The sequence below is a fragment of the Alligator mississippiensis genome, chromosome 4, assembly GCF_030867095.1.
Source record: "Alligator mississippiensis isolate rAllMis1 chromosome 4, rAllMis1, whole genome shotgun sequence".
NCBI classification, from domain to species: domain Eukaryota; kingdom Metazoa; phylum Chordata; order Crocodylia; family Alligatoridae; genus Alligator; species Alligator mississippiensis.
The window spans coordinates 31856463-32000641 of NC_081827.1; the positions used below are offsets into that span (position 1 = coordinate 31856463).

A 144179-nucleotide genomic window follows, 5' to 3' on the forward strand; every position below is an offset into this window, starting at 1 on the left:
CTGGATACCAGTATCACCTCTCTGCCTTGTTTTGGTTTTGGCCATGTGATCTCATCTTGATGGAAGCAGTGTAGTTATTTATGGTGAAATACATGTAAAGGCATATGCCATATAGAAATTGCTGTTACAAGCTAGGCTGTTGGACTAGTTCACCTAGAGAATTGATTCTTGTGGGTCCAGTGTTTCAGTGTTAGAGGTGGTTTCCTTTCAAATTTGCCCAATGCATTCCTATAGGAATGCATCAAACCATTTTCCTATATTCATAGATTGAAAGGCCCAAAAAGGGCCACTATGATCACTTAGTCAAGCTGGCTGTACACACAGGCTACAGTTGCTTTTTTCCTTCCAAAACTGGATTAAGAAATGTCTTTTTTAGAAAGATAGCTAATCTGATTTCTAAGACACTAAATCCTGGTGACTCTACCATCTCTCCTGATAAGATGTTCTCACATATAATTACCTGCACAGCGAGGAGGTTGTATCTTGAATTGAATTTGTATAATTTCAGCTTCAAGTCACTGGATCTTGTTATGCCTTTGTCTACAAGATTGAAAAACTTCTCCACTATCAGACATCTTTTCTGTGTGCAGCTACCTATACACAGTGATCGAGTTGCCTCACAACTTTCTTTTTGATAAATTGAATAGAGGAAGTTCCTTAACATTTGTTCTTTCTTTCTTTCTTCTAGGTCGGACTGGCTGTCACCTGAGGCCCTGGCTGCCCGGCTGGCGATGCGCTCCGTCCCAGTCCTCCCCGGGGTGGCCGGAGTCTCGGGCTCTGGGTCCCCGTCGGGTGGAACGCCCGAGACCCCCCCTCCACCTCCCTCCACCCCTGCCCCAACCGGGGTGGTGGACCTGGAGGTGGCAACACCCCAGCATCCTGGCCCACCCCCTACAGGGGGGGGTGCCAGCTACTCCCCAAAAAGCAAAGAATAAGAAAAAGAATAAAGGAGCGTCTAAAGGAACTCCTGCCCCTTCGGGGCCTGTCTCAGACAGCACCGGGGAAAAGGCAGTCAGGGAACCTGAGCCCGCTCTGCCTGCCCCCATGGAAACCCTGCCACCTCCGGCCACGACTGAGGGTGTCCTGGAGACGCCTGGCAACCCCTCGCCCCCATCCCAGCCAGTGGGGCCTGTGAGCGGCAAGGCAGGGGGAGAGTGCCGGCCTCCCGCGTGGCGGCGGGCAGGAGAGACGGCGGAGGGTCTTGCCACCCCACTGCCCGCTCCCCTGCCTGCCGGGGCCGATGGGGAGGAGGAGATGGAGTGCCTGCCCTCTGAGCGCCGCAAGCGGCCCCGGGAGCGGGACGACATCTGCTCCCCAAAGCGGATGGGGATCGATCTCCCCGAGACGGTCCTCGACCCAGATAGAGAGGGGGGCCTGCTAGGGAGCCTGGCCATTGAGGGCATGTTCACCGGTCTCACTGGGAAGTCCCCTCCCAGGGTACAGCCCCGCCGGTTCTCAGTCGGCAATATCCACCTCCTGCTGGAGAAACCCCCTTGGGTGGCCCCCAGCTATGGAGGTCTCATCAACCTCTTGGACCAGACCAAGGGCCAGAGGAACGTGGCCGAGAGTATCCGGCAATGGTGTCCGGACCCCGCGCAGTTTGTCCGCGCCGCTAGCGACGCAGCGAAGCTTATGCGCTGGGACCCGGGCACGCGTCAGCATGCCTTCCGGCTCGAGAAGCTGGTGACCCGGGTGAGGGAGGTGTGGGGCTGAGGCGGGCCCGCAGAATAGGGCAGGGCAACGCTAGGCCTTTCCCCTGTCTCCGCTGTTTTTCTGCCCGGCGTCCGTCACCCTCTCTCCCACCGGTACCCTGCCTACCCTTCCTCCTTCTCCTGTTCATGGCGGTTACCATAATTGCCTCGCTCAACACCAACGGCTGCAGAGACCCGGTGAAGTGGACGGCCGTCCTGGAGGGCCTGCAGCAGAAGCGCCTGGCAATCTCCTTCCTCCAGGAGACGCACAGCGGCGCGTACGTTCAAGCCGACTGGCACGCTGCCTGGAGAGGCTGCTTGTTCCTGAGCCACGACACCAACCTCAGCGCAGGAGTGGCGACCCTCCTCTCGCTGCAGCTGCGGTACGACTCGGCGGTGGCGCGAGAGGTTGTCCCCGGCTGGCTGCTGACCGTCCACGTCACCCTGGCACACCAGAGCCTACTCCTCGTCAACGTCTACGCGCCCACCGACGGGAGAGAGAGGGTCGCCTTCCTAGAGACCCTGGGTGACCTCCTGCGTGACGCCAGCAAGAAGGACGACTTGCTCCTCATGGGCGGGGATTTCAACTGTACCGTCGATGTGCTGCTAGACCGGACGGGGCCGGAACCGCACCTGCCTTTGGCCTGCAAGCTGCGGACTGTGCTGGAGGCGGTGGACCTCGTCGACGTCTGGCGGGTCCTCCACGACGACGCGTGACAGTACACCTGGGCAAAGATGAGTGCCAGCGGGCTTGCCATGGCCCGCCTCGACCACCTCTACATCGGCCAGCACCACCTGCCGTTGCTGCGCGGCAGCCGCATCGTTCCATCAGGCCTCTCGGACCACGCCTTGGTCTGCTGCGAGCTGAGCCTGCCTGGCAGAGCACGCACGCGGGCCCCTTACTGGTGCCTCAATGTCAGCCTGCTGCAGGACACCCACTTCAGGGACTGCCTCGCCCACCTCTGGAGGAGCTGGGAGGCGGCGTGAGCAGACTACCCCTCCTGGCGCCTGTGGTGGGACATGGGGAAGGTCCAGATCTGGGCGTTCTGCCAGCAGTACAGCCAGCTGGCGGCGAGCGAGCTCCGCCGCCGCACCCAGGAGCTGGAGGAGGACGTGGCAGAGCTCGAGGCAGCCCTGCTCCGTGCGGGCAATGACACGGCGCTCCTCGAGAGCCTCTGCTCCCACAAGAAATGCCTGCGAGAGCTGGCGGAGGCCGACGCCCCGACTGGCTTCTTCTTCGGCCTGGAGAGGCAGCGGGCCGCGGCGAAGACGCTGGACCACCTCAAGATCCCGGAGGGCCGGCTGCTCACGGACCTGGGCGAAGTGAGGGAGCATGCCGTCGCCTTCTACCGGGACTTGTTTGTGGCTGAGCCCGTCTGCCCGCGGGCCGCCCAGGAGCTGCATCGGGACCTGCCGCGCCTGGGCGCTTCGCAGGCCAAGGCCCTGGAGCGTGAACTCTCCCTGGCGGAGTTGGAGGCCGCGGTGGGGGGGCTCGCCTCGGGCAGGGCCCCGGGCCTGGACGGCCTGCCCGTGGAATTTTACAGAGCCTTCTGGCCCCTCCTCAGACCCAGCCTCCTCCGCGTCTTCCGCGAGAGCCTTGCCACCAGACCCTGCCAACCAGCTGCCGCCGGGCCGTGCTCACCCTGCTGCCCAAGAAGGGGGACCTCGGCTGCCTGAAGAACTGGCGGCCCGTCTCCCTCCTGTGTGCCGACTACAAGATCCTGGCCAAGGAGCTGGCGAACCATCTCCACACCGTCATGTCGTCCGTTATCGGGCCCGAGCAGAGTTACTGCGTGCCGGGCAGGACCATCCAGGACAACTTGTTCCTGCTGCGTGACCTGCTCACGGCCACGGAGCTTTTTGGCCTGGACGTCGGCGTGCTCTCCCTGGACCAAGAGAAGGCCTTTGACCGCGTTGACCACCTGTACCTGCTCGGCACCCTCGAGGCCTTTGGCTTCGGGCCGCTCTTCACCGCTGCGCTCCGGGTCCTGTACCACGACGCCTCTGGCCTGCTCAAGGTGAACGGCGCGCTGTGCTCCCTGTTCCCCGTGCGTCGCGGCATACGCCAGGGCTGCCCCCTGTCGGGCATGCTGTACGCCCTGGCCGTCGAACCGCTGCTGCACGCTCTGCGACGTCGCCTGACCAGCCTCGCCCTGCCACCGGCGCCGGGCCCTGCCACCGGCCCCCCGCTCCGGCTGACGGCGTACGCGGATGACGTGACCGTCTTCCTGGGCAGCCAGGAGGACGTGCGGGCCCTGGTGGACTGCCAGCGTGCCTACGAGCTTGCTGCCTCGGCCCTCATCAACTGAGGTAAGAGCGACGCCTTCCTGCTGGGGACGTGGGCCGGCACGCCGCCTCCGGACCAGCCGGGAGGCCTCGCCTGGTGCCGGGAAGGCCTCAAAGCCCTGGTTGTGTTCCTGGGGCCGCCGGCCTTTGTGGCTCGCAACTGGGAGGACCTGGCGGAGGGAGTGGAGGCCCGCCTGCAACGCTGGCGCTGGCGCCTGCCTGCCTTCTCTTACCGCGGCCGGGTCCTCGTCGCCAACAACCTGGCGGCGGCCACCCTGTGGCACCGCTGCGCGGTGCTGGACCCTCCACCGGAACTCCTGGAGAGAGTGCAGCAGCTCCTGGTTGACTTCCTGTGGGACGGACGCCACTGGCTGCCCCGAGCTGCCCTCTACCTTCCCACCGGGGAAGGGGGCCAAGGCCTGATCGACCTGGCCAGCCGGGTGGCCGCCTACCGGCTGCAGGCCCTCCAGCAGTTCCTGTACGCCGACGGCAACCTCCCGTGGCGGCAGCTGGCGTGCCAGTTCCTGCAGCGAGTGGGGGGCCTCAGCTTTGACCAGGAGCTGTTTCTGCTGGACCTCACTTTCCTGAATGGGGCGGTCTTTCCCCCGTTCTACCGCAGCATGGTGCGGGCCTGGCGGGCGGCCTTCCATCTCTGCCCCCAGGCCAGGCACCTGCGGTTCCCACACCTGCTTCGGGAGCCCCCGGTCTACAACCCGGCCCTGCAGCGTGTCGCGCCGAGCCTGGCCTCCGCCAGCCTTGCGGCAGCCCTCATCGAGGCGCACACCACCCGCCTGGAGCACCTCCTGGACCCTGCTCGGTCGGCGTGGCTGTCCCCTGAAGCCCTGGCTGCCTGGCTGGTGCTGCGCTCCGTCCGCACCGCGGGCCAGCTTCTGCGGACCGTCAGGGGCGCCCTCCTGGCAGAAGCAGCGACCGCCCTGGAAGTCCATCTCCAGGCTCGCCGGACCCTCCCCGCTGCGGCCGCTGTGCACGACGCCTTCCCACCACTGCCCGTCATCCCAGCGGTACCCGGCGAGCTGGCCGACCGGCCCGACACGCTGCTCAGGCTCCCGATGCCCCCCAGCAGCAATACGGGCTGCCCTTTTGGCACCCTGCCCCACAAGGGCCTATACATGTGGGTGGTGCACACCCGGCACACCCAGGTGCTGGCCGGCCGCCCTGACACTGCGTGGCGGCGGCGCCTGGCATGGCCTGGGACCCCAGCATGGCGCACGCTGTATAAGGCGCCCACTGCCAAAAAGACCGGCAACCTGCAGTGGCGGCTCATGCACAGCATCCTGGCCACCGGCACCTTTGTTCGCCACCTGGACCCGGCGGCCTGAGCAGCCTGTCCCTTCTGCCCGGGGGTGCCGGACGAGGACATTTTCCACGCGTTCCTCGACTGCCCCCGGCTGCAGCCGCTCTTTGCCACCCTGGGCGCCCTGTTTTGGGTGCTGGGCCGGAACTTCTCCGAGGACGTCTACGTCCACTCCTTCCCCTACCGGGCAGCGGAGAGGGCCGTGGTCAGCCTGGCCAACTTCCTGCTGGGCCAGGCCAAGATGGCCACCCTGAAGAGCCGGTGAAACCGGCTGGCCGGGACCGGGATGATCGACGCCCTGCAGCTCTTCCGCCTGCTGGTGCGGGCCCGCCTCTCGCTCAAGTTTGAGCACGCGGTCCTGTGGCGGACGGTGCCCACCTTCGAGGAACGCTGGGCCCTCGAGGGGGCGCTCTGCCGAGTTGAGGTGGGGCGCCTGCTCCTCGCCCTGTAACACCCCCGGCTGCTCAAGCTGCGGACACACGTCCAGCGGGCCGAGGCCTTGGACTTTGCCTCACGCGGGTCGAGCCCTGAGGCTCCCCATGGGTGTCCGTGCTTGCGGAAATTTAAATATGTAAATAGACCTTTGGCTCGCTATGGTTTTTAGTCTAGAGTGTATGGGCAGGCCTTGCAGGCCGTGAGCCCAGGACCATGTCTGTGAGGCCCAGGTGTTTGGGCCAACCTGTACATACTCTTTACTGGCCCCGATTTGTCACCCTCCCTGGAATAAACACCTCTTAAAAGTCAAAAAAGTCTTTCTTTTTCTTTTCTTTTCTTTCGGCCAAGGCCCGGGACTTTTGCTCATGCGGGCCGACCCCGGAGGCCTCCATGGGTGTCCCCGCTGGCAGAACTGTAAATACTGTAAATAGTCCTTATGTTCGTTGTGTTGTTTTTTTTCTGTCTAGAGTGTACGGGCAGGACTTGCAGGCCATGAGCCCAGGCCTTGTCCATGAGGCCCAGAGCTTCGGGCGTACCTGTACATGCTCTTTACTGGCTCTGAGTTATCACCCTCCCGGGAATAAAGGTCTCTTAAAAGTCAAAAGTCTTTCTTTCTATGCTACTGCGTGCCGGGCAGGACCATACAAGACAACCTGTTCCTGCTGCGGGACCTGCTCACGGCTAGCGAGCTCTTTGGCCTCGACGTCGGCCTCCTCTCTCTCGACCAGGAGAAGGCCTTTGACCGCGTGGGCCACGCCTACCTCTTCCGCACGCTGGAGGCCTTTGGCTTTGGGCCCCTCTTCACCGGGGCCCTCCGGGTCTTGTACCGGGACATTTCCAGCCTGCTCAAGGTGAACGGGGTGCTTTGCGCTCCGTTCCCCGCGCGCAGGGGCATTCGCCAGGGCTGTCCGCTGTCGGGCATGCTCTACGCCCTGGCCATCGAGCCGCTGTTACACGCGCTGCGCCGCCGCCTGAGTGGGGTGGCCCTGCCATCGGCCACGGGCCCGTCCGCTGGCCCTCGTCTCCGGCTGTCGGCCTATGCGGACAACGTCACCGTCTTCCTCGCCACCCGGGAAGACGTGCGGGCTCTGGCAGATTGCCAGCGGGCCTACGAGCGCGCCTCCTCCGCCCGCATCAACTGGGGCAAGAGTGACACTCTGCTGCTTGGCGCATGGACTGGCAGGCCTCCGCCGGACTTGCCGGGGGGCCTCGCCTGGCGCCGCGAGGGCCTCAAGGTCTTGGGCGTGTTCCTGGGGCCGACGACCTTCATGGCGCGCAACTGGGACGGCCTCGAGGAGGGAGTGGAGGCCCGCCTGCAGCGGTGGCGCTGGCGCCTGCCCAGCCTTTCCTACCGGGGGCGCGTCCTCGTCATCAATAACCTGGCGGCGGCCACCCTGTGGCACCGCTGCGCGGTGCTGGACCCTCCGCCGGAGCTACTGGAGCGACTGCAGCGGCTCCTGGTCGATTTCCTGTGGGACGGACGCCACTGGCTCCCACGAGCTGCCCTCTACCTGCCCACCGGCGAGGGGGGCCAGGGCCTGATCGATCTGGCCAGCAGGGTGGCCGCCTATCGGCTGCAGGCCCTCCAGCGGCTCCTGTACACCGAAGGCCACCTCCCGTGGCGACAGCTGGCGTGCCGATTCCTGCGGCGAGTGGGGGGCCTCGGCTTTGACCGGGAGCTGTTTCAACTGGACCTCACCTTCCTGAACGGGACGGTACTTCCCCCGTTCTACCGCAGCGTGGTGCGGGCCTGGCGGGCGGCCTTCCATCTCTGTCCCCAGGCCAGGCACCTGCGGTTCCCGCAGCTCCTTCGAGAGCCCTTGGTCCACAACCCGGCCCTGCACCGTGTCGTGCCGAGCCTGGCCTCCGCCAACCTCACGGCAGCTCTCGTCGAGGCGCGCTCCACCCGCCTGGAGCACCTCCTGGACCCCGCTCGGTCGGACTGGCTGTCACCCGAGGCCCTGGCTGCCCGGCTGGCCATGCGCTCCGTCCGCACCGCGGGGCGGCTTCTGCGGGCCGTTAGGGCCGCCCTCCCGACGGAGGCAGCGACCGCCCTGGAAGCCCATCTCCAGACTCGCCGGCCCCTCCCCGCCGCAGACGCCGCAGAAGACGCCTTCCCACCGCTACCCGTCATCCCAGCGGTACCCGGCGAGCTGGCCGAGCGGCCCAACACGCTGCTCAGGCTCCCGGTGCCCCCCAGCAGCAATACGGGCTGCCCTTTTGGCACCCTGCCCCGCAAGGGCCTCTACATGTGGGTGGTGCGCACCCGGCACGCCCAGGTGCTCGCCGGCCGCCCTGACACTGCGTGGCGGCGGCGCCTGGCGCGGCCCGGGACCCCGGCGTGGCGCACGCTGTATAAGGCGCCCATCGCCAAGAAGACCGGCGACCTGCAGTGGCGGCTCGTGCACGGCATCCTGGCCACCGACACCTTTGTGCGTCACTTGGACCCAGCGGCCTCGGCGGCCTGCCCCTTCTGCCCGGGGGTGCTGGACGAGGACATTTTCCACGCCTTCCTCGACTGCCCCCGGCTGCAGCCTCTCTTTGCCGCCCTGGGCGCACTGCTTCGGGTACTGGGCCGAGACCTCTCCGAAGACGCTTACGTCCACTCCTTTCCGTACCGGGCGGCCGAGCGGGCCACGGTCAGCCTGGCCAACTTCCTGCTGGGCCAGGCCAAGATGGCCACCCTGAAGAGCCGGCGAAACCAGCTCAGCGGCACCGGGATGGTCGACGCCCTGCAGCTCTTCCGCCTGCTGGTGCGGGCCCGCCTCTCGCTCGAGTTTGAGCATGCTGTCCTCCGGCGGACGGTGCCCGCCTTTGAGGAGCGCTGGGCCCTCGAGGGGGTGCTGTGCCGGGTCGAGGCGGGACGCCTGATCCTCGTTCTGTGATGCCACCGGCTGCTCAAGCCGCAGAGACGCGTCGAGCGGGCCGAGGCCCTGGACTTTTGCTCGTGCGGGTCGACCCCGGAGGCCTCCATGGGTGTCCCTGCTGGCAGAACTGTAAATACTGTAAATAGTCCTTATGTTCGTTGTGTTGGTTGGTTTTTTTTTGTCTAGCGTGTACGGGCAGGCCTTGCAGGCCATGAGCCCAGGCCTTGTCCATGAGGCCCAGAGCTTCGGGCGTCTTTGTACATGCTTTTGACTGGCTCCGAGTCATCACCCTCCGGGGAATAAAGGTCTCTTAAAAGTCAAAAGTCTTTCTTTCTTTCTTTCTTTCTTTCTTAGAATGGGCTGTGTGCTCAGATGGGAGCCCTCTCTCTCTTTTTCTTGCACTCTCATTTGGCTCTGTTCTATGGAGGGCCATGACTCACGAGAAGAATATATCTGGTACATTGACTCTAGGCCTTTATAAGCCTGGTGCGAATCCCCCAGGCAAGCAGAGGCAGGAGTCTGTTTTTAAAGGCAGCCAAGAGGGGCTTGTTCACTACAGTTTAGATCTCTGGTGAACAGCTGTCTGCAATGCTAGAAATTTAACGCTAGTCAATGTAGTAAACTGATGTGTGTTTGTGTGTATGTTGGGATGTATAAGAGAACTTATGGTTTCTATAGCTCTCTTTAAAATGCATAATATCATTTATTCCCCATTTGAGCTAAGAGATTGCTTTACAAAAGTCTACTTTAACTGGAGAGAGATCCCCTCTTCCGAGGTTTATCAAGGCTCTGGTTTGGAAGAATGCATTTTGGGATATTTAAAAACTATTTGATACTGAAATCACTCTTTGTGAGTTCACTACTGAAATACAGTTTAGTTGAAAACTGGTCAGGATTATTAACACAAAACAGATTAAAAATATTGATTCACCAGCATATTGCATATCTTTCTTTCTTTCTTTCTCTCTCTCTCTCTGTCTCTGTCTCTGTCTCTGTCTCTGTCTCTGTCTCTGTCTCTGTCTCTGTCTCTGAATTTACCACATTGTTATATAGTTGTAAACACCAGAATGGGACCCAATATTGAAGTAAAAATCTTACTGATGCTGTGGCCAGAGGAAAGAGCACTTCCCTATTTCTCATTGATATTCTCCTTTTTTATGCATCCAAGGGTACATCTACAGACATGCAATTACCCTGACTGAATACACTCTGGCACAGTTTGTGCTGGAGTAAGCTGCTCCTGGGCACAGTATCTTCATGTGTACCCAGGATCATAATAATTTGAGCTGGGGTGGAGCAGCCCTTGGCTGGGGGTGGTGGTGGAAGAACTGGCTGGGACACAGTGGGGCTACAGTTCAGGGCTAGCCAGCAGGCAGTCCCACACTGTAGCATCCTTGTGCCCCAGCCAGCCTCAGTCATCTTCTACATGTGGGTTTTGGTGCAGATAATGACTCTGCTGTAGGATAGTACTTATCCTGGGCAGTACTATCCTGTGGTGGAATTAATTAATTTATGGGTGTACATGTAGACAGCAATGCTTTACTGTGAAGCTAGCTAGTCAATTCTGCAGTAAAGTCACTGTAGATACATCCCAAGAATCCAAAATTAGTCCCCCTGCCCCCCACACACATTACACTGAGAACTCTGATTGTGGTAGTTATCTTCAATCAATCTGAAGTGAGTTATTAAATCACTGCTTTCTAATTTGGTCTCTTGTCCTATGGATAGACTTCACCCTTTGTTTCCATAGGTATTGACTTGACCACAGTGATCTGTGTTTTGTTGGATTACCACTTAATCAGGTGATTCAGTTCAGTCTGTAAGAATAAACATTCTGGTTCATTATTTAATAATTTGCCCATTTCTAGTTTCTTCAAAATCAATCAACAATGACTATACCTGGATCACTTTGAAAGCATTGAACATAGTTAGACTGAAGATGGATCCCTGAGGCCCTCCTGATATTGGTCCCTCTTACTGATGTCCCCTCCCATTACATTTTTAGATCTGTTAGGGAGCTAGTGGTTCATGCACCTTATATGTGCCCTGTTAATTCCATAAAATGTGAGTTTTAATTATGCTATCATATGGTACTAAGTCAAATGCCTTGGAGGAATCCACGTATATTATATCAACAGAGTTGCCTTTATCAACCAGGCCTGTAAGTCTTGTTAAAAAATAAGACTTGTTTGACAAGAATTCTTTCCCATTGAACCATATTAACAGTCTAGTTATATTTTTTTGTGGTTTGATAATGAAACTTTTTTGATTAAAATGTGCTAGAAAAGATGGATAAGGGAATAGGGCTAAGCATAAGGCTTATGCCCTGCAACCTGATTAACCAGCCTAACTAAACCTAAACCAGGACTAGCTGACCCTAGTCCTTCCCCGCTGATTGGTCCTGACCCTGATTTTAAGAAACTCCTCCAATATCTGAACCTTGTTGCACATCTTACTGGTCTCCAATCCCTGAGCAGCTTCTGTCCTAGTAACCCCTCTGGCCTCTGTCCTGGCATCCCTGATTGTGCATCCAGCCCCTTGGCCTTTGGCTTGACCTCAGTTTGCTTCCTGATTCTAGTTATTCCCATGGTTTGGTATTTGGTTCCTGACTTTTGGCTTCTGACCCCCCTTTCTGCGATCCCTGGTTCCACTTTCAGCCCTACCCACTAGGCTGGATGTCTTGGTGGACTGTGACATAATCTCTGGGACCTCAGTACCACAGAATCTTAAGAAATTCAACAAGATGATGTAAGTAAGCAGGAGGCTCTTCTATAAGGGAGGAAACTCAAGATATCCTTGGAGAAAAAAGGATGTAAGGAGTAAACTTTATGGGCAGCCATTCCTTGGAAAGATAAGCATGGTGAACAACAAATGACCACCTGTAAGTTGGTTCAGATCAGTTTATGGAAGGCAATCCTCTCCCCAACTCCACTTGCTTGCCCCTCCCCTCCCCCTCCCCACTCCCAAAGTATTTGAGTAATTGGAAACTGAGGTGGATAAAGGAAGCTAATGGAAAAGGGTTCTTTGTTTCTGCTAGTGATCCATGATGGGGGAATACCAACATGTGTCTGCATCCTCTTTGGCAGCTGAGTCATGGCTAATATTACTGTGTGCTTAAAGTAATCAGTATAAGTGCTGGTTGGCTTTTGATTTTAATAAAAGAATTTTCAGCTGAATTACTGGCATAGCCTATCAAATTCCAACAACCCTATATAATAATTTTTTAATCCTGGCTTTTAGTGCTTCCACCTGGATTCTTGCCACCACTCTCAGGTGAGAGAGCAGTATTTCATGCTCAGCAGTCCTGACTTCTGTAGAGCTCCAGAAAGATATGAATGGCTCTCTCCATTGACAGGAGGAAATTCAGCATTTTCTGAAGTGATTTCAGTTCTATCTCTTGTAGTAAGTCCAGATTGTGCTGGGTCTTCAAATACATGAACTTCTTGTTAAGCTTTCAGAGCTGAAAATGTGAAACATGCAAGACTAACTAAATACATCATTTCCCTTCATTACTGTATATTTTAGATCACTTAAATCATGCTGTTGTCAAATTACCTCCTTATTGCTAGCTTCCCCCCCCACTGTAGCTGTTTACACGTATTCCATAGAAAAAATGTCTGATCAATAATATTCAAAATACAGATTTAAACTTTTTTTAAATGAGTGGAATGCTCAGATGTGGTGTGTCTGTTTAATTGGTAGCTTTTCTCTGGTAACTATTTGTCTGAGTAAATGATGATTACGTTCTGTTCCTTATTTTGCATCAGTGTCTGATCAATGCAATCAGAACAGTAGTGTATGTTCCATCAGATGGGGATAGGTGGACATCTAGGAAATGTGGACTCATTTGTGTGCAGTTTTTTTACTCTGCATTTTGTGCGGGCCGGGAGTGGTCCGAGGCCCTCGGGGGTTTTCTTTTTCGCGGCGGGCTGTGGCCAGCAGCCCGGACACGCTGGGTTGGGGAAGACAGGCGGCACGCTAGAATTAGGCACGGATGCTTAGTGGTTGATTTAAGATTATTTTACTTACACCGAAGATGGTCGCGGTGCAGAAGGGGAAACTTGCTTGAGTTGCGGTTACAAAACAAAACAAAAAACTTGAACCTGCAGAACATAAGGGTACATTGCAATGGGGTTTCGGTGACGGGAGATGAACAAAAACCTCGAGAGTACTTCGCAATGGGGGTTTCGGCGATGGGAAGAAAAAAAAACTGCAGGACTCGAACCCCGGGTAGAGCTCTGGATTTACTCACACGAAGTTTGCTAGGCTCCGTGGAACTTGCACGCAAGGAAGGGTACGTTGAGGGATCAGGCGGCGACGGGGAGAGGTGAGATGCTGATCAGACCCCTGTAGCCTTCTTGATATACACACTGGGTCCGATAGGCTCTGCAGCGCTTAGAGATCTTCACGAGACGTGAAGTTCTCCTCCTCCTGGTGGTCGTGGAGTCCTCCAACTTGGGCAGAAACCACTCAAGCCTCTTATACAGCTAGCAAGCCAATCTCTAGCCGCCACTTAGGAATAATTTAGAACTGGCCAATAGTGGGGCACAAATCTGAATACAAATGGCGGGAACTCCTTGCAACGTGCATTTCTATGTTGCAACGAAGAAATGCACCCTGCAAAGAAAGCTACAAGTGGCGGGAAATAATTCAGGAGTGCCGAAGCACACACAAACAAAAATCACACCCTTGGGTTGTGACACATTTACTAAGAGAAAATTGGGCTTTTTACATTTTTCTTAGATAGATTTTGATCCTGATCCTTTGAAACTATTTTGAGAAGAAGAATTTGAGAAGGCATAATTTTGTCATCTTACCGCATTTTATAGTATATTCTGAAGGGAGTCAGTTTAAAAAAAGCAAAAATTCCTGGTACTTGCAAAAGCATTCTTTTAAATATTAAAGCAAACAGAAAGCTTATGTACTACTAATGGAAAATGAGGATAAATAATAGTCTCTCTAAAACTGGATTTTCTATTCCAATTTTTACATTGCTTTACATGGCAAACTTAAGTTCTTGGGTATTTTGCAGGCAATAAAGTGGACAGTAATTTTTCTTTCCTGTTAAATTTTGAAAGTCACCTAGTATTATTTCACACTTGCCTATAACAAAATATAGATGGCAAAACACCAAGCACAATGTCAGCGCCCAACAAACAATAAATAATAATTATTAGGCTAGATGCATTCAAATAGCTACATCCTTTTCTGCAGAAGGCATCAATAATGTGCCTTTGGCCACTGCTTATTTTAATGACATCCCTGAGGACCACATTGAGCGTTTAAAAAATAACTATAAAATCATTGCTGCATTTCTTCTTTTTTTATCAAATCACAGTTTTCAAAAACTGCACATTTGTGTTTGCAAAGCTGGCTTCTATAGGTACATTTTCTAAAGTTATGATACTACTGTGTGGAGCAGAGGTTTCGAACAACCAGTACATGGGCTAGATCCAACCTGTAGAGCCACTCCATCCAGCCTGTTGGACTACTGGAAGTTAGGGGCACGGCTAGCAGTGGTCGTGGCCTGCTGCTAAATCTGGGGCTCTGTGGCCTCAGTTGGACATGGCACTTGGGGGCAGGAGGGCTATTGAGGGCTAGTGGAGCACAGCCCCCAATAGCTCACTTGCCCTGTGACTGCCACCCCACTTGCCCCACTGCTGCTGCAGTGACTGCCACAGTTGTTACTGCTACTACTGCAGTGGTCATGGCAGCTACCCCATGTCCTAGATTGGATCTGGCCCATGAGGTCCAGACCCAGCCCAGGGACCAGGTGAGTTTAACACTCCTGAAATAGCAGGATCTGTATATATCTTTCTTGCCATCTTGAATCTACAGTACTAGATTGTTAAGACAGATGCACAGGACAGAATGCTCCCACATGAGGACTCCAAGATTACAGAAACTGGGGGCCTGAAAGCCTTGGAAGTCACAGCTGTCACCTCCTTTCTCATGGCTAAAGCCAGAGGTTTGAGTTTCCAGGCTCCCTGCTGCAAGATTGGGACTTAGTGTCAGGAAATTCCAGACTGGTTTCCCAGGATCTGTAGCTTTGGTGTTAGTCTGTCTCGTGAGGCTGAGACAGAGCCACTGATAATGTGAGTCCTATGCAGATGTTCAGTGATGATATTGACACTTAATTAGCCAAGCAACTAGAAGTAAAGCCAATGTTACTGAGCAGAAACAGGGTCTGAGAACCTTTAAGTTCAAAGGAAACTTCTAAAAAAAATGGGTTTTGTCTGACTCTGACCCAAACAAATTTTGAAAAATCAAAATTTTCCATGAGCCAGAAACCCTGTTCTTCAGATGCTTCTGCCAACAATACATGGGGCAGTTACAGAAAATGCTTAGGTAAGTTTCAAATAAAATAAGAGTAAAACATTTTGGACAGAGGATATATAGTCAATAGTATCTCAAGGGGAGTAGTGAAATCCTACCTCTTGCAACATTTAAAATGTAGATGGGGAAAAAATGTAGGAAATATACAATTAATATACAAACATACAAGGACAGGCCCTTGGGGGTGGGGTGGGATATTCCAAAATGAAAAGGTTGATAACAGGGGTGGGTAAATATTTGGGTCGGAGGGCCACTTCGGGATTTGGGGTGAGCTGTTACGGGCCAGATCAGTCACTCCCCATTCCTTTCCCCACCCTTTGCAACAGCTCACCAAAGCTCCCTAATTGCCCACCCCGGTCTAAGGGCAGAGAGAAAAAAGGTTAGGGGAACCTATTCTTTGTTCCTCCCTTTTGTCAGTGCCCACTCCTACACTTCGAGTGCCCAGCATGTGGCTAGCCCGGTGCCATGCTGTATTCCTTCATGCCACCTTGGGCCACATGGGCACAGCTGGCAGGGCTTCTGCCTAGCCTGACCCTGTGCCGAGGACTTGGGATGGGGGAGAGGATGCAGAGGGAAGCTGGGACCTGCGGGTTACCCAGCCGGGCTGGTGACATGCTATGTTCCTCCCTTGTCCCTTCACGCCCCCGCCCCCCCGAGTCCCCAGCACGCAGCTGGGCTGGTGCATACTGTTTTCCTGCATGCCACCTTGGGCCACAAAGGTGTAGCTGCTGTCTGACCTGGCCATATGCTGGGGACTTGGGATCAGACAGGAGCTGTGCTGGGGTTGGGCAGGAGCCATGTCAGCCACTCCAGCTGCACCCATGTGGCACAGCCTGAAGTGGCATGTGGGAACACAGCATGGCACCATGTTAGCAACACCTGCATCCCTACTAGGCCCAAGCTGGGCAGGGCATGGATAACCCATGGCTCCTGGCCCTCTTCCCCCTGCATCCTCTCCTCTGCCAGCAGGGAGAACCTCACCTGAGCTTTGACTCACCAGCGGCTGTGCTGTCTGGTCAACAAAAGGCCACAGGGTCAGAGTGGTGTACTGACAGTTTCCCTGGGCAGAAGCCTGGAGAGGATCTCTGTGCTCCCTGCCTTGGAGAGTACACAGGGGCCTGGGTGGGACAGGGTGGGAGGAGAGTGGCTGCTGCTGTGGCAGTCGGCTGGTAGGGGAAGGGAGAACTGTGAGAGGCATTGAAAGCCAGGGCAGCTGCAGCCCAGATACAGTTCTCCTTCAAAGGAGTAGCTGCAAGCCAGATGAAATCATTTGGCAGGTCGCTTTTTGCCCACCCTTAGTTTATAAAATACATGAGGTGCCCACACTGTTATGGTGAGCTGAACTGGGAAACTGACTTGGATTACACATCTGTTTCCCTGAGACACTTCAGGATGAAGCAAGTGTATAAAATATGTTGGCAGGTATGAGACACTTGAACAGGTAGCATAATCAGTCTAAGCTTCTCTGGTATTTATTTTCTGCTGCCAAAACTAATGAATTCATTCATATAATTAATTGAGGTGGATAATGTAAATCCAAGTTCAGTAATATTAAACAAATTTAAGGTATAATGGGCAATACTGAATTTTATGCTATTTTCTGATTAACATATGGATCAAATTATTTCATAAGGTCTTTTCCCATGTTCAACTTTTGCCATTTCTTGACTTTTTAAATAGAATGGTATCCAGGTTAATGTTCAATAAAGAGAAATGTTTCCCTTAATAATGGAGTGCCCCACCAACCAACCATGGCAGAGGTTAGCAGAAAAGGGGCCATTGTTTCTTGGAGTGACATATTTTTCCCTTTGGCACAAGAAGTCAAATTTTACTTAGCATGCAGTTAATTACCAGAGCTATATTTCTTCAGAAATATTTTTGCCAAAAAATTAATTGCATTGGTCATTGATGAAGCCAGTATTTCTCCATTGATGTCCTTAGACAGTTTTCCTTTAAAATGCCAATGAAATGAGCAGAAGTTATCAAAAATATGTTTTCTTGTTTTCTAGTGAAGGGAAAACAAAAACCAATCCTAGTAACTTCTGTGGCATTCTCATTACAGTATCAGAGTGTAACAAATGGACATAACTTTTTTCTTCATAATCTGAAGTGAGCGCATATTATTATTTCCATTTTATTGGTAGGCCACTGAAACACAGAGCATTATCAAGTAGGTCCACTAATTTTGCTTGCCTAATTTGCAACATCTAGGGCCTGGTATTTAGCAACATGTTTATGGTATACGTGGTATATTGTTTCCTCAAAGGCTGTTCCAAACGGTTTCAGTTAGTGGTGAGCATGCAGCTCTTCTGGAGATCTGACTCTTTGGCTATTCTGAAATGAGCAACTCAGGTTTGACTACACTTGAACATTAATTTAGATTTAGGCAAAGTGAATTTAATGTGTGATAACTGTTCCAGTATAACATTGCGAGTACAGAGATGTGTAGCCATGTTAGTCTGAAGCCAGGCAGAAGGCAGGAGGTGGTGGCACCTTAGGGACTGACTGGGTCAGAGAATCATGAGCTTGCATAGACAACAACCTACTTCATCAGATGCTATAAATGCTTGTCCATGACTAGATATGAAGAGAGGAGAAACAAGCAGAGAGTGAGTTTTCCTAGGAGTTAGCCACAGGAGGGAAAAGGGGCCAGGGAGCAGTATGTATATGGGTGGGTGTGTATGTGAACAAGTGGGTTGCTGCTTCTTTGCTTTGTTTTCTACAGTCTAGGTGTCGTTAAGGGGGCATAGAAAACATAAAATGGAGACTGGATCAGCAGTTGTTACTTGTGTGGGATGTGCCGTGTTTGTGTTCCTTCCAGAGAGTCAAGACAATTTCATCTGCACCAAATGTAAGATGGTGCCTGTATTGGAGGAAAAGATTGAGAGATTGGAGGCACAGATGTCCACACTGTAAGCTGTCAAGGAAAATGAACCTTACTTGGACCAGAGTTATGAGAGCCTGGCACTAGAGAGGCCAAAGGAGAAAAGAGGAGAAGTGGCAGCATGTGACTACTGGAAGCAGGAAGGTCCCTAGAATTCAAGAGGAACAGATTGAAGTCAGCAACCAGTCTGAGGTGGAACAGCTGAGGAAATGGCAGAGGAGAGGACATCAGCAGCCAAGACACAGAGGACTCGGCAGTCCAGAGAGCTTTAAGTGCAGGGCCCCAGGGATTGGGGCTCTAAGGCTACTTTATCAAAAAGAGAGAGGACAGCGATGGTGGTTTGGTGACTCCCTTCTGTGATGTACAGAAGCACCAATTCATCATTTAGATTTGGATTCCTGGGACATGTGCTCTCTGCCTGGAGCCCATATCCAGGCTGTCATAGACTGAAAGATGTCATCCATTCCTCAGACCAATACCCTTTTCTGCTTGCCCATGTAGGCATCTATAATACTACTACTGGGAATGCCACTTTTCCCTTTGGATTTTCCAGCATCAGTCTCTCCTAACTCTAAGCCAAGTAAACTTCACTTTCCTTGATAGCATGCCATCTCCATTATTCTGCTTATGCTCCCTGGATCACCAAACATACATACCTATGAACCCACACACACCCAGTCTCCTGCTTCCTGGCTCCCTCCTATAGCAAGCTCCTAGGCAAATTTCCTCTGTTTGCTGCTCCTCTGTTAACTGTTAGGCCTTGTCTAGAGTATTTTGTACAGTTTTAGGTATCACATTTTTAAAAGAACATGGAGGATTTAGAGATGGTTTAGAGTTGAGTGACAAAAATGATAGAAGTCTTGGAAGGCAAGCCATAAAAAGAAAGGTTGAAGAAAATAGGTATGTTCAACTTGTAGAAAAGGTTTTTAAGAAGGGACATTATAGCAGTCTTGAAATATCTGAAGGGCTGCCATGAAGGTGATCACTTTGCTGGTTGCCACATGGAGCCAGGAAGGATATTTTCCCCGCTTCCTATTGCTACAGGTAGCAAAGTTTTTTCGTTTCCCTCAGAAGGTTGGGATGTTGGCTGCAGCCAAGACTAGGGATTGTAACTGGGGTATGCCAGTAGTCCTGCTAGGATTAAAACCCAGAAGCTCCTGGCTGGAGGGTCTTGCCCCTGGACTCAGGGTCAGACCAATTACCAGGCAAGGAAGAAATTTTACCCTCAGACTGTGGGGAGGTTGTTTATTTCTGTAGCCATGGATGTGGTGCACCTTCCTTCAATCTCTTGAGCATATTTTAACAACCCTTGCAACAGCAGGATATTGGCTACCATTGTGCCCCTACTTTACCTATGGCAAGTTAGGGGGTTAGAGTGCTATGCTTTGTGGTTGCATTAGGGATGACTGTGTAGTTTTAGTAACAGGTTAGACGAGGATTTGCTTGGAATGGTTTGGATAAGGATAATCCTGACTACCCAGGGGATTGGACTAGATGACTTCTGGAAGTCCCTTCCAGCTGTACTTTTCTATGGTTCTATGACAGGAAGAAATTAATAACTATATTCAGTGCAGGGTTTAAATTGCACATTGTAGGTAAGGTCTGGGGCCACATATGAGTGAGAAATATAAAAATAAATATTGACTAACCATTCATTAATGGGGTCCCTGAAAAAACAGTGTGAGATATTTAATTTAAAAATACTGCATGTTTACAAATGAGGGGAAATTTAAGTTTTCACAGTCAAACTTTACTCTGGGATTTCCTAACTTTTTAATTCTTGATGTAAGTTTAACATTCTTTCAGTGTAACTTTTAGGATGTGATTTTGGATGTAGTTTAATAAACATATACTTTTATCCTGCACATGGCTAATTTATTGCATACAAGTACTCCTAGTGAAGTTAATGATAACCGGAACAGATGTCTAAAGTGAGGTATGTTTTTGCTGTACTGAGTCGATACTTCATTTTCTATCTCCAGTTACAGGAAGGTGAATAGGTGCTCCAGTGTAAGCAACTGCTGGGGGAATGGACAGAGGGCTATGGGGAGGAGCTGGCTGTACCCACTACTTGCTGGCCAGAATAGTTAACTGGGGGCAACAGTGCAAATAAGGTGCCCCATGAAAAGGGAGGAAATAACTTACTCCAGCTCTAGAGTACGAAGGGACAGGTATAAATTGTGATACAACGATCACATCTGCATGTGCAGCAGACTGTGGAGTTGTTACTGTGCAGTCATTTAGTACTTGTATAAGCAAGTACTATATGACTGTGCAGTACCATTACTGCACAGTACCATTGCCACACATTTTTTTTCCTGATTCTACTGTGCAATAGCAATGAGCTACTGTGCAGTATTGTCACCACACGGCTAGTGTTCAGCAATGCTACTATGCTGTAGCAATGGGCTACTGCACCATAGCATCTCATGTAGATGTGCCCAATAAGAAGCAATGTGTCTTGTGGTCATGGTGATTCAGCTCTATCATGTAAGCAGGTCACAGCCCATTTGTAATAATAAATAATATCTTCTTTTGTATAGTGGCTTCTCTATATAATTATGTAATTGATCTTACTGATAGTTTTTAAATCTTATCTATGTTTGAAAATGGACAAATTACTCTTGACAGTATCTCTTGAGATATTTAGTTGAATCATAGAATTGTAAAAAACATATAGCTACACGAGACCTCAAGAGGCCATCCAGTCCCATCCCCTGTTCAAGGCATGGTAATACCTGCTATAAACATCCCAGACAAATATTTGTTTCACTTGCATTTGAAAACTTCCAATGACAGAGATTCCACAACCTCTCTAGGTAATCTGTTCTAGCACTTATTCACCTCATAGTTCAAAGCTCTTGCTAATACCTAACCTAGATCTCCCTTGTTGAAATTTGAGTGCATTACTCAGGGCTTAGGACTCAGCTGTAGAGCACAAGGGATTCCTATTCAATGAAAAATTCCAGACAAGTCTCTCTAAAATGTGCAGACAAGAGCAGACCTATCAAGAGTGAGTACATATCTTTTTTTGGTTATGTCAATATTGACATCATTTTGTGAATCATTAGGTATCAAATGTTTAATGCTATCATCAAACATAACAGAAACCTATCTACCATACACTTTACCTCATGGCTTTTTATACTGAGATGGATGGGATTGTGGATTGTATATAATTTCCAGTTATATCTGTAGCCACATACAGAAAAATTGAGAGAGATTTTAGATGGTATCAGTGAGGGTTTCTTGGCCTGGAAAAGATTAAAAAGATATCACTACAAAATATATAACAAACTGGATACTTAGACATTTTAGGGAGACTTGCATTTCAGAATAACAATTTTTAACAACTTTTATTACCTAGACAGCAACTGAGCGATATGCAGAATCCTTCAGTAAATACCACTGTGCACTTGGACAAGCCAAAACATTTAATTAATATGAAGTTTAGAAATAGGAAATTTCCAGTACTAACTTGTTAGCTTTAATTGAATTTGCAACAACTTTCTTTAAACTCAATATGGGGAGTGAAATGAAGGCAAAGGAGCTAGTTGCCATTAAATGAAGTAAACATGAATTCTTACTATTGTCATAGAAGGCTGTTACAGGGTTAGATGTAATGTAATCACCCAAAACTGCAGATGTCAATAGAACAATGTATTATTCTGGTGCTTAGCAGAGAATCTTGCAGTCGTGGAAAGACTGGGGGAGGCATTTAACTTAAGCAAAAGGTTAAATATGTCATGAAGGAAGTTTTGCTTGGAGAAACTTTATTAACAACTTTCAGACCTTTATTAATGTCAGACTTGATCTACTGTAAGAGCCTCTTGTTAAGTGGTAATGATCTGATTAAACCTTGAAGCTTTCCCATTAATGATATAAATGCCATCAGCTGCCTGAAATTCCATAGATTTACAGTAAGAGTTACAAAAGAAATGTTCTTAATGTGTTGAAACTGTCTTCAAGAAGACTTAGCATACTATAAGCCAGTGAGAACAAAAAGCAGTTAAGAAGGCCCAGTTCCACAAAGGCATTTAGGTGCGGTGATCTTCAATGTTCTACAGCTAACTTTTATGTGCCTGGCTCAGGAGTGGAAGTAATTATAATGAGTTAGGCCTTATATTCCCTATATAAATGGAGGGAGTTGGGCATCTAGGAATGGAACTTTTGGTGAATATAGGTACATCTACGGCTGTCATTAGGAAAAAAAAACTGAGTAGAGGGGTGCCTCTGCCTCTTATCTGTCAGTGTGAGGTTGATCTCTACAACCCAAAATTATTTCCTGGACTTAGATGCCCTGGTCTTTCTTTTGTGTACAGATAACTGACTTTCTTTTCTTTTAAAATAATTTGGTATTTCGTCCAAAGATCCTTTCATACAAAATGTTTAAGCAAAAATTAAGTTTAATTTTAAGCATGTTACTGTTTCCATTATCCTGAATGGGACTAATCATGTGCTAGCATTAAATACATGCTTAAATCAAGTGTTGCATTAAGGCTCAGATCCACAAATATTCATTTGGGTCTGAGTCTGTTCATAATTTTGGGTAAGTCTAACTAACTTGAGGTACATTCAAAATTATATCACAGGCAATATTACAGGCGATCCCACAATCTACCTTCAATTAGAGTATGCATTTTCATACTATGAGTTTGATTGCCCATTTTGGTATTGAGCACTGTTGTGGGTCTATATGGGGACATAAAGTTTAAATACTAAAAATGTTTGCAGAATAAAAATTCTGAAAAATTTCAGTTAGGGGATGATTAAACTTTTTTTTGGTTGACCTATTTTGCAGTGTAGCCCTGTGAAGTCACAGCTGCTGAAAGGACTGTGGTAATTGCTAAAACATGTGGTCATGTCAGCATGTGCCTTCTGCTAGCTGCAGGGAGACAGAGGAAAGCTTCTTTAGCCCAGGAAGGTGGTGTCACTCTACTGGTGAAAAGTAGCAGTCTGCCATTTGTCATGCAGGATCAACATCCTTTTTTGGGGAAAGGGGAAAGCTCTTCCTCAGGACACCCCAAGAAGCAGACTTATTCAGTCTTCCTGTCCTGAGAGGACTCTCTGAGGCCAACCCTGGCATAGCTTCATAAGGGGATAAGCCTCTGTCTCTGAGACCCTGACTCTTCTGAGCCCCTGGCTTCCTCAGTGATCTGTAGGACCCCCACCTTAGAGAGCTCCTTTTTGGTCAGCTTGCGGGAAGGTGGGGGTATATCATCTTCTTTTAAAGAGGAGGGTTATTAGAAGTTGATGTTCCCAAACCGTAAAGCAGACTTTGCTCCTAAACAGTCTTTATCATGCCATTCCAGTTTCCTATGCCCTCACTCAGATTCATCTGTCACTCCTGGGACTATTTCTTTTCTCCATGTCTTCCCTGGGACCTTCTCTCCCTCCTGCTCTCTTTCTCCTCAGGCCCAGCCAGCCACACTTTCAACAAAACTGTTACAAAACTCTAATATTAACTTCAGGACAGCACTTATCCAGTACAATGAAACAAAGTGATGGAGAGCCAAACAGGAAGTAGTCTCCAGGCCTCCCTGGGGTGAAAAGGGCATATAAGTGGCTTGCTTATGAAACTATTTATAAGAATTATTTACCGCAAAGTCTGCTCATACTGAGTACCCCCCGGCAAAGTTCCCAACAAATACTGCAGGCTAGAACTCAGCTTACTTAGCCTGTTTTGTCATAGCCTTATAGAGCTGCTCTTGGATGGCATTTTTCTCAACCTGCACCAGAAAACTGTGTATTATAGACCAAGCCTTGTTTTCATTTGTAAAAAATCATGTGGGCCATGAATCACGTAATTCATTGCTTCCAAAATCATAAAGCTGGTCTGAATCCAGGTGACATAGGAAGTCCAAAGCTGTACAGGGAATAGACTCCTAACAGTCTAATTCCCAATCATTTGCTCTGACCATTATGGCTAGGGACATACATTACACATAAACCACTTTAAGTGGTCAGAAACTGGTTTAACCCTGTAACAGAACAGACATTCAGAGCACATAAACCAGTTTGAAAATTACTGAAACCGGTTTGAGATAAACCTGGTTGAATGTAGTATCAGACTTAACTGATTTAGGTCAACCCAGTTTATGCAATGTCTGTCCCAGACTCCTTCCTGGTTTAAATTAAACCAGAGTCCCCCAGCATCCTGGCATGCTCTCTGGGCTGGGATCTGGGCTCCAGTCCAGCAAGGCTGGCCCCACCCATCTCCTTCCCACCCAGAGCACTATCACTGCTCTGGCTAACTGAGAGACTGCAGCAGCTGCCAGGCTTCCCTCCCCCCCTTGCTCAAGCAGGGATTCCCCTTCCTGCCCCTCTCCCACAACAGTGACCTGGCATCTAGCCATGCCCCCCCATCCCCCCATGCTAGCTAATGCTGAAAGGCATCTGTGTGGGTCTCCAATTTCACTGGAACAAAGGCAAACAGCTAGCGGCTTGCAAATGCAAATACACCCTGCAGATAAGAAGAGCTTAGAACTAATGCGAGAGATGTTTTCTTTTGTAGGGCTTGATGGACTGATAAACTTTGTTCTGACAAACAACCTGCTGGATGTAATCTGTCAGTCTTCAGGAGAGTAAAGAGAAAGATGTTAGAAATGACCTGGTTGGCAGACAGTCTGAAGAAGCAGGGAGACGGAGATTGAAAAGCTCCATATCAACAGATGCAGGGTGTGACAACACTCCCACCCCTTGAGCAGTCAGTGGGGAAAAGCCTGGGGCTGCAGGCGTGGGTGGGGGTTTACACACCTCCATAATCAGAGCATCCTGCCGGGGCCTAGTCATGCCCCACCTCAGCTCAGCATTATAGAAGGGGAGGGAGGGCGGCTCTAGCACCTTTGGCTTCTAGCCTGAGCCACTGCAGGCATGTGTCAGAATTTCTGGAATGAAAAGGGAATTTCTATCCCCCTCCAAATTGGTTCAAGCTTTGCAGATTAAGCTAACCTACAAAGATTGAATCAATTCAGGCTCAGACTTTTTGAATGTCTGTTTCTAGCTTATCAGACACTTTTTTTTTGGAATTCAAAGTTAGCAGTTTTGATTAAAATCAAAATTTCTCAGCCATCTATTGTTCTATTTTGCTGATACATTAACATGTTTTCTAGAATTGGTGAGCGTGGGAGTGTAAAGCTAGTGTTTTAAACCATATTCCTCTGACTTTTAGTGTTGGTTTAATCAGAAACACAAGGTTTTACTGTTTTATATAAAAGTATTAAGCAGTGCAGTTCTTCTGACCATCAAAGGTTACTGTCCAATGCTTTAGTTTTCTTTTGGAAATAGACCACTAGGATGAAATGGATTAACTTATGGCAATATATGCCTGACTGGTTCCCTGGATAAGTTCTGTGAATAGCTTAAATTAATGTGACACCATGCTGATTTTTGGAAAAAAAAACAAACCAGTGGAAACTAATATGGTACTTTGAGTGCTAGGATTTTTTTCCCTACAACTAACTAAAATATGTTAGAATAAAAACCAAAATGAATAATAAATAAAAAAAAAAAATAGCTTGGGCCAAAGGCGACTTGATGGAAGCAGAGGAGAAATGTCTTCTAATGTCATCTATACAGTTGTTGTTACTATTTTATTCAATCAGGGTAATCAGATAGCACTATTTTCTTTTCCATTTTTTGGACAGTGCATTAAAAACCACTACTTTTCTCCTAGTACCTCATTTATGGCTGAGAAAAAGGAGTCAGGTTTTACTGACCTTTCTCTATAAGCAAAACATGGAGACTGTTTTCTGTTGTAACAATTATATCAGTTCTGAAGAGAAGACTCAATAAGGTTTATAACAGTTTCATGTATCTTTAATTTTATCCTTTATTGGAAAGGAAAAGGCTTCATTTCAACATTGTATATTAAGGAGAAATTTTCACTATTATACGTGACTGAACATATGAGAGAGAAGCTTTTAAGATTTTACTCGGAGCATAATATTAGGTATTTTCCCTTTGTTCTTTCTTTTTAAAGAGGCATTCATGGATAATGCTTCTAATCAACCAGATGCACAGACATGTTCCAATCCACCTGCTTGTTTCATCTTTTAGTAATTTGCTTTTTATAGCTTTGTATGGGTGATTGTGGAATCCATATACATGTAAGTTTAAGTGAGCTTGCAGTAATCTTATGTAATATATGGTTGTATCTTAGCATTTATGTACTGCTTTTCATTTAGTTACCAAGTGCTATTATATATGTTACCTATTCAGAAAAGTTTAAATGCAGGAAAACGGGGCACTCAACAATATTGACAATATTAAAATGATATTTGATTTAGATTTATAATAACCTTGATAAGCACTGCTCTGTAATTGACAATGCCCAGTACAAAATGCAGTGTGAGGAACTTTTCATTCCTCTTTAACACATGAATAAATATCCACCACTGATATGAGGATAATGAAATAAATCAAATCCCTGAAACCTGAACTCATTATATCTTCAAAAAACCCTCATGGAAACGTGAGTTATGTAGACTGCCTGGGAGATGAATAAAACCAGGATTTGTTAGACCAAAATTGGGTGAGGGGCATGATTTCTGAAATGAAGGACCCATGTAATTCTTTGACAGCAATGCCTTTCTCTCTCTAGCAAGGAAACAATTCAACAGCCACAAGCAAATGGTGATTATAAATGGATTCATGTCAGATTTGCTTTTGAGTGGAGTTCTATAGAGATCTGTCCTGGGCCTGGCAACATGTTTATTATGATTTGGATGCTGGAATAAAGAGCAAATTTGCAGATGACCTAAAACTGGGAAGGGCCGAAAATGCTTTGGAAGACAAGTGCAATTCAGAAGGATCTTGATAGTTTGGAGAGCTGGACTAGACCTAACTGATGAAATGCAATGTTGACAAAACAAGGTGCTACACCTCGGGAAGAATAATCAAAAGCACAAATACAAGATGGGTGCTACCTGGCTGCATGGAAGAGGATCTAGGTATCTTGGTGGATTGTAGCCTCCATATGATCCTGCAAGTGTGACTCAGTCTCACAAAAAGTAAATGTAGTTTTGGGCTGCTTCGATAGGAACAAGATGCAGGAAGTGATAGCACTTTTTTACTTGACACTGGTTAAGCCTCATCCAGCATATTGTGTGCAGTTTTGAGTCCCACATTTTATGAAGGACATGGAGAAGATAGAGAGGGTTCAGAGGCTGACAACAAAAATGACAGAGGGCTTGAAAGACCAGCCTTATGAAGAGAGGTTGAAAGATATAGGTGTGTTCAGCTTGAAGTAAAGGTGAATAAGAGGGGACATGATAGCAGTCTTCAAATGTCTGAAAGGCTGCCATAAGGAAGAGGGAGAACAGCTTTTCTCTGTTGTTGCAGAGAGCAGCACATGGACCAATGGCTTGCAACTGCAACAAAGAAAGTTTAGATTGGATATCAGACCCCCCCGCCATCCCCAACTTCTTCACTGTTAGAACAGGGAAGCAGCAAAACAGACTGTAGAATAGAAGTTGTAGAATCTCCTTCCTCTGGTTTTCAAGAAGAGATTGGATAAGCAGGGACAGGGATGATCTAGGGATTCCTGTGCCTAGGAATGTTTTAGAAAGAGTGACAGTTAAAAGCCAAGGAGCACCCCTGTGCTGGGAGATTGCTGGGAGATAATGAGAAGAGCTCTGTAGCCTAAAGGAAGTGGATATTGGAGATGACAATATTAATCAGCAGGAAAACGAAGCAGAGCTCCAGAAGTAGCTTAGTTATAAAAGAAGTTTTAAGGAGCTGGGATAAGATTACAGAGAGGATACACCAAAGGGAATTCTGGCTGTTCAGTAAGAAGGTATGATGTGTGAAATTATGCCTGTTGGCCCTGAGTTGCAGAGCAGAATGAGGGTGTTAGTTTTTCCCGTTCTTCTGGGCCTTGCAGGTTGAGCTCAGGAAGGACCTCCCCCACCCCACACTTCTCGTTATAGCTGCCAGGGTCTTTTGGGTTTTATTTCTGTCTTCCTCAGAAGCAGTGGATGTTGGCTGCAGCTGTAGCTGGGGAATTTTGACTGGGGTTTGCTAGTGCTCCTGCTGGGACTAAAACCCAGAGGCTCCTAACTAGAGGGTTTTAGCACTTAGCATGGGATCTGACCAATCAGCATGTTTGGGATCAGGAAGGAATTTTACTCCATGGTGGGTGTGTCCATATGAAATGCTTTATTTGAAATTAGAGCTAAATACTGTGCAGTAAACATCACTGTCTACACATGTAGGCATTTACAGCACAGTAGGTTGCTCTAAACCCGAGTAAATTTGCTATCTGTAAATATAAGTAGCAAATTTACTCAGCAGTAATTACTGTACAGTATGGCATGTATAGATGGCTGACCGGGAGCAAATGTGCTCCTGGTCATCTGGGCAGCAGGGGGCAGGAGATTGCTCCCTGGCCTTGGGAGCTGCCTGCTGCCAGGGTGGGCTCCACCCCTGGAGCCTGGGTGGGGACAATGTACCCTGGCCTCCTCCAACACCCTGTCCATGGCCTTGGAGCCAGGGCTGGGAGATTCTTATCTCCCAGTCTCATCAACTTGGTTGCTGGGAGCAGCCTGCTGCTGGGGAAGGGGGACACTGTCCCCACTGAAGCTCTGGTGTTGAAGCCTGCCCCAACAGCAGGCAGCTCCTAGGGACAGGGAGCAATGTCCCAGCCCCCTCCAGGAGACAGCTTTCTCTTGGCCCCTTGATCCTTGTCATCCCCTGCGCTAGCACCCAGGGGAAACCTAGAGCTTCACCCGGCTGCTGCAGAGGGCCAGTGCAGGACTGGCAGTGGCAGAAGCAGAATGCTGTCATGAGTAGTAAATCTGCTCTTGCTTCTCCACATATGTAGACACCTGCCTGGGTGCATTTACTCTACAGTAAACCTTTCCTGGAGCATTTGCATGTATAGACGCACCTGGTTAGATTAGTATGGGTTGTCAGGGTTTCTGCCTTCTCTGCAGTGTGAGGCATGGTCCTCTCCCTTGGATCTCTTGAGCACATTTTAACAACTCTTGCAGCAGCAGGACACTGATCACTGTTGTCCCTCTGCTTTACCTGTGGCAGGTTAGGGTGCAACATTTTGTGTTGTGTGATAGGATTGTTTGTGTAGTTTTAGTAATAGGTCAAACACAGATTTGTATGGGATTGTTTAGATAGGAATGATCTTGTCTCATTGACATAAATGACCTTCAGAGATCCCTTCTAACCTTACTTTTCTATGATACCCAATGAAAAGCGCATGTATCAATATTAGGGTTGCAACTTGTGTCACTGGCACTCTAAGTTCCACTCCAAACATTTATCATAAGCCTCTACGTTTCCCTCATGTGCATTGTCATGTGTGCATCTATTAAACGTGTGTGTCTATTAACCTCCAGGCTGACTTGGATAAGCTTAATAAGTGGGTGGATACAAACCTGATGATGTTCAATGCTGATAAATGCAAGGTACTCTACCTCAGGGAAAGAAACCCCGCAGCATACTCATACGCTTGGCAGTGCTACGCTTGCTAGCACCACTGCTGAAAGAAACTTGGGGGTCATAATTGGCCAATGAGATGTCGCAGCTGGTAAAGCAAACAAAACCCTGGCTTGCACCTATAGATGTGTCTCAAGTAAATCTCAGGATGTCATCCTCACACTGTACTTGGCCTTGGTGAGGCTGCAACTGGAGTACTGCATCCAATTCTGGGCTCCGCAATTCAAGAAGGATGTCGAGAAGCTTGAGAGAGTCCAGAGGAGAGCCACGCACATGATCAGAAGACAAGAGAATAGGCCCTATGAAGAGAGGCTGAGAACCATGGGACTCTTCAGTCTGGAAAAGCGCAGGCTCAGGGGAGACCTGGTGGCAGCCTATAAGTACACAAGGGGTGTTCATCAGGCTCTGGGAGAATGTCTGTTCACCAGAGTGCCCCAAGGAAAAACAAGGACCAACGGTCATAATCTCCAGAAGACCATTTTAGGTTGGACATAAGAAAAAATTTCTTTACTGTCTGAGCCCCCAAGACCTGGATTAGATTCCCTTCAAAGGTGATACAGGCACCTACTCTGGACTTATTCAAGAAATGCCTGGATGCTTATCTTGCTGGGGTCCTTTGACCTTTGCTGACTTCCTGCCCCTGGGGCAGGGGGCTGGACTTGATGATCTTTGAGGTCCCTTCCAGCCCTAATGTCTATGAAATCTATGTGTGTTGCACTTCACAATGAACCTACCACAAACCTTCATCTTACAAATAAATTAGAAGGCTGTCAATTTAATAAAGGCTGTTTTGTCCATTAGGCTTTATACAGGTGACTGAAAGGTAGTAGGAAAATGTTTATAAAAATGGTCTTATTCTTAAGAAACTAAAATAGTTATCTGTAAAAGATAGGAGCCATTGTTTAAACAGGAGAGCTGTGCATTAGTGAGTAATGTAAGCCAATTATTATATAGTTAACATATAGAAATTATAGTTGCATATTATGACAGGATATATAAAATTGTTACACTTCAATTGCAAGAAAAATATTTACAGAGCATTTAATGACATCACTGGTGTTACTTTTGCAGAACACTGATTAAATATACTACCAATAAGATGCAAGAATACTGGGGAATTTTTGCAAATAAATCAGAGAGGCAGAAAACAGAAGAATCATGTCATGATCTTTGGAAATACATCTCTGTCCATCTCTCTTTTTAATTGGAAACTACATCTACCATATTTTATAACTGGAGAAATTAAATATTCCTATTTCTGCAGACATAAGTCAATCTTTAAAACCTTTCCTATCAAGTGAAACAAGCAGATTATTTCACTAGAAGCCATGGAGGAAACGTGTACTTAATACACTAAAATATCTCAGAATTATTACCTAATACTTTGATGGGAAATATGCACACTGAGGTGCAAGGCTTCACTCTTGCAAGAAGAGACCTTCATCTGTATACAAAGCAACACTTTTTAGTATTCTTTATTCTGTAAAAGTATTTTTAGTTAAATTTATTACATAAAGACACTTCCACAATCACACAAGTGACTGTATTTTATTGAAATATTGCTTGAAACTGGAGCTTAGAGTCATAGAGACATAGAAAAATAGGGTTGGAAGGGACTTCCAGAGGTCATCTAGCCCAACCCCTTGGCCTGAGGCCCTATCCAAACCATCCCATACAAACTATAATTTAAACTCTATATAAGACTTCTGTCAAGCCTGACACAATATAGACCTAAAACTCTAACCTGCCACAGGTAGAGCAGAGGAACTACGGCAGCCAATATCTTGCTTCTATAAAATGTTGTCAATATATGCTCAAGAGATCTCAGGTAGAGGGGCACACCCCCCACTAAAGAGGAAGGCAAAAACCCTCATGGTCTGTACCAATCTGACCATGGGAAACAATTCCTTCCTGATCCCAAATATGGTTATTGGTCTGACCCTGCATGCATGGGCAAGACCCTCTAGCCAGTAACCTCTGGCTTTGGTCCTAGCAGGGGCGTTGGTGTACCCCAGTCAGAGTTCCCAGCCTTAGCTATAGCCAGCACCCAATGCCTCTGGGAAGGATTAAAAACACCCTGACACATACAGAAGAAAAGTTGGGGAAGGAGAAACCAGCAAAGCCAAGAAGCATGGAAAATACCCCTGGTAGAACATAGGCATAGCTATGCATCCCTGATTAGTGGCTCTCCAACCTCTTCTTGGATACTTCCAGTGATGGAGAGTCCCTTCCCTAGGCAGTCTATTTCACTGCCTCACTTTTCTAACAGTGAATAAGTTTTTTCTGGATATCCAATCTAAACTTTGCAACAACTTCCAACCATTGGTCTGCATCCTCTCTGAAACTAGAGAACAGGTGCTTTACCTTTTTCTGGTAGCCTTTCAAGTATTTGAAGACTGCTATCAATGTCCCCTCTTAAGCACCTTTTCTGCAAGATGAACATACCTAGCTCCTTTAACCTCTCCTTGTATGGTTTGCTTTCTAAGTCCTTGATCATCTTTCTTGCCTACATTTACATCCTCTCCAACTTCTCCATGTCCTTTTAAAATGTACAGCCCTGAGCTGACACAGTACTTCAGATGCAGTTCATCCTGTGCCGAGTAGAGGGGCACTATCACCTTCTGCACCTTGCATGACCTAATGCTTCTGTTGATGCATCCCAAAACCGCATTCACCTTCTGAGTGGCTACATCATACTGCAGACTCATCTTGAGTTTTGTGGTCTACCAAGACTCCCAAATCCTATTCCAGAGTGCTACCCTTCAGCCAGTTTCATAGTTGGTAGGGTCGGAAGGGACCTGAGCAGATCATCAAGTCCGACACCCTGCCATGGCAGGAAAGAGTACTGCGATCAAACAACCCTAGCAAGGTGTTCATCCAGCCTCCTTTTAAAGACCCCTAGGGTAGGAGCCAGCTCCACTTCTCTTGGAAGTAGGTTCCAGAACCTGGCCGCCCTGACAGTGAAGTAGTGCCTGCTGATATCTAGCCTGAATCTATTCTCTGCCAGGTGTAACCCATTTTATATTTCTGATTTTGATTATTCCTCTAAAGGTGTAGCACTTTGCATTTGTCTTCATCCTGTTGTCTTTAGCCCAGCTTTCCAATCTGTTGAGATCTTTCAGAACTATACTCACATCCTCTATGTTCACAATCCTTCCTAGTTTAATGTTGTCTGCGAACTTGATCAAGAAGCTTTCTATGCTAGCATCTAAATTAGTAATATACACATTGAACAGCACCAGGTCCAGGACAGACCCCTGTGGGACTCCAGTTCAAACCTTCTGCCATTTTGACAAGGACCCATTTAATAATTACCCTTTGCTTGTGGTTATTGAGCCACCTGTCTATCCACCTTACCATAGTTTTGCACAGCTCACATTTCTCAAATTTGTATATGAGAATGTCATGCAGGACATTAACCTTGCTGGAGTCCAGATACATTATATCTACAGCATTCCCTTCACCCACCCATGTAGTTACTTTGTCAAGGAAGGAGAGTAGGTTTGTTTGACATGATTTGTTTTTCATAAATCCATGCAGGCTGCTTGAGATCAGACCTTCCTTCTCCAGATGCATGCAAATTACCTTTCTTAAGATACACTCCAGTAACTTCCCACTAGGGGTGTGGAAAATGGGCCATATTTGATTCAGATTCGGCCTGAGTCAAGGACAGCGCTTCTATTAGTTGATTTGGAACCCTGTACCTGATTTGGTTTGGCTGAATCTGAAGATTCAACGCTGATTCAGAGAATCAGTGATTCAGCCATAGACACAGCTTTAAATGTTTTTTCTACATACCTCAAGGTACCAGGCATGGCTCATGAATGCTGCGACGCTGGGGCAGATGGAGTATCATACAGGAGTGTGGGGGGCCCCCCTGCATGCATGGCAGCGAACCCAGAAGTGGGTCGGAAGTGCTTCCAGTCCACTTCCAGGTCCACCAGGAAGTGCACTGCTCCTGCAGTCCCCCCAGCTAGGCGATTGGCCATGGGGGGAACCTGGGTGACCCCTCCCCAGACCCAGGAGGTACCAGTCACCGAGCCAGGGAGGCACAGGGTGGAGGGAGGGCGGGGCACTCCCTGGTGGACCCAGAAGTGGACCACTTCCAGGTCCACTTCCAGGTCTGCTGCTGAGTGCGCTGGCGAGCCCTCCACGCTCCTGTGGGTTGCTCCATCTGCCCTAGCATCACAGCATTCACAAGCTGCCTGGTATCTTGAAGTATGTAGAAAAAAACATTTAAAGCTGTGTCTATGTCCGAATTGCCAAATCTTTCTGAATCTCTCCTAATTGATTCAGAGGTTTCCGATTCAATTCAGAGAGATTAAAGGGTCTCCTGATTTGATTTGGATTCAGAGGTTTGGCCACTGAATCAGACCGAATCTCCACCAAATCAGATCGGGGACCAAAGCTTTGCACAGCCCTACTTCCCAGGTATTGAGGTGAGGTGAACTGGTCTGTAGTTCCCAGGGTCTTCCTTGCCTTTTTTAAAGAGGGGCAATACATTGGCCCTTTTCTGGTCCTCTGGTACCTGGCTTGTCTCGCACAATTATCTGAATTTTAATTGATCCAGTCACCTCACCTCTGTGTGGTCTCCAGGAAATCATAGCATGTTGGTAGGAATGGAACATGATATTTTACATGCCACAGTATAAATAGGTGGTGGCTAATAAATTGATTAATGCCTATTTTACTTTTTTAACATGTATGTTTTATGCATACTTGAAAGACTGTTTGTCATTAAAATACCTATCCATAGCATTTGTAATTTTTCAGTTATAATGTGATGTTCTCTGTACCTTGGTGTAAACTACAAACATTTGCATCATGGAGCAGAGGTTAGTATTCAGGTTAGCATTTACAAAGTTGTTAGTTAATTTATGTGAAGCAATTGCTCCTTAGGTAAGAGAAGTGAAAAAAGAAAACCACCCCTTCTACAAAGCTATAAGGTAGGCAGATAAAAGGGACCCCAGGTATCTAGCTGGTTCAAGAACTAGGAATAAATCCTACCCCTTACTTCATGCTGCCAGCTCATCTTTTGTTGGAAGGAGAGAATATTCTAAAGTAGGAATTAGGTGGACAGGCGATGTAGGGACAATGAATGGCTTTCAAGCCACCTAAGTAGTTGAGTCATTCAATTCTCATAGAAGTGATACAAAAAGAATGGTCTGGGTACTGAGCCAAGGCTGTAATAAACAACACGGTAGCTAGAGAAAAAAGACAGGTCACAGATGCCTGGGAAGGCACCAGAAAGTCATTCTGTGTATATATGTTTGGAGTAATATACACAATTGCAGCATATCTGTAAAAACTCTTCTTATAACAAAGAACCAGTTCAGTTTTACAAAAACAGAGTGCGCAGGCAAAAGTTTAGAAAAGTTCATATGGTTTCTCCTAGACCAAAAATAGCAGACAAATAACAGCAGAAAACTAACCCAACTAAAACCAGTTAGAAGTGACTTCTGGACGAGTTTCTCCCAGAAGAACCAATGAATATACATTTACTTTTCCAATAGAAGCTGCAGCAATGTCTTTCAGCATCCCAGAGGGTATTGCTCCAGTCTCCCTTCCCCCAATCCCTTTTTCATACTTCCTTCAGGGAGACTTTGTCTTGGGCTGGACTCTGCTGCTCTAGCTGAGCTAGGGTGGTCATCATAGAAGACATTCAGGTTTTCTGCTACTCTGTCCTGTTTCCCCTATTGATATGAAACCCAACACCTTTACATCCTCTATTTTTCTTTTGAGGACATAAAGGCATCAGGTTTTATATCAATAGAGGACAGAGGACAACTGGACTGTCCTCTATGATGGCCAACCTAGCTGAGCATGAAGCAAACTCCTTCCCCTGACTACCTTGGGGCCAGGAAAGCCCAGCTCCTTTCACCAGGCCTGCACTGTGATAGAGGGCTACAAGGAGAAACAGGGTGCTGAGACTGCTGTGCCCCCTGCAAAGACCTAGATCTGGAAGATCCTGACTTCCAGACCTATACCTCTACACTCCTGAGACTCAGACCTCTGAGACCTAGACCCCCAACACCATTGCTATTCTTTGGTAGGGTGCTGGAATAGAAAAGACATGCCTGCAACTAAGAAGAGGAGATACACTCTGGGTCTCCTTTCAAAGACTCACTGCCTGAAGGGAGGGAGGGGGGACTGTGAACTCGAGTTCTCCAGGGTGTGGCCTTAGCTGGGGGCCATCAGCAGTGAAGGCTCTCTGCAAAGCGCTTACTGGCCGGTCCCTACAGCATTTGTATAATGCTCTTCATGTAAGTTTTCCTACTGGGAGAACAAAACTGCAAGACTTCATGGTTCATTTGAACACTTGTACACACTCTTAATTTTCTCGTAGTATCACCCTGCATGTGATAACTTGAACCCATACAAGTTTAGCTTAAGGAGAGCAGAGAGGAACCCAGACCAGTACAGATGTCCCCTAGTTGTTATAGCCCTGTAGACTTAATTGGCAATCAGTTAATTTGCATTACAGGAAATCTGAAAACTCTAGCCTAGATTTACCCTAATAGTGCTAATGCCATAGTAACAAGTATATAAAAGATAAAGTTTATCTCTGTCAAGTTATAGTGGAAGCTGTAGTAATTTTGGAACGGTGAATTTCAGAAACGTGTAATGAACTTGCTACAGTACTAAGGGATGGCAGATTTCACAGTGCACCTCATAGTTGAAAGTCTGCACTGGGGTAGGTGTTGCAGAATTTAAAGATCTCATCATTCATAGCCCATCAGGAAGTTTGTCACTAGCTACACAGATCACTATGGGTGATGCTGCTTAGACAGTATACACTGAGTCAGATGTATTTGGAAAGTTTCTACTAATGGGTCACCTACAGAGTCCTCAATGGACTTTCAAGTTATTGTTCCTTGGCAGAATCCCATAGCAGATGTAAAACACTATAATGTAATGTAATATAATATAATATAAACCTTGATTATTAAGAGGGTATTTTAGTTGAGATTAGACTAAACTGATGCTTAAAAAAATAAGGTATGTTTCTTGTATCAGACAAGGTAGAAAGCTGTTTGTGTGCCTTAATTATGTATCTTCATATTTTAATATGTTTGATTTCATTTAATTTTAATTTGAAATCTGAATTCCATGACTTTATAATCCTTTGTTTTAAGGACAACTGTAATATCCCAATAATGCTGTTTTACCTTAAATTAAGGGTATATATTGTATCTCCCTCTTACTGTGGTTTTTGTCAAATGTTTTTATTTTTTTTAAACTAAAACATTCATAACAAGAAATGTAAACAATGAAACCAAAAATACTGTTTAGCATGCAGTATTTCTAATGGCCTGACTTATTACCCCTTAAACATTTTTAAAACAATTAAAAAAATGTTACTTATATCCATATTTACCCCATGGGACAGTGAAGATGGCATGGATTTTTGAACTACCCCATTGAGACTTTGGAACTGGTTAACAGATGTACAAAAGGTTGCTGACTTTCTTGCATCATCTACCCATGACCAGTATATATCAGATCTGAAGAATCCAGGAGATGCAATTGCTCTCTCAGGTACCTACCTTTTGTGAATTAGTTGCTCATGATCACTGACCACTTCAGATACAGGCCTCCACATGCTCTGAAGTATCAGAGTTTTAGTAGAATCTGGCAGTGCTTTCCTTTGTACTCCATCAAGAATCCAAAGCAGATTGGTCCTGGCCTCTACTTACCATGTGGCATCCTAGAAATGAAAGGGCCCCAGCTTTCCCAGATCCCTTTCTTTCTTCCCTCTCTCTGATTAACCTGGCTGAGCTGATCAGGTGAAACTTCCAGTTGTCCTTGAAATGCCTATTGTTCCTGGGATCTCAGTTTCAACCTAGAGCACTCTTGGGAACTCCAACAGCTGAGAAAGCCAGGGGCAGAGGTGCACTGTATTCAGATTGATCTCAAAATTTAGAAGGTAAATGAATACAAACTGATTTTTTTTTAAGTTTCATGATTTTTAAATCAGTTCTCAAATTTGGGGTGGGGGCCTGACTTGTGAATTTTGAAGAAGGGAAGCTGGCAGTACTACATACAGTTTATTTTTTATTCCACACATAATGCTACTGCTAATGCAAAGAGGAAATTTAAAAAAAGAACCACGCAGTCATACATCCATAAATTCAGAACTGAGATGCAAAGTTCAGATTTCACGCTGATCCTTGTGTGTATACCTTAAAATAAAGACTCATTTTAAGTTATTTTTAAGCAATTAATTTTTTCGTGGAAACTGATGTTTCTTATAGAATCATACCCAGTATCTTACATTATCAGACATCATCTCAGAGGAGAGGGACAAATCACCATTACATCAAAAAGTGACCCCTGGATAAGTCCATTTCATTTGTCAAATGTAGTCAAAGCCTGCCCAAGCACTCTATTGTACTACTGTGATTAAGGCATAGCCATTTCTAAAGCCAAAAAACATGCTGAGGAGTTAGTTACTTGGCTAGCACTACATTTGGCTGCCTTTGACTTCACAGCCTTATTGACCAGACTCATTCACCAGGGACAGCCTTCAGCACAGGTCTAGAATAAGTCTTGTACTCATGCCTTTGAAACTGTAGCAAGATTCCTTAACCCTTCTGCCATTGCACATCTTGAATTTCCCAAAGAACCCTCCCCAGAAGAGGGCATTAAGTCACATTTCTCTAAGTTTCTTCTCTACAAAGTGGCTGGGTAAATATCTCAGGGTAGGATTAAGCACAGAAGCATTTATGCGATAGATTTGCTTCTTGGAGAAGGAGTTCTTTTGGAATTATTTTCCTTCTTTTAATGCATTAAGTTGAAATACCCCTAGGTTATGGACAGCTGCTCATTTGTAACACTACAAAGCGCTGAGGCACTTTGTACTGCTATAAAGATAGCACTATAGGAGTGAACAGGTTTTCCAAACCCCTGACTGGAGAAATACAAATTTGCCTCAAAGGGGACCTCTCCAGTAAGGGGCAATAGGGGCTGGTTGTTAGATCTCCCAGGCTCCAGGGCAAAACATTAGCTGACAGCCTGCCCTCTCCCCTCCTGGGGGAGAAGGTAGGTTGTTAATGATCAACTGGCAGCTGTTGAAAAGCAGCAGCTGTCAAAAGTGGCTCCTTACTTCTTGCAGGGGCAAAGAGAACTGCTTTTCTCACCCCCACTACCCCAGTAGAGCTGCTGCCACTGTCTCTGCCAGAATGTCAATTCTTGTCAGAGCTCTGGCAGCCAAAGTTCATCTCCTATGCTCCCGCACGGCCCCTATCTTATAACGTAGGTCTCTAGCACAACAGGTGATTGAACTGTCTGGGCAAAACAGAGCCTTAACATTGCACTTGACAGCCTGTGTCTATTTGTCTGTACCTAACACAACTTTTAAAAAATATATCCGATCTAAAACTCCATCTTTTGATTTTAATGAATACTGGAAAAACCTGACTTCTAACAAAGTCACTGTTTGGTCACTTAAGCAATGAGTGAAGCAATGAGTTTGAGATTTCTGTCAGCGATCCTTTCACTCCAGCAAGTTTCTCTTATCCTCTTTACTGCTTAGTCTCCCTTATCCACTTCAGCTGGCTCCCTCACACACCCATTGGCCAAGCTGTCTGTCTCATACCCCACCATTTTTTCCTGGTAAAAATTAGAGAAATGACAACAGCTCATTTAAGTGAAAATCATGTGTTTCCCTTTTTCTGATTTTCGGAAAATCAGTAGAGTGGTGACTTGAGTGGGGTGGGGGTGAAGGGCCAACTGAGAGGATAGCTCTACTTCCATAACCAACAAAGGGTGTGGCCTGCTAGCTTAATTTTGGTTTCAGGAGGAGTGGTGAAACTGTCTGAAGTGATGGGTTATAGAGACTTATACTACATGACTAGAGTCCTCAGCCTATCTGTATAGGAAATCACTGCTTCTGAACCTCTGGATCTCTTCCTCCCTCTGCACTGCTCAAACTGGTGTTTCTCAGTTAAACTCCTAGAGTCTCACAAAAACATTGCACACATCTTAGCCATACTAATTTAGACGTTTCTCTTAGCTAGTCCTACTATCATCCTCCAAACCCTGCCCACCTACCCAGCGACATGTAGAAAAAGAGATTATCTGTTCATTTCCTTTTTATTCCAGGGTGCCTTTATATCTCTTCTTTCTGTTGCTTTCTTTCTCCTGCCTCCTACTGGCTTTCCTTTGTGTATCTCTATGGCCATCACACTGTGAACTCAGCCACTTGCCTCTCATCTGCTGACCTACTTAGTCCTGTCTGGAGAGGCAGGCCAGTCTTCTTAGCCTACTGAAATGTTATGCTGACCTCAGTGCTGACTTCAAAGTATTGGGCATTTTTAGTGACAGGATGACATAACAGTGCAGAGCTCAGAGGGCTCTCTTATCTGTTTCCTTTGATCTCTCATCTGTCATGTTAAGTGCAGTCATTCATTTCTAGGTTTCCACTGTACTTTGTTTCCCACCTTTTATTTCTACATTCATACGATATTTTGTGTACCTCTGCTTTTTCTCAGATTTTACTGAGATTTTTGCTAATGGAAAGGTTTTAGTCATGGACCCATAGCCAACCAAAACAGACTTGTTTTGATTTTTGAATCTTTAGCCTTTGTGGATGTTATTTTGTTGTAAATACTGTTTAGTTGTCTGTGTGGGTTGGGGCTTCCTTATTCTAGAAGTCAGTACAAGTTATGTATCATCCACCCAATTTTGGCAGCCATTGTCTTGCCAGTTATAGCCTATTCATTCATCACCTCTCCAGAACTCATCAGTGGCACAAACTTTTATAACCTCACTGATTTGAGGATTTTCTCCAATCTATTTCTCCTTCTGGTCTCATAGACTTTAGTCCTTTACTGAGAATCCCAGATTAAGAGTGAGCATCTACCATATTTGCTCAACCATAGGCAGATCTAGGATTTTGAAAAGGGGGGGAGAGGGGAAGGGGCGGGGGGGGGGCAGTGCTGGTAGTGTGGTGCGTCAATCACATATAATACAACACATATTATTTCTTCAGTTAAAAGAAACTAAAACCTTTACTAATCAGTTAGAGGTCAAGAGCTACAATATTCAGCTTAAGTTTGAAGCAAAATAAATGTCACTTTTTGAACATGCATTAATTTGTGATATCACATATTCTGTACAAAAACACAACAAACTAGGCCAAAAAATCACCATATGTTGTATCATTAGTCCTATAGTCATTAGAATTAAATATATCTTTCTTTTTTTTCTGATTCATAAAATGTAGCCTCCCTGAGCATCAGTGCATCCAGTGCTTCACAGAAAGTTATTTCCATACCTGAGTTAGTTTTCAGTTAGAGTTAAAAACAATCTGCTAGGCTGTGAAATAGGAGCTACATTATCAGAAGAAGCTAACAGGGAGAAAAAAATTACAGAAGAAAGGATAGTGGGCCATCCAGATGGTTAAAATGGCACCTATGGAACGAAGAATTTAGAAAGAATTGGGTAGTTTATGAGCCATGAAGTCAAGTGACATCCTCATTGCTACCTATATAGAGATGCTGCTGCCACATTGAGTGGACCAGGAATCAAAGGGGGGTGGAAATGCACCACTGCACCCTCCCTAGATTCACCCGTGTTCTAAGTGATTCGGGGTTCTTTTTTCCTTCCTGCGTTGCCTTCCCATTTTTCTTTTCTTTCTCTTCATCTCAATCTCAAAATTTGCCAGTTTTATTGTACTGATATAATTAAGCCAGCAACACCTGTAGAAGAGACATAGTTATATAAGTACTAGCCAATGCATGTCATGAATGATGGGGGCCAAGGCGAGGGGCAGGGATGGGGCCTCCAGGGATCTGCTGCCTCCAGGGAGCAGGGGGGTGGGGCCAACACCACTGGCATTGCCCCCCCCACTCTGTCACCACCCCCCACTCCACTGGCATTGCCCTCCCTACTCTGTCGGCTCCATGGCTGCCACCTCTAGGGAGTGGGGGGTTGGGGGGGTGGGCCAGTGGCACTGACTCTGCTTCCCCATCCACTCCATCATCACCACTGCTGCTGCCTCTAGGGAGCAGGAATTGTGGGAGGGGGGGCCTGTGCTGGCCTTGGGCCCCCCACCCCCATCCTCCTTCATCACCACTGTTGCTCTGTTCACTGTGTCCTTGCTGCTCTTGGAGTGCTCTGCTTGCTTGTTTCAGTGCAAATAAAGTGTTACAGACAGACAGACAAAGACTTTTATTTATATAGAATTAAAGTGCCTATAGCTTGTATATAGCATTGTAAGCTATACTCATATAAGGGTTTTGTTAAAAAAAAAAAAAATCACTCCCCTGCCACATAGCTATGCCAGGAAAAATTTCTGTTGCAGGCTTGTCCTCACATTTAGGCCATAGTACATTTAACTGGCATAAGAATCCTGCCTGGCTTGAGTAAATATTCTGTATTTGCACAGGCGACTGGTAGCGGGGAGTACAGGGGGGTATGTGCCCCCCTGAGATTGGCCCTTGAAAGTGCTGGGGGGGCCTATTAATGCACCCCGACTCAGCACTGCTCAGGATAGGGCCAGGCACAGAGCAGATCCCCGCCAGCCTGACTGTATGGCCAGGAACTGTGCTCTGCTTCTCTACCCAGCCCCACCCTCCCTGACAGTGCTTTGGAGCCCGGAGCATCAGAGAGTGCTCCAACCAACCAGAGCACTGCCATGCCTCCCTTACCTGCATGGCCACTCCCTCCCACTCCTTACATGTAAAGAGCATGCTCCTATCCCCCACCAGAGGTGCTGCTACTGCTGCTGGGAAAAAGGTAAGCCTGAGGTTCTTGCAGGGGGAGGGTGGGCTGCCCAGGGAGGGGGGGGGGGGTGGGGGGTGTGTAGTGGTGCAATGTGCCCCCCCCCTCCACCTGGCTCCTGAAGTGGAAGGAGTGGATATGGGGCTTTTGTCAGCCCCTGGGCCTGCCCACAAATTATGTCACCAGTTGCCCATGCATGTTTGAAATGGGAATAGAGTTTGTACTGACTATATCTTCTTTCCAGAAAGTCAGAAAGTTTAAAAACCACCCTACAGCCACCCAGATTTATATCCATACTACAACTTTCCAGTGCTATTTTCTTGTTCTTATTCTATCATCAAAGTTTAATTTATGACACTGGCCTCAGATACTCTCGCATGTTGGATCTGATTCTACCTTTATGTACACTGGCTTAACATATTTAACTATAGAACCCATGTGAATAGTAATACAATTATGATTAAAATGTGTAAATGATTGTGTCCTCAGATTAGTTAAATCTATTTTTTAAATAAAAATCCAGGAGAATTTTCTCCCACCAACACTATTTTCCACCCTTCTGATGTTATTATAGGGTGCAGCTAAATTTGTTTGGGTTCCTTACCTGCTCATTTCTGCACATGTTGAGATTTCTTCTAATTGTAAACTCAAATGAAATTTGGGGGCTTCTTATACTTTGTTTTGGTGGTAGCTATTAATGTGTCTTCTCAAAATAACCATAACTTCTATTTTCTTATTTAATATTTTAAAAAAATATTAACATACCATATACAAATAATGAATAAGAAACTCAAAGAGAAAGCTCTCTTGCAGTATTTTTAGTGATTTGAAGATATGTAATAGTGAGACTAAATTTTTTAGCTTGAAGTCAGAATAGATTCACTGAAGCAGCTGAGCATGATGTAACCAAAGAGGCTAAGTGGGCTGATTTCTAGCCTGCAGTTTTGCTGGGGAACACCTTAGTGGGGGGTCACTGTGAGCACAATGCTGTAAATGGCTCTTGTAGTTTAATAAGCAGGACACATCATTATGCCCTTTTCACCCCAGGGTTAGATAGTGGCTTGGGCCTCGAAGAAAGATCCCTGATTGGTTCCCTAGCAATTCACATAAGATTGCTGTCCTCTGGCATCCCAGCCTGCTTTGGAGGCCCTCCTCTGGGAGGCATGCTAGCACTTGCCCTGCACTTGGCTGCTCCAACCCCATGCTCAGCAGGCCCTGTTCCCAGGCTGTCCCAGTGCCAAGCACACAGTCTGTCTCTCAGCCCCACCTGCTGCCTCCAGCCACCTCTTAGTTTCAGGGAGGCAGCGGTGGGGGAAGCAAGGTGTCTGTGTCTTCGGCATGAGCCCTGAGACCTAGGCACCTGAGTTCCCTAACATCTAGTCACAAACCACCTCGCATACATGCTGATCCCAACACTGAGCCTAGGAGACCCTCCACATTCAGGCACAGCCTCATGGACCCCAAACCTGGCACCCATACACCCAGCCAGGGACTCCTATGCCCCCACAGTCAGGTACAGCTCTGCACACCACATCCATTTCATCTTGGCCTGGCACTGCACCCAGTCCCTGCAGTTCGAGAGGGCTCAAGTAGTGAGATGAATGCTATGTGAGAGGAGGCCAGGGTGGGCCCAGTCCTTAAACCTGTATATTTATGCTTTACAAGCTACTCTGCCTTAGCTGTCCCTGAAGGTGCTTTCTCACTGACCAGTGGAGGTGATCAGTTGACATCTCCAATATTAGAACACTTCTATTTAAGAGACATCTAAGATGTTCCCCTAACTCTCTCTGTCTTACCTAATGATAACAGTTAAAAAAGTAACCTGAATAATTTGTCTTAATTTTAACTGAACACATGGGAATGCAATATCAGTTCGATGGAAATTATGAATAGTTTATTATTGTATTACTTTGGTAATTTGGGAAAAGAAAAGTGACACCACTGCTAATTTTTAAGTGACCCATTTTTTACTTATTAATTTTAACTCAAAATTAAATCCTCTGAAACTCCGTATTCAAACATGACGTGTCTTATGTTCATGGGAGGTTTGCATGGTTTTTACCAGGAATGTCAAACCTATGGCCCATAAACCAAAACCAGCCTACAGAGCCTCATAATCTGACACCCAGTGCTGCCCTGTTGACCCGCATATTGTGCCAGACTGGCCCTGTGTGCAATGTCTGGGATATACACCTCCCATGGCAATCACTGGGGCTGGGTCCTGAGCTACATCACCCACAGCACTCACTGGGGCTGGGGGCTGGGCTGCAGTGCCAGCGTTGCAGGCTGGCCCAGGCAGGCGCCAGGTGCACTGGGTCAGGCATGTGGGCAGGTGGGTCTGTGGGCCTGATCTGGTCTATGAACTGGCTCCATTTCACAGACAGATACACACCCTGATTTTACATATAGCTTTGATACTAAAACGAATCTGGGATTTCCAAATGTGACATGTCTTTGCTCTATCTGCCTTTAAGACTGTAAGGTATATGAGGCATTGACTTTCTCTATTTAGTATCTCATACACTACTAAGGCCTCGCCTTTGTATTTGTGATGCTATTGTTATTTAATAATTGCACACAGCTTTTAAGAGCCCGCACTTACATCATTTTCTGACTTGAAATGAATGTAGTGTTAATAATAAAGCATTAAATTAGCAGAAAGTAGAGCTTGGCTTCAGTGTAAGGAGAACGCAAAGCTTAGCTCTTTTGTATGGTACATGTGCACAGAATTGACTCAAAAATGTGATTCAGTATTCAGAACACAGCTCTTAGACATTTCCTAGATTTTGAAAATTTAAGGAGTATTAAGAATCACCTACAGTTCACCTTCTTTTGCTGATTCCTATTACAGTAAATGGCATTTTCACATCTCATGGTAATTTCCAAAGGTCATTTTATTGGCTCAAAATACATGCATTACTGAAATACATTATGTAATCCATTTGCATTTGTTCTGTAGTTAATAACAGTCCTAGTTACTTACATTTTACTTAAAATGCATATGTAAGGCATAGCAAATGATTAGGGCAAGATCTTCAATTACGGGTGGATGAAACATGGCTCCATGCCAAAACCTATTAGGATTTTTGTGAGCATATTTGTTGAATAGTGGCAGAAAGAAGAAATACGTGGCAGCCATAAAGTGAAAAATAAAAAATTAAGAGGTCATTCTCCCCTCAGTTATAAGTGTATTCTCATACAATCTGTTACAATGTGCACAGGAGAGTTGGTGCCTTAATTTGTAAAAGAACAACATTTTAAGATAATTAGTCTAATAATTGCATTTTAGCATTTAAATAAAAACAATCTGAAGGGACAGTAGATATATCATAGAATTTAATGATTTTTAGAGAAACTGCTTCAGAAAGACTATATCAATATTTAAGCTAGTATTTTTGTCTTGTTTTGTTTTTTTCAGCATTTTCCCTTAGAAGATTTTGATTTTAATTTTGCAAATAGCTGTAATAACCACACAACCCCACAAAAACCAGTCATTCTCAATGGTGGCTGTCATTTATTATTGTACTACAATAGCAAATAAAATCAACAATGGTAAATGCAAGCATGTTCACTGACTATTTGAAACCCTGACTTTTTACAGGACAGTGGAGATTGTCATTTATGGAATAAAAAGAATGTCCTCAAAAATGAAATTTTGTTTAATGTATTTAGGCACTAAATATTGTATTATTCTGATCATTTGCTAGAATAGGCTTGTTAAATAAGGAGATATTTTAGCACATGCTTAAGCATTTTATTGAACTGGGACCCTAATAGATATTTTCAATGCTGTGAAGTGAAAGAAATACTGTGAGATAGATGAACATATTATTGGCTGATGCTCAAGATGATATAGCCATTTTTGTGGCTGAAAATTAAGTTAGGCTCTTGCTTTTTTCCCTGAGTATATTGCATTCCTAAAATGCTTTCTAAAAATATATGAGGATCCTCTGCTTTCAGGGGTCCCTTATCTGCATACTACTTCCTGTGACTAAAAGAGGCACACACTATTCTGTCAAGGAATTTTTTTCTGCTGCTGAAAGAAATAGTGTAACATATACCAAGATTTCAATAACTTGTGTCTGCACTGTGAGCTTTGTTTGTTTGCCTGTTTGTTGCTATTAAAAAAGAAGTCCTGGCAGACAGAAGGATACCATTTACTGTATAATTACTGCCTTTTTCTGAAGTGCCCACTGGGAAACTTCAGAAACTAGCAAAATAACAAGTCCAGTTTGGGCTCATTCATGTTTAATTGGACCAGCTTCAGAGGGATCAATGAAGCATTTATTGAACCCCCTGAGGTAGCTCATAATTGGCCATGTTAAACAAATTTGAATACATTTTAAGGAGACAATGAATACTCAATCCCTTGAAAAGATGTGTACTTGTAAAAAAAAAATGACAAAGGTGCTTTTTCGAAGCTGTGTGTTGCTGCATTAGAAGTACTACAAAACTTTTATGTTTGTGATGCAAATCAGTTGATGAAATAAACATAAATTGTTGGAGATCTTTAGTTTCTCTTCCATAGCAAATGTCATTGAGTTCATCTGAGTGAGGCTGTACAAAAAAGATATCAGGTACCTGATTCCATGGACAGTTCAGCCCTGCTTCATCCTGTGGTAAAGGTCAGAGCCTCTAGCTCCTTATTTTTAGGAATTTTTATGGCTCTTCCGTTACAGTAGAATCTCAGCATTTCAAAATCTTTTAATGTATTTATCTACCTTGCCTTCTGCCCATCTTCAGACATACATGACTAAATAACTCTCTCAGAAGAATTTTGTAATGTCCTGATGTAAAGTGTCTTGTTCAAATGAAGTTTGCATTTGCTTGAGATTTACTGTGTGACATGATAGATAAGTCAAAGTTTGAAGCCAAAATATTTACCTTTTAAATTTCCACCTTTATTTATATACCATCCCCATGAGTAGTGCTGCCTGGACCCCACACTGGAACCCCGCACCATGGGGAGGCAGTGTGCTGGTGGGCTCCTGGGAAGTTATATTGGGTCTCTGGGAGCTTAGACAGCACATGGTCTGCTGGCAGCCTGCTTGCCTGTCCTCAGGGGGTGCCACTGCCACACAGGGAAGAACCCGGACCCCTACAGCCCAGGGGCTGCGTAGCCCAGCACCAGGTCACCCCCCCACCCCCCAGCTGCAGGGAGTGGGGTGAGGGCAGGCAGGCTCCACCAAAAGCAGGTTTGGGCCCCTCACTGCTTCTGCCTTCAGTAGCCTGCTGTATCTGGCAGGATGCCTTGCTCCAGGGGCAGTGAACAGTGTCAGGCAAAGGTGGGGGGAGGCTAGGCATGTCAGGAAGTGCCAGTCTCCCTCTCCCCAGCCTCTGCCTGACACCCCACACTGCCCATGAGGCAAGCCAGCCCCTTTGCAGGTGGCACCAAGTGTCCTGTTAGATGCAGGAGCCTACTAAAGGCAGAAGCAGTGAGGAGTCCAATTCTGCTTTTGGTGGAGCCTGCCTACCCCCACGGGCAGGGGGTGAGCTGCTGTTGGGCTGGGCAGCCCTAAGCTGCAGGAGGGCCCAGTTCTTCCCTCCACAGCAGCAGCACCCCCTAGGGTCAGCCGAGTGGACTGCCAGTGGTCTGTCTGCTGCCCGAGCTCCCAGGGGTCCAATCCAACTTCCTGGGAGTCCTCCAGCCTGCTGCCTCTCCCACAAGCCCACCCAAGCTTCCAGCGCCTCACACACTGAGGCAGGGTCAGCTTATACACTGGATCTACAAAAATCCTAACTTTTTTGTACAGAAATATGGGGTCAACTTACACACTGTGTTGACTTATACACCATAAATATGGTATGTTAGATCTGAACTCTGAACCAAAACACTGAATTTCAAAAATCACATTCATGTTGAGACAGGATAAAGCCTTAAATAAGTAATTTCAATTTAGATGAATAGGAGAGTGTTTGCAATACAGTCTTGGATCTGAACCTGGCATATGGATTTGGTTCCAACACTAGAATTCTGCTTATGTCTGTCCTTGAAAGTTACATCTCTGGGGCCAAGGGGAGCTGGGGCAGGAGATCTGGTATGTGAGAGTTTCTGCCATGGTCTGAGATGGCAGGAAGGTGTCTGGTGGAGCCTGATCCAGGAATTAGCAGTGGGCTAGTAGAATGGGAACTGGCTGCTCGAGACCTGGTGCTAGGGAAACCACCCCCCTTCCAGGCCCAACTCACTACCCCTGATGCTGGTGGTTGTCCCATAAGTTCTGGCCCCCAAGTGGTTCCAGTCCAGTCCAGAAGGAATGCAGGATTACTTAGAATATGTATGTGTGTGTGTGGGGGGGGGGGAGGGGGAGTAGAGCACTGCCTACTAGCCCACTGGGCCAGGTGGTAAATGGGACAGCTTCTGGCAGCTTGTTCAGGCACTGTTCCCCCTTCCAATCTCCCCGGGAGAGAGGAAGGGGAACAGTGCCTGGGCCACCTGTGTTGTGATGCATAGACACAGGAGCCCAGAGCAGGAGACCCATGGCTCTGTGCCAGGGCTGGGGCACATGAAGTGGTCTGGCCTTACTCATCTTGGGAAGTCTCACAGTCCATGTGGATGAGGAGCTAGTCAGCTAGGGTTTCATGGATCCAGATAGCCTATTGCTGTTCAGGGTCAGGGGCACCAATATTGGTGGAGGGCTTGCCCTTTCCATCATACCTGCACTGCAACAGGGAGTTGCACAAGATGCAGGCATCATCCTCATAAGCTACATTAAAGTCAGTGGCCCAGTCATGCCATGGGCACCTGTGTGTTCTGTGTGTGTGTGTGTCCAAGATGCCTTAGTTCTGTGTGCATGTGTGTGTGAGGTAGACACACACAGAATGCAGGTGTCCAGAACACACACACGCACACACACACACACACACACACACACACATAACCCAGAGTTTCAGAACACACACACACACACACACACACACACACACACACACACACACACACACACAAAACCAAGGCATCCTGGACACACACTGTGCTGTAGAAAGGTGGGGGGGGTGAGTGGGGCGACCACCCTGGGTGGGTGCCAAAGCAAAGGGGTACCAACAGGTGCTGCCCAGCCAGGGTGGGTTGCAGGATGCAGCTACGAGTGGCTCATTGGGGATGGGGGGATGGGGACAGGGGAAGGGCAGCTCCCACCACTGCGTGAACTCCTGGGCAAGCATGGCCGGGGGGAGGGGGGCGGATCTGTGTGCAAGGTGAAGGCTTTGCCCTGGGTGCCAAACTTCCTTGCCATGGGAAGACTCACACAGGGCAACCAGCAGGACCCTCCATAACTCCTGGCTTTCCCTGCTTGAGCACACAGGACAGGGAACAAAGGCATATGCAAGTCACAATGATAGGGGGTTTGGGGAATGGTGGCCCAGGCAAAGCAGCCAATCGGGGTGGCTTGGATATTCAGCTCTATTTAGGAATTGTCAGTAACCCATGGAGCCTGCTGGGCATGCTGGGAGGCATGAAGGAGTCCCCCTACCTGCTGGGCTCAACTTGTGCAGGCAGGCTCTGAGCTCTGCACCAAAGGCCTATTGTCTGTTCTATTTGCTGCCAACCTAACCTTGGGTGCTTAGAGTAAATCTCAAAAGTTAAAGTGTTTTTGCCTCAGGCTTCTTGAATTCCTGTACTTAGTCAGAGAAACTAAGACCCAGATCTTATAAAGGACTTAGGTATCTAATGTGATAAACTCATGCAGTTTGGGTTGTAATCCTGATATCCCCTTTCCCTTCTCTAAGCTATGACCCAACCCTAGAGACACCTAAACTCCACAGACACTAAGGATTTGCTTATGTATGCTTCAATGAGCACTCTAGTCTTGACAAAGCTAAGCAGCTCAGGACTTAAGCATTGGGATGGACAAACTATGTAGAAATTCCATTGCCTTATTCCCTCAAGAGGATTGATCTCACAGGTATTTTAAAAGCATCCCTAGGGATTTGTGTTTCACACAATACTCTTGTATGAAAACTAATCTTACCTTACAAAAGGGAGTTGTGTTGGTGCTAGAATGTAGGGCTGTGCAAAACAGCTAGTATTCTCTTAGGATTCACATTCTGCCAATTTAGGGACAGTGATTCGATTCGGTGATTCAAATCACTGTCCTGAATCGATTCAGTTGAATCTGATTCAGAGATTTAGCTACCACTGAATAGGCCGAATACCTGAATCAAACAGACCTCATCCCCCACCCACTCTCCCAGCCCTCTCAATGGCTGCCTTGCCCAGCCTCAGTTCCCGGCTGTAAAAAAAAAAATAAGCCCCGCACTCATTGGCTGCTGCCAGGAAGGGGAGGGGGGCATCCCTGCTGCTCCCACTGCCCTACGCTATATGGGGAGCTCTTCCACGACTCCCTAGAAGCCCTGATGCCTGCTGCAGGAGCTGGTGAGTGCGGGCTTTTGGGTTGTTTTTTATTTTTTAAAGAATCAGGATCTGGGGCTGGGTGGGACAGGTATCGATGCGGCTGGGAGAGTAGCCGGGGGATCAGGGCTCATGTCAGAGCCCCCACCACAGCACAGGGCAGCAGGGGGCAGCAGGGATTGCCCTCCCCCCCGCCTGACAGGAGCCAGTGAGTGGAGGCATTTTTTTTTTTTTTAATGAACTGGGAGCTGGGGCTGGGCAGGGAAGCCATGGCAGGGGCTGGGAGAGTGGTCAGGGGTAGGGGCATGCTCGGGGGGCTGGGGGAGCAGGTAGGGGTTGAGTCCTGGTGGAGGTCCCCCATGGTCCCCCCCACTCCCTACTTACCGGTGTGGAGTCTGGGTCCAGCTCCCTGTGACAGTGAGTGAGGACTGCCTGAATCTCTGAAGCTCTCTTAATCTTTTCCAAATCAATTTGGAGGCTTCAAATCAATTTGGACCTTTTTATTTTTCTCCTGATTTGATTTGGATTTGTAGATTTGACCACTGAATCAGGCCAAATCTCCTCCAAATCGAAACTTCGCACAGCCCTACCAGACTGGCCAGGGAGGTTTGAAAGGTCCACCAATCCAAATCTGAGTTCATTATTTTACCTGTTTCTATATCCTGAGTGACCAGGTGTTCACCTGTTTTAGACTCAAGGTTTTCCAGTTTTCTAATTTTCACTTAAACCCCACTGATGCCAAAACCATTTTATAACATTTTGGAATTGATTGGATGTAGTTTTCAAAAGTTATTACAAAACATACAGAGAAATGCCATTGAGTTGAGTATAGGTTTTCACTCTGCTCAGCCAGCAACTATAAAATTGCTCTTTTATATCAAATAATGCTTGCCTACTGTGGCCATTTCCTGGAAAGTGATATAACTTGTGATATCATAAAAATCAAGCCAATTGTAATAGACTATAAACACGTTTATATAGTGCTTTAAGCACAGTTTGCAAGAGTACAAAATGGAATAAAGCTCACCCTGGAAATTCCCCCCACTTCTGGGTTGATGTCCCTAAGAACTCCTCTGAAGCGTCTCTCCTCCTGGATGTGACATTTTATTGTTAAGCTAGACATAACTCAGGGGCCTCTTAAATGGCACAATTGTGACATCGGACATAACTCAACCAATTACTTGTCTTCTTCTCCAGCTAATCTGCATACAACTATTTTACTGATTGTAATGACCCTGTACCATAAGGGAGAATGGAGATTTGTCAGGAGTTCATGAATAGATTACTTGCCCCAACTATCAAGGCTTTTCAAAGGTTCCAAGGTTGCATTGTATAGTCTCACACTTCAGCTTCTTCAGGCTGATCTTACCGCTCATCAGCTACTCGTTGCTTTCCTTCTTTCCCAACTAGAAGCTGATTGTGTGCCAGCATCACATCCATTTCAGGGAACTTTTCCTATGTCAAAGAATCTGCCCCCTATTTTCCCATGCCAGGAAGTAACCCCCCTTCCTACCCTTTTCCAAGGCCAGTGTCTGCCATTCCCCATCACATTAGGGGCTCTGTGTCCTCTATTCACATTAATCCTCCATGTCAAGAAGTCTGTGTGTACCCATTCTTTTACTCTCTTCCCACATCCTCTTCTCTCATGTCCATCATTCTCCTCTCCATGTCATGGCTCTATGTATACTATGATTCTTTCCTGCCCCTGTGGAAGTGTTGACCATCCACCCTCTTCCTGATTTCCCTTCCCATTATTAGGTATCTCTTTTCTGTGTGAAATAAAGAAGGATGTCAATATCTTAAACTCACTGACAAAGTAGGCAGGCATGCAAAAATGTCATTGCTATATTGGAACATGTTGTTGGTACAATCAAGTAGTTATTTGATCTATAGATAGTGTAGGGAGGCTTGAAGTAGTGGTTGTGGCAAACAGCTGACAGGGACTGTCACCTATATTCTTCCTTTTAGCATTCCAGTTATCACTACTGTCTAGAATGGTGGTTTTCAACCTGTGGTCTGCAGACCTCTGTGGGTCCACAGATTGTGTCTAAGGGGTCCATTAAAGATTACTATGATCAATCAAAAGTACACAAATTCCCATACTTATAATTCAAAGGGTTCTGCAATTCCATTTGAAATTTCCAAAGGAATCCACATTTCCATTTAAAAGGTTTTAGAGGTCTGCCAATGAAAAAAGTTTCAAAATCACTGCTGTATAGTATTCCCTGAAACTTTGGAATTGACCCAGTGTAGAATTCAAAAGGTATCATCTTATTTAGAGAGAAAATCCTAAAGGATTAGTAAAACATCTAGTTTCTTTTTAACCGGAGAAATGTATGTGTTATACGATGTGCCATACCATCTAGACCCCCTTTTCTAAATCTTAGATCCACCCTTGGGTGAGACAAATATCCATTTGAGATAGTCCAGGTTTGTTTAATCCTGCCTCTGGGCAGGGGGATAGATCAAATGACATTGTAAGCTCCCTTCTAGCCTTATGTTTCTAAAACTGGGCCAGGCCACCAAGGCTTTATCCTTTAGGAACATCATTGGTGACTATTGCTAGTAGAAAATCTCACATGGAATTTGGAGCAGTTCTTTAGGCAGAAAATAAAACCGTAAGGGTACTAAGGCTTTCTGCATCATAGAAGTTACAGCTGGGAAAACAAAAGTCTGTTAGATTTTCAAGGCCATTCCTTCTTTAGTGAAGGATTGTTCCCTAGAGTATGAGCTACATTATTTTCTAATGCATTGTCCAGTCTAGCTTCAAATGTGTCGTGTAATGTAGCTTGTTCATATTTGGTTTACTTTTTCATATTTGGTTTGTGTTCAGCTACAAATAAAATTGAAGGCAATATCTTTGTCCTGAAAACTTCAGGTAAAACCCTCTATTTTGAGGTGTATTTTTTTTTTTTTAACTTGACTATAAAACATAGTCCTATAGTTATAGGGATGCATATGAAAAAAGATTACATGAAACGTACCACCCTGGAACAAAATGAAGGGAAATACCTGCTAATATCAAACTGCTAGCATGCAGACAAAACCTGAATGAACTTAAGGACAAACACACCAGTGCCAGCAATATAGCCCTCCCCCCCCCCCCCCATTATGTGTAAAACCAAGTCCGTTAATAATAAGTATAGAATATAATTCATAGAATTAATTATTTGAAAGAGGTGGTGGAACAAATATTAAACAAACAGAAATTTAAGGTCTACAAGGAGAAATATAGGCAACAAGTACACTCCTGATTGTATGTCCAGCTATTAAAATTATATGCAGAAAGTGGGTAATTAAACAAGCAGATGTATTCTATGTAGTTTAAAATACCCCTTCTGCAACATATATTAATCTCTTCTTTAACAAAGGGTGTAGCATGCGATATTCCAAGCTCAAGGTGGAATAAGCAGTGTATCAAAAGGGTCAGTTCCAACAGTAGATGAAATTTTAAGTAGTAATTTGAACAGAAAAAGTAGGCCTACAAATAAAATAGCTTTCAACTATAAAATAGTGGAGTGCACTGAGAGTAACTCATTAGATGAAACTAAACCTCCTTTTGAGATTTCAGACTCTAAAAATAAATGGATGCGTATGGATAGGCACAATTTTGATGGCACATGAGAAAACATATGAGTACACCTAAACTTGAGTTCCTAAAGCCAAGTTGCATGACCTTGCTCTGTTTAGTTGCATGACCTTGCTCTGAGTGACAACTGTCAATAATTTATCATGCTTTGGGAAGTCAATATCCATTGATTCTAGTGTTGGCTGTTATAGGATCACTGGGTGTTCAACATCACAGTAAATCAGGGTAAGTATTAAGGTGACTAAATGTGCATGTGGTTACATAAATTTAGATTCTCATCTTTGAAATACTTGCTTTGTGATACAAAGTATGTCACATAATTCATGTTTTACACATGTAGATGATCTAGAACTTAATCCCAAATTCATAAGAACCAGTGCCTAAATATTTTTGCCGTAGAATTTCAGTCATGAGGATTGGTGCTTTTTGGTGTGTTATGGAGGGCAAGCCATTGCAAATGAAAAACCCTGCAAGCCACCTTCTTGTTTTTTTGTGGAAAGTAAATGCTTATCCCATTATGTTCTTTTATTCATGAGGAGTGAATTCAGATCCCCTCTCTATTAAAGAATCGGCAGGGAGCCGCTACAACCTCTAAGCTGATTCAGACATAAATGCTGTTTTTCTGTGTGGAAAGAAATATTCACAGAGTATTTGCCTTAGGATTACTTTGATAAAAAAAATGAAAAGCCAGTGCAATTCTCTAGGCTTTCCCCTCCTCTGTTTCTCTGAGAAAAAAGGTCACAAAGGAGGAAAGCAATAAAATAACCCAGTTGTAAATGTTTGACTTAAAAACTGTTGCCTTCGCCACCCTCTTAGTCCCCATCAACTTCTAGCAAAAAAAGCCAAAAGAAACACATTCCAATATAAAATCTCCTAGCCAAAGGAAAAAAAAGCAAAATAATCTAGACTAAGTTATCCTCCAACCTGCTGCAGAGAGATCACAGTATCTATTCTTTTTCTTGGTTGATAAAAACAGAACATAGTAGAACTAAACATAAAACTTTCACTTCTTACACATACTGTGATATCAATTGAATATTCTGTGCTTGATCAGAATGAGGAACTTCCAATGGCATGGATGGAATGAATAGAAAATTTACATTAGAGATCCACAGTGAGAAATGGAGAGGAGGATTCTCTAATAAAATTGAAGTGACTTACCAAACAGATTAGACATACAGGAGTAAAAAAATGTTCTTACCCTCAGACTCCCATCCATAATTCTAATATAATAAAAGCCTTTTTCTGTCTGTCTGTAACTCTTTATTCACACTCTGATTGGTTGTCTCAGCAACTAATAACAATGCTGACTGAAACAACACACAAGACAGAGCACTGCCACGACAGCAGGAACTGAGGGACCAGAGCAGGGGGGCGGGGTTAGGTTGTTGCCCTGAGGGGTCAGGTCAACACTCAGGATCTCAATATTGTGCTGTTAGACAGGAGGGTGTGGTGTACAATTTCACATACACACATAAAAATCAATTAAGCACACATACACTTACTAGATGCATACACCCCTACTAGGCACACACACTCACACTAGTAACTCAGATACACACACATTCAAAATAACTACTCTAGGTTCATGCACACCTATCACCAGTTTAAACCCACACATGACACACACACCAAATTTAGACAGAATCAGTTACCAGTTACCAACACCTGCACACCCAATACACATATGTGGATTACTAATTCATATACCATACACACACACAATGATATCTACATATGTATATCTAAATATATTAAGTAATTCAGACACATACCACCCACCTACACATACACACAGGTGAGTTCCTAAGTTGGGTGTTGTGATGTGTATGTATGTATGTATGTGCTTGGTGTACTTGGGATACGTGGGGAAATGTTAAGGTAAGAAAGTAGAAGTGTAAGGAGTGGAAGTTATGAGGACTGGGATTAGAACTGGTAGACTACAGGAGCCTGGGCTGAAGAACTGGGGCTTGGGGCTAACTTTAGGTTAATTGATCTTAATTGATTAAAAGACAACACCCAAAGCCTGCAGAACAGGGAAGTGATGCCAGCACAGAGCTTGGGACTGGAGCCAGAGCTATGGGGGAGCTGAAAAGGTAGGTGGGGAGAGGGCAAATGGGACTAAGGGGAAGTGTGGGTGTTAAAGAGGGGCTCTGGGTGTAGGGAGCCAGAGGATGGCTCCAGGGTAGCTAGAGAAGTTGCAGGGAGTGGCAGTAGGTGCTGGGAGATGGAGAAAGTCTCCAGCTGCTGGAGAAAATTGCAGGACAGCCACGAGGACCTGGGAAGTTGCAGGGGGGGTGGGGAGGACTACAGAAGTTGCAGGGGAAGCCTGAAAACAGAGAGAGCGACAGCAGAAAATCACATGAAAAGGGGCAGGAGAGACTGAAAGGCAGCAGAGCAGTGGGAAAGCAGAGAAAGGCAGCAGAAAGTCACAGGGAAAAGGCAGTAGGAGCAAGGGTGGCTGAGAGGAAGCAGGGACAGCAGGAAAGCAAGGAGAGGCTGAGAGGTGGCAGAAAAGGGGAGATGGAATTGGAGGAGATCGGGAAACTAGCAGAGTGGGGGGCTGGAGCTGAGAGAAAGAGAGAGAGAGAGAGAGAGAGAGAGAGAGAGAGAGAGAGAGAATGAGGCTGGAATTTAAGATAGGGAAGGGACTGGGATTAAGTAAAACATGACCCAACTCAGGGTTGCAAATGACAGTGGTTTTATTGAACAGGAGAGATGGTGACACAATGTCTTATTGGTTCCCTTGCACCCACCCACACACACATGCATGAACAAACAATGGCAGCAGGGGTTAGAGAGGCGTGGTACAGGGGCTGAAATCCACTGAAGTCCAGGAGGAGAGAGAGAGAGAGAGAGAGAGAGTCCAAATTGTAGGAGGAGGTGTGGAGGTAGTATCTACCTATTCCAGGCTGGAAGTTGATCCTCGATGGCCAGTCAGGGTCTCCTTCAGCTTGGTGTTGTCCAGAGGGGGTCGCCAGCAGGGCCTCTGAGGTGGATAGGTGATGTGAAGCTGGTCTGGTTCAGATGGAAATGGCATTCCCACTGGGTCTGTCTTCACTGCCTCTTTTTATAAGGGCAGAACTTATGTGACCCTCGTGATAGGAGGCATGCCCAGGAAAGGGTCATCCCCCGGTGTACTGACCATGTGTGCTCCATGCAGGGATGTGCAGTTTCGGGTGTCGGTAATGGTGGGGTACAATGATAGAGTTGCTGGTTCTGCAGGGTCTTTTGTCTTTCAAATGCTGGTCTTGTCTCTGTTCCTGGGTGAGGTCCGTGGTTCCTGGATGAATCAATGCGAGGTGATGGCCCAGTCATTACAGGCCATTCAGTAGAGGCCTGCTACCATTGTATTTCAATCATTCCCAATCATTCTCATTCATCGGGGAACCAATTTACATGGGAGGGGTACAATGAATCATATTGTTGCAACAGGGGATGCCCAGGCAAAGGACACAAGATGGAGGCTTGACATATAAAAAGGAAACTTGACATAACTTTGGTTCACTTACAAACACAGGCCTAAACCATACAATATCCATATGAAACAATAAAAATCAATACAAAAAATTATAATAATACAATATACAACAGTAAAAATAAATACAAACCTAATAATTATACAAAATAAAACAGTGGATATCCAAAACCAAAAACTTGCTACCAAAATAAAAATGTTTAAAGCTTATCCTAAGTCACTTATACTTATCTATAGGGAATAAAGAGGGAGAGAAAAAGTCAGAAATGGTTGGGGAAGGGGAGGGAATGCATTTAAAAATAAATTAAAAAAAGGAAAAACTAGGGGTTTTGCTGCAAGGTCAGTGGTACTTTATGCATCCCCCTACCCCTTCCTGCTACTTGGAGGCAGAGGGGGACAGTGGAGATGGACTGGGATGGTGGAGCTGCATGATGACAGTGGGGATGAAGGGGATGGAGCAGGGAGGGGGCTAGGCAAGCAGCGCTGGCCTCGGCCCCCACCTCGGCCCTTCTCCTTGAAGGCAGCTGCAGTGCAGGGTGCTGGTGGCACAGTGCTTGCTTCACCCCCTGTTCTGGCACACAAGGCCAGACCTGGGGGATGGGAGGGTGCACGGGACCAGAGGAGGAGCCCAGCACACCTCCCCCCTGGCCCTGCTCCTTGGAGGTGGCAGTGCAGGGTACTGGTGGTGTAGCACTGGCCTCACACCTTGAGGTGGCAGTGCGGGGTGCTGGTGACGTAGCACTGGCCTCACACCCCTGCTCCAGCTTTACTATCTCCACTGCTGGGCTCTGACAAAAGCTGGCAGGGAGGGGGCGGTGGCAGGGGTGGGGGGGAAGCAGGAAGGGAAGCGGGGAGCACAGTGGCGGTACCCTTCCACCACTGTCAGGCTCTGAGAATGTCTAGGACGGAGGGAATGGAGCTGGGGAGGAAGGGGTTATGCACAGCCAGATGCTCAGCAGCAGCAGTGTGGGGCACTGGGTGGTAGCTGTGGCTGCCGTGTGCAAACTTCCCCCTCCCCTGTGCCTAGGAGGCAGCAGCAGTGTGAGGTGGAGTGGCGGGGGGTAGGGGGTGCACGGGGCCAGAGGCAGATGCTAGCAGCATGGAGCGGTGGATGGAAGCACTCCATCTCCACCCCCTTCCCCTCACCCCCCCTTCTTGACAGCCAATTAGCTAGTCCTTATCATAAGGAAGTAGGATGTAGTATTGCTATTTTGGAAGTCATCCTAATTCATAGAAAATAACACTAAAAGAATGTAAAATACTTTACAATCAAGTGGTACTGGAGATATTGTATGCATTTTAAAGAAACACCAAAGTTAAAATTGTAAAAATGGTAAAATTCTGATACAAATGTAAGGAAATTCCACTATTGTGACAAATGTTTTCTTAACTTATTCCACTTAACTTATACCCTTAACTTATACCAAGGTATTGCACCATAGTTGCCTATGATTTTATGCTACTTGAAAATCCTGTCCAGTATGAAGGAATGTAAAGTTGAATGTTTAAAAGAAGGGCTGCAAGTTTCTGTAATGTTTTTAGGTTTGAGCGAAGTTTAACTGAAATTTGAAATAACATAATAATAGTGTCTTATTTAATCATGCAACTATTTGTAAACAATTTAATTTTAGATCTTGGAGTCCATTGGTGGGAACCACTGCATCCATGTAGAATCCCACTGAAATGTCCACATGTACTCTTTCAGTAGTTTATTGGCCAACTAATGGTCCCTTCAGCACCAGAGTAGATAAGTTTAACTGTTTCTCCTAAGTGAGTTTGGTACTATCATAGGATGCTGCATCTGTAATAATTTTGGCTATTTCTAGATCACATCTATGAGTAACAACTTTTTACCTGTATATCTAAATTTTACATGATTCAAAACAGTAGCTGCAACAAGCTCTGAGTGGTCCTGGTCTCTTTAGTACAATCAACCCAAAATTTAGATCAATGCTTCTGAGAAAAATATCATTTCCCCCCCTGAAGACTGTCAGCACTGGAGATTCACATCTCCTATGTACAGAACCAGGTTCGCTCAGTGTTGGTTTCAGGTTTTCACTGTGTAGATGGGCTACCTCAAGGAATATGGTAAGACTTTACTGTTTATGCCCTTCAGTCTTTGGTCTCTCTACTCACTCCTCTATTGTTTTATAGTTTATAAAGAATATCAACTAGTCATCAAAGAGATAATGAATTTCAGTCATGCTCCATCTGGCCTGTCCTTCCTGTCCTTCAGTGGTGTGCTAAAGGCACAAGACTAAATATCTCAATAGCATTACCTCAACAAATAGCATAACTAGGGCAGGGCAAGAGAAGCACTAGCCCCGGATGCAAACTTGGAAGGGGCACCAGTATGGAGCCTCATCCCCTCCCCCCACCACTTCTTCCCAGAGGTCTTTTCTATGGCAGAGGCACCCTAGCTATAGGATCTGGGGAGGTGCAGCCCCATGCCTTGTATTATATCTGTGGGGGAGGGAGGTAAGCAAGGCAATGTACTTTCTCCACTGTGCCCTCCACCCCTCAAGAGGCTTTGCCATGAGAGAGGCACAGCCCTGTGCTCAGCTGTGTATTTGGGGGTGGGTGCTGGGGAGGGAGTGAACAGGGTACCAGGAGGGGCTCCATGGAGTCCAGGTTGTCCAGGCTGCCGCTGCAGAGTGCAGCAAACCTGTCTCTTAGCTTCAGAAGCCAAAACTCATACATCTACAGCAGAAGCTGCAGCTGTAACAGTTGCCACCCAAGCATAGAGAGCAGGGGCAGTTAGATTCTTCTCCCCTCCCTTTGCCCTTTCCACATTTATGCTTTCCAGTGGGCACATCTACATGTGCAATTAATGCACAGAAAGTTTATTGTGCAGTAAAATACTGTGTAGTAAGCTTTCCCTAAGAGTGTGGCTACACATGTCTCCTATCTGAGCTGAGGCCTGGGAGCTGTCTAGTATGGGGGCAGGGGACTCTGAGATTGGAGTCACACCTACAGTAGGCAGCTGTGAGAGCAGTGGGCAATGCCCCAGCTCCAAGATCAGAGCCAGCCCTCCCCAGCCAGCAGCTGGGACAGGGGACAATATCTTAGCCTCAGCTCTGATCTTGGAATTGGAGCCCAGCAACTGCCTGCTGCAGGGGCAGGGGAAATTGTTCCAGCTCTGGCACCAATTTTCCGAGTGGGGCCTGGAAAGCAGGCAAGCTGCCTGGGGAAGGGGAAAGCAATTTGCTGACTGGTCATCTATGTACCTGTGTGCTACTGCACATTAGCTATTGTACAGTAAATCTACTCCCTGTATTTACAGGAAGTGTAAAGCCACACAGCCTATTTTAATGTTCAGTAGCTGCTGCTCCCTGTTGAGGATATAAAGCAATCAGGGGAAAATCATTCAATACATTTACAAGAGACATTTTTTTTATCATCAACATAAAATGATAACAGATCTGTCAGCCTGAGAATTTAGGCATGACTGTGAGATTGTATCTTCCTTTGTAGAAGAACAATGTGGATTCTAACGCAGCCCTTGGTATTAGCACATCAGGATATCTTCAAGGAAGTAAATGGTTACACGAGCAGTGTTTTACATTTCTAATAAAAAATGAAAACTGCCTGATCTTTTGGGATGGACTAGAGAAGAATAGTTACCTCATGTCCAATCTGCATAAAGCTTTATCAAGTAAAAATAAATCTGGGCGTAAAGCCAAGTAAATGTCAGAAAGAAAGTTTGCCACAGAAGAAATGTACTCTTTTTTAAGGCAGAGTCAACAAAAGGTAAGCTTTAAGGTAATAAAATACTTGGATAGAATACAGCTAAACTGTTACCATTGGTTACATTATTTTAAAGTTATAGAACACATAGACAGATCCTGAGATTATTGCATGTATATTAAATATATGGTAAAATAATAATTAGGGGCATTTATAGATGTGTTCCAGGAGTGTGGGAGGGGCACTTTAATTAGAGTGGCTCTGAGAGCTGCTTTAATTAAAGGGCCCAAAGTATCATGTGTATCCGTGTCCCTACTCTGAAAACTGGCAGCGGGAGCACTTTAACTAAAGCTTGTTGAATGACTCCAAGCTTTAGTTAAAGTGCTCCTGCCACCATTTTTCAGCTTAGGGATGCTGATGCATGTGATGCTGGAGTCTGCTGGAGCATGGTAATTACAGCACATCAGAGCAGCCTTGCTCCATGACTATAGCACCTGTTCTGGGGGAGAGTGGGGGAAATGACCCCAAACCATAAAAGGGGGCCCCTAGGGGTGAGAACCAGAGGGAAAAAAGAAAATAAAAACAAAAGAAAAACACTTACCTGCAACAGGAGCCGCAGTGCAGCGGGAACAAGGGAGGGAACCCGTGTGGGTCATCAGCCATGCCTTCATACGGCTAAAACCGGCCAGTGACGTCATCGATAATCACCGGCCAGCAGGGATAAAAGAAACTGGGGGAGAGAAGAGAGCCGGGGGAGGTGCCAACACCAGACACCACCCGGGACTCTCTCTGGGAGAGAGAGCCAGCAGGGGCTCTCTGCTCCACAAGAGGACAGCTCGCCAGTAAGATAGAGGAACCAGAAGAGGCTCCTGACACTGGCAGAGGCAGCAGCGTTGGAGTGACAGGAGAGCCGGACAAAGCTCTCTACGCCAGAACAGGTGGGATCATTGAGGGCACCTGGGAAGCAGAGGAGAATTGACCTCCAGGAGGCACTACGCGGGAGCAGCGAGAAGGGCTGTGAAGCAAGGCAGCAAGAGGCTAGTTGCTGAGCCGGGGTACAAGAAACAGCCAGGCATCTGCGAAGGTGCTGTGACACACGAGAAGAGAGACTTCCCTAACGGGAGAGAGGAGGAGCAGTGCCACAGCCCTCAGAGGGACGAGTAAAGACGGAGACGACTTGGGCGAGAAGCCATGGGCTACCTCGGCCATGCGTAGGGTTTAACCCTTTGCAGATCCATAGGGAGTAAGGCGCTCAGTACCCCTAGAGTAGGAACCAGGGAGGGGACCACATGGGTTCCCTGAAACATAGTAGAGATTTTTTTTTTGTGCGTATTCTTTGTGTTTCCCCCTTTTGGACGGGTTGAGGAGTCGGGCCACGTGACTCTGGCTAGATAGCTGCATCAGAGGTCTTGTTGTGCTCCACCTTTGTTTTGGGGCATGGGTCAGGCGTTGCACCATGCAGAGAGTCAGTCTTGGGATCAGGGTTTGAGACTGTAGGTAACCCAAAGCTAACTCAGCGAGTCACCCTTAGGGAGCTAGTACTCAGTATGGGAGAGGGCGGATAGGGCTATCGTGCCCAGAAGTACAATATTGGGAGTTTTGGCCAGGAAGACTCAGTGATCCGCCGAGGGTTGGCGTGAGGCCAGGGTGTAGGGGAGGTGGAGCCCTGCAGATGACCGTCGGATGGACTCCATGCCGCAGAAGGACCCCGAGTGGTCAGCCCCTACACTGGGATAACATTCAAAGTCATGGCAGGAGAGATTGGGGGAGGATGCTCTGGGAATAAACATCCACTCAACAGCATACAGGAGACCATCGGATGAACACCACCGGCTACTCAGGCCAAGGCCGCATTTGACCGGATGTTCGAGGGCAGGCAGGCACAGCACCCTAGGGGTAAGCTGAATTTGAGGAGGTGGCTAGATGATTTTGTGAGCAGATCTTGGGGCTGGCCACCATTTTTGTAGGATGAAGGTGGAAGGGCCCTCCCCATGCCTCTGGTTAAGGTGCCCTGGCAGTCTCGCCCCCCACTGTAGATTTTCACATGGCCCCAAACCATGCCTTAATTACACTGATTAAGCCTTGGGAATCCATTAATCCATGTGTTATTAAATTAAGCATGGATTAATGGCTTCCCTAGGCTTAATCAGGTTATTAAGCTCCAGTTTCATGCCGTCCCCAAGTGGCAGACTCTGCAATTTTGGGGGGCTCGCTGCAAAAAAACCCAAAACAAAACAAAACAAAATTTACCAGCAAGCAGAAAGTCTTGGAGCACAGTTGGGAGGAACCCAGTCCTCCCTCAGGTGTGGAGGAGCCTCTGCACCTCCTGCTCTTGCTGTGAGCAGCCCCACTCTGTCATACCCCTCCATGTCTCTTTTTTTAATGCATCTCAAGATCAAGACTTTATTTTTTTCCTTTCACATTTACTGCTTGGCTTTGGGGGTTCATTTTGTTTGGTTTTTTTTTTTTTGTTTGCTATGGTTTTATTTCTTAAATGGCTGTAGGAATGAGTTGGACTATGTGAGGACTCAAACATTTAAGACATTTTGCATAATAGTCAACCTTTCCATACTGAATAATCCAGTGGGATTACTCAATGAATTAAGGTTATAGGTTTATAGGGAAGAAGGCGCCTCATGAGGTCATCTAGTTCATCTCCTGCTCAAGGCAGGATCTTCCTTGACTAAGCAATTCCAGCTCAGTGTCTGTCTAACCTGCTCTTGAAAACTTCCAAAGATAGAGATTCCAGAACTTCTCTAGGTAGCCTGGTCTAATGCTCAATGTGACAGGCGGGGTTTGCAAGACCAGTCACTACCACAGCTTGCTCACCTGTCTGGGCAGTCTGCCAGCCTATCTCACCTGCCACACCTTTGATGGAAAAATACATTCACTTTAGGCAACAGGATGCCTCTTTACTATCTTGGTGTTATGGATTTTATCCATGCCTCCAACCCCCCCTTAGTGTGTCCCAAGCCTTGCAAGTATTGGGCACTCTCTGGGCACTTTGTGCCCTCTGCTCAGAGCCCCTCCAGCTCTCTGGGGACTCTTTGCCCTCTGCTTGGTGCTCGGAGCCTCTCCAGCTCAATGGGCACAATGAGGCCTCCAAACCTCCCCTTTCAGCCTCACCCTGTCCTCCAATAGTAAACAAAAACACAAACAAAAGCCACTAGGCTATAACTTAAGTATTAACAGCAGCCACAGTTTTATACCTCCTTCAGTAAACAAACTAACATCTTTAATACTGCATATCCACTAACCTAAATACCTGGGGAGTTCCCATGGTCTTACTGCACTCCAGCAACAGAGCAGGCAGCATCAGTTTTTAAACAGCTTCCACCTGCAGGAGCTCTTTCTTTGGTGGCTGCCCTGTTGACTCCAGCCCTTAGCTTATGTTGCCCAAACCCTGCCTCCGGCTGGTCATATGGCTCTCACAGGTGTTCCCTGTTACCACCTTATGTGGTTATTTTGGTGGTTACCCACATCTGGGTAGCTCTACAGACTGATCAGAGCTCTCTGGCCATCAGCTTCAACCTTAAAGTAGCAGACACCTTTTAGTGCACTGCTATACTCAAACACCCTCGTAGTCAAATAGTTCCTCCTAATTCCCAACCTATATTGCTATTGTTGCATCCTGAGGCCAGTGTTCCTAGTCCTCTCTCCTACAGTCAAACAGAAAATCCCATCTTTATCCTTTCTGTAGTCATCTTTCAGGTGCAACTGTTATCAACTCCCCCTTAGTCTTCTCTTCTCCAGACTAAATAACTCTAGTTTTTTAATTTTTTTCTCATAAGTCTTGTCTCCCAGGCTCCTAATCATTTTTACTGCTGTATACTGGACTCTTTCCAAACTGTCCACATCCTTCTTGAAGTGTGGGGCTGAAAACTGGACACTGTACTCCAGGTGAGGCCTCATTGGCCCCATCCAGACAAGCATGGTTGTGCAGTATGTGGTGCCACAGCCACATCTACAGTGCCACATACTGCTCGTTTAGCTGTTCTTTGTGCTGCAAGGGAGCAGTGTGTGTGTGTGTGTGTGCGTGTGGGAGAGGTGGGGATGGAGGGGGCTGACCTCAGGAGACCCTGTGGTTAAAAAACCCATGCAAAAAAGAAGCAGTACACATGGAGGCAGTATATGCTGCCCAAAACCAGGGACTGACTGGCTGGAGCCACATTCTGGCTGCCAGCCAGGCTCTGAGCAGCACTACTGTCAATGCTGCAGCCTCGGACGGCCTCTAGGACCCCAGGAAAGGTTTCTGGGGCCAGCCCAATGCCAGCCCCAGTGTTCTCTGCCCCACGCAAGGTAACCTCCTGCACACCAGAGGGCACATATAGCATATACATTCTACAGGGACAAGTAGCAGCGGCACAAGATGTTTCAAAACAGAGTATCTTCTGTAACTTTTATCTGTACTGCCAGAATGCAAGAGGGGGGGAAGAAAGTGGAGGGAGTTTAGTGTGGGGGATTTTCAGCCCCCACTGGAGGGTGGGGAGAGTGTATTGGAGCCCTCTGCCTGAGATGGGGGGACGGGCTCCAATCCACCCACCCCATCATCCAGAGCCAGATGGGGAACCTGTAGAATGAGACCTCTCTGCTCCTTTCCCCCTCCTATTCTGAAACTGGAACCAGCTTGGAGAGAGAAGGGCCTGTTACCAGGGGAAACCAGCTGCAGGCTTGTAGCCAGCTTGCAGCTCACTAGATTTCCCTTCTCCCTGAAAACTCAACCAACAGTGAACTTCTGTTTTGGCTGTGAGATTGTTGCAACTCTGAATGCCTCCTGCAAAGCATTCTCATTTACAGTGGAGAGCTGCACTTCTGTCTCCACCCAGAATTATACCTCACTATCCATACATTGGTTTACTGAAAGAGGAGAAATTCCTTGTTGGAAAGCAATTGGTCCTCTCTGTTTTTTAATAGTTGGGAGCATTGTTAATGCTGGAATAATACCTACTAGGTCATCCTTGGGTTCATCTTGAATAGCACCCTAGAACATCAAGGGGCATATATGAATACTGAGCCCAGAATTAATGGATAGTCACTAGATTAGATGGATGAAAAGGACTGCCTTACAAGGCATGTCCTGTTTTATGTTGTTGTTGGTCTAGAGGAGAACTCAGCATGGGTTGGAATGTATAGTGTTTTACTGGGATGAGAATAAAATTAAAGAGATTACCATAATAAATCCAAATGAGCCACTGAAGTCCTTTCTGCTTGTCACTAATTGATGCACCGAGGAAGATTTATTCAATAGTGATGCCAATGTGGGCTTTAGAAGTTCTCAGATATGTTCATATTTAAATAAAATCAATAAATATTGATCAGCATGGTGTGCCATTCAGTGACTCCTCTAGAGATATTGTACATAGGCCATAATGTAATATAATATGATATGTTTTTGTAATTATGTAAAAATTACATTTTTTATTATTGATGTATTAGTCACTATAGAAGCAGTGTCACATTATAGGAAGTATATTCAAAATTAGTGTAGCATTTGTAATAACTCCAGGCTTTTCAACTGAATATATTTATATTCATAAATATAAACCTTAAATAGTGGTTGTTGCTATTTAGAAGACTCTGAATGATATGTAGTGTATCCTTTGCTAGACTTTGAAAGTGTAGTTTCTTCTTTTTTGTTTCTTCAAGTTTTATTACTAAGAATAACTATGTTGAAGTTATATTTTTATGTGTCTGGATTTTTTTTCAGTTTATATAAATCTTGATCCTCCAGTGATCAAACTCTAAAAACATTTCTACTGAGCATTTCACAGATTCCTAGATTTTAAGTATGGGAGATGCATATATGATGATCTTTTTTGACCTCCTACATACAACAGAACATAGATTCCTTCAACTCTGTAATTTCAGACTGAGAAAGAGCAGATTTTTGATAAAAAAAAATCCAAAAAGCGTTGGAGCTAGGACACAGCTCTGTTTAACACCACTCTCGATTTCAAATTCTTCTGCACATGACCCATCTGAATGTTTGTTTTGGAAAAGCAAGCATACCAACTTGGAAGGACTTGATGATGCTCAGGAGCTTAGGAGGGTAGCCAATCTTCTTCAGGATTTCCAGAGATGGAACAAATCATCTCTGCTGATAAGGTCAAAAGCTTTGATAAGATCAGCAAATGCTATGTACAGAGATTTCCTTTATTCACAGCACTTTTCTTCATAGTTTTATAGTTGTTAGTGTTGGAAGGGACCTCAATGGATCGTCAAGTCCGAACCCATGACCAGGGCAAGAAAGAGCACTGGGGTCAAATGAGCCCAGCCAGGTGCTTGTTCAGTATCCACTTAAAGACCCCCAAAGTAAAGGAGAGCACCATCTCCCTTGGAAGCCCATTTCAGATTCTGGCAGCCCTTACAGTAAAGTTCTTCCTGATGTCAAACCTAAATCTGCTGTCTGTCAGTTTGCAGCCATTGTTCTTGGTTATTTCAAGGGCTGTCCTGGGAAACAGAGCATCTCCTATTTCTTGCTGCCCCCACCCCCGATGAATTTGTAAATGGCCACAGGATCCCCTCTCAGGCATCTCTTGCAGAGGCTGAAGAGATCCAGGTCCCTCAGTCTCTCCTCATAGGGCCTTATCTGCAGGCCCCTAACCATGCTAGTGGCCCTCCTCTGGACCCTGTCAAAGTTATCCACATCCCTCGTGAAGTATGGTGCCCAGAACTAGACACAGTACTCCAACTGCGACCTGACCAATGCCACATAGAGGGGAAGTATCACCTCCCTGGACCTGTTTGTGATGCACGTGCTAATGCATGATAGAGTGCATTTAGCTTTATTGATTACTTTATAACCTTTACAGTTCATATTCATCTTGGGTTCAACTACAACTCTGAGATACCTTTCTGCCACTGCACTGCTGAGAAGGTCCTCCCCTAGCCTATAAGTGTGTTGGTGATTCCTTCTCCCTAGATGCAGCACTTTGCACTTGTCTTTGTTGAACTGCATGCTATTCTTTTCTGCCCACTTTTCCAACCTGTCCAGGTCCACCTGGTTTTGATCCCTTCCTACTAGTGTGTTTACCCCATAATTTTGTGTCATCTGCAAATTTGGACAGACTGCTCTCCATGCCCTCATCCAAGTCACTGATGAAGACATTGAATAGCACAGGTCCAGGAACCAAGCCTTGGGGCTCCCCACTGCCCACATCATTCCAGGTTGATACCGACCCATTCACCACCACACTCTGGATGTGACTCTTAAGCCAATTTGCCACCCACCTGACTGTATAATCACCTATGTCACAGCCGCTTAGTTTGTTTATGAGAATAGGATGAGATAGCATATCAAAGGCCTTCTTAAAAGAGATGATAGTGCCTCAGAGAAAGTTTTGATAAATTGAGAAAATGTGTCTTCAGCTTTCAGTGGCGTGGCATTTATTCATAGTAAGGAGAGTTTGTTGCTTTTGTACAATTTCCTGGGATGCAATTTGCTTTTAGTACATACCAATAAATGACTGGTATCACAGTCAGCACTCTGATAGGATCACTGAATGATTACATCCCAGAAGTCTTGTGAGTGGGTGATAATCAGGTCGAGTTGATGCTAGTGTTGATTGTGGGTGGTGCTAAAATACTTTGTGTTTAGGTTTCACATTGAAGAAAGAATTTGTTATACTTTGCTCATTGCATGAAGATAGCTCAAGCAAATGTTGTCCATTTTCATTCATTTTGTCAACAATATTGGTGCCGAAACAGTGAGGCCAGGCAGTGTGCTCAGTGCCAACCCTTGCACTGAAGTCTCTGAGGAGGAGGATTTTTTCATTAGGTAAATGTCACAGTGCAAGGTCCCCAGGGGTGGCTGCAATGACTTTGGAGCTCTGTGACCATGCCAGCTGTACCCCTAGGGCACCTTCTAATCTTACCTGCCACATCTTGTTGGAAAAAAATAATAAGTAGGGAGGCTGCCCATGAATCTCTGTGTGGCCACAGTTCCGCAGAACCCTCCTTGATCCTACCCCTCGCCAGGTCCCTCTCCAAGTTGGTGCCTTATGGGACACCTTAAGCCTTATAGGCTAATTGCGTGGCTCTAAACATCCCTTTTTCCACACGCCATATCTCGTGGGTGTTATACGGATGTTGTTACCTTTGTTGGGGTCTTGTCCTACTTGGCCTCTGCCCCTATAATCTAGCTAGGCCTTCTAACCTAGGCCCACTGTGTCAGACCTGGCTTTGAGGCACTAGCTCTGATCAATCTTTTCCTGTCCCTGGACCCTCTGGCCCTTGACCACTGCGCCCCTCTGATGCTGTACCTTCTGGCCCTCATGTGCTCTATGCTTTGCACACACTCCACCCACTACAGGCTCTGTAACTACTTGAGCCCTGATCCAGCTGCTGATAGGGCTCTAGATGATCACGTGCCCCCTCTGGGTACTAATGAGGCCTCCATACTGCCATGACCCAATGATTGTGTTCGGCGGCCTGATCAACCACCAACCTCTTCCCGTCTCGTTCGTTAAATTCTTAAGACGTATCTACTGTTTTTTGCGCGCTCGTCAAGGGTATCCAGAGCTCTGTCGTGTTTGTTTTTCTGGAGCCTAGCAAACTCCGTGTGTGTGTCTTTGGTGGAGCCTAGCAAACTCCACTTGTGTTTGTCTGTAACTGCAACTCAAGAAAGCTTTTCCTGCCTGCACCGTGACCACCTACAGTGTAAGTAAAACAATCTTTAATTAACCACTACGAGTCCGTGCCTAATTCTAGTCCGTCATGCAAAAGTACCCGCCCTACCGTTGCGGGCTCCCGGCCACAGCCTGCCACGCGCCCCCGAAAGCCTCGGACTGCTCCCGGCCCGCACACATACCTCCCCTTACAGCCTCTTCCCAAACCTCCAGTGCAAACAACAACATAAACATAAGTCCTTGGGCTATAACATAACAATAATGGTGGATACCGTTCTCCACCTCTTTAAAAAGGCAAACTTCTCTCCTAATATTTTGCGTCTCCTAGCCCTGGGTACCTTATGAGCTCCTGGAGCCTCATTACTCTTGCAGGCAGCAGATCAGGCAACCAAACTTCTCTGGATAGCTCTTTCATGCAGGATCTCCTTCCCCTAGCAGTTGCCAGAGAACTAACTTCTGCCAGCCCCAGCTTTGGGACTGATATATGCCCAAGGATTTGCCTCCTTCTGGTTATCTGACTGCCCACAGGTGCTGGCTAATTATTTCATTGGCCTGTTGCTCAGGCAACCCGCAGCTGCCTGCGTATCTCCCTGGCTAGGCTGCTTCTTTCCTTAAAGGAGCAGGCATACCTTAGTACCCTCCAACAGTGAAATATTACTGATTAAGGCCCTAAGCTCATCATAGAAGTAGTTCTTTGATTCAGATGAATGGTGAGAGTTGGAGCGTATGCACATAAGAGTGACAGAATCAATGGCAGTAGTGAGTCAAAGCACCATTAATCTTTCAGAGCCTTTGTTTGGGAGTTCCATTGTGAACAGCAGTTTATTTTTTACTGCAAAGCTAACACCATGCTCTCTGATTTTCTTCTGGGTGTTTACCACACCAGAAAAAGGTGTAGTTCTTTTCTTTCAGGCAGCCAATACCTGGTAGTCTGGTCTGCTGTAGTGTGATGGTATTGATGTTCAGCAGTTCTGCATCAATGACTGCAGTTTTGCATGCATTGTCAATGTTTTGGATGTTATTGTATATATCTGGGGTCATTGTACATACATTTCAACTAACAACCTTTAGGACTGAAAGTTTTTTCCTTGCATTTTTGTAGTACCTGGTGGTATGTGATAGCAGTCTGCCATCTAGTTGAATGTCTAAGTTCCAAACACCAGTGAATCAGTAGACTGTGGCAGGAAAACACCTTGTTGGCTGTGGACTGCCCAGTTTGAGGTGGGCAGAAGTTTCCTAATGAGATGTGATGACCTCTCCCACCATCAGAGACAACCCCTGGCACCTGAATCTATGCCAAGCGATCCCTGGCTTATAACTGGCAACTACTGATTCCCATTTGTTTCAACACATTTGTGAAACTGGAGTAATCTCTCCAGGGTCGAAAAGTCTGGGCATTTGCTAGGTGATCAAGAGTTGTCCATGGGGTGTTTAAGGAGGGGGTAGAACCTTTGTTTCTTAAACAGCAGCACCTTGTTAAGGTGGTTTGGGATTACTTGTCCTCACTCACATCCATCTCTTACTAATGGCTCCACATGCTGCACCTTGGGCAACCTCATTCATCAGCAGGTAGGGGGGAACAGTTTTCATCATTAAGAGTCATCCTCTGGTCATCACAATGGCAGCTGTGGTGGAAGAGGATATTTTCGAATAGCACAGTTGGCAGAAGATGACAGTAACCACAACCACAGCTTTGTAGATTGCCTCTGAAGAGGTGAAGGCTAAGGTAGTAAACCCCGAAAGAAAATCTGGAGTGTAGGCCCTAAGGCAGTCAGGCAATTATTCAATCTTATTTCTGGCAGGTCCTACAACTTTCCCAACCCCACATCATATTGATTCTACCTTTTCAGTGGATAAGTCATTAAAGTCAAAAGGGTGAGGCTGGTAAGTTGGTTAATTACTGCTATTGGTGAAAAAAAAACAAACTTTATTTCTAGTCTGCATTTATCTTGTTTCTATTTCCAGCTAGTGGAGATCATAAACGTTTTTTAACTTACTTTTGAAAATGGCTTTATTACTGTCCCAGTCTTACAACAGCCACAATTCAAATTAACCTGACAACAGATTGGGTCTACAGATGAGTCAGCTAATAAATTGGAATAGAAACTTATTTAATTGAAAATAAAAGTTTAACAAATATTTATTGGCACCCTTAAAAAAGATTGCCCTACTTTACGCTATAAAATAGAGGTTATGGGGAATAAGAACAACATAATATTTGCATTTTTGGCTTGTTAGAATTGCCAATAATTGATTCTTGTGATGGAATGTTAATGTTTTTGGCATCAATGTTAAAACTAAAATTTATTCTTTCTCCCTAAATGCTTATATTTTAAAATACCTAAGGAAAACATTGGAGAACTAAATTACTTTCTCATCTGTTTTTCCTAATTGTTGTACAGTTATTAGAAGCTTAATTGTGGGTCTTATGGTATTTGATGAAGCAATACAGTACTGGTGATTGGGATATGAAAAGAAAATTACAGGGGAGGGAGATTCACTTGTTTCATATCACCAAGGCTACACAAACATGGTGAAAACATCTTGAGCTGAACTCTGTATTGTATATGGCAGAGATCATCACAGACAAAAATGACAGACAGGAAAATAACATGACTGTTGTAAAATATTGGCTTAATGCTCAGCAGAGCTGACTTCATACTGTCTAGCATGGGGTAATTAAAGCCATCTTTTCTGCCCACTCTTAGGGACAGTTATAGCAAATTAGGGTATGCCAATAAGCAACTGCATTTTCCCATGTAGATTTACCCTTAATGGCTATTTTGACTAAGGCTATGTTTACAATAAGCTCAGTTTATCAGTGTAGGAAAACTGGGATGTACTATACTGGCAAAAGTGCTCTTTGTACTCTTTTAGGGTATAGGTTGTAGTTGTATTGGTCTAAGGACACTGGCAGACAAGGTTCTTTGGGTGAATCTGATATCTTTTATTAGAACAACTTAAATAGTTGGAAAAAAGATTTTTTTTAGCAAGCTTTTGGTTTTAAAAACTATTCATCAGGCTGAGGAAGCCTCTGCAGTTGGTGTGTGCTCTTCCTGGATGGAATGAATAGTGTTAAAAGTACAATTTAGACACTATAAGAATTTCTACATTAAAAGGTGTCTGTTGGCACAGTTATTTAGGGATTTAAGGAGGGTGGAGTAGAATCACTTATGTGTCTAATGGGTGAAATAGAATCTGGCCCTACTTTTCTTTTAATGTTGTATCCACCTCCTCCTCCTGCCTTACTGGTCTGTCATTGATACCATGACTTTGCTCTTCTTGTTTCCTCCTTTTATCTTAATCCAGAGACATTCAACATTTGTTCTGGACCTCAGAATAATTATGTATATCTCTAACACATGTGTTCTACATGGGGCTGCCCTTGAAGACTGTCCAGAAGCTGCAGCTGGTGAATAACACAGGAACTTGCCTTCTGTCCAGGTTGGATCACCAGAAGTTCATAACTCCTGTGCTCCAGAGACTACACAGGCTCCCAATAACTTTCTAAGTGAAATTCAAGGTACTGATTTTTGACTTATAAGACCCTTAATGTTCTGGACCCTATGACTTTGGGGACATTCTCCCTTATGCTGTATTGCAGTCTCTAAGATCAGCCAAGTGCAACCTCCTGCAAGTACCATTAATATGCCAAGTTCACTTGGTGAAAACATGTGGGAAGTTGTTCTCAGAAGCTGCTCCTCAGCTCTAGAACTTCCTCTCTTCTGAGGCCTGCCAGGACCTGAGCCTGGACATCTTCCAGAAGCACTGTAAGATTTTTCTATTTGGAAAGGCATTTAGCAAACAAAGCTAGGCTTGGATATTGTTTAGGAGGGCAGTGCCTTCTAAGGTTTTTTCCTCCTGTTCATTCTCCTGTTTTATAAATTACTCTATTCTCTTTCTGTAAGATACCCTGAGTTTTTGTTAAGAAAGGCAGCATATAGATCAAATGAATAAATAAATAATATACATATAGAAGAATATTTCTGTCATTTTCCCCTGCCTCATAAACAAGTTATGCTCACCCATATTGGCATTCTAGCCATGTTAACTTTTCTATGAAGTCTCAGATGAGAAGGACTTTAAACTTAAGACAGTCAACCATCTCAGAACCATTTCAGACAGTCTCAGATTTTGGCTTTTAGGTCTTCTTTCTTATTTCTCATACTTTTTAGATTAGTACATGGGCATATAGGATGACTAACAGATTATTCTGTTAACTTCCTTATTCTGACCTAAACTTTTCCCATCTTCTCCTTTGTTCCTAGGCCAATTCTACTTCTCTCTACTACTCCTTATCACTTGGTACCAGCTGTGATCAGACTGAGTTAAAATAAAGGATAAACATTCAAAGGTAAAAAGCTGGGTCACAGCCCTAATGCTCCACAGACCTTGGAAGTCTACATCATTTCTGTTTCCAGTTGTTGTAGGCACTAGTGCAGGGCTGTGGAGGGGCTAATTAGTTTGGCTGACACACAGAACTGGGTGCAATGTTGTGAGGGCAGGTATTCTTCCCACTTAGAAAGTAGCCCATGGCAGATCCTATGGCACCGTACCCAGGCTAACTATCTCCACCTCTCAGCTGAGCTAATCAACAGACATTCCTGTGGCACTAATTTAATGATCATGGATGTGACTATATCACTATATCATTCCAGTTCAGGAAGTCTGTTGCCCATGGTAATGATGCCAGGTAACATGATGTTGCATCCTCTTATTAGAACACAGGAGATCATGTACTTTGGGGAGTTCTGTTCAGTTCTGGGCTCCTTTAATACACAACCACATAAGAACAGCCTTGGGATTCACGGCTGCTACTCACTTGCCCAGACACTAATACTGTATTGAAGCCCTAACTAGCTCAGGGTTTTATGAAATTTGGTAATTTGTACTTCCATAATGCTTCTCAGAGCAGGTGTCAATCTAGGACCAGTGGTTCACATTTGGTTGAAAGTTCCATGTTGATGTCTCACTGAAACGCAATGAAATTTGGTATCCTCTCTGAAAATCTGTGATGGTTTCTGCCTTAAATTAAAAGGCCTCCTCAGTATAATCAAATTCCTCATCTCTAGCCCAAATGTTCTTATAAAGTCAGACCTCTTATGTATTATCAAGTTAGACTTGTTTACATTTTTACCCTCATTTCTTCCTAAAACCCTTACTAGAGTTGGAGTAAAAGCCTCTGTTAAAGTCAGTAAAGCTTTGGTGATTGATACTGTCTGAGGATCTGCCACTATATATACCTCTACAAACACAATTCCATTAGGAAATTCCAATTATAGGGCCTGATGTAAAGCTTGTTCATTATGAGCACAATTCATTTGTTTCATGAATTGGGCTCACACTGAACACACACAAATCTTTATTGTCTATTATATTACATTTGATTTTCTTAGTTATTAGATAGTAAGGTCTTTGAGACAGTATCTTATTATGTGCCAGGCACATTTTACTATTAAGTGGTGTCATATCTACTAGAGCTAGACATTCACATTCTATAAAAAATTCCAAGATTTCAAAAAGAATTATCATCCTATCATGTGGATGAAATTGAGACTTGTTTTTTTGTTTTTTTTTTAAATTTAAAATAAAAAGAGAAAAGGAATGCCATCCCCAAAAGATCATGATCAGTAGTAACCTGTGATTTGGAAAACCTGGGTGCAAATACTTCCTTTGTCTGATACAGTCAGACCTTTCATCTGGTTTAATGAATTATATTTATGCAGTGAAACAGCTTTTACAGAAAAGAGGGCTTCAGAGTAGGGAACTGAAGTTGCATCACTCAAACGCTAGGTAAATGTCTTAATTACAAGGTTATTATGACAATCTCTTAAGATTTTTCTATTGGAATTTTTCTACTTTATACGCACATTCATTCATTGGTGCAAAGCAAGCGATTAGGAATGACTACCTCTGTATCCAGGTGGCTAGGGCGCTTGGGTGAGAAAATCCCAGATCAAGTCTCAGCTCTACCTAACTCAGCTACTGAATTGGTTTAACCCCACTCATCCCTCTCCCTCTCTCTCTCTGGTTTTGAAATTCCAATAAAACTAATATATTTCTACAAAATGTTTTGTAAATCTTCAGATATGTATCTAAATCATTGGAAAATTCCCATACACTTTTAATGTAGGCCTACCATGATATATGAATATAATTCCAAATAATCCTATTAAATCTGTATGGTTAAATAGGATTTTGTGGCATTCCTCTGGATGCTCCAGTCACATGGAATCAAGAGAATACTGACTGTATCAGTGGATGCTGTTATGTGATCAACCCCTGGAGTAGTCTATTAAAAATCAGTGCACACAAAAAGTCAGCTGGGAACTAACTCTGGTGTAGGAGAATTTCTCTATTAAATATTTCTTTTTAATAGAACTGAGAAAGCATCTGGGTTTTGAATATAATGCTGAAGGAGAGGAACAGAAAAGGGAAGATTTGAATATTAACTGTGTTATCAAATACATTTTTATTTCTAAGATTATCTTGGGCCTGTGGGAGGAAGGACTGAAATGAATGACTGGGAGAGCAAAAAGCAAGATGATTTTCATTTAAAACATTTTTTATGCAACTGGACCTCATACAGTGAGCCCTCATGTACTGGCCTTGCATTGCTTTCGTGGGAGTTCTTCACATGATGGGATGGGCACTGTAAGACTAAGATCACAAAATGTTTAAGGTAGCTGTGGATCTGCAAATGAGAGAAGGAGGGCAGCTGCTGATCACTGCAGAAGAAGCTTATTAATTCTCACTTCACTGATTTGCCAACCTGTGTCATTTTACTTTTCAGTAGAGACTTAATAGCAGATCAGGCAATGGGGAGTCTTAATGTTTCATTATTTTTACAAAATACACTAAATCATGTTTGCTAATATAATGTAATGTATTATCTTCAATACTTTAAACCAGACTATATCAAAACAAAAGAACTGCATGTTATGATTTATCTTTTCATTGTGTCTGTTTTTAAAGGGGTTTTTCTGACTACCAGAATGAGATACAAGATTTTTGTCCTCTTCTTTGGGGCTTTGGACCCTTCTACTTATTTCTCCATAGCTGATTTTTTTTCTTATCCCATCTCATCCCTCCCCACCCCACTCCAGTTCCATGAAATCATGCCAATAAAACAGTAAAATCCAGCTTTGTTTCTTTACAGGGCTTCCATGCCTAATAGTTTACTGGAATATTGAAGATGCTGTAATTTATCTAGGCAGTATTTATCACTAGAAACTTCCCCAGTTCAAACAGTTCATTACATATGGTACCTAACTGGACTTTTTTCTGCTCTGCTTCCTTTTTCTGTTTTATATTTCAATGCTCTGAACACACTCTTTATAAAATATCATTTTCATTTTCCATTTATTTCACTTAGAGTAAGCAAGTAAGTATCCTTAACTGATTATAAATTGAAACACTGAAAGGAAAGCTAAATGGTTTCATTACTCATTTGTTTGCTTGGGCTTTAAATATTGCAATGCTAATTATGATGTTATTCTAGGGGAGCTGTAGTATTTGTTATTACTGATTGAGACAATTTAAAATGATTAATATATGTAATTAAGGAGTGAGCCAGTTCAGGTTTTGCACTTTTGCTCAGGGTGCATTATGAAGCACAATGTGAAGAGGAAAGCCTTTGCTACTCTGGGATAGATTTTAAATATGACTTAATTTGGTGCTGACTTTAATAAAAAGCGTTTATTTTAAATTGTGTTTATTGTTTGCCTCATCTTGAGCCCACAGTGGCTCTAATGACAGAAAATATTAGCAATAAGTTACTACTCGGAAATCAAGACATTTCAGACTGTGTCTCCCATCTGCTAGGTGGTTGTAGAAGATAACAAGCCTAAACTGTTTATCCTCTTGAACAATTCAGAATGTCACTAAAACTGCAAAATGTAAGACGTCTTCCTAAGTTTTTTATTAGTATATAAAGACAGATAAGAAAAGATGTAAATCTAACCACGCGTGCCCCATGTATATTGTTACTGTCAGTTCCACCTTCCATATTACATAGCCTGGGTCTGTAGGTGTTGTATTTAAGCTACTGATGGACCTTCACTTAAAGGAGTGATGGGATCTGATCTACAATCCCAACAATCATGCCTCATACCATGCACATGTGCATGGTAGGACATGCAATTTTGGGTTGGGGAATTAGATCCCCATCACACCTTATTTGCTAGTGCAAGTAGAGCCTGGGATTGTGATCCTGGAGTCCCCCTGCACCACAAAACTGAAAGCTGGGTGCCTGACAATCAATTAATTATCAGCTGGAGCTGAGGCTAGGGCTGGGGTTGGGATCTGGAATGGGTTGATTGACAGGTGATTATCAAAACTGCAGCCAGGTGGCACATGTGGCTTTTACAGGTCCCTGTTACGGGGATGAGTATAAACTATGAGTGCCACCCAGCTGGAGCTTCCCCTGCATTGGAAAGTAAGGCACGACTGGGATCTAATCTCTGATCCCCAAATCACATGCCCAGTCATGCATGTGTGGCATGGCAGGAGGTGCAATTGTTGGGGCTGTGGATCAGACCCCATCATGTAAATTAACTTCAGTTAGCAGCCTTAGATGCAGACAGTTGTAGAAATGAAGTTTGCTGCCGGATGTATTGTGTACAGAACTATTTGAAAATAATGAGACTTGTGTGTGCCTATTCTGACACTAAAATTGAGTCAAAGTTTCTGACACACTTACAAAAGGGAAATTACAAATTTTTTTAGTTTTTCAATTATTTATATTACAGTCAGGGATCAGCTTCAGAACAAAATAACTCAAAATGAAGAGTGAGATTTTCAGAAGCCTTCAAAGTTAGTCTAACTCTGAAATCTGTGGGAGTTCTATGCAATTTGTGCTTACTTGTGCTAGTGCTGACTGCTTTTGAAAAAGCTCCCTAAATGATTACTCTGTTTAATGAGTACCTTTTACACACAAGAGAGAAGAGCAACAGTCTTTCGAAGAGTCAGTAGTGAACACTGTAGTTCTTACATGGTGATGTGTACTATGTAATTCCCTATGGACGGGTACAAGAAAGATTGCCACAGTGACAGCAATAACCATTTTAAATCTGGTCATTTATGTAGTAAAAAACAGGGCCTTACAACAATTGATGCTGAAAAAGTTGATATATCATGAATCATTGGTGCATAGGTCAGTTAATTTTATCTGTTCCTCTTAGAGTAAAAATGATTAAATGAAAAGATGATAACAGTGGTGAGGATGAGACCCATGATTACAGTATGTTTTACTAGGTGTTCTGAGCTCTGATATCCTATAAGGAAATAGCAAAACACAGAAATTATTTTTATCTTGCTGTCATTGATCATTTTTGTCTACATCTTTTACACCAGTATTCAACTGGATAAATCCAGGCAGAGTGGTTTGTATTTCAGCTATCTGCTGACTTAAAAGGTCAAAATAAATTAATAGTTGCATCATACAATTAATTAATTGTCAATTAATACAAACCACATTGCTGAGCAAGAGCTATAAGCTATGTTGATACTGAGCACAACATACTTCTCCATGTCATTGTTTTTTTTTATATAATATGGGAATAAAGTAATGGTAAAGCCACTTCAGAGAGTGTGGGTATCATATACAATGTTCTTCTCACCCTTATGGGATTACAGTCACTCATTTGGCTCTTGTGTTCCACGTCTCAGCTATATAATTGATTATTTTAACTACACTCCTTCTCTTGTACCTTTTGCTTAATCTTGCAAGTCAGTAACTCAGCATTATCAAGATCATTTAAAGTAATCTCAAAGGTGTCTCACTACACAGAATTCCATTGTAGAAACTCACCACCTCATTTAATAGTTTCTCCCCATGGGTTTTAACTACACAATGTAGAAATTACATACCAGTACATTATTTCTAAATATACCTTCAGTGTAACCATAATTTCTGATTCAAGATGTTTATTAGTATCCACATGAATGAAAGCTAAATGCTTCCCCCAAATCCTAATATGTTAACAACCAGGTATTTATTTTACCCTGTAAATGGTATATTTTTGGACTGATGGCAATGCATTATACTTAGCACTTATCCTACAAGAGTTCTGTGCAAATTTTAATAAATTACTCTGTTGGCAAGCTCACTGTGACTCTTCAGGAATCACCTGAACTCCTACAAAAAGCCACAGGCCCTTTTTAGATCAATATGGACTACAACTTCAGACAAGTAAGTATTATTCTATGCAATTTAGACAAAAAGTATCATTCTATGCAATTTAGATATGATTACAAGGAAAGTCTTAAAGCAAAAATATAGCTCAGGAGTTTCTCCTAGTTCATTATTAGGGGTGTGTGAAATGGGCCGTATTTGATTTGGATTCAGCCTTAATCGGGGACAGCGATTTGATTTGTTGATTCAGTTTACTGTCCCCGATTTGATTCAGCCGAATCCAAATTTGGAGATTTGAAACTGATTGAGAAAATCAGTGATTTGTTCATAGACAGAGCTTTAAATGTTTTTTCTACATACCTCGAGCTACCAGGTGCAACTCGTGAATGCTCTGATGATGGGGCAGATGAAACGTCCCACAAGAGTGTTGGGGGGGCACCCACATGCTTGGCAGTGAACTGGAAGTGGATCAGAAGTACTTCTGGTCCACTTCTGGGTCCACTGGGGAGAACGCAGGGGCTGCCCCCCCACATCCCTCAGCTCAGCAATCAGTTGCAGGGGGACCCTGCATGCCTCATCGGACCCAGGATGCACTAGTCGCAGAGCCATGGGGCGGGGTGGTGTACTCCCCGGAAGACCTGGAAGAGGGCTGGAAGTGCTTCTGGTCCACTTCTGGGTCTGCTGCCGAGTGCGCTGGGGAGCACCCCATGCTCCTGTGGGACACTCCATCTGCCCCAGCATCACAGCATTCACAAGTTGCCTGGTACCTTGAAGTATGTAGAAAAAACATTTAGTTCTGTCTATGTCCGAATTGTCAAATCTTTCCGAAACTCTCCTAATTGATTCGGATGGTTCTGATTTGATTCTGAGAGATATTAATGAGTCTCCTGATTTCAATTTGGATTCAGAGATTTGGCCACCGAATCAGGCTGAATCTCCACCAAATTGAATCAGGGTCCGAAGCTTCACACAGCCCTATTCATTATATCAAATCTCCCTTTCTAATGCTATGGTGTATTCTTTATTGACAGATGTTTGATGGAGAGACAAGGCATTGCTGAACATTGTTGCAAGAGGCATATTTTGTTCATGGTAACTGGAAGTATAGGTATCCATGGAGTTACTCTAGGCAAATAGCTAAGTCAGTGTCAGTGTCACAGGATCAGGTGACAGTAGCATTGGGAGAGTTATAAACCTAAATGAATATTGCTATATTAATGTTCTGAACATTTAAATAACTTGTGCCCTTGCAGTGATTAGCAGTGTTAATATCAGAATAAAGATCTTGTCAGATCCTCCATGTGACTTTAATGTGCATTCATTTGATTTACTTAGACCATTAATGAAGATGACATTTGACAAGGAGGAAAAAAATATTGCTTTTAGGCATGGCTGATGAAAACATTCAGCTATTGTAGGGTTTTTTATTCTTTCTTTCAAATCAACCTTTAAAAAGAAATATTTTGGAATCATACAATTTGAAACTTAGCGAGTATGGGAAGCTGAAAATATGTGAGTAGGATGACAGATGTTTGGATCAGAACAATCTGAGCTATAGCAACAAGACTAGTAATTGCAAAAAAAATTAGATTTGAGTGTCTGGGTCTAATTCTAACAACAACTTTGAAATGCTCTATTGATCCTTTTAAGACTGTGTTTGAGCAATTTGCCAGAATGTTTAACTTTTAAAATGCTGTTTCTTAAAAGAACTGGTTGAGGTGTGTGTGCCAGTATTGATTTACCATTTCAGATTCAAGGCTTAAGTGAAACTCAGGAAAACTTGGCTTCGGAGTTGGTGCCAGCGTGTGGGGTTCAGCTTCCTAGACCACAATCTGTTCTTCCAGGATAGGACATTGCTGGGACATGATGGTCTACCTTTGTCTCCAAAAGCTAAGAGTTTGTTTTCTTACAGGTTGTCAGACCTCCTGTGTAGAGCTTTAAACTACCTTTGTTGTGGGACAGGAATGCTGAAGACAGGGTGAAACCAGGAATGACAAGCCATGAACCGCATGCTGGAATAGACCAAATACTAAGGGGCTCCCTAAGCATCAGGATGGGGGAGTACTAAGGACACCTACTGGGGGGCGTAGGTGTCTGTACTAATGATAAGAGTATTGTGAATGAGCAGGAGGAACTTGCAATCCTTCTTGCAAACAAAGATTTTGACCTGGTTGGGCTAACAGAAACCTGGTGGGAACCTACCCACAATTGGGCAGTGGGCATTGAGGGGTATAGGCAGGATAGATTGGGGAAAAAGGAGGGGGCATTGCTTTATACATTAAGGAGCATTATACATCTTCTGTAATAAAGAAGGGGACAGAAGAAGGGGAGATTGAAGTCCTGTGGGTCAGATTACAAGGGGGGGTAGGGGTGAAAGGGACTTGGTAGTGGGGGTCTACTACAGACCCCCACACCAGGAGGTTAGACCTAGAATTCTTGAGACCACTCTCAAGGGCAGTATGCTCAAAGGACCTGGTTGTCATGGGTGACCTAAATTACCCGAACATCTGCTGGGAGAAGCAGTCAGCCAGGTCTGCCCATTCACACATGTTCCCAACCTGCATACAGGACCTGCACCTAACAAAGGAGGTATGCACTTCCACTAGGGGAAAAGCCTTACTTGACTTGGTGGGGGATCTGCAGGTATGAGGTAACCTAGGAGATAGTGACCACTGTGGCAGGGCACTATTGGTGCCTGCCACATTAAGTGCAGTCAGGCAGCTACCAGGTGCCTGATGGCGGCAGCCATTTTGAGAACCTTGTATATAAAGGCTACAGTTTGCTGCTGCCAGGCCAGGCAGCCTATCTGAGCTGCAGTAGGAACAGCCAGGAGGTAAGGACAAGAGCTGACAGGGATGGCTAGGATGCTCATGGTCCTGGGCATGACCTAAAACTGCACCCTGCTGGGAGTGGATGGCCTGGTGGGGTTCCCAGTGGTACAGAAGCTCCCAGGAAATACCAGGCCAGTTACCACCCTGGTGAAAGGTGGGTTGGATAACTTAATAACCCCAGCTCCCACATCCCTGGTGGGCAAGATCAAGCAAGGGGGGCCCCAGAATCACTGTGGGAGCACTGAAACAGGGCCCAGGTTGGTGGAGGGACCTGTAGTGGCACTCAAACTCTGCGGTGGAGGTCTGAGGCTGCATAATGGAGTCATCATGAAGGTCCAGGGGGGTGGAGCCCTGAGTCTTGGGGAGCTATTAAGGAAGCTTCTGGGGGCCGGGGATAAGGGGATTGCCCAGGGAGGGCTTGGGGACAGGGCTCGGAGCCCTGATCCCAGAGGAGGAGCTGGAGCCCTGAGAGTGAGGAAGGGGTTGGAGACCCAAGAGTGTATGTATGGGCTTTTAGCCCAGTGTCTGGGCCTGGGGCCTTGTGTATGTTGCTGTGTGTGCATGTACAGAGTAATCCCAGTGTGAGGGTGCTGGAACCAAGAGCTCTGGTGTAGAGTGAAAGTTCCAGTGAGACTCTGAAGCTCATGTTCAAGTGGTAGCTAGCTGGAGGAAACTCCTGTGAGGCTTGGGCTGTGGTGTAGGGGAGGAATGGAGCCACAGAAAGCGCCCAATGACATTGAGGCAGGAAAATGGGCAGCCTCCTGCCTAATTAACGCCATAACTATGTATCAACAAAGTGTGGCAGGAGAGAGAGGTGGGTGGTTAGCCCAGAAACAGGTGGGCAGGCCAACATCTGACAGGCCCAGGGAAGGCCCACTTGTTACAACCACCTGTTGATAGGATTCACTATCTGGCATAAGGTGGGAAAGATAACTATTGGGGCAGAAGTGCTTGACTTCTGGAAGGCCAACTTCAATGAGTTTAGGAGATTAGTTAGAGTGGGACTGAGGGGTAATAACATCGGTGAGTTGGGAGTCCAAGAAGGGTGGGAGTTCCTCAAGGGACTGACTCTGTAGATACAAAGGGGTACCAGCCCAGTACACATAAAGGGAGGCAAAAGAGCCAAGAAACCCTCTTGGCTGAGCAGGGAAATCCAGGAGATCCTACAGGGGAAAAGAGAGGCTAACTGGCGGTGGAAGCAGGAGGCCACTAAAGAGGAGTATACCTGCTTGGCTCATGCTTGCAAGGCAGCAGTGAGGAAGGCCAAAGCAGAAACAGAACTTAGGCTGGCAACTATGATGAAGGGTAAAAAAAAGTCCTTCTTTAAGTACATAGGGAGAAAGAAGAAGGTGCAAGGTAACATAGGGCCACTACAGGATGGACTAGGGCAACAAGGGTCATTCCTTAAGGAGATGATACTCAAGGCCCAAGTGGTGACGATCCCAACAAGAAGTAAGGGGGGCAAGAGTGCCCAAAAGCCTCCCTGGCTCACCAAGGATGTCCGGGAATGCCTGGTTGCCAAAAAGGCGGTGTACACCTGGTGGAAGCGGGGGGCTATCTCCAAAGAAGATATACCTCCACTGCTTGGGCCTATAGGGGACATAGGAAAGCTAGGAAAGCTAAGGTGGACATAGAGCTAGGACTGGCGTTCAAGATCAAAGATAATAAAAAGTCCTTTTTCAAATATATAGGGAGGATGAAGAAGGCACCGGGAAATGTGGGGCCCCTGCAAGATGCGCTGGGCAATCTGGTGGTTGCGCCAGAGGAGAAGGCAGAGCCCTTTAACAAATTCTTCACCTCCGCTTTCTTGTGCAGGGACCGGGACTCCCCCACTGTGTTTCAAGATGGACTCGAGGGGAACGCCTCAAGACCTAGGGTTGAGCAGGACCAGGTTAGAGTGCTTCTGGAGGGGCTGGACACGTTCAAGTCAGCAGGTCCAGATGCTCTCCACCCCAGGGTGTTGAGGGAACTAGCAGGGGTTATTGCTGGGCCCTTGGCATGGTTTGATGAGTGCTCGTGGTACTCAGGCCAGGTGCCAGATGATTGGAAGATAGCCAATGTGGTCCCCGTCTTTAAGAAAGGGAGGAGGGAGGACCCGGGCAACTATAGGCCCATCAGTCTTACCTTAATCCTGGGGAAACTCTTTGAGAAGATCATCAAGGAGCACATCTGTGATGGGCCAGCAGCAGGGATGATACTCAAGGGCAACCAGCACGGTTTCATTAGGGGCAGGTCATGTCAGACCAACCTGATTGCCTTTTGCAATCAAGTCACAAAAGCATTGGATGCAGGTGTCGCCATTGATGTAGTCTTTCTGGACTTCAGCAAGGCATTTGACACCGTCTCCCACACGATCCTCATTAAAAAACTAGGCGACTGTGGCATTGATGCCTACACGGTCCGATGGATTGCTAATTGGCTGAAGGGTCCAGAGGGTGGTGATGGACAGGTCATATTTGACCTTGGGGGAAGTGGGCAGTGGAGCCCCCCAGGGCTCAGTCCTTGTGCCCGCACTGTTCGTTTTCTTTATCAGTGATTTGGACATATGGGTGAAAAGCAACCTGTTCAAATTTGCTGATGATACCAAAATTTGGGGTGAGGTGGGCATGCTGGTAGGGAGGGAAAGACTTCAGAAAGACCTGGATAGGTTGCAGGGATGGGCTAACAGGAACAGGATGCATTTCAATACTGACAAGTGCAGGGTGCTGCACTTGGGCAGTAGTAGCTGGCAGCACACTTTTAAGATGGGAAACTCCCTTCTTGAGAGCGCAGAGGCAGAATGGGATCTTGGAGTCATCAATGACTCCAAGATGAACATGGGCTGACAATGCGAGGTCACGGTCAGCAGGGCTAACCGGACCCTATCATGCATCCACAGGTGCATCTCAAGTAGGGGCAAGGAGGTGATCCTCCCCCTCTATGCGACACTGGTCAGGCCACAGCTGGAGTACTGTGTCCAGTTCTGGGCACCCCACTTCAAGAGGGATGTGGCCAACATTGAGAGGGTCCAGAGGAGGGCCACCCACATGATCCGGGGACAGCAGGGCAGACCCTACAATGAGAGGCTATGGGACCTGAACCCGTTCAGCCTTCACAAGAGAAGGCTGAGGGGGGACCTTGTGACCATCTATAAACTCACTAGGGGGGACCAGAAGGGTTTGGGGGAGACCTTGTTTCCCCTAGCGCCCCCTGGGATAACAAGGAATAACGGCCACAAGTTGTTGGAGAGTAGGTTTAGATTAGACTTCCATAAGAACTACTTCACAGTTAGGGTGGCTAGGATCTGGAACCAACTTCCAAGGGAAGTGATGCTGACTCCTACCCTGGGGGTCTTTAAGAAGCGGCTTGATGCCTACCTGGCTGGGGGGGTCGGACTTGAAGATGTACAAGGTCCCTTCCGAACCTACTTCTATTTTTCTATGATTCTATGAACTCATAACAGAAAGGATGGACAAAGCTGAGCTCTTAAATGATTTCTTTGCATCTGTGTTCCTGGTCATGGATACAAACACACCTCCAAATGAGACTTTAGTCTGGCTTGAGAGAGATACCAATCCAGCAGCGGTTAGCGCTGACCTGGTAAAGGGGCACTTGGAGGGGTTGCATGTATTTAAGTTGGCAGGCCCTGATTATCTTCACCCAAGCGTACTAAAGGAATTAGCCAGTGTCATAGTGAAACCATGGGCGCAACAGTCAGGTGGGTGGAAAACTGGCTTATGGGACAAACCCAGAGAGTGGTGGTGGCTGGGTCAGATTTTACCTGAGAGATTTGAGCAGTGGTGTCCCCCAAGATTCTGGCCTTGGACCAGTACTGTCCAATATCTTGACTAGCGATCTGGATGAGGATGTAGAAGGCACTCTGTCCAAACTCACAGATGACACTAAACTATGGGGTATGGTAAACACACTAGGGGGTAGGGAGTAAATTCAGGTGGATTTGAATAGACTGGGGAAGTGGGCAGATCAGAATCAGATGTAATTTAACAAAGATAAGTGCAAAGTGCTGCACCTGGGGAGAAAAAAATTATCAATACACCTATAGACTGGGAAGTACCATTGTATGTAGCACAGAAGTGGAAAGGGATCTTAGTTATAGTCAATGCAAAAATTAACATGAGTTGCCAATGTGATGAGGTAGTAAGTTTTGCATTAGCAGGTGCATCATGAGCAGGTCTAGGGAGGTGATACATCCCCTTTATGCAGCATTGGTTAGGCTGCAGCTGGAGTACTGTATCCAATTTTGGATGCCACACTTCAAGAGGAATGTGGATAACCTGGAAAGAGTTCAGAGGAGGGCTACTTGCATGGTTGAGGGCCTTCAGGTAAGATCCTATGAAGACAGACTGCGGGACCTGAATCTCTCCAGCCTCTGGGAGAGAAGGCTGAGAGGTGATCTTGTGTCTGTCTACAAACTCATCGGGCCGGGGGCGGGGGGGGGGGGGGCAGCAGGGAATAGGGGATACTCTGTTTACCCAAGTACCGCTCGGGGTTACTAGAAACAATGGCCATAAACTGAAGGAGACTAGATCTAGATTGGACATGAGGAAGAAATTCTTTATGGTGAGGGTTGCCAAAATATGGAATGGACTTCCAAGGGAGGTGGTGCTTTCCCCGACCTTGGAGGTGTTCAAGGGGAGATTATACAAGCACCTGGCTGGGGTCACTTGATCCCAGCACTCTTTCCTGCCCAGAGCAGGGGGTCAGACTTGATGATCTAATAGGTCCCTTCTGACCCTAGAAATCTATGAAATCTATGAAAAGAAGGGGAGAGCAAGAACTCTATGTAAGTGTGTCAAACTGAAAAGCAATTTGAGTAAGATTAAATTTCCTACTTTTAAAAACTCAAATACACTTTATTATCAGGCCATATCAGTCATATCTGTCTGATTTTTGGCAATTACCAAGATGTTTTGGCAGAGATGTCCTGTATATACTTCTTAAGCTATTTTTCCTTGTAAATGCATGCTTTTGTCAGTAGGCTTCAAACAGAAAGAATTTTAGGGGAAAATCAAAGTATTTCAACCTTTTAAGCAAAGTAGTAGTAAGTAGTAATAGTAGTGATAATAATAAAAACCAATTTATTTTATGCTGTCTTCCCCAGTCCTGGCAGTTGGACAGAATCAGACTCATTTTTACCTCCTCCAAATACCTTCTTACCTCTTATCTTTTCCTCTCTTGTCAGTTCCTCACTTTCCAGTAACTGTAGCCTGAAATTTTGTTTATTTTTAAACTTTTCCTTACATAGCCACATGCCATTCCATTCTCCCTCTTCAGCTGCTGAAGTGGCCCGGGCTGAGTGGTGCTGGGCCCCAGGTGACAGCTGCAGTGGCCCCAGCTGCCCAACAGTGTGAGGCACCTGCACAATGTGGCAGTGGCAGTGCAGGTGCCAGGCAGCTGGGGCCAGTCCCCACTGTCCTCTGCTGCCCTGTACTGTGTTGGGGGGCTCTGCCATGAGGCTCCAGTGATCCCAATGGAAAGTGCTACTACTGGTGAGTGTAGTTTTTATATTTTATTTTTTATTGCTGGGATGCTGGGGCCAGGTAGGGCAGCGAAGCGGGGCAGGCAGGGAAAGGGGCTGGGAGGGGCAGCATGCTTCAGCACCAGGGCAAGGGCCAACCATAGAGATGCTCTGGCTGGATACCAGGTCATCTCTGTGGAGGACCACCTGAGCCTCCACTTCCTTCAGGCCATGCTCCTGAACTGTGCCCTGCCCCACTTTTTTTCCTTGCGGTATTTTTTGACCTCAGGCTATCCCGGGATCTAATTTTGCCCCACATTGCAAATATGCAGTGTGGGGAACATTTTTTTTATTCCCACACATGTCTCTTGCAGTGTCTCAAAGGCCTTTGAGACACTGCAAGAGGCATATGCGTGCTCGTCTGGATGCACCCCATGAGATTAAATTCTGTTCTTTCTTTTCCCTCCTCATAGCTAAATCTCTTATTTAGGTCCATGCTATATCCCTCTAGACCAGTCCTCCTCTGTAGAATCCCTTAATGTCACACTTTACACATTCCAGTCCATACAAAATGCTACAGCAAAAATAATCTATGCCTGTCATTTTGTTCTCTTCTCTTCAATCCAAATTCTTCCTTCAGCTCATTTTTTACATTTGTACTGAGTTCAAGATTCAAGTGACAGTATTCAAAGTTGTATAAAATCTTGTCTCTCCATCTAATTCTGTGTCTATTCTCTGCTAATCTACCCTTTTCCCTCAATCACATTTCTCCAGTTTCTCATGTGAACAATTCCATAACCCACCTATAAAAACTGGATACCAACACTACTTCTTTCTCCCCAACCCCACCAGTCCTCAACAGTACCTGCCTTTTCTATTTAGACAGTACTCTTTGGGGCATAAACTTTCCCTTATCATGGGTCCATCTGTTATCTCATAGAAAAGGTGTCTTATCATGGTTGGGACTTCTGGACACTACTGTAATACACACAATAAATAATACAGCAAATTATTTTTGGATTTGGCCAAGGATTTTCTTGGAATGGTTTTGCTGCATGAACAGTGCTGACTTCAGTTCCTTAGATGATACAGAAAGGATGGGTCTGAGACCATGTACAAGCGTTACCTTTCTACTGCGAGAATGGCCACTTACTGGTAGAAACTAGTAGCATATAAACATTCACTCAATTTCTCCTGGAAGAAACATGTCCTCTTTGGGGAAAAAAATTGTTCCAGGTTGAGACCTCAAAGATATCCCTTGTGAGGGAGATTCTCTTGAATGAATGAATGCCTGTATGCTACTCCACTCCTCTCCTGGTCTGGTTCTGGTTGGGAGTGCAGCAGTGGGATGACACTTCCCCTGCTTCCCCAGAGTTGGAACTGCAGGAGGCTTTTCCTACTGGTCCACTCCCCACCCAGATTGGTCTGGGAGAGGAATGGAGTAGCTACTGCTGTTACCCTCCTTTTCCCCAGATCTGGGACTCCACAGACTGGGAAATGGACCACTACTACTGGACCGGTTTTGTAGTGGAGTGGAACTTATGCCACTGCTTCCCACCTGCTCCCAGGACAAGGATGTCCCTGGTCTGGAGAAGCACAAGGAGTCTTTCCTACCATTCCACTCCCCATACCCTGAGAACAGGAGGAGTAGAGTAGCTACTTCTCCCCATGCCTTCCCCAGATTGGGATAAACTTAATATGGGAAAGGTATAAGGAACAGGGAAGAGGAACGGTTGTAGGCTGAATGTTTGCCTGGATATAGTGCTTCTTCTCCTGGAAAAATTTCTAGAGGTTGAAATTTCTCAGTGACTGGTCATGGCCTAGATAAACCCTTTTAAAATAGTTCTGCCTTTTTTGCAATATTAAGAATTCCCTTATCTTTGTGTTTAGTGACCAGAAGGAAAAGACCCAAGCTCTTCCTTGCTCAGAGATGCAACAGAGAATGGAAAAAACTTCTTGATGTACTTAATTTCATTGTGTCTTGGTACATGTCCAGCCATGATATCTGAACTTCAAGTGTGAGTCAATTCTAATTCTTCTATTGTGTGTTTGGCAGCAATACACTTGTCAAATATGATGGGTGCCCTAGAAAAAGGAAGAAAGAAAAAGAGAGACTTCTGAATATTTATCTGGAGGTAAGTATTTAAACATTTCAGAAAGGAAGGCAGGGTGAAGATTAATTTTTAGGTAACTCAATCTATTTCTTGTAAGAATTGGGTTTTGGGAATAAAGGCAATTAGCTCAACTGTACTCTACTGTCTATGAGAAAAACACTTCGATTCTTTCAATTTTAATATATTGTAAAGTCTCTTTGGTATAAAAGAGCTAAAAATGGACCCTGTTATCCAATGATGGTTGCTTAACTACTGAGAGTGTCTTGGCATTTTCTCCAGGTTGGGAATCTATTGGGATTAACTGACTCAAACCCTATTATTAAGGTATTAATCATATCAGCCTTTCTGCTATGCCTGTCAACTGTTCAAAATAAGCGTAACATTATTCCTTCTTCACATACAAAGTATCTAGGTTTCCAACTGACATGCAAGAATGAAAAAATATACATCACTCGTCTAGATTTTAACTATAATATGTTTTTAGTCTTGTACATTTTATATAGTATAGAACAGCTTCTCAGCAGGTATAAATCAAAGTAACTCCAATCAAGTCAATAACAAAATCCAGCCCTGCAAATCATGTACAACATAGCTGACAAATATTGAAAGAAGTTGTTAAATCAAAAGCAAACCAAATTTATTTATCTACCACCTCCCTGTCAACAGAAGATGGTAAAATTGTAACTGTGTTCCTTTATATTCATGCATATGTTTTGTTTTGTTTTGTTTAATGTGTTAAATTACATTCTTATTTCATAAAGCATATATATTTATATTTACCACAGTGCACACTTTAGGGAGAGAGGACTCCTGGGAAGGGACAGCATCTATCTCACAAGGAAAGGTAAGTCCCTGTTTGTGGCCAGGATGACTGATCTTCTGGATCTTAAACTAAGACTACTGGGGGACAGGGATACACTAATTCAAACAGGTCCAGGGACCAACATACAAGTAAGCCCTGTAGATAGGGACATTGGGAGAGACACTCTTGTGGAAGCTGAGGGAATAGTTCTCTATCAGTGGGGCAGGAAAATGAGGGTCTCAATAGGAGGACCCAGGAACCTCCATACTAACATCAGGAACATAGGGAACAAGCAGGAGGAGCTAGGTCTCCTACTCTGCAGTGGGCATTTATAATCTAGTAGGGATTACAGAGATCTGGTGGGACTCCTAATATGACTGGAGGACAGCTAGGTAGGGCTACACCCTGCATAGAAGGGGCTGGGAGGGAAAGAAAGGTGGTGGCATTACTTTCTATGTGGAGGACCAGTACACCTCCTTGGAGGCTGATATTGGCTCAAAAATGAACAGCTCAAAACCCTCTGGATTAAGATGTGGGGGGGGGGGAGGGGGGCCATGCTGAGATAGACCTAATTATAGGTGTACACTACAAATCACCAAACCAGAGGGACAAGGTTCCTTGGGTGAATTTGATATCTTTTATTAGACAAACCCAAATAGTTGGAGAATAGTTATTAAGCAAGCTTTTGGGTTCAAAAACCCTTCGAAAGGCTAAGGAAGTTTCAGCAGTTGGTGTGTGCTCTTCCTGGATGGAATGAAAAGTAAAGAAGCCAGGGGCTGGGCTGGGGAGTCAGTTGCCAGGCAGATTATAAAGTATCAAAAATCCAATGTCTATGTTTAGTCCATGATCTCTAGTGTCCAGGAGGTTGATGAAATGGAGCTCATAGGGTCGTCTCTGGGAAGTGTTGTGTAAGTTTCCCTTGAGGATCATGACTGAGAGATTGGAGGGAGAGTGGCCCTCCTGTGAGAAATGTGCCCCCACAGGTAATTGGGTATTTCTGTCTTTGATAGATTTCTGGTGTATGTTCATTCTGGTGCGCAGTTTGTTGTTTGGTCTCTCCTACATATTTTCCATCAGGGCATTTGGTGCATTGGATGAGGTATATTACATTTCTGGAGGTGCAGCTGTAAGATCCTGGGATGCTGATGGCTCTGTTGTGGGGTGTAGTAATAGTGGGGGTGGTGGAGATGTGTTGGCAGGTTTTGCACTTCCTGTCCTGGCATGGTCTGGATCCTTTTGGTGTGTTCTGGGCTTGAGGAAGTTTGCTTCTGGTGATGAGGTTGGTGAGGTTCGGTGCTTGTTTGAAGGCTAGGATAGGTGGCTGTGGGAAGATCTTTTTAAGAATAGGGTCTCTTTCTAGTATGGCTTGCAATTTTTTGAGGATTTTCTGTACAGGTTCGAGGGAGGGGTGATACGTCATAACCAGCGGTGTGCGATTTGTGGGGGGTTTTCTTCTGTACTGCAGCAGTTCTTCACATGGTATCCAGGTGGCTCTTTCAAATGTGCAATCTATCTCTCTGGACGAGTGTCCTTGCTAGGTGAAAGCCTTTTTAAGATTGGTGAAGTGGGAATCCCGGGTGTTCTCTTCAGTACAAATGCAGCGGTATCTGAGGGCTTGGCTGTATATCACAGCTTTTTTGGTGTGTTTAGGGTGATTGCTGGTTCTGTGCAGATATGTATGTTGGTCTGTGGGTTTCTTGCATACTGTGGTCTGTATTTTACCCTTCTGGATACTGATCATCGTGTCTGAAAAGGAGATGCTGGTGCTGGAGTATCCTAAAGAAAGTCAGATGGAGGGATGGTGATTGTTGAATTTCTGATGGAACTCAATCAGAGATTGCAGGTTCCCAGTCCAAATGATGAAGATGTCATCGATGTATCTTAAGTATAGCAAGGGTTTGATGGTGCAGTTCTTGAGGAAGTCTTCTTCCAGGTTGCTCATAAAAAAGTTGACATACTGTGGGGCCATTTTAGTTCCTGTAGCTGTTCCCATCATCTGGAGGAAGTGTTGATTATTAAAAGTGAAATTGTGTGAGGATGAAGTGTATAAGGTCAGTAATATCTTTGGGTCTGTATTCTGAGTTGTAATCTTGTTCCTGTAGATATGTAAGGCAGACTTGGATGCCATCCTGGTGTGGGATGTTGGTATATAGGCTGGTGATGTCCATGGTGGCTAGGAGTGTGTTGCTGGGACAGTGGTCTATGTTTTTAAGTTTCCGTAGAAAGTCTGTAGTGTCTTGTATAAAACTTGCTCTGTGGGTGACAAGCGGTTTTAGGATGGATTCAATGAAACCTGATATTTCCTCAGTTAGAGTCCCATGGTTGGATATGATAGGTCTGCCAGGGTTCTCTTGTTTGTGGATTTTAGGGAGCATGTAAAAAGTCCCCGGGTTAGGTAGCAGGGGGATCAAGATCTGTAGTTTTTCTTGTAGTCTTGATGGAAATGATTTGATGGTATTGTTGAGTTTTTTGGTGAAAAGGGGAGTAGGATCTTCTTGTAGTTCTTTGTAGTAGGGGGTGTCAGAGAGCTGTCGCTTGGCTTTCTTTATGTAATCCTCACGGTTTAGGATGACTATGGCTCCTCCTTTATCTGCTGGTTTTATTACTATTTGGTGGTTAGATCTTAGAGATTCTATGGCCTTTTTCTCTGGTAGAGAGAGGTTGTTGTGGTGGCGTGTGTTGCTGATTATTTCATTGTTCATTCTTTCCCTGAAGCAGTCAATGTAGTGGTCAAGGTTAGGGTTTCGTCCACTGCAAGGTGTCCAATCTGATGTTTTTTGAGGCTTTTTGGCATTGATCCTTTCCTGAATGTTGTCAGAGGATGAGTTGTTGTTCGGAGTGGGTTCAGTTTGGTCGTGGAAATATTCTTTGAGGTGCAGGTGTCGGAAGAATTCTTCTAGTTCTCCACATTGAAGTATTTTATTAGGGTATTTTTCTGGACAGAAATTTAGGCCTTTAGAAAGGACATTTTTTTTCAGTTTTGGTAAGCGTGTGGGTGGAGAGATTGATAATATTTGCGGGTTGGTTGTTGCTTTCAGTTTCATCGAGTCTGAGGTTGGAATGTTGTAAGGTGTTGGTGTTGTTCCTCTGGTGGTTGTTTTGTGGCTGGGGAGCTTGTTCTTGGAGTAATTTTAGATTCATAGATTCATAGATGTTAGGGTCGGAAGGGACCTCAATAGATCATCGAGTCCGACCCCCTGCATAGGCAGGAAAGAGTGCTGGGTCTAGATGACCCCAGCTAGATACTCATCTAACCTCCTCTTGAAGACCCCCAGGGTAGGGGAGAGCACCACCTCCCTTGGGAGCCCGTTGCAGACCTTGGCCACTCTAACTGTGAAGAAGTTCTTCCTAATGTCCAATCTAAATCTGCTCTCTGCTAGCTTGTGGCCATTATTTCTTGTAACCCCCAGGGGCGCCTTGGTGAATAAAACCTCACCAATTCCCTTCTGTGCCATTGGCTTTTCTGATGGCTTCATCACATTGCCGACTCATGTTCATCTTGGAGTCCACTAGGACTCCAAGATCCCTTTCCACTTCCGTGCCACCCAGCAGGTCATTCTCTAGGCTGTAGGTGTGCTGGACATTTTTCCTCCCTAGGTGCAGCACTTTGCATTTCTCCTTGTTGAATTGCATTCTCTTGTTTTCTGCCCACTTGTCCAACCTGTGCAGGTCTGCTTGCAGCTGTTCCCTGCCCTCTGGCGTGTCCACTTCTCCTCATAGCTTTGAGTCATCTGCAAACTTGGACAGAGTACATTTCACTCCCTCGTCCAAGTCGCTGATGAAGACATTAAAGAGTATCGGTCCAAGGACCAAGCCCTGCGGGACCCCACTGCCCACTGCTCACACCCACACAAATTTGTTCCATTTCTTCTTTTTATGTAGGATGAATGCTGTAGAAAGTTTTTCGTAGTCTCTTTGTATCCACTGTATGTTGTCAGGGAACATGCATGGATTTCTGTCTTTTAAGTTGTTAGACATTGGATTTTTGATACATTATAATCTGCCTGGCAACTGACTCCCCAGCCCAGCCCCTGGCTTCTTTACTTTTCATTCCATCCAGAAAGAGCACACACCAACTGCTGAAATTTCCTTAGCCTGACAAAGGGTTTTTGAACCTGAAAGCTTGCTTAATAACTATTCTCCAACTATTTTGGTTGGTCTAATAAAAGATATCAAATTCACCCAAGGAACCTTGTCTGCTTATGTCCTTAGACCAACACGGCTACAACCTAAACCCCTGCAAACCAGGGGGAGGAATTTGATCAGGAATTCACCCAAGAGCTGACTGAGGCCACATGTGCACGTGATATGGTTGTCATGGGTAATTTTAATTTTCCAGACATCTCCTGGGAGGAACACTTGGCCAAGTTGGATTGATCCTGATGCTTCCTGACCTGTGGTGATGAGCTATTCCTGACTCAGGAGGTGCATTGGCCAACCAGAGGTGATGCTGTGCTACACTTGGTCCTGGCCAAAGGAGATGACCTGGTGACTGACCCATCTATATTTAAATATAGAGGGAAATCTGGGCAACAGTGACCATGAAATCATCATGTTCACTGTCTGACACAAGGAAGACAAGTCTGATAGCAGGATTGAAGTGTTGGACTTCAAAAATGCAAAATTCAACAAACTTAGGTCACCAATAGGGTAAGTGCTGCAGGATCAGGGACTGAAGGCAAAAGATGTGCATGACGAGTGGTTGTTCCTTAAAGACACAATCCTTGAAGCACAAAGGAAGTCCATTCCCATGTGGAGAAAAGGTAACAGAAGGGGCAGTAAGCCCTCTTGGCTAAACTGGGAAATTGCGGTCCTCTTACAAAAGAAGAAAGAGACATAAACAATGGAAGCTTGGGGCAGGTGAGAAACAATGGGGCGGGCTCCAAGGAGGACGATTCCATGATGATCCTCATTTGCAGGGAACAGATAAGAAAGGCTTAAGCAGTGACCTAACTTAGATTAGCAATGGGAATCAAGGAAAACTAGAAATCCTTCTTAGGTACATAGGGAACAGGAGGGAAACAAATGGGAGTGTGGGACCATTGCTCAACAACTCAGGAGAGCTGGTTACCAGCACCCAGGAGAAATCTGAAGTCCTGAATGACGACTTTGCCTCAGTCCTTCACTGGATCAAGGGGAAAACAATGCCAGGTAGAGTATAAGATGTGCATGGTAGGAATAATCACCTTCCTACTATTGCCATAGAATTGGAATATGATGAATTTAAGCAAATAGATATATGCAAGTTAGTGGGATGAGATGATCTTCATCCGAGAGTACTGAAGGAGCTGGCCAAAGTCATTGTGGAGCCCCTGGCAAAACTCTTCCACAACTCGTAGCACTCTTGAGAAGTCCCTGAGGACTGGAAGAGGGCCAATGTTGTGCCTATCCACAAGAAAGGCAGGAGGGAGGACCCGGGTAACTAAAGGCCAATTAGCTTAACTTCCATCCTAGGGAAAATCCTAGAAGAGTTAATCAAGGAGTCTATGTGCAATAAGCTTGCAGAAGGTAAGATTCTGAATGACAGCCAGCATGGCTTCATTTCAGGCAGGTTTTGCCTTATCAACCTCATCTCCTTCTATGACCAGGGAACTCACCACCTGGACACAAGAGAATAAGTTGATATTGTATACCTAGACTTCCAAAAGGCCTTTGATCTACTATTCCACGATGTCCTCATGAGAAAATTGGAGGATTGTGGGCTTAATTCTGAGACAGTCAGGTGGGTGAGAAATTGGCTGCAGGATAGGACCCAGAGAGTTGTAGTGAATGGATCTGTGTCATCCTAGCAAGAAGTGGGCAGTGGTGTCCTGCAAGGGTCAGTGCTTGGTCCAGTACTTTTCAACATCTTTATTAATTATTTGTATGTGGGGGTGAAGAGCTCACTGGCCAATTTCACAGATGACAAGTTATGGGGAAGCATGGTCATGCTTGAAGATAGGCTATAGATGCAGGTAGATCTAGACAGGCTAGCAAGTTGGGCAGATTAGAACCTGATGAAGTTCAATGTCGAGAAATGTAAAGTGCTCCACCTTGGCACAAGCAATCCCCAACACACCTATGGGTGTGGCAGCACCAAACTGACTAGCACTGCAAATGAAAGGGACCTTGGGGTAATAATAGACCACAGTATGAATATAAGCTGGCAGTGTGATGCTGTAGCCAGTAGGGCAAATAATACTCTGGCATATATCAATTGATGCATCTCCAGCAAAACCAAGGAGGTGATTCTTTTGCTGTACTCAGCACTGGTGAGACCGCAGCTGGAGTAATGCATCCAGTTCTGGGCACCACAGTTTAACAAGGACATGGACAAGCCAGAGACAGCCCAAAGAAAAAGCACCAGTATGATCAGAGTCTTACATGGCAAACTATATGAGGAAAGGGTGAGGGATATGGAACTCTTCAGCCTGATAAAAGAGGCTGAGGGGGGACCTGGTAGCAGCTTACTACTACACTAGGGGAATATGTCAAGGGATTGATGAGCAACTGATCACCAGGGTACCCAAGGGAAAAAAAACTAGAAGTAATGGCCACAAATTCATGGAAGACTGATTCAGACTCAACATTAGGAAAGACTTCTTCACAATCAGTGTGTCCAAACTGTGAAATAAGCTTCCTCCAGAGGTGGCACAATCACCTTGGAAATCATAGAATCATAGAAGTAGGGTTGGAAGGGACCTTGTAGATCTTCAAGTCCGACCCCCTGTCTGGGCCGGAGTAAAACTGGGCTCAAATGACCCCAGCCAGGTAGGCATCGAGCTACTTCTTAAAGACCCCCAGGGTAGGAGCCAGCATCACTTCCCTTGGAAGTTGGTTCCAGATCCTAGCCACCCTAACTGTGAAATAGTTCTTACGGATGTCTAATCTAAACCTACTCTCCAACAACTTGTGGCCATTATTCCTTGTTATCCCAGGGGGCGCTAGGGGAAAAAAGGTCTCCCCCAAACCTTTCTAGTCCCCCCTAGTGAGTTTATAGATGGTCACAAGGTCCCCCTCAGCCTTCTCTTGTGAAGGCTGAACAGGTTCAGGTTCCGTAGCCTCTCATTGTAGGGTCTGTCCTGCTGTCCCCGGATCATGCGGGTGGCCCTCCTCTGGACCCTCTCAATGTTGGCCACATCCCTCTTGAAGTGGGGTGCTCAGAACTGGACACAGTACTCCAGCTGTGGCCTGACCAGCGTTGCGTAGAGGGGGAGGATCACCTCCTTGGCCCTACTTGAGATACACCTGTGGATACACGATAGGGTCCAGTTAGCCCTGCCAACCGTGACCTCGCATTGTCGGCCCATGTTCATCTTGGAGTCAATGATGACTCCAAGATCCCATTCTGCCTCCGTGCTCTCAAGAAGGGAGTTTCCCATCTTATAAGTGTGCTGCCAGTTACTACTGCCCAAGTGCAGCACCCTGCACTTGTCCGTATTGAAATGCATCCTGTTTTTGTTAGCCCACCCTTGCAACCTATCCAGGTCTTTCTGAAGTCTTTCCCTCCCTACTAGCATGCCCACCTCACCCCAAATTTTCGTATCATCAGCAAATTTGAACAGGTTGCTTTTCACCCCTTCGTCCAAATCACTGATAAAGAAATTGAACAGTGCGGGCACAAGGACTGAGCCCTGGGGGACTCCGCTGCCCACTTCCTCCCAGGTCAAATATGACCCGTCCACCACCACCCTCTGAGTACGACCCTTCAGCCAATTAGCAATCCATCGGACCGTGTAGGCATCAATGCCACAGTCGCCTAGTTTTATAATGAAGATCAGGTGGGAGACAGTGTCAAATGCCTTGCTGAAGTCCAGAAAGACTACATCGATGGCGACACCTGCATCCAATGCTTTTGTGACTTGATTGCAAAAGGCAATCAGGTTGGTCTGACATGACCTGCCCGTAATGAAACCGTGCTGGTTGCCCTTGAGCATCATCCCCGATGCTGGCCCATCACAGATGTGCTCCTTGATGATCTTCTCAAAGAGTTTCCCTAGGATTGAGGTAAGAGTGACAGGCCTATAGTTGCCTGGGTCCTCCCTCCTCCCTTTTTTAAAGATGGGGACCACATTGGCCATCTTCCAATCATCTGGTACCTGGCCCAAGCACCATGAGTGCTCATAAAGCCGTGCCAAGGGCCCAGCTAACCCCTGTTAGCTCCCTTAACACCCTGGGGTGGAGGGCATCTGGACCTGCTGATTTGAACACGTCCAGCCCCTCCAGAAGGACTCTAACCCAGTCCTCTTCAACCCTAGGTCTTGAGGCATTCCCCTTGAGTTCGTCTTGAAACACGGTGGGGGAGTACCAGTCCCTGCACAAGAAAATGGAGGTGAAGAATTTGTTAAAGAGGTCTGCCTTCTCCTCTGGTGCAACCACCAGATTGCCCAGAGCATCTTGCAGGGGCCCCACATTTCCCGGTGCCTTCTTCATCCTCCCTATATATTTGAAAAAGGACTTTTTATTATCTTTGATCTTGGATGCTAGTCCTAGCTCTATATCCACCTTAGCTTTCCTAACAGCCCCCTACAGGCCCGAGCAGCGGAGGTATACTCTTCTTTGGAGATAGCCCCCCCGCCCCACTTCCACCGAGTGTACGCCACCTTTTTGGCAACCAGGCATTCCCGGATGTCCTTGGTGAGCCAGGGAGGCTTTTGGGCACTCTTGCCCCCCTTGCTTCTTGTTGGGATCATCACCCTTTGGGCCCTAAGTATCGTCTCCTTAAGGAACGACCACTCATCTTGGGCACTGAGTTCCCCTGCCCTTGAGAACCCCAGTGCCTCTCCCACCTATCTCCTCAACTCATTGAAGTTGGCCCTCTTGAAGTCTAGGGCTACCACTTTGCTGAAGGCCCTTGTCACCCTGCGCTGGATGATGAATTCCAGCAAGCGATGATCACTATCACCCAGGTGGTCAAGGACCTGGATCCCCCTTACCAGATCATCGCCTGTGGCCAGGACCAGTTTCAGCAGGGCATTTCCTCTGGTGGGACTTTGCACCTCCTGGGTTAAGTGGAGGTGCTGGATCTCAGCCCGGAACCTCCTGGAATGGTCCAACTTGGCTGACTGCTCCTCCCAGCAGATGTCCGGGTAATTTAGATCACCCATGACAACTACATTCCTTGCTTTAAGTGCCTCTGCAAGCTGGCCCGAAAATTCCCGGTCCAGCTCCTCCCCCTTGGTTGGGGGGTCTGTAGTAGACCCCTCTTCCCATGACCCCCTTGTATCTTGAACCAGAGTACTTCAGCTTGCCCCTCCTTTGACCCCATTTTGCTGGCAGAGGATGTGTATTGCTCTGTGACATAGAGCGCCACACCTCCTCCCTTCCTTCCTTCTCTATCCTGCCTGTAGGTCCTGTAGCCCCTAATGCTAACTGCCCAGTTGTGGGATGAATCCCACCACGTTTCTGTAAGCCCTACTATGTCTGGGTTTGAACTGGCTATTCTGAGGTCTAGTTCCTCCTGTTTGTTCCCCATACTCTGAGGATTGGTATACAGGCATTTAAGGCCTTGCATAGCGGTGCTTGCCACCCCCCGATTAGGAAGACTATCTGGACCCCTGTTTCTTACCTGGGCACTCCTTGCACGTGTCACCTGTCTTGCTCAGGTGGCATCTCCTTGTCATTCTGTGGCCCCCCCTCCCCGGCGAGGTTAGTTTAAAGCTCACCGTACGAGATCAGCCAACCTGAAAGAGAAGACATGTTTGCCTTCAGGAGAGAGGTGAAGCCCATCCCGCCCTGGCAAGTCCCCTGCCCGGAAGCATGGGTCATTATCTAGGAACCCAAGGCCCGCCTGGTGGCACCAACTCCGTAAACACCGGTTGACCTCGCCAATGCAGGCCTCATGTCGCTGTCCCCACCTACTCACTGGAAGGAGAGAGGATCTTCAAGAGGAGACTGGACGGTCACATTGCTGAGGTCACACGACCCCCCAATTATCTTTCCTGCTTTGTGCTGGGGGCTGGAGCCAATGATCTTCCAAGGTCCCTTCCAGCTTTACAATCTATGAAGGAAATTATTTCTCTCCCCCCATCCAGCCTGTCTCTCACCCTTTGACTCCTCAATCTACATTTTCAATGACTGTCTGTCTTGTATGCATACCAGTCCAGCCTCTGGCTTTTTTACTTTTCATTCCATCCAGGAAGAGCACATATCAACTGCTGAAACTTCCTTAGCCTGATGAAGGGTTTTTGAACCTGAAAGCTTGCTTAAAAATTGTTCTCCAAGTTAGTCTAATAAAAGATATCAGATTCACCCAAAGATTCTTGTCTGCCTATTTCCTTAGACCAACACGGCTACAACCTACACCCCTGAAGAAAACAAAGCATTCATTGACTCAGCTATAAATAGGAAGGTCGTGTGTGTCAAATGTAAATTTCTGGGGCAAGCTTTTAAAATAAAGATAAACTATTTCCATTGAAGCAGCTTTTTCATTGAAAAGCTGTTCTGACGAAGTTAGTTTTACAAAAAAAACCTGAAAAAAGTCTTTGTTTCAGAAACTTTTAGTTTAATTTTTTTTTAAATTTCAAATGTTTGTTTTGCATTTTTTCTTTTAGTTTTTTATTATTTGGATTATTTTGAATTATTTTATGGTGTGTTAGTGGTAATGTATGGTGTAACATGCTGTCAAACACTTTTATTTTAACACACATACAACATTCTTTAACCTAGAAAAGATGTTTCAATCAGCTCTAAGCAGTATCAGTCCAGAATTATTTTAAAGTAAAATAAAATAAAAATAACTAAGTATTTAAACTATATTAATAATATGTGCTGCTGAAAGTAAATATCATAATAGAAAAGTGAAAAACAGAATATATTTAAAATAAAATTTCAAACTAGACACTAAACATTTCCAAAACCAATTTTTTTTAATTTTCATTTTACAGTCAAAATATTTAATTTGTTTTAATTTTGAATGTAAATAAAGTAAGAAAATGATTGATGAATGACATTAACATTTCCTGTGGAACATACATTCTTAGTTTTGACCAGCTTTAACTTTAATACCTATGTTTATTGGATGAAAAGAGTAATTAGGTGTATCTCAGAGTATCTCTGTAGCTTGTTTGACTTGTGATTTAGATGTACTCTTCAGAATTTCTCAGACCTTGATCAGAAAAGTATTCCAGTGTGTAGTAAGGCTGCAAACAGTCTTGTTGCAGTAGAAAATGTTTTCTTACAGGACAAAGTTCAAGAAATTGGTCATCCTTGCTACTTTCCATGAGACAAATCCTCATACAGGTTCACACAATAATATCTAGTAGCAGTTTCCTGGGTTATCATGCCAGAAATCCAGAAGTTGTCCAGCAATATTCATGTGGAGCTGGCAGATTAGCCCGTCCTGTAGACATCCCACAGTTTGCCACTTTGGCCCCAATCCTGGCCCACCTTGAACTCTGTCCAGCCACTTGGGCCCTGATCACACAACTCTACTATCCAGATGCTAGTCCCTTGGTGACTGCCCCCATCTATTAATTGGCCTAATCAATGACTTGCTTACCATTTTGTGCTCACCACCTACATGAGACTAGCATTGGAGCTTGCACTGGAGTTTGCATCCACTGAACACCACCAACCAAAGGGAAACTCCTGGACTCATCAGACCTCTCAATGACCTCCATATCCCCACACAATGATCCATCCTCCCTCCACCATGACCTCTCAGTCTGATGAATTCAGTACCATGAAGAAGAGTAGCAGTAACTCGACCAAGGACGAGGTAGCAGATCTCAATTGCCATCTGTAATGAGATCAAGAATAAGCAGGCACTCCAATCAAGCCAGTGAAACAAGGCAGTCCATTAATGGACTGTGAGGGAAATGTCAACCCAGGGTCATGACTTGACCCAGTGCCACTCCAAGTAGTGAGGCAGCAGTTTGTGAACATGGGTGACCATGAGTCAGGAACACACAGGATCACATGAACCTGCTATGACGAACATTTCCACATATTCTTGGACAACAACATTGTCATTTCTGAAAATGTGTGGATGCAGTGGCCCACAGTGCTGCCCAGGACAGTGGTGAGGACTTTGATGTGACCATGGTCAAAGACACTTAGCCCTTTCAGGCCAGCACAGAAACCCAGACAATGAGCCAGATTGGAGACTCCCAGTCCATCCTGCCAAGCCTCATTACCTATCTGCCAGAGTTCTTGGACTCTGAAGTGAACCTAGGTTCAGACAATGAGGGCCTGAAGTGTCCTGTATTCTCCCCATGTTCAGAGTCCCAGCCAGCCATTTCCCACCATGGACTCTGTGTCCCAGAAGACCCAGTTTATGGCAGAACAAAGCCCAGGGGCAGACTGAAACAATGAACAGAGAGGGAAACAATGAACTCCTGTTCATCATCCTGTTCCTGTTCTACTTTCAAGTTGGATACCTGCACATGGTGACAATGGCAATAAGAGGCCAAAGACATGATTTTAGACTGGTGAACAGAAAGTCTACAGATAAATTAAGTCTCATTCCTGCACAAAGATGGACATGGTAGCTTCTATAGCAGAGTAAAGCCACTCCTGAGTTATGGTGACCGGACAATGATGGGAGGAAGATAGTGTACTGTTGTTATTGCTTGTCTATGATCAGGCAGAGGATCAAGGAGTTGTTATGAATAGCTATGTGGCTTTCCGGGGGGCACATAGAGGCCAAAGAACACTAAATGGCCATTGCTTAATGCTCATGGCAGCTGTTCATGGATTTGGGAAGGGCTGAGGAACAAGTCTGTCATTCACCTTGGATCTGCCTTGAACCTGCAGACAGAAGAGGGCATCCTGAGTACCTTGTTTCACACAACAATTTAATCCACAAGTGGGACGGTTTAGTGACCCCTAGGTCCCTAGTCTGGAGAATCCTTCATCTGTAGTTGCCATTACCCGAGGACATGCTGGATGTGCATGTTGTGGCCATACAGGGTCTGCAGCATGCTTGCATTCATGGGGGAGTAATGGGTTTAATAAAACTTTTTTTAAAATTAATTGATTTTTTCTAACATTGCATTTGTTTGCTTTGTCACATTTATTTCCTAGTTTACCCTTTTCATGTTGTTCTGTTTAATAGAAGTTCTGCTTATTGTTAGAATTATGTGGTGTTTGAAAAAGCTGAGCACAGAGGAGCTGTCCATAGGCAGCAAAAGTATTCTTCCTTTCCTATCTTTTTGCCCCCTCCCTTCCTCATATTGGTTTTAGTTTTGGTGAGGGGCATCTTTAATAGTCACTGGCATTGGTTTTGGTCAGGGGCATTGTGAAGAGGGACTGGCAATAAATACAATACTTACCTCAGGGAAAGAGTTCAAGTGGCGAGAGGACTCAAGGACAGTGGCAGAATGCTGTTTTCAGAGCTGCTGCTCCTTGAAGATTGAAAACCCCCAGGGGGGTAGCATGGCACGTAGTGGGAATGTGGAGTGAGGAACAGCTCTGAGGAGGAGAAGCTGGAGAGGGATGCAGGGACTGGAGAGCCCCTGGAGCTGGTCCCAAGCAGAGAAACCTTGACTAGACCCAAGTAAGCCACAAGGTATTGGTGAAGCAAGTTCATTCTCAAAAAAAAAAAAAAAAAAGAGAGAGAGAGAGAGTGCTACACAAGGGAAAGGCCCATCGGCCAAAGTGGCAAGAAGGATGGAACCGTGGTTGCTATTCAGATCACAGCGAAAGCTGAGTTTATTGTTTCTTCTTTTTTGTTTGTTTGTTTGGACATTTAGTGGGACTGATCTTGATATAGGGGTGTTTGAGGAGAGAGAGAGCCTGAGTGATGGCTATCCCTTCACCCTTAAAAAAAAGAAGTGGGAGGGTCCCAAGAGACTTTGTAAGACAAGATCTCAACTGGAGATGGAGGGAATAATAATAAAAGAAAAAAGACAGATACAAAAAGGAGAATATTTCCTGTTCATGTCTGAACAGTTCAGTTACCTTTATCGTAAACTGTATGACTTAAGACTAGGTGCAACAAAATAGTTCCAAAGGGAAGATTAAATGTTATATGAAACAGTGTAAAATTACAGCAATCTGTCTGATTGTGAGCTGGTTATATATGTAAAAAGAAAAATAAATAAAAATAATAAAGAGACTTGTTCAACTCAAATAAGACTCTGATCCAATAGATGACCTAAATTTTGGGTGTAGTCTGAGAAAGACACTGGAGAGGCCATTTTATAACAGATAAAAATCTATGTAGATTGCCAACATTCTACTGTGGAAGTAACACCTCCCAACTGATAACATCAAAAGTAATCAAGACGTGGCAGGAAAGAGTTGGAGTATACTGCCGGAGTTCCAACATGGGTAATCTGAGAAATAAGGGCTAAAATAAGACCCTCAAACCTAAGTGGTAACATCACAGGCATCTTTAATGGTCACTGTGCCATCTTTAACCATCGTTGCATTGTGATCCCATCTCAGTTAGGCAGTGCGTTACCCTGGTTAATTGCCCACTTAACACCTCAGCCACCTCCCTACCACAGATGCAATACCTACATTCCATAGAAATATGGAAAATCTCTGCAGGCCCTGGATTCATGCCTAGAATTTGAGATAAGCCTTTTCATCTCCTCCCTCCTCCCTCCCCAGTCCCTGTCACAGCCCCAAGTGCACGGCTCAACACCTGGCTGAACCTTTGCTATCTATCCCCCAACATGCACATTGTGCTTGCATCCTTGCAACTACCCACTGCTCATGCTAAAGACCACTACAGCAGAACTTGAGTTAGGTCAACAGTGTTATTTGGGCACATTACGTCTGTCTATGATTTGCCACTGTTTGCCTAGGGTACACTAACCAGCTAGTGTCACAGATGTGAATAATATCCAGACCTCCTGAGTCTCAGATCACTGCTGAATCTGGTAGATCAGTGTTTGAATGTAGAGGTGTCAATGGTAGGTCAGCTGAAGGCCATCTGATCATCCCACCAGAAGTTCTTGGTTTGGTAGTTTGCTCCAGCTATGCTAACCTTAGCATAGGAAGCAAGAGAACTGCCTCATTATGTCACAGTGGGGCAGGCTAATTAACCCTATTAAGAGTAGGAGCCGATTGGCTCAGGTTCAGCCCTGTGCAAACACTGCTGAGCCGCTTCCAAAGCTTAAAGGTAGTACATGCAAGGCAGCCTGGCTTTAGGAATATTCACTGGGGTTGAACCACCATGGAGGTAGTATGTGGGCTGGAATGGAGAGGTAGGGGATGAGATGGGACATGTTAGAGTGCTGTGTGCAGGGCTGGAGGGAAGGCACGCTGTGGGGCAGCAGATAAGCAGAGAGACTGGTACAGGTACAGGTGAGAGTGCAGGTGAGGGGGGAGAACCACAGTTTGCCACTTTGCCTTATCTCATTTGTTATTGTAGGACTTTCACAGGCTGCCTCTGGTCCCACACACACCAGTGGCACAACTTGGGGCACAACTCTGATTTAGTTATCAGTACCTAGAACATTCCAACTCTGCCAGTAGGTTGGATAGACTGTCAGATTGGGACAGTGCTTAGAGCTCTTTTTTGTGCAACAGGAAAGATCCAGTCCTCTGGTTTTACCATGAAGTTCCTTACACTCCATTAAAAACCAATGCAGGGTAAAAGTATAGCTACACTCATACACAAGATGGAATGTCAAAGAAAAGACACATCCTTTAATTATATGTTGGCCCGAAGCATTTGGAAACTGCTGCCCCTTGTTTCTGCAGGTAGGTGAATGACTTATAGTACCTCCAATTCAGGATAAGCTACTTCTGTTTCTGGAAGTCTGTAGTGGGCTCTGGATCTGCAGAGTGCCCTGGCATTTGGCTCCTCAGAGTTGGTCATTTTATGCAGAAGTTCTTCTTCTACTGGGTTTCTCATCATCTGAGAGAAGGTAATCTTTATATTATGCCTTATGTCTTGCCTCTACCTGAGATTATACTTGACTGCCATAAAGTCAACTCTCTTGCCCCTCCTTGATTCCATCATCACTCACTCATCTGTCTCTGCATGAAATACAATGTGCAAAGTGGAAGGGCCCACAACTGCATCCTGTGCTTGTTGGAAGTATTTTTCAGGGGGTCAGTGCACGTCAGTATTTTTCTCTACTCACTCCTAGTAGATGAAGAAGTGGACTTTATAAAAAAGAACTATTTTTTTCATATTTTAGAAAATATGGCAATTGACAACCAGGTGTCATTGAAAGCTAGAATGTGTGATTTTTTTTCTCACACATGAAATACATTCAGCCTTTGTTATTAAATTGTGAAGAAGCTTTCTGCACCTTACAAATGCCATGAAAACCTTAACTTATCTGTAAAAGTATAACCACGTGTGAAATTACGTGAGGATTTACAGCTGAAATATTTTTGCTTGAGCAATAGCCCATTTTAATATGACAATGATTGGACATAAGTACAAGGTTTCACAAAAAAGGGGGAATGAATTATTCACATCTTGCATGCCAGTCTTAGAAGTTTTTAAAATATATTTCTATTATAAATAGCAATTCTATTTTTAACTATAATCAGAATTACTAATCACATTGATATTTATTAACTACATAATAGTCTATCATGAATGGGTAAAATTGAGATTATGACTCACTTGAATTAAGATTAGAGAGATCACATGGCATAAAACAAAAAACCCAGCTTTGGTGTATTAAAACTTATAAAGAAGCATTCATCTAGGCTTCTTCCATTGCCACAACTTAATTTACTGTGTGAGACATGTAACTGTATAGTTTGCACTTCAGTGGCTCAGTGGTTTGTTAATAGTTCTCACAGGATACAGCTATGGATGAACATATTGCCTCTAAAATAGAACACTCATTCCTACCTTATCACTAAGATTTTTCCTTTTTTTTAATCCAAACTTTGTTAGACTATAAAAGGATGAGGTATGTGTCATTCTTGACACTCCCACACATCTAAATCATTGTTTTTTTGTTCATATTTTATGTTACATCTTGCAAACTCTTGTGTAAAATTATATATCCTGTTTAACTTGGGAATTGTGTGAGATTAAGAAATGATAATAACATCTACATTACAGTAGAACCTTGTTAATTTGCATTAGTGATAGGGAGGACCATGGTGAATTAGTATTTTGTAAATTAGCATGTGAGAATTTGCAAATTAGCATAAATAATGGAAAAGCTAAGGGAAGTTGAGCCACAAAGGCTTTATTTATTTTATATTGACAATGGTAGATCAGTGGTCATTATTTCTGATGTAGTTATGCCTTATTAAGTGTTGCCAGTATGTTTGTTGCTGTAGATTGCATAATATTAAAAGGTAATTCCTGCCCCAAGAAGTTTTCAATTATGAGGCTATCCAGAGAGGTGATAGTGTTGTGAAATGTGAGGGAGGAAATAATTCTTGTGTGGAGCTTTATAAACCTGATTATTGTAAAACTTTGGTAAATGTTTAGTAAAAATTAAGTCTTCATAATATGTTAACTCATGATCATATGCCATGTATAAACTTTGAGTAGTGGGAATATGGTCAGTCTTTTTGCAGGTGGTAGTGTATGGATTAGTGAAGTGAAGATTAGTGACATGATGGTAGATGATACCACAAACCCTGGACTATATCAAGGAATTATTTCCTCCATTATTTTTAAACTTTGAACAGCAGGGGAATTTAGGTAGCTAGAACTTAGCTCCCTAAATTGGAATGCAACCTGTACCCTCTTACAAACAGGACTCTGGAATCTTTAGTGGCCACAGTTGTCCTGACCTAGGTTGAATGTTTCATCCCAAAGGTAGCAACACAATCCTTTTAATAGCATGCACAGTATTGACATTGATGGGAAAGTGCCACCTCCTGCTCATTAGCAACACTTCCTGCAGGCTTTAGCTCCCCTGGGCTTCTTTTGAAATCTCTTACCCAGGTACTGAGCAGCACCAGCCTTGCTAGACTTGTGAAATTTGATAAGGCCCCAGTGAAATGGATGTTGTCTGAGTAATACTTGTGGTGCAGACACACAAAATACACATGAAAGATAAAGTATTCCTGCTTCTCTTTTTTTTCAACTCCTAGGTCCTCAAAACTTTGTGTTTTCTATTTGTTTGCTTGCTTTTAAATAAATTGCCCTTGCTATGTAATTTTCAAATGGGACACATTTTATTTTTTTTAAAACACAACTAGTATATTCCTAGAGAAGGGTCTAAGAAGATTTTGCTTTTGTTGGAAACAGCAAAAATGGCAACACCTTCACAAATATCATTGACACACAAAAAATATCCCATTATATCACCAGTATTGTGGAAACAGCCATCCATCGAGGGACTCCCTTGGATGAAGCCACAGAGATGAGAGGTGAATTTTCTGGATGCTTCTATCAAGCTTGCAAACTTGTAAACTTGCAGAGCTTACAGCACAATCTTGGTGAAGATACTCAAACTTTTTCTATAAATGTTCTTGCAGGGTACATGAATGTACTGGCATCCTATGGGTTTTGTAGACAGACCTATCTTGCCATTAGCCTGCTAAATGTATATTATTCCATTATTCTGCAGCTGCTAAGCACTTCCTTCATGAGACATACTTCCTTCCACAACAAACTATGTACTATTTCCTAGGGCAACACAAAGGAGTGGGGCACAAAGAATGCTGGAGTATGGTCCTCAAAATCCTAGCACTTAGCATAGGAAACTGTAGCATTGCTTTGAATGCAGCCACACGGATATGCCTTGCATGAGGCTTTGTAATGTGGATGCTTCCAGTTATACATGGCAGGCTCAGGTGCCAAGGTTTAGATAATTGACCCCTGATAATTGTTCACTGTCTCTTAGGGATTGGACACCCAACCCATTTACACCAGAATAATCAGCTTTACACAAGTACTAGCAGGAATCTGAAACTACTACGCCAGGCATCACAATTTGGAGAGAAGGTAAGCATCCCTCAGTGGTGAAAGTACAAGTTAAGGACTATTTAGAAAAGCTGGACATGTGAAATTCCATGGGACCAGATGAAATGCTCCTCTGAGGGTGCTGAGGGAGTTGACTGATGTGACTGCAGAGCTGCTGGCCATTATGTTTGAAAACTAGTGAAGAGTGGGGGAGGTCCCAGGTAACTGGAAAAGGGCAAATATAATGCCCATATTTAGAAAAGGGAAGAAGGAGGATCCAGGGAATTACAAACCAGTCAGCCTCACTTTACTACCCAGAAAAATGAAGCAGGTCCTCAAAGAATCTATTTCTAAGCACTTGGAGGAGAAGAAGGTACTTAGGAGCAGCCAGCATGGATTTACCTAGGGCAAGTTATACCTGACCAAACTGATTGCCTTCTATGATGAGATGATTGGCTCTGTGGATGCAGGAAAAGCAGTGGAATTAATATACTTTGACTTTACCAAGGCTTTTGATACTGTCTCCCACAGCATTCTGGCAAGCAAGCTGAGGAAGTATGGGTTCAATGAATGGACTATAAGGTTTATAGAAAGATGGCTGGATTGTCAGGCTTAACAGATAATAATCAATGGCTCAATGTCTAGCTGGCAGCTGGTATCAAGTGGAGTGCCCAAGGGTCAGTCCTGGGGCTGGTTTTGTTCATTGTCTTCATTAGTGATCTGGAAGATGGGATAGAGTGCACCCTCAGCACATTTGTGGATGACACCAAGCAGGGGGTGTAGTAGATGCACTGGAGGATAGGGCTAGGATTCAGAGTGACCTAGGCAAACTGGAGGATTGGGCCAGAAGAAATCTTATGAGGTTCAACAAGGACATGTGCAAAGTCCTGCACTTAGGATAGAAGAATCCTATGCACGACTACAGCCTGGGGACTGACTGGCTAAGCAGCAGCTCTTCAGGAAAGGGCCTGGGGACTGCAGTGGACAATAAGATGGATATGAGTCAGAAGTGTGTCCTTGTTGCCAAGAAGGTTAACAGCATACTGGGCTGCATTGGTAGGAACATTGCCAGCAGACTGGGGGAAGTAACTGTTTCCCTCTATTCAGCACTGGTGAGGCCACATCTGGAATACTGTGTCCAGTTTTGGGGATCCCACTATAGAAAATATGTGGAAAAGATGGAGTGTACAGCGGAGATCACCGAAAATGGTTCAGGGGCTGGGGCACATGACTTATGAGGAAAGGCTGAAGGAACTGGTTCATTTAGTCTGCAAAACAGAAGACTGAGGAGGGATTTGATAGCAGATTTCAATTACCTGAAGGATGGTTTCAAAGAATATGGAGCTACACTGTTTCCAGTGGTGGCAGATGACAGAACACGGAACAATAGTCTCATGTTGCAAAAATGCAGGGTTAGGTTGGATATTAGGAAACATTTTCTCACTGGGATGGGTGGTGAAGCACTGGAAAAGGTTAGGTAGAGAGGTGTTGAAATCTCCATCCTTGAAGGTTTTTAAGGCCCAGCTCGATAAAGCCCCGGCTGGAATGATCTAGTTGGGGATGGTCATGCTTTGAGCAGTGAGTTGGACTAGATGTTCAGCTGAGGTCCCTTCTAACCCTAATTTTCAGTGATTTTATGACATACAACCGTGTTCTGCTGTAATTTACTTGAATCTTATATAGAATTATTCTTGGTAATCTCAAGGGTCTAACTATGCTAGTGTAAAGGTCATGTGTCCTCAGTTATCCAAGGCAAAAGGGTTATTAGTGCCATTGTGGGGAATTGTAATGGGACCTATTAAGAGCAGCTATACATGCTGGACTGCTTGCTCTGGATCCCAGTATAACTTACACTAGTGTTCCAAAATTAAGTAGGTTAAACAGATGTAAATGTATAGTTTATCCAGGTCCTTAGAAATGGTGGATTCTTGAGGAGAAAACAAGTGCTTCCCTCAATGACTGGTGTACTTACCATCATGAACAGGAATTAATCGCTCAGGAATGAAGCAACTGGACAATATGTCTACTAGATAGAAGAAAGAAACTCACCAGGAAGTATGGCCTCAGCGGAGGTATGGCCTCAGTAGAGATGGATGTTCAAGCAACAGAGAAGCAGGTAAGGGAGTGACAAGAGGGAAAGAGATCAAAGAATGGAGGGAGAGGAAGTGAAGAGTACAAGTAGAATGAAATTGATCCTTTTTTTTTTTTTTTTGGCACAAAGGATAAAATATCCTAAAGGCTGCTAAAAATGCATAAATACTCTCTCAATATTACCTCTTCATATAATCAACTGCTATCACAGCTACAGGGATATTATGCAGGTTTCTATGGAAGGTGAACTCTTTTGCACAAATACTGTTGTGAGGAAGAATCAATTCAGGAAGCAAGCTCTATGGTTAGATGTTGTCCACTCAGTCATACAGAGTGTGAGAATCTCAGCCTTCAGTTAAAATAGCAAGAAGTGGTCAGAAATAGGAAGGCATCCTTTAAAGCTGTTAAAAGTTGATTTCTAATAATTTAATGGGGCTTTTTTTTTTTTTTGCTTTCCCCTTCAATGTGCTATTAATAAAACTTGAGCACTTAGAGTGGGAAATGTAAAAATATGCCACTCATCATAAAGCAGCTTGAAAGCAATAACACTGTAGTGGTATAACAGCATGAATATAGCAAGTAAAATAGCACATACTATAAGCCTGCTACTTCACTCAAGACTTTAAGTAGATGTAGTAGTGGGATTCCAGCAACCACTTTGTGCCCAGAGGGAGCTTCACGCGCTTTGCAAACTGGCACTTCCTCCACTGTGCCCGTCCAAACTGCCTGCCTCTGAATGGGGCCATCCATTTTCGCCACCAGGACAAGAGGTGCCAGGGGTGTGGCAGAGACCCTCCCCCATGTGATGTGCAGTTGAAGGCCACATGCCACAGCCTGGCATCTCTGCCACAATGCTATCAAGGACCACTTGGTGAGCGCCATCCCGGCTGCAGCAGGGGAGATGTCTGTGAACCACATCATCCCGGGTTGTGAGAGCCAGATGTGCCCCGACATCGTCATCATGAACGAGGAAGCCAAGAAGATAGTGATCATGGATGTCACCAACCCCTTCAAGAACTGGTGCCAAACCTTCACTGATGCCCAGGCTTGCAAGTGGGAAAAGTATGCCCCCCTGGCCAACATCCTGAGGGGCCGTGGCTATGATGTGATGGTCAACGTGCTCATCGTAAGAACGTTCGGAGCCTGGGCCCCCTGCAGCGAGAGTGTCCGGTGTGCCTGCTGCATCTCTTGTCACTCCATCAAGCTGCTGTGCTGCTTCACGGTGTCCAACACTATCTGTTGGTCCTGTGACATCTACGTCGAGCACATCACAGGCCACCACCTGTACACCGACCCTGCCAGACCGACCGCCACTGGACTGGATCCAAAGGGGACTGTCTGAACCCCACTTTGCACCTGATGGACTCTGAGAGGAATCTTCAATGATGGACCACTCCACTGCACCTGAAGAGGACCTCCATGATAAGACACTATAGACTGAGAAACTTTCTTCAAACTACCCCCTCCACCGGTGCAAACCATTGTATGGGTTTGTTTGCATCTATCTTCCTTCTCTCAGCATTGCAACCCCTCCTCCTTCCCCTTCCCTGGGTTTAGTTGGCTAACATTTTATTTTCTGTAACCTAGTTGCATTCCCCCATCACTCTTATGTCTCTCTTATGTCCCTTGCTCTGTATTTCCCTTCTGGCTTTGTCATCTTTTTGGTTCATGATTCTTAACATCTACTAATAAAATTCAATCGGTTCTTGGCCTTTTGGCTAAGATCAATGGCTTCTATCATTTTACTTCTACTTTAGTCATGTTCCATTGAAGCTTGACATATATGCTGTTCTACCCTATTGCAGTTTTGCTGTATATTCTGCTTGCTCCTGTTAGACTCCTCATATTCTAAAAAATTGGAATGGGTAATACACACTGAATTATACTACACCATTCTCAGCCATTTATGATTAAGACCCTCTTGGTTCCTATGTGAAGTGTCACTTTCTGAAACTCCACCATATCTTCTTGTGCCATAGTATGGTATAGCTCTCATATTTTGTCCTTTTTTTTTTTTTTTTTGTTTTTGCTGTCCTCAGCCTAGTTCTTTGTCTCTGGTTGTCTTTTCTCCTCCCAACATGCAGTCTATGTATTTTTTTGTGAGCTTTACTTTCCAGGCCATATTTTACCCTGTTCCCCTGTCCTGATGCACAGTCAGTTTCATTCACTTTACATTTTTTAACCCTGTTTTCCTTCCCTCACATTCTCTCTCCTTCCTTTTGTGTCTCTCTTTCTCTTGCCCTTCCACCTGTCTCCTTTTCTCCTTCTCTCCTTCTTATTTTATTCATAATTCTCTCTTCTGCTCTCTCCTTCTCGCTTCTCTTTCTATTCCCTTCTTTCCCTATTTCATTGCCAATTATCTTTCTCTTCCAAGTTACATACCATACTCACTTTTTCTCACTTCACACTCTTTTTGTGTTATTTCCTTATTTACCATTACTCATTCCTTTTCATTTTTTTCTTTCCCTTACTTCTCTGAGCTGCTACATTTTGTGCTCATGTAGCCTGATTTTTTCCCTGAACTTTATCTTCTTTTCCCTTGGTTGTAGATTCTCTTATCCCCCCTATTCTTTAATTTACCAAAGGAACCCTTATTGCTTTTGTGTTCTTATATAATGAGAGATCAGTGATGAGACCATGAGAAATTGTTAGGTGGCTGCACAGAAGGGCCACCAGTCATTTACTCTCCCTAGTTTAAGCCATCTGTTGGAGATGCTTCTGTAATGGGGGAGGAATATTTTGCTTTTCTCTGGGTGTCATTTGCTGCCCCAGCCTTTTGCTCTCCCAATCAAAAGGGTGACAGTCAGAAACATGAGGAGTAGATAAAAGCTTTGTGTAGCTCTGAAGGTCCCTTTCAGATTGAACGTTGCTGGCTGCCACAGACAGCTATAAACTGCCATATCATTCCTCTTGGTTTCTTCACTTGGTGCTTCTGCTTCTGCAAGCTGCATGAATAATGCAGGTGCAAATCTGATTGTTCACTGTTCCATTTTCATATGTTCCATAATAAATTTATATGTATTTGCTTTAAAATATCTCTCATTGTTCCAAACACCGGCAGTTCAGCGTTGTGAGCAAATACAATATGTTTAGTATTTTGTCAAAATTTCAGGTCGCATATTGCATAAATTGTTTCAGGAGACAGGTGGGTTCTATTTAAATTTGAAATGTGTTTTATTCTATGTTTTCTTAGTAGTGAATACGTTTGCAAGATTTTACACGGGCTATCCATGCATAGTATACCTGTCAAATAGTAATAATCTCATATAACATGGCAGTCCAGGAAATAGTTCTGTGACAAAGTGTTGCCTAAATAACTCTAATGCAACAGCACTTATAATAAAATTGTATTAACTACTAATTAAAGTCTGTGTTGGAGGATGGTGAGAAAGCAGTCATAATATATTGCTATTAATCAGTGAATGTTAGGATACTTATACATAATATTTCTTCGAGTAGCCCTAGTGCAACATATGTTGCAGTAGTAACAGATGCCTCCAATTGTAATGGATTTTACATACTATGTGTTGCTTTTAAGATTCAAAAATAACCACTGCCTTATGGAAAATATCTGCGGGTGCTGGATTTCTCTATAGCAACCATAACTGAGTTACTTAATTTTGATCACCAGTATTACAAACTTCATTAGGAAATATGGTACAGTTCTGACCAGGAACAAATTCTAAATGTAGCTGGGTGAATGGATCCATTCTGTCACATATTTCACTATAAGGATTTTTCTATGCATATGAATTCCAAAATTTCTATAATAGTGTCTGTGCGAGTGATAGAAACTATACAGAGAGAATGATTATGGAGGAGAGGGGCAAAGGATTATGATGACTCATACTATGGTATAAAATATATATTATAGTTCACAGATAGGTACAGACATTGCATATAAACTGGTATAAGTGATTGGAAACTGGTCTGAACCTGTAACAAAACAGAAGTTCATCACACATAGATTGGTTTCAAAATAGCAGAACCCAATTAAGATGGATCTGGATGGATATAGTATTAGACTTAATTGGTTTAGGCTAGAGCAGTATATTGAACTTCTGTCCCAGATTCCATAGTGAATCACCTTAGTTTGATGTTCTCAGGAGGTCCCAGGCAATCCTCACAGGGTGGCATGTTAGCCTCAGCCAGTGCTTATCTGCTCTGGGTGAGCATCGGGCAGGGGTGGCACTAGGGGGAAGCTGGGGAGAGGGGCATTAGCCACTTCAAAATTCACCTTAGTGCCCCTGTAGCCACTCCTCCCAGAGCCACCCCTTCCAACCTCCCCGCCTTCCCCGCAGCATACCACCACTCACTCCATGCAGCTGAGCCCACTCTGCTCTTGCCCACAGGGGTGCAGCACTCCCAGTCCAGCCTGGCCCACAAGGCCTGTGTCCTGCCTTTGTCTGCATAGCTCCCCCAATTTTCTGTCTATATCACCTCAGTCCTTCCACTAGGAAGAGGCTGGTACCACCCCTGGCATTGGGCCAGCCCTGTCCCTGACCTGTCATGGCCAAGAGCCAGAAATGCCTGTCTTCTGCTTGTGCAGCTGGGTGTGGGGAGGTGTAGGGAAGGACTTGGTTCCCCCACCCCTCCCAGCCCCCAGTTCCTGGACTGGCAGAAAACCACAGCAAAGAGCCATGGCTTAGAGCCTGTATGCTGCATTGGGAAGTGGAGGTGGAGGGGAGGGAGGGGCAGCTCCCCCCACTCTGTGGAATTGGCCAGGCACCCCCTCATCCCTGAGCCAGCAAGCTAGTGGGAGGTGGGAAGAGAGGCATGTGGCAGGGGGGACTCTGTTCCTCTCCTTCCCATCTCTGCTCCTCTCCTCTGCTCCTCTTCCCCCCATGGTATGATGGACAGTGTGCAGGCCCAGCCCTGGCTCCCCCAGACTGGAGCAAGCATAGCTGGGGAGGGTCAGGTGGCTGGGACCTCCATTTTTCCCCACCCATCCCCCTCTGACAGGTGGCAGGGGGTGTAGCTGGGGTCTTGCTGCTCAATTAGGGGTGGCCAGCTGCTCAGCTGGGTTTGGAATTCTCCAGCAGCCTGATGTGAGTGCCAATAGCCTGCTGGCCTCGGTCAGTGCAGGCCACCTCTCTGCCTCACCCCAGTGTGAATGAGGGTTCTGTTCACTCCTGAACTAATCTAGGGTACTTGGAAAAAGCCACAAAAGTTAGTGTGAATCCACCTCAGGCTTTCAGAATCTCTGTACCTAGGCATGTGTCCAGCAGAAGGGTGTAAAAAAATGTGAAAGAACAATTTTGTAGTGGTATATAATAGTAGATTACATTTAACATAGTATCTGGAAAGATGCTATGTCTGGCTATTAATGAATATAAGTAGGGTATTATGGTTAAAATCTTGTATGTGAGTTCATTTTTTAAATCACTTTTTATAATCCCTGAAAAAATGCTTACAATATTTTCAGGTCCTGTATTGTGGTAATTCAGGTTCCTTGAATGGTGCAATTTGCCAGTTGCATGGAGCATAAGTTGATTTCTGATCTGAGTTAATTGTTATATCTGAACATAGAATCATAGAAAAGTAGATCTGGAAGGGACCTCAGGAAATCTACTAGTCCAACCTTCTGCTCAAGGAAGGATCATCTCTAGCTAAATCATCTTATAGAAGTATTGGTATAGCCTATTCTTAAAACTATACACACACAACCATATCACACAACTAATAGGCTTATTGCCCAATGACACCAACAACATCCTAACCTGCCACAGTTAAAGCAGGGGGATAAGGGCACTGTTAGTGTCCTACCACTTCAAGTACAGGAAGTGGTTGTTAAAATACATGTGAGAGAGCTAGGGAAGAGGACAAAGTTCCCAACTACAGAGGAAGGCAAACCCTTCTTTCCCCATGGTCCATGCCAGTCTCATGGTGGGGTAAAATTCCTCCCTAATCACAAATATGGGATCAGTTTGACCCTAAGGTCAGACCTATTAGCTCTGAAGCAATTTTTCACCATGAAACTCATGTACGTCCTTTATAAATTAAAGGGCATTAATGTAGTGAACGAAGTACTGGAAATTGGGTCAGGTTTTAGATGTATGTTTTCTGTAGAACAATGCAGAGAAACCAGGAGTGGGTAAAGGAGTTTTAAGACAACGATCATCCGTGCATAAAAGCAGAATGGAATAAAATTCTGAAATGTAGTGACCCAGGAAAGAAGTCAGGAATCGTATTCAATAGTCAACTGATCCTGATATTACAGAACAATGCTATGGCCAAGAGGGATAACACTTTTGGATGTATGAGTTGGGAAAACCAAACAGCAAAAGGGCAGCGACAGTCATGGAGAGATTTTTTTTGGCCACCACTTGGTAGGGCTCTGCGAGTCTTCGGACACAGCTTTGGATCTGGAGAAGCTTTGGACACTTTGGGGTCTGAAGCAGCACATCTGGGTTGAGGCGCTGGCTTCGTTAGGCTTCCCGAAGTGGTTTGGAGCTCCCGAAAAGCTTCGGAGCCGCCTCGGAGATCCGGCCATAGAGTATAATGGGGAAACAATAAAATATCTATAACTTTGTTGTTTTCTGGCCAATTTGGATGACATTTTCAGGAATCGTAGTCTCTGCAGAGAGAATGAAGTCTGTCAACTTTCATGAAGATCAGTGCAGGGGTTTTGGGGTAACAACACCCCAAATTCTTGAAAGCAAAACTAATGTCACATCTAGGCATTAAAACATAGTAGGGTGACTACTGCAGGGCTGGTAGCCTCTGCTGAGGCCACAAAGCCTGCCAAGTTTCAAGAAGATCAGTGCAGGGGTTTTGGGGCAACTGTACCCCAAATTCTTGAAAGCAAAACTCCTGTCTCGTCTATGTGTTACAACACTGGGGGGGAGCGGGGGGGAGGGATCAAAACTACAGGGGTGGTAGCGCATAGTGAGGCCACTAAAGCCTGCCAAGTTTCAAGAAGATAGGTGCAGGGGTTTGTGGGGAACTGCCCTTCAAGCTGTGGACAAGCAAAACTTGTGCCGTGGGTGCTGTGGGACTAACTGTGTCTGTCTTGGTGTGGGGAGGGGGGAGACTGCTGCAGGCCTGGCTGCTAAGCTACTGTGTTACCAGTTACCAATTAATAAATCATGATTCACTCAGAGACCAGGAACTCAGGGACCAGCTCAATACACAGGTCCTAGCCGCTACATAACGATTTAACGAGCATCAATTAGCACCTACAAAACCAGGCTAAGGAGAGGAAAGAATCAATACAAACAATCAACTGCTCCAAGACAGACGCAGTCTTGGCACAAGTTTTGTCTGTCAGCAGCTAGGGGTGCAGGGACCCAGAACCCCTTTTCACTGATCTCCTCAACAGCTGGCAGGCATCACAGCAGGGGCCACCATCCCTACAGCTGTCACCCCGCTGTGCCTTAGCACATGCAGTGTCACCCATGGCATGAGTTTTGCTTGGCTGCAGCTTGAGTTGCAGTTCCCCCCTGGCACCTATCTCCTTGAAACTTGGCAGGCTTTGTGGCCTCAGTAAGAGCTACCAGCCCTGCAGTTTCGAACCCCCTGTATTGTAACACACAGCCATGACATGAGTTTGGCTTTCAAGAATTTGGGGTACATTTCCCCCCCAACCCCTATACCAATCTTCTTGAAACTTGGCAAGTTCTATGCCCTCAGCAGATGCTACTATCCCTGCAAGGTTCATCCAAATTCAACAAAAAACAACAAAGTTATAGATCTTCCATTGATTCCCCCATTATACCCTATGGCCGGATCTCCAAGGCGGCTCCGAAGCTTCGGAGCCGCTTCAGCCGGATCAAGGCAGAAACTCGGTCCGGAGCTCCGGATCAGACCATGGCCATTTGAAGCAGTCAGATCCAAAGCCGGATTGGATTGCTGCCGACTCGCACAGGCCTACCATTAAGCCCAATTTAGTGGTTGAGTAAGGATTCTCTGAGCTGGATTCGCTTAGTGGGACTAAGAGTTCTTGGACTCACTCAAACAGTTGTTAGTTGGAACTGGGGGATGTCATAGAAAATTAGGGTTGGAAGGAATCTCAAGAGGTCATCTAGTCCAACCCCTTGGTCTAACCAGGACCATTCCCAATGAGATTGTCCCAGCCAAGGCTTGTCTAGCTGTGACTTAAAAACCTCCAAGAATGGAGATTCCGCAACCTCACCAGGTAACCTGTACCAGTGCTTTACTACCCACCTAGCGAAAAAAAGTCTTCCTAATATCTAACCCAACTTCCACTGCTGCAACTTGAGACCATTGCTCCATGTTCTGTCTTCTGCCACCAATGAGAACAGAATACCTCCATCCTCTTTAGAGCCACCCTTCAGGTAATTGAAGGTGATATTAAATCCATCCCCCTCAGTCTTCTTTTCCCCAGACTAAATAAACCCAGTTCCTGCAGCCTCTCCTCAGAAATCATGTGCCTGAGTCCCCTCACCATTTTTGTTGCCCTCCATTAGACTCTCCAATTTGTTCACATCCTTTCAGTAGTGGGGGGCCCAAAACTGGACACACCAGACATGTAGCCATTTATTCTACCCTTTGAGCTTGACCATTCAGTCAGTTTTCTATCCACCTTATAGATTTATCCAACCCAAACTTCCCTAGCCTGCTTGCAGGAATGTTGTCGGAGACCATATTTAAAGCCTTGCTAAAGTCAAGGTATATCACATCTACTTCCCTATTTTCATCCACAGGGCCAGTCAGCTCATCATAGAAGGCAATTGGGTTGTCCAGGCATGAACTGCCACCAATGAATCCATGCTGAAGGTTCCTAATCACATTGTCTTCCTCATGCTTAGAGGAGAAGGCAATTAGGCAGAGTCATCATGGATTCATCAAAGGTACGCCATGCCTGACCAACTTGCTTGTCTTCTGTCATGAGATAATTGGCTTTGTGGATGTGGACAGGAAGTGAAATGCCTGAGGATTCAATTAGACTATTCATTAGACTATTCATAAGAAAATATTAAAACCTGGATAATTTGCAACCAGGAGTTTTCAAGGAGTTGGCTAAAGAGCTCTTTGAGTTCTCCCCCCTCCCCCCAACCTTTTTTCCTGTTTACTATAACTTATATTATACTATACTTTATCTCTGGAATACCAGATAATTTTCAGAGTCCTGGGGAAAAAAATAAACTATTGGTTGAAAAAAGTTGACAAATGTACACTTGCTTGATATATGTACATATCTGTAGGATATTTGGCTAAATACCTTGTAGTAGGATCTGCTTTCCTCATTACTTATGTGCATAAGTGGAGGGAGTAAAAATTATTTGGGGGGGCTGAGCATGCATGTGAATGCGTGTGTGCTCCCTCCCCCAGGAGATAAGTCTGTAGGAGAAAGAGTGGGGGAAGGGGAAAGGGCCATTATGGGGGAGGCAGATCAAGGGCCCAGTGGTGAGGGAGTGGGTGGGGCAAAAGCAGGAGCAGGGGCTGGGTTGAGTGGGGTCCCAGCCGGACTGGGTAGTGGGACCAGTGAGGGCTCAGGAGGCACATGCCCCCTCAATCTGTGCACGGGGTGGTGGCGGCTGCCGCTGTGCACTGTGCCTTGCTCCTTGCTGCAGCTGCCCCAGGAGTGGCATGATGCCACGTGCATCCCACTGCTGGGTTGCACTGTGTCCGCTGCCTGCCCTGTGGCAGGATGCACATGGTATTAGGTGAATCTTGGGGAAGTGCGGCTCAAAGCCCAGCATGCAGCAGCAGCTACCTCCATAGATTTGGAGAGCACATGCCCCCTGGGACTTCACTTGTCTCACCACCAAGCCCAGCTGGGGCTCCACTCACTCCAACCCCTGGTTCTGCCTGTGGCCTTCTCCCTCCCTCACTGGGGCCTCAGTTTTCCCCCTCCCCCACAGTGGTGAGGGATGGAGTGGGGCTGGGGCTGGGGCAGGGGCAGGGGCAGGCCCTACACAGCTATGATGGGGCACAGGATTCCATCCAGGAAGAGCATGTGGTTTTGAACCCGAAAGCTTGCTTAATAACTATTCTCCAACTATTTGGGTTGGTCTAATAGAAGATATCAAATTCACCCAAGGAACCTTGTCTGCCTAAAACAATGATCTGCACTTACTATGGAACTGAAGGTCTCTGCCTCCAGATCCATGGAAGTAAGGGGCACTCCTACAATCAGCTCATCTCTCATGTCTTTGAGACTTCCATGGCTTATATCAGTATATTATGAAGAAGAAAAAACTCAGAGGTGGAAAAAATATTTATACTGCTACTTACCTAAACATACCAACAACATTTTATTCAGTGGTTTCTTTTTATTTAAGCAATCAGTCAATGTCTTTCCCTATGATACTGTTGAGGCACAATCCAATGACTAGAAGTTTGCACTCCCTTCATCATAAAGTTTAATGTTTATTAAATACACATTAAAAATTTACTGGCTACATGCAGAGCTTGCTGTGAATACCTGAAATGCTATTAGATAGAACTAATCTTCCCAGTACTTAGTGCAGTTTATTTGTAGATCATATCATTTTACATTGGTATAAGTTATGCTATATTGGCATCTCAGACCTTAGTTTTATTGTGGTAATTATAGCTTTCAGTAGTCAGGCAGGAGAACTCCATAAAACACTTTGAAAACGTAGTTTTGAAATTCCATCCTTGCTTTCTACAATAAATGGAGAAGAACTGAAATTTCAATAAAAATGCTCTGGAACATTTCATTTTCTGCTACTATGAGTCTGCTACCTTATTATGCCTGTTCTGCTAGCTAACAAATGTCTAGTTCTGTAGGTAAAAAAACCCTCACATGATCTTCAGCATGCAAAGAGACTCCAAGCTGTAAACTAGAGAAAGCAGGCAGGAATAGAAGTACACAATACTATTGACATATTTTTTTGTTGATATGATATCAAATAAAAATGCACAATCTATTTTTTTCTGTCCACAACAAGAGGGAAGGATGGATGAAGAAATGGAGTTGATTTAATTGTGCAGCCATAAATACATTTTCATCCTGGGAGAATGAAGCCATTGCATAAGCACTAGACCATTTTCTGGTACAACCAGCCATGTATGGAAGGGGTTCCTCATTGCATTATGACATAAAATCAATATCCTGCAATCTCATGAAAGAGCAAGACATTGTATCTACAAAGGTTATGTGTATTCAGCTTGGTAGTTAGGACATTAAGCATAGAAAATCTCTAAATAAAAATGAAGTACGACTTTTTCTTATTCAAATGTGTGCAACCAAAGTGGCTATGTAATAAGCTGACAAGGTTCTTTGGGTAAATCTGATATCTTTTATTAGACCAAGCTGTTGTTTATGCTTTTATCAGATGGATATGTATGGCTTTGAAGATTACTATGATAATTACTCTGCTAAACTGCTTAGAAAATCCTATATTCATGACTAACAGACAAATGAAGCAAAACTAAGGATATTAGATTTTAGGTATTTGAAAAGTTTTATTTAATGCCTTTTCAAAAGCATCTTATGCAGTTTTTATCTGTATTAACCCCATGGCTTTTGTGTATGATTTGCTATCTATGATTCTTTCTAGTGCTGATCATATTAATGAAATAAACAGATTTTTTTTTCTGTTAAACCAATGGGAAATTAATAGATTGGGACTCCATGGTTGGTGTTTTAAGAAGCTGTCAGATCATGTGATTAGTTTATGCTAGTACCAGTAGATAGCCAACATTTTCTGCAATGTGCGATGCTCTTGCTTCTTACCAAAGAGTCATTGCTTTGTTTTGGAATTGCAGTATGATTATATCTACTTCAGGATTTTTTAATCCATCTTTGTTGATTTAGAACATTAACTCTTAATTTAGTTCTACAATGAAAATGGAAGACAGAATAATAGCATCCCTAATATTGTGATATGCACATGTGTTTTGTGTGTCTCTGTTCCTTTGGGAGTTGAGGTCTACCAAAGATGGTGCAGGACTGGATATATACTGTATTTAGTGTAGATGTATATTTAAAACAGGTATTGAGACTATTGTATTCCTGAAAAGGACCTTCTGGTTAGGTCTGGGTTAGAGAGACCATTTGGCAGAGTTTGTTATAGTTCTTGATTCTTTCCTGGCATCAGGTCTACTAACAGTTAGTGATATAATGAGCTCCAGAATATAACATCTGATGGAAATGGGAAATTAATGGAAATTATATGTGTTTTGAAGATGTTGCTGCCTGTATTCCCAGAAAGAGAAGCCCTATTGAATTATATTCCATTGGTGAGTCTTTGCTAGCTTTGATCATACAATCACAGAACCATAGAAAGTTAGGATTGGAAGGGACATCAGAAGGTCATCTAGTCCAAGTCTCTGCTCGAAGCAGGATGATCCTCAGCTAGGTCATCCCAGCCAAAGCTTTGTCTAGCTGGGTTTTGAAAATCTCCAAGGATGGAGCTTCCACCACCATTTTGGGTAACCTGTTCCAGTGTTTTGCTACCCTCCTAGGGAGAAAATTCTTCCTAATATCTAACCTAAACTTCCCCTGCTGCAACTTGAAAACATTGGTCCTTGTTATGTCATCTGCCACCACTGAGAACAGCCTAGCTCCATCCTCTTTTGAACCCCGCTTCAGGTAGTTGAATGCTGTTTTTAAGTCCCCCTCTCAGTGTCCTCTCTTCTAGAGTAAATAAGCCCAGTTCCCCCAGTCTTTCCTCATGAGTCATGTCCTCCAACTCCCTCACCCTTTTTGTTGCCCTCTGCTGGACTCTCTCCAATTTGTCCACAACCTTTCTGTACTTGGGGGTCCAAAACTGAACACAGTACTCCAGATTTGGCCTCACCAGTGCTGAATAGAAGGGAATAATCACTTCCCTTGACCTACTGGCAACACACTAACTAGTGCATCCCAGTATACTGTCAGCCTACTTGGCAACAAGGACACACTGGTGACTCATATCCATCTTATTGTCCATTGTAACTCCCCAGTCCTTTTCTGTAAAGCTGCTGCCCAGCCAGTCAGTCCCCCGTCCTATACTAGTGCATGGCATTGTTCAGTCCTAAGTGAAGGACTTTGCACTTTTCCTTGTTGAACCTCATAAAATTTTTTTTGTCCCCATCCTTCAATTTGACTAGGTCACTTGGAATCCTACCCCTAACCTCCAGTGAACTAGTAATAAGAGTAAGAGTTGCAAGATCTTGCAACAGAAAGGTCTTATAGGACAAAAAAACCAACCCCCCCCCAAAAAAAACCCAAATAAAATAGGAATCCATTCTACTATTTAAAATTCTGGTCCTATTTGTAAGATGATATAGAGCATGAAGGGAAAGAAAACCCAAAAATCAATCAGTTCTGAAACAATCAGATACAAGTCTTAACAGTGGGTTATTAATGTTTAGTTTAATCACGTTTACAGAATTAAATGAAGTTTTGACACCTAAATGATTTTAAATATTATATTTTTTAGAATAAGTCTGAGCAAGTCCTTAAATAAGTCAAGGTGGCAGGAAGATGATTACGAGCAGAACTTGACTATCAGTGTAGTGAGAGAGTCTTTGAAATGCATCTGCAAGATATTTGCCTAATCTGGGTGTAAATTCCTTTTTTACTTCCTACAAGTTGGGGCTCTTCTACATTTCCTTCAGCACCACCTAATAGTGCAAGTATCATTTCACAGCTTTTGAAAGGAGAGTGCGACTCGGGTTAAGGGAAGGCTTAACCCTTTTCTAAAAAGTAATGGCTGCCTATTAAGGGTGTGTGACGCTTCAGTGGCCAATTCAATTCAGAGAAGATTCATCCTGATTTGGAGGCTGAATCACTGAATCCGAATCAAATTGGGAGAAAAAAAATCTCTAAAATGATTTGGAACAGATTCAGAAAATATTCAGAGATTCAGAGATTGGGAAGGCTGTCTTTCAGGGGCACAGAAATTGAGAAGAGGGAGGGGAAGCGGGGGGGGGGGGGAGACTGACATCTCTATTTGGCCAGTGACTGTGATCTTTCCTTGAGTCCCCTTCCAATCACAGTGCTTTGGGGGAGGGACACAGAAACAGCATATAAGCCTCTATCTGCAGGCTTTCTGTGCCTTTTGTGAGCTGTTTCTGCCTGAGCAACAGCATCTGAAAGGTACTGGCTTGGTTTCCTACCTAGTCAGTCTCCTGCTAGTTTCTGTTCTTGTAAAGGATCGGATAAAGCTTACTAAGTAGAATCCCTCTACTTCTCCCTATCCAATCCATTTCTTTCAACTAATTCTTCCTCTCCAAAACCTATTTGATCTTGTAAACACACATTTTAAAAAAGAAAGCTGTGTTTTCCCTGGCAGTGTGATCCACCACTGTGCAGGAAAGCACATACATTACACACACACACACACATACACAGAGAAGAAGAAGAGATATTATACAATTACACACAGATACAGACTAAACATAAATGGAAGAAGAAGTCAGACACATACATCATAGAAGAAGAAGAGATATTATTAAACACAACACAGAAGAAGTCAGACAGTCATTAGAGAAGAAGAAGAAGAAGAAGAAGAAGGGATATAATTTTAGTTACAAACATAACAGTAAAAACAGCACAGAAGAAATCAGACACAGTCATAGATCAGAGACTTAGAAGAAGAGTTATTACAGCAGCATACACAAAGAGCCACATTTTCCAGAACAGGAAGGATTAATATAAAGTGTGCTGGAAAGGCAGGTTCCAGGTCTTCTGGCAGGGGAGGGAGAGGGGCTAGAGGGGGGAGTGGGAGAGCTAGAGCTGCAAGTTCCCTCCCCCCCACCATAGATGCACCCTCTTTCCTGGCAGCCATGAGCCTTCTGCTGCCAGTGGGAGCAAGGAGGTGGGAGCAGTACCTATTCCTGCACCTGCATCACCTTCCTTAGCACCAGAACTCACCACCAGCAGCAGAATGACAGTCTCCTCCACTGAATTTCAGATCCCAGCATGAGCCTCCCACTGCCAGAAGAGCAGCTGGAGCTGGAACCAGGGAACCTGAGCACCTTAGCTAAAGAAATTCTGGGGACTGAGGTGGAATCTGAGTTTGTGCTCTACACCCCTCAAAGTTCCACTAGACCCAGGTCTCCTTTTCAAGAAAGCACCTCAGAGGAGGTTGTGGGGGCAGGTGGCTCAGCTTCCCCTGTTGTTGTGCCTCTGCCTGCTGAGGAGGGGGATAAGGCAGGATCCCCATCCTTGACTCAGAAGTGTGTGTGTGTGTGTGGGGGGGGGGGGAGGAGTAGTGTAGTGTGGGATTATTTTGAATCATAAATCCAATATTTATATTGAGTCTATGAGTTTCTGAACCTAGGAGGTTGATGAAGTTACGTTCATTGGCCCATATATGAAAAGTGGTTTCTAAATTCCTTTTGAGGATCAAGCCTGAGACACTGAAGACAGAGTGGATTTTTTTTTTTAATTGTAAGAAATATGCCCCCACAGGTAGTTGGGTATTCTTGTATTTGATAGATTCTGGTGCACAGTTTGTGAGGGTATTGGAGAGAAGTTGGCATGTTTTGTGTTTTGGGCTATAGAATGTTGGTGTCTCGTGATAAGGTTAGCAAGGTTCAGTGCTTGTCTGAATTTACAAACCACTTTTCACAGACAGGCTATGAACTTCACTTCATCAACCTCCTAGATACAAAAACTCATGGACTCAATACAGAGATTGGATATATAACACACTACAACCTGCCGGACATCTGACTCCCCAGGTACCTATCCACTTTTACCTGTTATGTCCCCCTCCCCACCTCCCACCCCAGTCTGTCTTTCTCACTCCTTGATGCCTCCATTTCCATTTTCACTGACTAGCTTTCTTGCCTGCATTGCATGCCAGTCTCTGGCTTCTTTACTATTCCTCTATCCAGGAAGAGCACACATACACACCAACTGCAGGTGTTTCCTCAGCCTGACTAAGGCTTTTTCAACCCAAAAGCTTCCTAAGATACATGTCTCTAACTATTCAGCTGGTCTACTAAAAGATACCAGATTGAACCAAAATAATTTTGTCTGTCACTGCCATGTCCTTAGACCAACACCCCTAGCATTGCCTCCAGTCAGCTGACCAGAAGGAGGCAGGTCCCTGGGCACATCTAAGCCCCAGGCCTGGGGCTGGCAGAGCGAGTTCTCTAGCAGATGCTGGAGAAGAAGCTTCTGCAGGAAAGGAAAGAAGGGCTCTGTGTAAGTTTGGCTGCCTGATATGCTAGTGCTATTGTCCTGCAGTGTACTGCTTACCTGTTGTTATTTAAACTGGTGGACTGGACTGAGGCTGTAGGGGAGGAGGAGCCCTCATTGGGGTGCACTACCATGTCATGTAGAGGCCCCAGCACCAGTGAGGGCATGCCTTAACACACACACAATGTCACACATGTCAAGAGTTTTGCTTGTCAGCAGCCTGAGGTGTAGCTTCCAGGAAACCCCTGCACCTATCTCCTTGAAACCTGGCAGGCCTCCTTCCTAGATTCCTAGATTCCTAGATGTTAGGGTTGGAAGGGAACTCAATAGATCACTGAGTCCAACCCCCTGTATAGGCACGAAAGAGTGCTGGGTTCAGATGACCCCAGCCAGATGTCCATCCAACCTCCTTCTGAAGACCCCCAGGGTAGGGGAGAGCACCACCTCTCTTGGGAGCCCATTCCAGACCTTGGCCACTCTAACTGTGAAGAAGTTCCTCCTAATGTCCAATCTAAATCTGCTCTCTTCTAGCTTATAGCCATTATTTCTTGTGACCCCCAGGGGTGCATTGGTGAGTAGAGCCTCACCAATTCCCCTCTGCGCCCCCATGATGAATTTATAGGCAGCCACAAGGTCACCTCTCAACCTTCTCTTGCGGAGGCTGAAGAGGTCCAGGTGCCCTAGTCTCTCCTCATAGGGCTTGGCTTGCAAGCCCTTAACCATACACGTGGCCCTTCTCTGGACCCTCTCCAGGTTATCCACATCCCTCTTGAAGTGCGGCGCCCAAAACTGCATGCAGTATTCCAACTGCGGTCTGACCAGCGCCCGATAGAGAGGAAGTATCATCTCCTTGGTTCTGTTTGTCATGCATCTGCTGATGCACGATAAAGTGCAGTTAGCTTTTCTGAAGACTTTTGTCACACTGATGAATCATATTCATCTTTGAGTCCACTAGGACTTGGAGTCCACTAGGACTCCAAGATCCCTTTCTGCTTCTGTGCTACCAAGCAGGTCATATCCTAGGCAGTAGGTGTGCTGTGCATTTTTTCTCCCTAAGTGCAGCACTTTGCATTTCTCCTTGTTAAATTGCATTCTATTGTTTTCTGCCCATTTGTCCAACCTGTCCAGGTCTGCTTGTAGTTGTTCCCTGCCCTCCGGTGTGTCCATTTCTCCCCACAGTTTTGTATCATCTGCAAACTTGGACAGAGTACACTTCACTCCCTCATCCAAGTCACTGATGATGGAGCTACCATGCCTGCTCTTTTCATCCCACTGTGCCTTAACACACACAAAAAGTCACATATGTCAACAGTTTTGCTTTCAGCAGCTTGAGGTTCAGTTTCCCATAAACTCCTGCACGTATCTCCTTGAAGCTTGGCAGGCTTTATGCCTTCAGAGGGAGCTACTACCCCTGTAATTTTTATTCAAATCAGCCAAAACACGACAAAGTTATAGGTATTTCAGTGAGTTCCCATCATAGTCTATGGCTGAATCTGCAAATCAGCGTTGAATCTTCCAAAGCCAATTCAGCTGACTTATTTCAGGACAGTGATCCAAGGGGCCGGCAGTGAGGCCAGCAGTGGTGACGACAGATTCATAGGTTTATAGAAGTAGGGTCAGAAGGGACCTGAGCAGATCATCAAATCCGACCCCCCTGCCATGGCAGGAAAGAGTACTGGGGTCAAACGACCCCGGTGAGGTGTTCACCCAGCCTTCTCTTAAAGACCCCCAGGGTAGGAGCCATCACCACTTCCCTTGGAAGTTGGTTCCAGATCCTAGCCGCCTTGACTGTGAAGTAGTGCCTTTGAATGTCTAGTCTAAACCTACTGTCTAACAATTTGTGGCCGTTATTCCTTGTTACCCCAGGTGGTGCTAGGGGGAACAGGTTCTCCCCCAAACCCTGCTGGTCCCCCCTGATGAGTTTATAGATGGCCACCAGGTCCCCCCTCAGCCTTCTCTTGCAAAGGCTGAACAGGTTAAGGTCACATAGCCTCTCTTTGTAGGGTCTGCCCTGCTGTCCCTGGATCATATGGGTGGCCCTCCTCTTGACCCTCTCAATGCTGTCCACATCCCTTCTGAAGTGCAGTGCCCAGAACTGGATGCAGTACTCCAGCTGTGTCCTGACCAGTGTTGCATAGAAGGGGAGGATCACCTCCTTGGCCCTGCTTGAGATGCATCTGTGGATGCATGACAAGGTACGGTTAGTCCTTCTGACGGTGACCTCACATTGTCGGCCCATGTTCATCTTGGAGTCAATAATGACTCCAAGATCTCTTTCTGCCACCGTGCTCTCAAGAAGGGAGTTTCCCAGCTTATAAGTGTGCTGCTTGTTCATACTGCCCAAGTGCAGCACCCTGCACTTGTCAGTATTGAAACCCATCCTATTTTCATTAGCCCATCCCTGTAATCTGTCCAGGTCCGGCTGTAATCTATCCTTCCCTATTAGCTTTCCTACCTCACCCCAAATCTTGGTATTATCAGCAAATGTAAACAGGCTGCTTTTTACCCCATCGTCCAAGTCACTAATAAAGAAATTGAACAGTGCAGGCCCAAGGACTGAGCCCTGGGGGACTCCACTTCCCTCCAGGTTGAAAAAGACCTATCCACCACTACCCTCTGAGTATGACCCTTCAGCCAATTTGCAATCCATCCGACTGTGTAGGCATCAATGCCGCAGTCACCTAGTTTTTTGATGAGAATGGGGTGGGAGACAGTGTCAAAGGCCTTGCTGAAGTCCAGAAAGACTACATCCACTGCGACACCTGCGTCCAATGTTTTTGTGACCTGATCATAGAAGGCAATCAGTTTGGTCTGACAGGACCTGCCTCTAATGAAACAGGGGCTGTGGGAGATCCCCACTCCAGAGAAGACCGGTGGGGATCAGAGGACCCAGCAGTGAGGCCAGCAGCAGTAGCAGCAAGAGCCAGCAAAGAAGCTCCTGCTGGAGGTGGCAGGTGCCAAGACCCTGGAGTGGAGGCTGAGCCAGGAGATGATAAAAGAAACCCCAGCCAGGGGAGCATGGGACTCTCAGCCCCATGGTTGCCCCTCATCTCTTTTTCTCTTTATTTCATTTTTCTTTCAGTCCTGTCTCTAGTTTCTTTTTTTTTGTTTTTTTCACTTTGGGGTCAATCCTGTTGTGTGGGGTTTCCCGGTGGTGAATGTTTTCTCGTGTTTTCCTCTCTTGGTCTGTTCCGTTTTAGTTCCCGGCCTAAAGCAGGGTAGTCTAGCAGACCTTACCAGGGTTGGGGGGATTAGAGACCCCAACTGAAGACAAAGGACAATGTGTGAATGCAGCAACGGCCAGCAGCATCTGTCATAGAATGCACAGGGCATCGAAAGGGACAACCCTGAAGGCAGAGTGTTCCCAGACCCTCTGGGTCTAGTCAGAGCCCAAGGCGTCTGTCCACAAAGGAGGACCCTTGGGAACCAAGGAAGACATCAACGGGGCTAGCCACAAAAGATCCTGAGGCTCATCTGGAAGGTTGGCATATGGCCAGGTTGTAGGGGAGGTTGGAGCCCTGTGAAAAGCTGCCAGGACATGTGACCACTCTGGAGGCATCCTCAAAGGAGACCCCCTTCACTGAAGGACCATCTGAAGTTGTAGCAGGTGAGTTTGGGGGACAACCTGAAGGTGATCGAGGAACCCTCCGGGGTCTACACGAGGCTCCTTGGCATGTAAGACCCACTGCCCGGGCAAAGGCAGTGCGGGAGCAGATCATCGAGTGGAGACAGGCACAAAAAGCAAAAGCTTTTGCCCATTTCCATGAAACAGAATTGTGTTGAAATGTTTTTCTTTTGGATTGAAAAAGTCAGGTTTTTAATTTGTCTTTCTCTGGTAGTGACCAAATAGTCTTTCCTGAGCCTTCTCATTAAAATCCATACATCTGAGTGACACATTTTGGCATTGACAATGAAGTATGTTTTGAAAGGAAAAAAAAATCATTTAGCCAATCAAGTTCAATCAGCTTGAATAACCACAGCTTGATGTTGTCTTCAGCTTTTCTTTTTTACATTAGCTCTCAAATCATATAAACAGTACTTTGAAACTAAGCCTATAAAGCTGAAAAGAGTGTGTGTGGATCATGAGGTTCTGACCTGCTGGAAAAAATAAAGTGTCTGCACACCATCCCTAGTGCAGGAGGGGATGTGCCCAGTTGTATGTGCCAAACCTCGCAATGCAGAGGAAAGGCGATTCCAGGGACATCCCCTATGGCCACGCTCAAGCATACTAGAAAAGAAAAGTAAGGAGCAAATTCAGGGGCACACCCCCAGAGCATCTTCCCCGATATACTTCTCGGTTTGATGTATGTAGTTGGGGAGGGGAGGGAGGAAGGCATGGAGAGGCCTTGGAACATTTTGGGAACATAGTGTAGTGTGACGTCGGTGGGCATCACGTCCGGTACCACCCTTCATCCGGTAGCCCCTCCCCCCTCGTCCTGCCTGCCATGACTTGGATGGTATGAGTGATTCGAAGGAGAGGGTTCAGTGGAGATCTTCTACCAGAGGGGCTTGCCCGATGGGGAGGGTACTCACGGTGGGGTCCTTAGATGTTCCACGGGGCTCCGCCACCCCTACACCCCGTCCACTCGCCAACCGGTCACCTGTCGATGGTATGGGCGTCCGCCGCTACTTGCGGACCTTTTTATTAACAGGCCGTCCCGAGACCAACAGTCGTCTTCAGGCAGTCTGGCTTAGCCTCTGCCTGACCTGGCCACTAGCTCAGGTCACTTCTTGTCTTCTCTCCCCTATTCTCAGAAATAATACTCCTCAGGAATGGGGAGGCTTCCCGAGTCGCTACTCTGGTCCCGGTAACCCCTGGGAATCACTCCTCCTGCCCCCACTGGAGTTTCTGGCTCTCTCCTCAGCTGCTGGGCTGATGCCCAGTTGCCTGCCTGAGGCTCTGGCTCTGGGGAAGCCGCAGCGGCAGCAACGTGCTGCACGCCTCCTCTCTCCTCCTCTGGCTTCCCCCTTCCTGTGGGGTTTGCTGGGGTTTTTAAACTTCCCGCGACAGCCGCTGCGGCTGCCGTGATTGGCTCAGCTGTTCCCCTTGTCGGGAACAGCTGTTTAAACAGCTGGCGTAGCGCCGGCTCACGTGGCTGTAATGGCGGCTGCGGCTGCTGCCGTGATCCCGGCTCTGCCGCCGCCGCTGCTCCCAAAGGTATGTATCTCGGCCCGGGCTTTTCTTGGAGGGGTGTTGCTGCCCCCCAATCCTGTCTGTCCTCCTCCTGTGTCCTTGACAGCGGCTCGTCGCCGTCACATGTAGAAATTGCATAACTGTTGCAACAGTGGAACCATGCTTTTTTTTTCACGTTTATGCTACGTTTTTATTAAATTGTCTTTGTGGAATTACTCTGGGTGTCATAGTCTCACAGCACTGTTATATAATATAAGTGTTAGCACATTCTATATGTAATCATAGGTAATATATCAGAAGAGAGATGTAAAAAGAATTGGAGAAAAGCTATTCGCAACACCTATCCACAGATTTGGTACCTTCATAATTACTTGTAAAACACTAATGTATATATATATTAATATATATATATTGGTCTTTAATGGTCACTAGTATGTATTGGTCACTAATATATATTAGTCTTTCCTTTATAAATGTAAAGTATATGGGGTAAATAAATCATTGGTATTGAACATTCTAACATGCTCAAGATTCTCAGATATCTCAGTCTAGATAAAATATCCTTATATAGACTTCTATTTAAATAATAAATATTTAAATAATATATTTAAATAATTAGGGGCCTGGAGGATAGGCCTTAGGAGGAGAGATACTGGGACCTGGGCCTGTTTAGTCTGAGTAAGAGAAGACTGAGACGTGGCTTGATAGCTGCCTACAGGGGGGTCGGACTCGATGATCTATTGAGGTCCCTTCCGACCCTAACATCTATGAATCTATGAATCTAAATACTTTAGGGGTGAGGGGCATCAAGATCTAGAAGAGCAAATCTTCAGGAAGGCACCTCAGGGGAGGACAAGGACCAATGGGCACAAGCTAATAGAGGGAAAATTTAGGCTGGACATAGGATAACACTTTTTTTCTGTAAGGGTTACCAGAATCTGGAATACGCTCCCGGCAGAGATGGTGCTGTCGCCATCCTTGGAGGTGTTCAAGACGAGGCTGAATAAGCACCTTGTTGAGCTCATTTGAGCCCAGTAACTTCCTGCCCATGGCAGGGAGCTGGATTTGATGATCTTGCAGGTCCCTTTTGGTCCTTCAATTTTATCATTCTATATGAAAATTGTATTGTGCACAAGGTAGTTGTAAGCTTTGGAAGAAGTTAATTGGAATAAGCGAACTTAAGTGAATGTAATGAGTATTTAAGTGAATGACAACGGAACATTAAGGCACCTTAAGGTTCTAAAGATACATGTAAGCATAATTACTTCAGATGTTTTGCTTTTGTGCCAAAGTGTCAAAGTGCTGTTTTTGCTTTAAAAAAAAAAAATCAATACTTTTAAGGAGGTGAGCTGAGTGCAGATATTACTAAAAGCAGCCCACAAAGAAATTAGATGCAATCAAAATAAATGTAAATCCACCTGCATATACGTAACAGAACCTTCATCATTCTTACTACAAAACAGTGTGCTTAACCATGTGAAAATATTGGTGCTTTCTCCTAGCAAGTGTGACAGGAACCTTAACTGCATAGAAATTTGATAGGGAAAAATGCTATTTCTTAAGCATCAGCCCTTAACTAGTTCTGGTAGAAATACTGGATACATGCAAGGGCTTTGTTTCCTGGGAGAACACTTTGGCAGTACTTCAATGCCTTTCTTTGAAAAGACAAATGATTTAACTATATTAACATTAAACCTATTTTATATTCTAAGTATCTTCAGCTTTTCTGCAGTGCCTGACATTGTACGATTTGCACATTGACGTACAGGACACTTTTTTTTTTCCCAATGAATTATTTCTCACAATAAGTATCATGACTCTCAGTAGCCTCATTTTCTTAGTTTTCCTTGAGATCTATGGTGCAGGCCAAGCTCAGTTCAGTAAAGTTACAGTTACAAATGTTTATAGTAGAGAATTTACTGCAGCTTTGCTCAGCTGTCACAATTCAGGTCCATAAAAAGGCTCCTGCAATATCCAGTCAGAATAATTTTCAAATAACTTCCACTGGTTTGTGGGGGGAGGACATCCATGAGCTGTATCTCCTGATAGGACTGTGGAGATACAGCCCATGGGATGGGCAGTCCTTGCTAGTGTGGGCTGTGGGGCACGTGTCTCCTGACTGCTCGGAAGCTGAACAGCGCTTTTTATGCTATAGTGCAGCTGTTTTAGTCACTTGGGATATAGGAGACCCAGATTTCATGCCAGCCTCTGACTCTGCTCATTTCATCCAGCACCTCCTACTTCCCACACCAATGCTCTAACCCAGGAGTGGGCAAAATACAGCCAGCTGGCCACATACGGCCCGCCAATAGATTGTATCTAGCTCACCAGCCACCGCTGGGAGCCTGAGGAGGCAGATCTGCACCACACACTGCTCTGCTCTCTTGCAGCTGGGGCTGGGTTGTGCAGCATACAGACTTCTCTGTGCAGCATACAGACACCCCTGACACATCCATGCCCCCCTCACCTGGCTTTCTGTTGGCACTGAGGCTCTGCAGTCCTGGCACCGTGGCCATCAGCAGTCGGATCTGCATGGGACAGGGAGTGGTGCAGTGTGCTATGTAGCCACAAACTGCCCTCCCACCTGTCTGCTGTGATGAGCCACTGCCACCCTGGTGCTTCTAGGAGGTGCGTCCATGCTGGCTGGTACAGAGGGGTGGGCCTGGCCTAGAGCAGCCACCCCTGATTTTCCCAGTGTGGCACAGTGGCAGTGGCTCATTGCAGCAAACAGTTGGGCAGGATGGCTACTCAGCTTGCTGCATTGCACCCTGTCCCATGCAGACATGGCTGCTGTGTTCCAACTGTGCAGCACCAACAGGAAGTCAGTGGGGGGAGATGGATGCAGGAGGGTGGAGGCCACTAAGTGGCTTGGCCTGCCCCTACCCCAGGTATGACAGAGTGGAGTGGCGTGGGGTGCAGCCCTCCCTCCTCAGGTTCCTGGCAGTGGCTGGCAGGCTGGATTGGATCAATTAGCATCTCCTCAGCTCCCCCCTCCTCAGCCTCAACAACTCACCAAAACTTGATAAGTGGCCCATCAGCCCCAATAATTGCCCATGCCTGGTTTAGGTTATGGATTGTACAGGATGGTTTGGATAGGGACAGTCTTACCTCAGCCAGGGGGTTGGACTAGATGACCTCTACAGATCCCTTCCAACCCTGCTTCTTTTTGATTCTCCATGATTCTTCTGGAAGCAGTCTAGCCACACCCAGCATGATGATACATGGGGGCTAATTAACAATCCTTCCCAAAGAACAACCTTAATTTTGGTATTTTACAAATCTGAGTGGTTGTAGGTTCATTTGATAGGGGATTTGCAGCATTGTCTGTTATGGTTGTCTAACCATTTCCATTGTCAGATTCATTGCTCACCTTTGTATACATTTGTCAGAGTTTAATCACATGAAGAATCTGTTCAAACTGAACATGTTCAAGCTTGTCATGACTCCCATGTATAACAACAGTGCATGTGAACTTTCTGCATCCCTACATCCAGTTCAGTACTACAGTGGCACAACTCAGTTTTTTGTAATCGCTGTTTCTAACTGCTCTAGACAAGAATGGGCACTGAAATAGAGGTTTAGAAATCCTCTGTCTTGTATTCTCAGTATTCCCTCAATAGCTCACAGGTAATGAGGAGGAAAACATTCACCTGACTAATACCGAAGCAGCAATTGCCAGTCATTTGTGGGAATGGCTTGGTCAAACAGAGAGGATATATTAAAACTGTGGAGGGTTGAAAGGAAACCTACAACTGGAATTTTGGGAGGACTGGGAGTGTAGAGATTGGGACTGGTAAATCAAGGAGACTGGGAGTGGGAAAGAGTCTAGCATATGGGAGGAAAAAAATTGATATGCAATGAAGCTGATTTCTGTCGGATAACTGGGGCTGCCCAGGAACTCTGGAACACTGAGATGTGACTAAGTGATGGTAGGGACAGAGCTTGTGGGCCAAATGAAAGACTGTGGGCTATGGAGAGTAGTGGGGAAATTGGAGTTGCAGCATAGAAGTAGAATAGGAGTTACTAGTGAAGGATGCTGGGTCCAGATTTAGAGGTCAAAGGAGTTAAGACTGGGAATGATGAAATGAGGAGAATGGGAAGATTGGTACCCATGATGGGAGAAGAGGAAACACCAGGAAGAGGGAGGTTAGAGAACATGACAGAGAAGAGATCAAGTTGATTTTGAACTAGAGAAAACTTGTTTCTAGTGCATGGAACAAAAGCCAAGATTCCTGAGTTCTGCCATTCCTTTGCTGCCAGCAAATATCTGTGCAAAATGACCTACACACTTCTCAGACAGGGTCATATAGAGACAGGGATCATTTCAGGAGGACAAGGGGTGCAGAAGTGCAGTTGCACCTGCCTTTGATTCCTTCTCCACCCAAACTTTTAAACCAACTGCCTGGAAGTGGCAGTGGCATTTTATTCAGGCAGTGCTGAGACAGTAAATTGACTTCATGGCTCATTATCATCTCCCCGATTCCTGTTAATCTTTCTACACTCAACAGGTGCTAATGGCCCTCTCTCCTTTTTAATGGTCTTGTATCACTATTCAAACTATTCTTCTGTAGTATTGCTGTATATTTGCCATTCCTGATAATATCTCTTCCGCACAGCTCAGCAGACTGTTTCTGACTCAGCTAAAAACCTTAGCTCAGGTGTTGTAATATTAACTCAGATGTATACATGATGGATAGTGAAGTATTGGAGGCACTGTCAAGACACTAAGAAGGCTAGATTTTGTTTTATGAATCTGAATAAGAGATATACATTTAACTATAATGACTACAGGACTAATGATACAATATCCTTTAACTATTTTTGTCAGTTTTTTGTGAGGTTTTTAAAAACTGTATATATATTCTTGCATTAATGCATGTTCCAATCATTGTAATTGCCTTTTCTTTGATCTTAAAATGAATAATGTAGTGCTAGCCCCCTACCATATTAGCAAACCTTCTAGTTTCTCTTTGACTGAAGCAAAATTCATTGTATGTCACATCATCTGCACCCTGCTTTTCGAAATCCTAGATCCTCCCATGTATAGATGATGTTAATCTTCTTTCTATCAGTAATTGTACTAGCTCAAGTAGCAGCAGCCTTTATAGGAGGTGGAAACACTCCAACCCTGTTGATAACCATGTGGGTGGCACTGTTATGCCACACAATTGAATTCGTTGTCAATTAACTTTTTTTAGCAACTAGTACATTACACATTGGAGGTTTGTCAATGTTAAAAGAACACCATTATTGCTGCAAAACAGTCCCTCAAAAGTTAGGGAATGCTGAAATTGAGGTGGCCTGCACAACATTAATTTGTCTTCCTGGTCTATATGCTTGATGGTACAGTCTGTAATTGAACAATCACACATTATTTTTTCAACAGGATCCCTGTTGCTTTACTTGCCTGTGATGTACCTGCTCTGGCAATGAATCAGACTTTGGTAGAGGAGAGAATTGTATAGACCTGGATGGTTAAACATAATTTCAGTTCTGCAAAAACCTTCCAAGCCTTTATAATAATAACAATAATAATAATAATAATAAAATAAAATGTCTTTGGATTCAAGATGCAAAGTAAAGCAATGCACAAGAAGAGCATTAAGCCTGGAACACCTCTTACCACAGTTCTTTTAACATAATCTTTCCACTTTGTACCAGTACATTTGTTTTTACCCTTTGTTGACTTATAAACAAATACATATAGTAGACTGATTTGGACGTCTTTGCTACCTTTGACAACTCAGACAACATATCTCTAGAAGCAGAGTGAACTTTTTAAGTACATCACTGGTATCAACCAATATGTGAGCAACTGATCAGACAAGAGTACAGAGCAGTCACAGTTAAGTGAGTATTGCTCACTTACTTCTGTGGACTCATTCTTTTGACAAACCCCCCACACCTCCCTGCACTTCCCCTCCCTACCCCTCCCCTCCACAAACCAAAATGTCCCAACAACCCTCTTGGAGAGAAGGGGATAAGGTACTGACTCTAATCAGATCACTTTTGAAAGATTTTGTCACGTAAGACAATGTGGCCAACACTTCTTTTGCTATGTAAAAATGGAAAATTGTGCGGATGTCATGATTTCAACCCTCTTTCAGCCTGGCCCAGGATGACTTCCTACATAGAAGACCATAAGATAAATACAGTTTAGTCTCTTTTTAGGTAATACAGTACATTGGATCATCTCTTTCCATTGTGCCTTGCCTGCTGTGTTTTTTTCCTTTTTTTCTGGTAGTGGGTGAAGTTTTAAAGAGGAAAGTTCAAGGTTTAATATTTTTGCTGTGTCCACAAGTCACTCGTGATGTGCTCCAAAGCACTTGCATGGGTGCAATTTTTTAATGGTTAGGACTCCGTCCCTAAGCTATGTGCCTAATTTTTCTAGAAAACAAACAGAAAACTAGAACTTTTGGTTCTAAAATGGTACCTTTTATTAGATCAACTGGGAAATCGCAAGAAAATTGTCCTTTTCTGCAAGCTTTCAGGAGCAAAGACCTTTCATCAGGCTCTGGGAAAAGTATAGATGGTACAAAATGGTAAAAAGTTCCCATAAGTACGAAATAAACTTGATTTCTGCACAGAGGAAGCTGAAGATGGAAGGCTGTCTCCCTTTGGGTCCCTGAGAATGTCTTAGTGAGCCGTGCAGAGTAGCTTTTTAATGTGTAGATCAGGTAGAATTCCTTCCCTGGAGGTGTCAGTTGGCAGGCAGGGAGGTAAAAAATAGTTCTCGTTGTTCTGCAATGAAGTTTAAAATCCAAAATTGGCTAAAATTCAGCATCTTCCCTGTTTCAGGAGTGTACTTGGTAGTCATGTTGGTCTGAGACAAGAAGACATACAAAAAACTAGAACTCGTTTCCAAAATGATACTTTTTATTTATTTATTTTTCTAGTAGGTTCTTATTGAACCAAAGGAGTCACATGACCATTACTACATACAGGCTGAAATTTCACCCATCAAGGAGTGCTAGAACCATAGTCCTGCAACAGTTTACAACATTATAATTAAGACATGGGCCTTTCAGAAATTGTTCACACACAGTGTGTTTTGTTGCATGCTCCCTCTCCCTCTCCCTCTTGCATCATATTGTACCCTAATATCCTGCTTTCATTTGGACAGTCAGTGCTATGTACACAATCTTTCCATGGGGATGCAGCTATATCTGGTGTCTCTTCTTTCCAGCACATGGTCATGTGACAAAATGATTATAGCTTAGGTGATGGGTGTGCTTAGGTCTTCATAACATGTTGCAAATTTACACATTCCTCTCCTTCAGTAGTGGCAGGCAGGTTTCTTAGCTATTTTTGTTTAACCCAGTCACTAGTCTGTCCATGAATATTATTTTTTCTTTCTTCTTTCTGCAGGTTCTGCTCCCTGAAAGATGAAGTACCATGAAAAAATACAGTAATGCTGTTGGCAAATATAATCTCTTTTTTTTGGAGTGTTGAGGCTGCAGTTTGTGTAGATGAGAAATGAGATTACAGGAAGGCCCAATGGACCATTTTCTCTTTCACCCTTTCCTTTCCTCAGATACTGTTTTAACTAAAACCATCCTGATTCTGTGACAAGAAAGAAAAGAATTGCTCAAATATACAGCTCTTCACAGCTGTGTGGTATTCTGCACTTAGACAAAGTTTTCTGTACAAAGTAAATAGTGTCTCTTAAGTGCTTCCTGTATGTATCTAAAGAAATGCTGGTGGCTGGAACAGAAAGCCTAGTTAGTCTTACATAAAAGGAGCCTGTCTTTTACCTATCTACTCTTCTAGTGATTCTTTCTTTACCGTTGAGGAAAAACAATTTGTGTGTTTGGGAGGATTTTCCTATTTTTCATGGGCTCTGTTTCTGGAAAAGGATATAATCTAGCCTTATCCAGTTGGGTGTGCTCTTCCACATAAGCTTTGATCTGTAGATTAGGTTGCATCCTTCAGTGCAGGATAGAATACCAATGCATAGAGTTGTCATGTAGAGTGTTTATTTCTTGTAAAGACAGTGGAAAAGTTTTGGACAAATTGGCCATGAGTTCCTGCTTAGCTAAATGAACTGAAATACTAGCTTTATGATGGGGGAGGGGTGTCAAATGTTTTCACTGTATTCACCCTGAATTGTTTGCACTTTCTGTGCCATCACTTCAAAGATGTACTTCATCTGTCTCATCAGAACTTATGGAGATAGCTGAGGTTAATTCACACTTCTGATGTACTTTCTTTTTAATATTGTTTTTCCTAGCTCTTGAGACACTAATACACTTCCTTCTAGCTCCCTGCCTTAGAAAGCCTGGAATCTTTCACCGCTTCCTGCAGGCAATGAATCTGAAACTGAGCTGCAGGTCATTTGTGTTAGAGAAAAACACGATGATCATAGTTTATTTTAATATTAGGACACTGCCTCCTTGTTTTGTCTCTAGTAGTCCTTTCAAGAGAGATCATGAGCCAAACTCTTTACAATACTGGGGAAACTTGCTGGAACACAGCAGGGAAAGACAGTTAGGACTTCCTATTTCTTAGAAATGAACTGTTTGCTCCAGAATATTTTAGAGGCAACCTGGAGTTCCCAAGGGCATGTGTACACATGCATGAGCCACAATGCAAGCTGATGTGCCCAGTGCTGCATCACATGCATTTGTGTAAATGGTGAAATGCACATTAGCGCTGAGAAAATGATGGTGGCGTGCCTTTGAACTAAAACACATTGAAGATGTTTTAGTTCAAAAGCACACTACTGCCATTTTCTGTATGCTGACATGCATTTCGCCATTTATACAAATGCATGTGATGCAGCATTGGGCACGTCAGCTCTCATGCTCCACAGACTCGATCAATTGAGTCTGCTTTGATCTGCTGGATTTCTGGCATGTCAGGGCAAACAAAGGCATGTGTACAAATGCCCCAAGACACTGAGGAGCACTGGATCACACCATGCACTAGTTACATCCCTGGCATGTGATTCAAAGTCCTGTATACTGGAGATATGTAGATAAGTGTCATAGGAGCTGCACATATCCCTTTCCATGGGAGGTCTCAGCTGAGAACACATCTGGCTGCTTTGTAGCCTCTTCCTGACATTGGCGTAGTTTGAATATACCAATGAATTGACACTCATAGCTTAAAGAATATGTACAAGGTCGCAGAACTAAAGTTCAACTTTCACCTTAACTTTGGTTCTAAGTCATAAACTACCTTAGGGCTTTGTTGCAAATGTTGATGGGTGCTAGCTTGAGTTTGGAGCAGTCACACTTCAGGCCAGAAGGGTCTGGGAGGACTGAATGGTAAGAATCCCCACTCCCATTCTGGGCTTCTCTCTACCCCCCAGGGCTCTCCTGGGTCTCCCCTGCTCTACCCCATGGCCCACCCCCGGCTGGTTACTTGTGGCTGGCTGTACAGTCTGTTCCGGGGAGCAGCTAGGAAAGGGTTAACATGCCTGCCCAACTGCTGAAGCTGCTGCTGCCACCAAGCTGCTCTTCTTCTCAGGACTAAGCCTGGCCCAAAGAACAGAAGCGCTAGTGGCTGAGCAGGAAGGTTAATGCTTCCCTGCCTGCTCCGCAGGACAGACAGCACATACATCCATAAGTAAGAGATGGGGATAGGGAGCAATGAGCTGGGATCTGGAGTGCTGGGGCAGGGGGCAGTGGGCCTGATCTAGGCCAGCAAGGGAGGCAGTACATGGGATGTTTACATTAAGGTTTAGCCTTTAGTGGCTACACCTTAGTGTAACTTGAGCTGGGTAATATGGATCAGAGATAGTCCTATACTGGATCAACATAACTTTGAGTAGCATAATGAGCGTTTAAAATTAGTTTCAGATGTTAATGTGCAGACACTCCAGGGATTAAGAGTTCCAGGACCCACCCAGAACTACCCTGTAACAAGGCCTTTAAAGTTACTGATTTTCATAGATTCATCAATGCTAAGGTCAGAAGGGGCCTCATGCCTAGGCAGGAAAGAGTGCTGGGGTCAAATGACCCCAGCCAGATGCCTATCCAGCCTTCTCTTACAGACGCCCAAGGTAGGGGAGAGCACCACTTCCCTTGGAAGTCCATTCCAAATTTTGGCCACCCTTACCGTGAAGAAGTTTTTCCTGATATCTAGCCTAAATCTGCTCTCTGTCAGTTTGTGACCATTGTTCCTTGTTACCCTAGGAGATGCCCTGGCAAACAGAGCATCTCCGCTCTCTTGCTGTGTTCCCCAAATGAATTTTGTAGGCAGCCATGAGATCACCTCTCAGCTTCCTCTTGCAGAGGCTGAAGAATTCCAGGTCCCTCAGTCTCTCCCCATAGTGCTTGTCATGTAAGCCCGTAACCATACGAGTGGCCCTCCTCTGGACCCTCTCAAGTCTATCAACATCCGTCTTGAAGTATGGCACCCAAAACTGAACACAAAACTCCAACTGCGGTCTGACCAATGCAGCATAGAGAGGAAGTATTACCTCCTTGGTTCTATTTGTCATGCATCTGCTGATGCATGATCAAGTGCGGTTAGCTTTGCTGATGATTTCGTCACACTGATGACTCATGTTCATCTTGGAGTCCACTATGACTCCAAGATCCCTTTCTGCTTCTGTGCTGCTGAGAGGGGTCACATCTCAGCCAGTAGGTGTGCTGGATGTTTTTGCACCCTAGGTGCAGCACTCTGCACTTGTGCTTGTTGTACTGCATCGTATTGTGTATTGCCCACTTTTCTAACCTGTCCAGGTCTGCCTGCAATCGTTCCCTACCCCCTGGAGTGTGCACTTCACCCCACAATTTTGTATCATCCGCAAACTTGGATGATACACTTCACACCCACATGCAAGTCACTGATGAAGATATTGAAGAGTACAGGTCCAGAATATTTTTATATGTAGGTTGGGGAGGGGGTGAAATTTGACACAAATAGCTCCTACATTTTTGTTCTTTCTTTTTAAACAGTAAGTGAAAATATCACCAACTAATGAAAAATGAGTAATCAATCTATACAATTAAAAAATCTATTTACCTTTTGTTTCAAGAAAAGTTCCTGTAAGTGGATTTTTTTTAATTAAAAAAAAAAATGATTCCCGGGGAGATTTTTATTTGCGT

The 144179-nt window shown here is 45.1% G+C and overlaps 1 protein-coding gene and 1 long non-coding RNA gene across 5 annotated transcripts; both read left to right on the plus strand.

Moving 5' to 3' along the window:
- The first annotated feature begins 20740 nt into the window (after nt 1-20740).
- LOC109283139 (uncharacterized) lies at nt 20741-85272 on the plus strand. Of its 3 annotated transcripts, XM_059725897.1 has the most exons (6): nt 20741-20827; nt 73029-73242; nt 73988-74073; nt 77544-77617; nt 79825-79911; nt 80886-85272. In XM_059725897.1, exon 6 carries the CDS (start codon nt 84193-84195, stop codon nt 85219-85221), a length of 1029 nt encoding a protein of 342 aa, XP_059581880.1. In that variant the 5' UTR covers nt 20741-20827; nt 73029-73242; nt 73988-74073; nt 77544-77617; nt 79825-79911; nt 80886-84192; the 3' UTR covers nt 85222-85272. The 3 variants fall into 3 exon arrangements, with proteins under 3 accessions (XP_059581880.1, XP_059581881.1, XP_059581882.1); XM_059725898.1 differs by lacking the exon at nt 73988-74073; XM_059725899.1 differs by lacking the exons at nt 73988-74073; nt 77544-77617.
- A 542-nt stretch (nt 85273-85814) lies between these two features.
- Nucleotides 85815-97635, plus strand: LOC132249978 (uncharacterized). Of its 2 annotated transcripts, XR_009461533.1 has the most exons (4): nt 85815-88174; nt 90200-90278; nt 91043-91101; nt 95399-97635. It is a non-coding gene; the product is annotated as an uncharacterized LOC132249978 (long non-coding RNA). The 2 variants fall into 2 exon arrangements; XR_009461532.1 differs by lacking the exon at nt 85815-88174 and having other exon boundaries at nt 88198-90278.
- Nucleotides 97636-144179: the final 46544 nt, after the last annotated feature.

Bases quoted from the DNA above. Each gene is read 5' to 3' on its own strand.
- LOC109283139 (XM_059725897.1), top strand. From the start codon at position 84,193: ATGCCTGGTTGCCAAAAAGGCGGTGTACACCTGGTGGAAGCGGGGGGC.